Source organism: Ranitomeya variabilis, chromosome 3, assembly GCF_051348905.1.
Source record: "Ranitomeya variabilis isolate aRanVar5 chromosome 3, aRanVar5.hap1, whole genome shotgun sequence".
In the NCBI taxonomy this organism is placed as follows: domain Eukaryota; kingdom Metazoa; phylum Chordata; class Amphibia; order Anura; family Dendrobatidae; genus Ranitomeya; species Ranitomeya variabilis.
The window spans coordinates 42,548,453-42,692,631 of NC_135234.1; the positions used below are offsets into that span (position 1 = coordinate 42,548,453).

At 43.5% G+C, this 144,179-nt stretch overlaps 1 protein-coding gene across 1 annotated transcript; it reads left to right on the top strand.

Annotated features, from left to right (window-relative positions):
* The first annotated feature begins 3,247 nt into the window (after positions 1-3,247).
* CYYR1 (cysteine and tyrosine rich 1) lies at positions 3,248-109,772 on the top strand. Its single transcript, XM_077299402.1, has 4 exons — positions 3,248-3,564; positions 31,236-31,338; positions 104,608-104,765; positions 108,972-109,772. The coding sequence occupies exons 1-4, from the start codon at positions 3,495-3,497 to the stop codon at positions 109,103-109,105; spliced, it is 465 nt and encodes a 154-aa protein (XP_077155517.1). The 5' UTR covers positions 3,248-3,494; the 3' UTR covers positions 109,106-109,772.
* Positions 109,773-144,179: the final 34,407 nt, after the last annotated feature.

The window sequence follows — 144,179 nt, forward strand, 5'->3', positions numbered from 1 at the left end:
TATCCCCCATCCTCTAGAATTCTGTGCCCCAACACATCTGACTATCCACCACATTTGGATCCTTCAGCTGGAACCTGAAAACCCACTTCTTCAAGAAAGCTTATAACCTGCAATGACCACGCTGCCACCTCAACACCACCGGAGCTGCTGCAACCCCTCACCTACCACCTCCTTCACCATCATCCTGTAGAATGTAAGCCCACAAGGGCAGGGTCCTCTTCCCTCTTTACCAGCCTATCTTTATTAGTTTGTCTACTGTAAGTGATATTCGGATTTTGTACAGCACCATGGAATCAATGGTGCTATATACAGTATATAAATAAAAATAATAATAATTTTAAAGAACGTGTCTGACACATTCCCTTAAAGAAACAAGACTAAAAATATACCTAAAAAAGAGTACAGGATATTTTAACAAATGTCTAATAGTTTAGAGTAGAGTAGGGCCTGGTCAAAAGAATCTACCTTGTCGTGGTGGCTTATAAAATCTTTTGGTCAAAACAAAAGCTGATGTGTGTGATCTGGTGTTAGATGGGAATTGTTAATGTGTGATTGGTGAGGATGTGGTGCAGAAGTGGAGTATTTCCAAGATTGGGTGGTGGGACTGTGGAAGGTTGGAAGCAGAGCTAAGGTGGAGTATGGGCTGAGTCTCAGGGGGGCCGAAAAGTTCATTTTAAAAATTGTCTGTGTCTGACCATGTACGGAGCATACCACATCTCCTGGGCAGGGGAGGAAGCAAAAGACAATACTGACATTACAGCAGGGGATCACAGTGGATTCATTTTGCGAGGTAAAATATTTCACTGACTGTTTTTAAAAAATATTTTACCTCACAAAATGTATCCTCTGCGATCTCCTGCTGTATTGTCAGTATTGTCTTTTGCTTCCTCCCCTGCCCAGGAGCTGTGGTATGTTTGGTACACGGTCAAACACAGAAAATTTTTCAAATTAACTTTTGTTCGCGGGAAAACCACTTTAAAAAGCAAATATCAACGCCAACATGGCTCCTCCTAAAAAGTATGCCAATGACAATGAAAGGAATGCCTCAAAGGCACAACGTCGAAGACAACAAAGGGCAAATGAGACTATTGAAAAGCAACAGCATCGCTGGGACAAAAACAATGCATTCAAGTGTAGGCGTCAAGCACATGAGTCCCCTGATGCAAAAGTCATTAGATTATCACAGGATGCCATTAGGTAACAACAGCGCCGCATTCCTGCCCCCATTGTGACATTACCGCCCTCTCGATGCGATAGCATCGCGCCTCCATTTAGTTGTTAATATTCTTATACAGTGTCTCATTCTACTATTGATTTATGCAAAGTTTATCAAATCTACTTTGTTATTCAGTCATTATTTACCTATAACAGCAACGGATGCTGCTGAGCTCTGCATGCTGCAGTTAAACTGTTACATGGTATTGGCAATCTGAGCTCTGCATGTATAGAGTGACCTCAGGGAACTCAATACAGCACCTGAGTCTAAGGTATGTATATAAAGTAGTTGGGATTCTCAGCCAGAAAAGTTAGAGAGTGTCAGGCAATTTTTTTCTTGGGTCCATTGACTTGCATTGGCGAGTCTCGGCCGTTTTAGGTAACCATATGCAGCATGCTGTCATTTTTTCCTCATTCCAATTCCAAGTGAAGAAAAACTCACAGATAAGCATTGCCTGATTGAATAACATTCCTGCGAGTGCAATGCGATTTTTTCTCACATTGCACTTTCCGATTTTATGCGCAGATGTGAGCGAACCCTAATTGATGTGGTCAAAACAAGCCCTGATCGCTGAAGTTCACCCTATCAGTGATTTACAATACATAGCAATGTTACAGTAATGAAGTGTATTGTACAAGTGACTACAGGCTCAAGTCCCCTAGGGGGACTAATATAAATTGTAAAAAAAAAAAAAATTCTAAAAAAATGATTTCACATAACCCCACTTTTCCTGAAACTGAAACAAAATATAAAAACAAAGACATGTTTGGTATCTCTGCGTGTGTAACTATTCAAAACAAAAAAACATCATAACATTTATCCCATATGGTGAAAAATGAAGCGGAAAAAAAATTGGAGTAACAGAATTTGCTTTTTAGTCATTTTGCTTACCAAAAAAGGAATAAAAAAAAGAACAAAAAGGTGTAATAGACCCCAAAATGGTAACGATGAAAGCTACAGCTTGCACCACAAAAGAAAATAATATTGTGGGAAAAATAAAAAATGTATATCAAGGAGGAAAAATCCAATATGAAGGGATCATCCAATCATCCACATGAACCTGGCGAAGCTGGTCAAGTCTACCACATGTTTGCTATTATTTTATTATATTTATTTAGGCCTCGCTCAGATGTCTGATGTTCTTGGATGCCTATTTTTCACGGATAACACTCGCACCTGTGATAGTCTATGGGGCCCTGTTTTTTCGTGGAGTGGTCTACGGAAGATTGCGGAGACAAGTCTTATTTTGATCCGGAGGTCGTATCAAAATTAGCAATGCAGGTCAATGCGTGCGTGAAAAAATCAGACCGAACTCGGATGCCACGGACTGTCAGAAAGAAGAAAGAGGAGAAACTTTTTTTTTCTCTCCTACCAACCTCTGATCAAAGTCTGATCAAAATAATTGTATGGGAAAAAAAATGAACGCCTGAATGGGGCCTTAGGCCGGGGTCACACTTGCGAGTGTGATGCGAGAGACTCGCACAAGTCTCTCACACCAATACGCGGCACTGCCGCCGGCACTCGGGACCGGAGTGTGCAGCTGCATGTATTTCTATGAAGCCGCACGCACCGCTCCCGAGTGCCGGGTATTGATGTGAGGGACTTGTGTGAGTTTCTCGCATCACACTCGCAAGTGTGACCCCGGCCATAGAAGGAAGAAAATCTGGACAATTGCAAACACTTTATCAAAGGATGAATAAGAAAAAAATATATATATACTGTATATGGTCATAACTTCAGTATGTATTCCCAATTAAAAATGCAAATATTTCAACAACAACAACAAACTTTTGTTAACCATTTCAAAAACTTCATAAATTTGAAAAAAATATTTAAAAAATGTCTTGATCAACTGATTAAAGAAGATGAAAATTGACATCTATTCCATTGAATGTACCAGATAAGGAAATGTTGTTAACTTTTTACAAAGAGAGATGGATTGGAGACGCCTGGAGGATATCACTCACAGGGCTGTATCTTTCAAGGGAAAAAAAAAAAAACACTTGCCACCCACCATGCAGAAATGTGAAATCTGAGAATGGAGTCACCAGGAAAAGCTATTGGAATACAAGAGGAAGGAGCAGGGAATTCTCACACACACAAAGAAAATCTGTGGGGGGGACACAACGGCTTCACAGCTCTGTATGAGGAGGCTGCTGGTGACAAGGACACATTCACATCCAGATTCCGATAGAGCTTATTGTGCATTATATGACGTTGACTCCAGCCGGTAGATTTGCGCTCATCCCCGGAGAAACTCGCTGCCTCCAAAGTTTGGATGGACATAACTAAGGCATCCGGCCCCACGAGTGTGCGGACAGCGCTGCTGCTCTCAGCCATCAGCACAGGTAAGTCCTTCGCACTCTTCCTTCCTTTGTTACTTCACGAATTAACTTTCTTGGTGTTAACACACATGTAGCAGAGATAAATTTGTCATCTAACACGGCTTCGTAATAAATGCGGCAGCCACTACTTACAATGTAGTATATCTTTAATTATTTTTTGTTCGTTGTGATTTTTTATGCAAATGAAGAAAAGTAGCTCTTTGACCGCCAACTCGGCTCTACTATATCTTTGCAATTTCGCAATACATTTTGAGAATTTTGAGGAAACATCTGCTGACAATATGAAAAGCGCCCGGTCATAAGACACTGTAGTCTGAAGCGGATGAGGGCAGAGGTGCGATACACATGGAGATAGGATGAGTTGGTCGCTTGGCACAACTTTGCGATTTTAGATCGAATTAGTAGGATCAATGGCGCTAAATGACATATTCAGCTCTAATACATCTGTAGGTGCAGATAGTAGTGAGAGACACATTCAGTACTGGGTAATGTAGGGATCAGGGATGGAAGGGTGTGAATACTTTTTCAAAGGATGGATTAAAAAAAATTCACTTCAGTACCGATTTCCACATGCGGTGATGGCTAAAAAAATTCAAAAACATTTTCCAAAAGTATAAAAATGCAAATTCTAAACTTTTTTGTCAATCATTTCCAAAACTTTATATAACAAATAAATTAGATTAAAAATAATTTTAAAAAAAGCAGAGCTTAAAAAAAAGTTGATTTCTATTTAATTGTATATAACAGATAAGTTGAAAAAAAATCCAAAAGCTTTTTGTCAAATCATTTGAAAACCTTAAAGAGTTTGTGATGTTTATGTTGAAAGTATTAATGCTGCACAATTTGTATTAAGTTTAGATGGTATGGGGTTAGGCTATAGGATAGGTGATAAATGTATGATTGGTGGTCAAACAGCTAAGACCCCCACAGATCCAGAGAAAAGGGGTCCTAAAGTCTGTGGGAAAGGAGTGGTATTGCACTTGTGTGACCACTGCTCTTACAGACTGTGAATAAAACGGTGGTCACGCATGCGCACTACCATTCCATTCACACTAGACCCCCATTGTTGGGATCATTGAGGGTCCCAGCAGCCAGAATGCTTTTTCCAATGCTTTATGCGGGATAATCCCTTTAAGAAAATGTGGCCAAAATAAAATATTTGCACAGAAATCTATTATAACACTTTTTTTGTTTTGTTTCTTACTTGTTTCTCTTTGCTCAGTTTTTGTTTCTGTATTATCAGATTTTTTGGATTATTGGATGTCAGTATGATTGGTCCTTCTAAGTCGTCTAAATGGGCATGCAGTTCATAGGATGTTGAATAAAATGATACCTTGATATCTGCCATCTGATGTCTTATTCTAGAGAAATCCATTTTTTTCTTAATATGTAAATTATATGTTAAGCTCTCTGGGTCGGACAAAGATCTCCCTGAGAGCTTATTTTAACTGAAAAGAGCAATTACCAGTGTGAGACATGTACTAACTGACAATCTGCTCTCCTAATCTCCCCCTTTAAAGAAGCTCTGGAGGCAGATTCTCAGGGAGATCTATGTCTGGCCCGTAGATCTTAGCAGCTCATTTACATATTAAGAAACGTGTATTTCTCTGGAATAAGACATCAGATCCCAGATATCAAGGTGTCATTTTATTCAGTTTCCTCTGACCTGCATGCCCATATAGACCGCTTAGGAGGGTTAGTCCTACTGAAAGATTCCCTTTAAGAATGTCATTGTGATTACAAAAGGATGAGACATTTAAAGGCTCAGACACAGATGGAGAACATAGGCAGACAGAAACAGCAAGCTGGAAAACTCTCCAGCAGACTAATCGCAGAACCAGCTGCTAGAACCTTTGCTGGACAGCTGGAAACACAGGATAAAACATGAGACTGGGGTATATGCACTTGGCTGTTAACAGTACTACTAGTAAGTAGTAAAAATGGCCAATGCACACATACTTATTTGCATACATTTGGGCCTAAAAATCATTTTGGTAATTTAATATTATAAAAACTTTTGCTATGCTCTTTCCTGGCACATTCGACTTTGACATGGTCTTTGGTCATAAATCAGAAAAAAAGACAAATAGGAGTTGCCATCCCATCAGGCTGTCAGAAGGGTCTCACTGATGGATTCTGGGACAACTCATTCTGCAGCCAGCAACAGACAACACAAAGGCCTCAATTTATCAAAGCTTTTACTCCAGAATTCTTGCATAAAAAACATTGGAAAGTGGGAAAAATTTTGAACAACGCAAAGCTGGGCAAAAATTTGGTGACTTTTAGTGATTTTATCCCCTTTTTGCCTAACAAATTAGGTATAGCTGGAGCAAGACCTGATTGAACAGAAATATATTTAGTATCACTGTGACCATGAAAGTCAGGTCTATGGCATAATAAAATGAATGAACCGGTATAGTACCTGCTGTACCAAAAAAAAATCAAAACGCCCAAATTGGCATCTTTAGATGAATGCACGTCCCTAATAAATGGAATAAAAACTAATCAACATGTTACCTACCAATACCAAAACAAATAGCTCACCACACAAAATACAAGCCCTCACACAGCTCCACCATTGGAAAAAGAAAAAAGTTATGTTCCTCAGAAAATGGCAACACAAACCATTTTTCTACATTTTTTAACCATTATGGTTATTTACAGATTCATAAATCATGAATAAAGTCTGAATTACGCGAAGGCACGTAACGACCTTCTAGAGGTTCAGAACTTCAGAACAAGTCAGTGGTTTTCAGAAGTCTTAGACCCCGATTCATCAAGATTAGCAATTTTCTCTATTTCTCAATGAGGGGACATGGTGGAGTAAGATGATCCTGATTCATGAAGTGGAAGCCTCTTCATAAATCAGGAGCATTTGACGAGTGGCGTGCACCTCCGTGTGTCACTCCAGTTGGAAAATGGGTTAGGGACCACCCCAGCTCATCATGAATTAGACAATTTTAGCTTCACGCCCTCGCCACACCCCAGCTCTGCCCATTTTGGTGGAGCTTAGAGAAACTGGAGTGAAAATACTAAAAGTTGCAAAATATTTTTGCAACTCTGGGTTGTGCAAAAATTTTGTTGTTTTTCAAAGCAATTTACTCCAGAATTTTGGCAAAATTGCTTTGCTCAATTGGAGCTTTAGTGTATGTACACACAACGTCTCATAGACCCCGGTGTACCTGCATAGTTTTTTACTTGAAGTATTTTCTTTGTCTTTTTTTGTCATTCTTGCTGCAGCTTCCTTGTTGCATCCTTCTTTAATTCTTTATACAAAATGGTTGCGGTTTCCAAGAAACCGCCTGAAAAGTGGGACAGTCGCTTCTTTTGTAGCTTGATCCAGTTAAAAGAAGTTACAAAATACAGAATATATACGCCCAGCAAGTCGTTTCAAGACATCTGTGCACATGTTCATTTTAATTTATTTTACATTTTTTTCAGCGCTTTTTCAATCTTTTTCTAGTACACCTCAAAAAAGACAGATACCATAAGAAAAGTTTCAAAATCCTGAAAAGACAGGTAACAACAAGAAATGAAAAATGTTAAAAAAAAAGCTGCAATTTGTTACCATCTTTTCAGTTAGCCATTAAAAGGTATCAACCACTGAGGACTCTCAATTCTAAATATTTTTCTAAAAAAAAGTGGATTTAGCTAATTTTAGAAGTGACATTTTATGATGAGCGCTCCTATTATTTCATGAGGTTGTCAGGAAACAGGAGATAATGGACAGATATTTCCCAAACTATGAAATTAATTTCCTTTCGAAAACCATTTATACTGTGGGAAGAATTAGGTGTTTTCATAAAATATTTGCACTTTTCTAGGCTGAAAATAATTTTCACAGTGGGGTTCTATTATGCAGCTGCCTGTAATGCCCACCGATCATGAATGTGCGAATGAGTTGGAGGTAATAGTAATACTGAGGTGATACCTGTAAACTTGTGTGCTTATTCACCCTTGCCAGTGACAGCCACCACATCTGACTATGCCGTGAACATCAAAAATACAAAAAGTCATCTTCCCGTCAGTGATTAAAGGCCCCTTAACAAAGGCCGAATTGGTTTGTGAGTGTAATGCCTGCTGCAGCGCAGTAGCACACTACCTCCACCAGGGGGTGCGGGTGAAGGAAAACAGGTACACTCACAGTGAAATCACAGAGCAGCAGGCAGGAGCCACTAGGTGGCAAAAGAGTAGTCAGAAAAAGCCGGGTCAGCAACAGAGAGGGAACAAAGTACCAGAGGTCACGGCAATACACGTGGTCAGAAACAAGCCAAAGAAGTCAGAGCCGATCGAGAGCAGGAAAGCCAGAGACGCAAGACAGTCAAACAGGTCAGAGGACAAGCCAAGTCAAATACCAAGGGGTCACAACACAGAGAGCGAGTATTACAATGAACAAAGTCACAGGGGAACACAGGAACGGGACCTAGGTAAAAAAGGCAGAAAACAAATCAGGGTATAACGGGGTCAGCTGCTCAAGCCAGAGTCAGGAACTGGACCAGGACAGTGAGAATGCCCATTCTCAATCATTAGCACATTGGCTCGTTCGTTGGTTGATTGCAACGTTTATCGACCTAAACTATAATTACGGCACATCTCCGCATATAAACAAGCTGAGGGTAGGAGTTTCATAAATGATCATTAAATTCAACATATACTGCAAACAATCAAAGGTTCAACTCCCATGTGGGATGGCTAAAGAAAAAAAAATGAAAATGCCAGAATTGTGAATTTTATTTTGTCACCACACCTTCTACATCAAAACATTATCTATATCCCAATATAGTTTTTAAAAATGACAGGGAAAAAAACAAGCCCTCAGGCACACGCAACTCTATCAATGGCTCCATGAATGAAAAAAATTGAAAAAGTTTTAGAAAAAAGGCAAAACAAAAGATTTTTTTTTGCAAAGTTTTGAATTTTTTTTATCACTAAAATATAAAGAAAACTATACGAGTTTAGTATTATTGTAATTGTACTGATCTGTAGAATTATGTCACCAAGTAATCCTTACCGTACAATGAACAGAGCCAAAGGTTTTTATGAAATACCTCACTTGGAATTTCCAGTACATAATATAATAAAGTGTATGGTGTCACTAAAAACTACAATTCATCCTACAAATAAAATAATCCCTTATACCGCTATTTCAATTGACAAATAAAAATGTTAAGACTAGAGATGATGGAATTTTTTAAAATTTGAATTTGTAAGGTTCAGTGAATTTTTTCCCCAAATTTTGATCTGCATCGAAATAGATTTTTCTTCACTAGTCATAAATTTCCCAGAAAAAAGGATATAAGACTGTGAGATCTCGTAGGACTGTATCCAACCCATTTTAGGCTCCTTAACACAAGCACAGCCTTATTAATGTTATAGTGACCTCAGCATACAAACGGATGGTAACCGGTAATACAAAACAGCCCATTTAATAATACAGTGCACTGACAGACTTTTCATGTTTTTTAAATAAAAAAAAGTCCAAAAATCATCTCTCTTAGTCCATTTGTGATGAGACGGACTGTTCTGTGCAGAACACTGACTCAAACTGACGGTGTCACTGTCAGAGATAACATCATCCTATTGTGACTGAGACAAGTACTATAAGGCCATAGACACACTTAGGCTATGTGCACACGTTCAGGATTTTTTGCGGTTTTTTTGAAGCTCATCAAGAGAATGCCAAGAGTGTGCAAAGCAGTCATCAAAGCAAAAGGTGGCAACTTGGAAGAAACTAGAATATAAGACATAATTTCAGTTGTTTCACACTTTTTTGTTAAGTATATAATTCCACATGTGGTAATTCATAGTTTTGATGTCTTCAGTGTGAATGTACAATTTTCATAGTCATGAAAATACAGAAAAATCTGTGTGTCCAAATTTTTGGTCTGTACTGTATATATATATATATATATATATATATATATATATATATATATATATATATATATACATACATATACATATATTAATAATAGATAGAATAAAAGCTGACAATTCATGTGCCGCATACAGTAAAATCACAGGAACATCAGGATCTCTGAAGATGGATTTGTAACCTTGCTGATATTTTTCAACAATTTTGGTTCTCAAGTCCTCAGATAGTTCTCTTCTCCTCTTTCTGTTCTCTATGCTTAATGTGGCACACACAGACACACAATGCAAAGACTGAGTCACCTTCTCCCCTTGTTATTTGGTTTCAGGTGTGATTTTCATATTGCCCACACCTGTTACTTGCCACTGGTGAGTTTGAATGAGCATCACATACTTGAAACAAAATTGCTTACCCACAATTTGAAAAGGTATTTTGTCTGGCCCATTTTTGGGGTTTAGTATAATGTTATGCCGAATTTGCTTTTTTTTTCAGTTTTTTTTGTGTTGTTCCAATACACACAAAAGAAACAAACGTGTAATTACAATAATTTTCTTGGAGAAATACTTCATTTTCTGGACCAATTTCAAGGGTGCCAACACTTTTGGTCATGATTGTAAGTGCAAAAGAGAACTTGCAGCAATTGTCCATAAATTCGATGTGCTTTGTTCCATAATACTGTAGGTGCACAGAGTAAGCGGTGCTTCATCAGGCAACACTGTTTCGCATGAAAACAAGCTTTTTCAGGGTCTTGTCTATATTATCACTGATAGTCAGGTACCCGACCTGCGGCTGCACGATTCTCTGCACAGCCCCTTAATGGCCCATGTAAAAACATGCATGCACAGTCCTTAATAGGTTAGCATAATTCTCACCCACGTGGACTTACCCTTTAATAAAAGGTCCAACAGAAAGATATTCCCCTTGCAAAAATAAAATAAAAATACTAAAACTCTTCTTCCCACCACAGATGGGTACAGAGCCCCTATCCTGAATCCTGAGCCGTCCCTGTAGTCTTAGATGGAGAATTTCTGACATCTAGTTACTTGAACTATTAAGGGATTACTGTCAGGACTCCAGCACAGGAAACAACCAGAAGGTCATTACTCACAGTCACCTCTCTTATGCTATGGATCCTAAGGGCACGGGACATATCCTGTGAAATGTTAGCATCCGTTCCACATATTGATACACGTCTAAACTCCTATTTCCTCTTGTCCATCTCTCTTAAATTTTGTTGTCCACTTTTTCAAAAATGGGCAGTTGCCTAGGGGTCTCCCTTACCTGGGGGCTTCCACCACATATAAGAGTGTTGGGTGATTGTGCTGACATCAGTGGGATCTGTCAGCAATTATCTGATGTTTATGCAAAGCCTTGCTACCAAGGAGGGGGAAACACATTGGAGATGCTGCAGTATGGGGACAGAAACATTGTTTTAGCACATATTCTTTTACCCATTATGCGTCAGTCCATTTCACATAGCCAGAGAATGGCCTCCAAATGACTTGTATATTGCTGATGGTGCTTGATAAAGAGAATCTGTCGGCAGATTTTTGCTACCCTATCTGAGAAAAGCATATTGCAGGGACAGAGACCCTGATTCCAACGATGCATCACCTACTTTACTGGGCGCTGCAGTTTTGATTCAAATCTATTTTATCTGCTGCAGATCTAGCAGATCTCTGAATGCTGAGCCCTATATAACCCCACCCACACCACTGATTGGCTGCTATCTGTGTACACTGTGCAGAATGCTGCCAATCAGTGGTGGGGGCGGATTTGGACTACTTGGCAGCAGACCAAGTAGTCTTCCTGTGATAATCTCCTGCTGATAAAACAGTGATTTTATCAAGAAAAAAACTACACAAAGCAGACCAATAAGTGATACATCACTGGAATCAGGGTCTCTGCCCCTGCATCGTGCTGCTTTCAGATACATAGCAAGAGCCTGGTTGCAGTTTTTTTTAAATTGTCCGATATCAGCCTGTCTGAATGTACCTTACGGTAGGCAATCTGCCATGGCTCTGTTCACATCTACAAGGCTCCTTTACAGATAACATCATTATTTCCAAATTCTGCACTGTTTTCTTCCAGATACATGACAGACACTGTGATGAAAATCTGACCCCGCCATAATTAATGGTTCCCATTTGTGTGCATTGTGGGATGGAAGAAGACTTTAATTATAATAATTTTATTTATATGGCACCAACATATTCCGCAGCACTTTACAGACGTTACATGAACAAAGAATATCAGACATCCCACATAATCCATTAATTCCTGCAAGAGGAGAGAGGGACAATCTATGAGGAAGTAGGGGAAAAGAGAAGGTAAAAAGGGCTAATATCGTAAGGTCCGGCCAATAAATAATAATAATAATATAAATAATGGCACCCATGCAAAGCTGAATAAACCTATAACCAGCCAATATCTATGTTTCTGTCTCTATGCAGATGCTTTGTGCTATACTAAGAAAACAGTGAGGAAGGAAGTGAAATTAGTGAGGCGATGTGATATTGCTGCCAAAACGAGGTATTTTTATGGCTCAATTAAGGGCATGTGCACACAGAGGTTTTTTAAAGCGTTTTTGGAGCAGAAACTCTCCAAACTCTCCTCAAAAACTTGGAGTTTCTGTTCAGTTTTCGCATCCAAAACATGGCCAAAAGGCTTAGTTTTCACTTAAACTCTTGGGATTGTATTGGATTTTCTGGGGTAGCGCATTCCAGAGCACTGAGGCAGCACAAGAGAAGTATAGCAAGCGGTAGTGGGAGGTCCGAACTAAGCGTGCAGGGGAATAAATGGCGAAAATCCAAATAGCTAAAACAGATGTGAACATAGGCTATGGCGGATAGAAGGACCAAAGAATTAACTTTGAGCTAAATACAATAGCTGCACAAACCTCTGTTACACTGTAGCAGCCTGAATCCCTGGTCATTTGGGGCTTGGTTCTCATGTCCAAATTTCACGTCTATGGAGCGCAATTACCGGAGTGACCACAAGTTTCCTAACCCAAACTATTAGACTCATAGGCAAACATGAAGCTGTTAGTTCTGGACTGGAGACCTCCGATCCGTCCACGCATGGGTGGATATAGGCCCTGTGATCACAAACATCTGAATTCAGCCTAAGACCCCATTTAGATGTTCAGTTTACACTTATTTTCTATATTTGTGTTGTTCACGGATACAACACTTACCCATTATATTCTTGCAGTCCACTAAAAAAACCAGAACCGTATTTTAAACCAAGAAAACCTCATTAACCCCTTCACGCCACGGCCCTTATTCGTTTTTGCGTTTTCATTTTTCGCACCTCTCCTTCCCAGAGCCATAACTTTTTTTTATTTTTCCATCAATTTGGCCATGTGAGGGATTATTTTTTGCGAGACGAGTTGTACTTTTGAACGACATCATTGGTTTTAGCATGTCTTGTACTAGAAAACGGGGAAAAAATTCCAAGTGTGGTGAAATTGCAAAAAAAAGTGCAGTCCCACACTTGTTTTTTGTTTGGCTTTTTTGCTAGGTTCACTAAATGCTAAAACTGACCTGATATTATGATTCTCCAGGTCATTTCGAGTTCTTAGACACCTAGCATGTCTAGGTTATTTTTTATCTAAGTGGTGATAAAAAAATTCAAAACTTTGCTAAAAAAAAAAAGCGTCATTTTCCAATACCCATAGCGTCTTCAGTTTTCGTGATCTGGGGTCAGGTGAGGGCTTACTTTTTGAGTGCAGAGATGACATTTTTAATTATACCATTTTGGTGCAGATACGTTCTTTTGATCACCCAGTATTGCATTTTAATGCAATGTCACGGTGACCAAAAAAACGTAATTCTGGCGTTTCTAATTTTTTTCTCTCTACGCAGTTTAACAATCAAGTTAATGCTTTTTTTTATTGATAGATCAGGCGATTCTGAACGCGGATGGGGCGAAAGGGGGATGATTTAAAATTTTATATATTTTTTATTTTTTTCATATTCTTAAAAACATTTTTTTTTTACTTTTGCCATGCTTCAATAGCCTCCATGGGAGGCTAGAAGCTGGCACCACTCGATCAGCTCAGCTACATAGCAGCGATCATAAGAATCATCAGATCGCTGCTATGTAGCTGAATTGCAGGCTTGCTATGAGCGCCGACCACAGGGTGGTGCTCACAGCAGGCCGGCATCAGTAATCATAGAGGTCTCAAGGACCTCTATGGTTACTATCCTGACGCATCGCTGACCCTCAATCATGTGATGCGCTCATTTCTGGCCGCGCGGCCGGAAGCGGTAGTTAAATGCCGCTGTCAGTGTTTGACAGCATGTCGCGACTTTGATGTGGGCTCAGCTCCGGAGGCCACATCAAAGGGGGAGACACGACATGCGCCGTACTAGTACGGGGCATGTCGTGAAGGGGTTAAAGGGGTTTTCCCACAAGCAAAGTTAATTTTAAAGTTGACTTTAATCAATAGATATTGGAATAATAATAAGTTCTACAATTGGATGTGTTTAAAAAAAATGTTCCTGTGCTGAGATAATCTTATAAATCTGCTCGTACTGTGTACTGTGTAATGGCTGTGTCTGACCGTACAGGGACATGGTCTGATCATATCACAGCTCCTGGGCAGGGGGCGAAAGCAAAGGAGCTGTGGTATGATCAGACCATATTCCTGCCCGGTCAGATACAGCCATTACACAGTACACAGTACGAGCAGATTTATAAGATTATCTCAGCACAGGAACATTTTTTAAAACACATCCAATTGTGGAAAAGATTATTATTCCAATATCTATTGATTAAAATGAACTTTGTTCATGGGATACCCCTTTAAGCATGATCCACGTCTAAAATCCTCACTGTCTGAGCTACTCTGGTCTTACCATATGAATTGTGAATAGGAAAGAAGTAGAGGAGTTTGGGGCCTCCTCAATGTGTTTGGTCTCCAGAACGTCTGGTCCTCCGCAGTTCTTGTACAAGTAGCCACATAAGCAGCATCCTACAAGTGTCACCGGGCTTTGTGGTCAGTGATTTGCACTTGACAGAACATTTTGTATCGCATTTAGCAGACTAATTGGCTCTCTTAATATGTAAATGTGCGGAGAGTAATGTGAATGCAAATGGAGAGCTGCTTTGTAACTATAAATCAAGTGCAAATTAAGGTCAATTGGATGGAAGGGGGGAGCAGGACATCTCTGTTTGTCAGGCAATCTTTCATTAACGCCAACAGTGTGACATTTCCTTTCTGATTACATAGGGCATGAGATATTTTCATTTTAAGTTTTGCTTTGTTATGTTTTCCTTTTTCTTATGTTTTTTTTCTATTACAAAAAAAATTGACTCCAATTTTGAATATCAGCAAATTTCTAACGAAATCATCATCTCGGAATCTAAAGGGAACTTGAACAAAAATCAGAGTATTTTTATATTTTGTATTTATTTTACAGCCCCTTACAGACGTAACCTCACCATCCCCTTTGGGGATCACAATCTAGATTCCCTGTCAATATGTCTTTGGAGTATTCCACTGTAATTGGGGAGTGGTCCTGAATGTGCCCCCCAGGTTTTCAGCTTTGGAGATCAGGATGTGTTGTTTATGGTGGATCTGTGTGGGCAGAGCGTTAATCAATGGTTGACTTTTTACATTGGTCAATTGGACGGAACAATCATTAATACGGTCATATAGTTCCCATACAGCTTGTGTTCACATGGAGATGTGCTGCCGACAACTAGGATTTTAGGGCCACCATGAACAACTCACAATCAGCTGATTGATGGCATGTTTACATAGGGCGATGATCGGGAACACATGTTCTTATAAATACTCTTCAACCAATTGTCCGGCAGTGTGTGCACAATTTTGAGCGCACGCTAGGACCGTGGGGTACTCGGGGGGCCGGTTCTGTTCTTAAAGGTGTGGTCACTGCGGCAGTGACCTGATCCGTGGCCCTGGGCGTCCAGTAAAAAGGGATTAATGGAAGTATAAATAAAGTCTATTGTAGTAATGTTCATGACGCCACCTGTGGTACTCGGCCAGGGATAGCCGAAGCTGCTTAAAGGGGTCCACAGGGGATGATGGTATTGCAGCAGAGGTGGTATAGTTCCCCACAGGTAGAACTTAATCCTCAGGGCTCCCGGTGCAGTTGGTAAGGATGATAGATGGTGAAGTGCAGGAAAGAATTAGAGGACCCAAGTTTACTGATACAGTTCAGGTACACAGATTACAGGTGGTCTTTGGAATCCGGGCAGCCTGGAAGCAATTCGGAATCCCCCTAGCCAGGTGGGGTTGGAAGCCTTCCTTACTGCTCTGTGTTCTGAGTCCCTTGCGGCCTGAGGCTTCGTACAAGATCCTCTCTCTCTCTTTCTCTCTCTGTCCTTTTAGGTGGACCCTACCCGCATGGCAGGCACCTCAAGCCTTTTTACAGGTGTCCCTCTCGTGGTGACTCCGGGCTCTAATCTGCTGCTGTGCCTTCGGGTGTAATGGTGGTCAGTAGACTTGAAATTTCCTGCCCGCCGGTTTCTGCTGTCGGGCATACAGTTACCCCACAACCTCGGAATTCCGGCCTCCTGTTTCTCTTGCGCTTGATCCTGGAGTGAACTCAGTCGTAGCTCCACTCCAGTTTCTTTCTCTCCTCCTTTGTTCCTTCTCCCCTCGCTGTCTCCCACAGACTGCCTGACTCTCCTGTCAGGAGCTGTAGAGCCGCATGTCTGCTCAGCTCTAGCTCTCCTCCCATACTGACTAACTCCTCCTCCAGCCAGAATATATAGGGAAGCTACCCTGAAACCAGGTCTAGAGCTCCCCCTTCTGGCCTGGAGTCAGAACAGTGTTGTGTGTACGTGTTACCTGTTAAAGGGACCCTTGTCATTTCCAGGCATGGCAGCACCCTCCCCATGAGGAAGGCAATACCACTGTAACAACCGGCTTCCTGGGGTGTTACAAATTTATTATCTATATTTTATTATGCCTTGCTTATATAGCGCCATCATATTCACCAGCGCTTTACAGATATATTGTCATCACTCTCTCCATTGGAGCTCACAACCTAAATTCCTTATCAGTATGTCTTTGGAGTGTGGGAGGAAAACGAAGGCCAGGAGGAAACCCACGGGGACAACATACAAACTTTTTGCAGATGTTGTCCTTGGCCCTATTTGACTTCACCCACCAATGACTTCTGCTATGAAAAACTGTGTACATGAAAGTATACCAAAAAGTCTGTTATTCCATGCTTACCTGTAATTAAAAAGTAGCTATCCAGACACAAACCTGTGAAAACTATGAGAAAAGGACACACTGTATGCTTAAAACCCTTGAGAAAGCTGACGGAGAAACGTGTATTAGTATCTGACGTGTTTGGTTTCCTTTAGTTTTTGACATACAACAATCTGGTCAGTACTAAGCGATTAGTCCCATGTTCTGAATTAGGAATGCTCAGCTTCTCAACATCCTGGACTTACGATTGCTGGGACATGAATGCTCCTGCTTGATTGACTTTTCGTACCAGTAGCATTTTTACACCACTGGCCAGAGCTTGTGCTCTCCGATGTTACTATATCAGACAGTATCGAAGGCGTATTGGGACCGAAGCTGGCTGTGATCGAGAGATAAGACTGCACTCCAGCAATGTGATCAGCTTCAGTGCAGTGCTTACAAGCTATATTGTAAAGAGCATGTTCGGCCAGAGCTTTAACACCACGGTGATGGCCGATAATCTGAGCAATGCATAGTAAGCAACTTAACAAACAATACTATTATTGTTGATTGAGGATTTTAATATACAGTACATTGGAAAGTTTCTTGTTTTCACAAGCACTATTCAATTATTCACAAAATTGCAAGTTGTCCTGTAGTTGACTTTCTCTGTCAGACAATTATTATTATTGTTATTATTATTATTTATATAGCACCATTGATTCTATGGTGCTGTACATGAGAAGGGGTTACAACATACAAATTGCAGTAAACAAACTAACAATGACAGACTGATACGGAGGGGAGAGGACCCTGCCCTTGCAGGCGACAGCAGGTTGGGGGTTGCAGCAGCTCCGGTAGTGATGAGGAGGCAGCGGGGTCAGTGCAGGCTGTAGGCTTTCCAGAAGAGATGGGTTTTCAGGTTCCTTCTGAAAGATCCGAAAGTGGTTGGTAGTCGGACGTGTTGGGGCAGAGAATTCCAGAGGATGGGGGATATTCAAGAGAAGAATTGGAGGTGATTAGGTGAGGAGAGAATAAGTGTGGAGGAGAGAAGGAGATCTTGGGAGGACCAGAGATTACACGAGGGAAGATATCGGGACAATTAATGGAGTAGTGACCGAGTATGCACACCTCTTCTCCATTGAAGCCCTACTCTCAGGGTTGCGGATCCCTGTTCTTAAGATCTGTAGATCTAGTGACCAAATCTCCAGTGATCCACAAGCAAGACTTTCACTAAGAAGCCAGAAGTGGCGAAGGATAGGGAAAGGAGAAACATCTCGAATATCTATCTCATCGCTCTCCAGTGTTGCATCTCACCAAAATTTGCCTTTTATTTAAAAGCAAGTTGGCTTTGCAAGTGCATTGGTGTGTATCGGTGCACTTAGAGTCCTTTGCTCCTTTTTGCTTCTCCCCACCAGTGCCACCACTGGATCACGATTGACAGTGGAGACAAGTGCTGTGCTACATGACATCACCTCTGCTCTCCGCTGTCAATCAAGATGCTAGGGCATTGCTGACAGGAAGAAGCAAAGAGGAGCAAAGGACTGTAAGTGCACCGATACACACCAGTGCACTTGCACAGTAAATTTGCATGAGAATAAAATATTAAATTTGGTGTAGCTCCCCACCATCCACAGTGGTGCCCACAATCTACATTCCCTATCAGTTTGTCTTTGGAGAGTGGGAGGAAACCGGAGAAACTGGAGGAAACCCACTCAGACACGAGGAGAACAAACACACTCTTTACCGATCTTGTCCTTGGTGGGATTTAGACACAGGAACCCAGTGCTGCAAGGCAACAGTGCTAACCACTGAGCCTCCATCTGCCCTACTAACATAGAATAGCACTTGTGCTGAATACAATTGTGAATATTTGAAAGAAGTGAATATTTAGCAGTGGACTTATGGAGACAAGCAACTGAGGTGGCCATCGATCCACGTAGATACTTTGCTGCTTGTGTATGGACGTGTGAAACTTATTCTTGGAAGATAATACTAAATGCCCCAACTGTGAAAGATCCTGGGCCAACAGTAGCTCCAATCATTCTGCAGATATGATCTCTAGGATGTTTACTTTCCCTGGTATTTCCCATCTGTACTGCCTCCTCAACTTCTCCAAAAATAAGGGAGTTCTCCTGGCAACAGGGTTGGTATTTCCAGCTCCAGGTTTTATTCTGGAAGAGGTAACAAGTATTCAGATTTAACACCTTAAACGTGAGATTCACACATTGTGACAGAAGACAACACCTTGTCATTATTTTACTATAATCTAATTAGATTTATCACACAGAAAATCTTTTAACAAGTCTTGTGGATGTAAAGTTGGTTTATGGGCCACTACAACCATAATGGAAGTAAAAAAGCAGGTCAAATCAGGGGCCCAACTACTGGGGGTGCAATGAATGGGGTGACACCTGAGACTATCAGCAGGTGTGTATGGGCAGGGTTCTGATCATATTGAATGCCAATCGGCAAAAGAATACAACTTGCATATTGTCGGCAGCACAAAACCAGTGTACCTTACAGACGGCATAACAGATGTGATCGATTGACATATCTGCATTTTGCTCATTTGTTGGCTGATCACTGCTATTTTTACACAAGCCAACGATCGGAAATCAGTTGGGTTTATTATTGATCCATGTACATGTTCCTTTAGTTGGGGTCATACTATATATTTTGCACTGGGGTCCAGGAGCTTCACAATAGCACTGTAGATAAGGAGCTTAGCAATAAGCCAAAATATTTTCATAAGATGTTGGAAACTGAAGATAAAAATGGTAGCAACACTGTATTTTAGCAACCAGATCGTAGTGCAAAAATTTGGTAAGAATCTATTCATGTGAAATATGAAAGACAAATCCCAATACATGATTATTGCCACAGTAATCAATAAATTAAGGCACACATTGAAATTTTCCATTGTAATAGCCATCACAATCTCCAATACATCACTCCAATAGCTCCTTTGACTGTGCCACTTGGCCGAGCCAGACCCCTTTGGCATTGGCGGATCTTTATACATATTAGTAAGTTGAAAATGTTGAAATCAGTGGGTTCGGCAAACATTTATGCATTATATATAACAAGTTTTTCTTGGGTAAGGCTGGTAGCCACTGGTCCATGAGGCTAGAGTCAAATTTATATAATAGATGTGAAAAAAATCCACAAAAATACAACGTTTGACTGGTCTCTGCTATAAAGTAGTTATAAAGTTTTTTTTTAACTATGTCCTTTTTTAAAATAATTGTTTAATAAAAATCAATACTGTTTAGACACTATTTTGCGATTGGAGGATCCTTCTTTATCTTATCGGTTCTTAGTATCTGGAAAGTTACTCAAGATGTTCTGTAAATAAAAATTGTTGTGCCATTGCAGATTTCCAGATTAGGTGCCGTTTCCAACCTTTATTACTCTAGGAAAACTCTTTTCACATTCTATTTTGGGATACAGTTTTATCTAGCACTTTGAATTCTTATCGATATATGCTGTATGTCCATATACCAAGATGCTTTGGATAGTCAAGGTCATTTTACCATCTCGTCTGTAAAAATGGCAAGTCTTGCCAAAAGAATCCCAAGGCCCAGCAACTGGGTCATTGGTTCCTCAGCTTGGTCGAGCATTCATGTATTCTCAGTGGAAAGATGGAAAAAAACTGCAGCCAGACAACTCTGTCTACCATAAGAAGGGATTCATCCACATTAAATTTCAACATGCCCGATCAGTCCTTTCGGGAGAGAGACAATAGTTAGCTGGTCTTGTCGAAAACAGCAGGTTCAGCTAACTTTTTCTCAAGTTTACAGCAACCTAAAGTCATGGTTCTTATGTCTGTTGTTTTTCTAGTTGACTAAGTGTGAGCCACGCAGGATGGCAACTGTCACATACCTGTCTGCATATAGTGCTGCCACCTCTACCTGGGCCGCTAGGCAGTGCCGCACTAATACCACGTTAACTTCTCTCCGTGTTTGCGTGGGTTTCCTCCGAGTTCTCCGGTTTCCTCCCACACTCCAAAGACATACTGATAGGGAATGTAGATTGTGAGCCCCATCGGGGACAGTGCCAATAATGCCTGTAAAGCGCTGTGGAATTAATGGCGCTATATAAAACGCCCCCATTTATGTCGCCATTTTTGTATCACCTCTCTCACACTTGTTGTCTTAGTTTTAATAATTGTTAATAAAGGTTTTTTTGATACGGTATTTGCTTGACCTGGTATCATCTTTTCTTTGTGTTACTATGCTAATTTGATGATGGGTCTTTAAGTCCCTTAAGGTACCTTCACACTAAACGATATCGCTAGCGATCCGTGACGTTGCAGCGTCCTGGCTAGCGATATCGTTGAGTGTGACAGGCAGCAGCGATCAGGATCCTGCTGTGATATCGCTGGTCGTTGGTTAAAGTTCAGAACTTTATTTGGTCGTCAGATCGCCGTGTATCGTTGTGTTTGACAGCAAAAGCAACGATGCCAGAGATGTTTTACAATGGTAACCAGGGTAAATATCGGGTTACTAAGCGCAGGGCCGCGCTTAGTAACCCGATGTTTACCCTGGTTACCAGTGTAAAATGTAAAAAAACAAACAGTACATACTCACCTTCGCGTCCCCCGCCGTCCGCTTCCTGCACTGACTGAGCGCCGGCCGTAAAGTGAAAGCACAGCACAGCAGTGACGTCACCGCTCTGCTGTTAGGGCCGGCGCTCAGTCAGTGCAGGGAAGCGGACGCCGGGGGACGCGAAGGTGAGTATGTACTGTTTGTTTTTTTACATTTTACACTGGTAACCAGGGTAAACATCGGGTTACTAAGCGCGGCCCTGCGCTTAGCAACCCGATGTTTACCCTGGTTACCCGGGGACCTCGGCATCGTTGGTTGCTGGAGAGCGGTCTGTGTGACAGCTTTCTAGCGACCACACAGCGACACTGCAGCGATCGGCATCGTTGTCTGTATCGCTGCAGCGTCGCTTAGTGTGAAGGTACCTTTAGACTATTGGTACAGATTGCTGATTTATTAAGTATTACCATGTTAATTGGCCGTATAAGTTGCTAGCTATATAAAACGAGTAAAATAAATAAATAAACTGCTGAACCCAGGAAGCATGTCCCAGTTTAGCTTTTAGATTGTTTAGTCTAGTTGTCCCTTTTCTGTCATCCTGTGTTTTGCTGCAATGAGCTGGTATGTAATTAGCTCTTTGCTGGGAGCAATAGTTGGGCTTCCTTCTATATAAACCCCAGCAAACAGTCTCTGACTGCCTGATTATAGTTTATTCAGCTAGACCTGGTCACTCTGACTCTTTGCTTCTGTGTGTTATTTTGTATTTTCCATTGTCTGACCTTGGCTTATATTTTGACCAGCCACTTGCCTTTTGATTTTGTACCTGGCATGACTTTTTCATTTTCACCCAATGTAACAACCCCTGTCACGTCTGGTTTTCTCCTCCGGCCAGCAGCCCTTCCATGGAAACAATCCAGTGGACCTCCAGATCCCTGTACAGGGGTTAAAGGGTGAAGGCCGGAGTTCATCTGGAATCTTGAATCTGGAATCTGGAATGGCTTGTACCAAGTCTGTCCGAGGTAGCCCTTTTGAGCTTGTGGCCTCAGACAGGATGTAACAGCAACTGTGTGATATATTATCCTTAGAAGAAAATCACATTAATTAAAAAGTAAGATCCATTAAGAAAATGATCTGCGCCATCTTCATCTTATAATACGGATATATTCAATTAACCTTTTTTTGCCTCACGTAACTAAATTGTGAAATAATTAACAAGTTTTGCTCATTTGTTCACAATGGAAAGAAATCTGAAATTCACCGTTGCTTTTCCGCGGGCCACCGGAGAACACAGCTGATGCGTTCTGTCATCCACCGCTTCAAGGGCGGTTTTCAGGATTGTCCCTTTACTCAGCGGTTCTGCGACATTAACCCACTTTATGGACGACTTGATTATCAAGCTGATTTAATGAATGCATTTTTACCTTGTAATTGGTTTACATCTAGTGTTCTTCACAATAAGAGCCCAGTGGCTGCCATTCCCTACCCAATACTGCACACAATTAGATACAGAAAATTAGGCTTCGTTATTAGACATTTTAATTGAAGTTAGTAACTACTAATAAAAGTTGATCCTTGTCCCTTGGCCCAGGGCTGGACTGTGAATTAAATATTCTCATCTCTCAGTGATACTGCAGGTTTCTAAAGGGAACGGCCTTTAAAAATTAGAAATTAGGAAAATGTTTCTAAAGCTGTTTATCCAAATGTAATTACTCCAAACACAAACATTTGGTTCCATGAGATATCCGAGAATTAAGATTAATTACAGCTGCCTTGTAACAAGGTGTTTTGTAAGGCAGTGGGCACCGGAACATAATACTATATAAATGAAATATCTAACTTGTTTCTTGGCTGAAAAATGTGAATTAATGACTAAGAAGTAATATTATTTATTATGTGAGCACTGGTCCTAAGAACGCTCAAGGGTTGGAGCGTCTATAAGTGGAAGAGAACACTTATTTCACAGGTAATGTAGAAACTGTATTATGCACACAGTTGGTTGTAGAATAGAAGTAGCTGAGCAGATTGATATATAGTTTTGTACGCAAAGATTCCGCATAATTTATAATTAAAGATTAGTAAATACATTTGTAATCAATCAAATTCATTACAAATTTCCTAAAAATTCTAGCAAATGTTACATTTTTGGGATTCAATTTTCATCAATCCTTTTTGCTTTCTTCTTTTGAGATCCAGGAAGGGGTTTAAAAAAATAAGATACATTATACTCCCCTGTCCTAGACCTTCACCTGTTTTGCAGCTCACCGATACTCAATATTTTTTAGTTTTTTTCCAGTGCTCCCTTATTATCCTACAGTATTGTATTTTTGCTATTATACTGCTATGGAATCAGTTTGCCTTTCAAAAGTTTGTCCTGTCTCTCTCCTTGTAGCTCTGATGTAAGTAACCACTCCCTTCTTCCTCCTCAGTTACTATTCGTCAGCCATGTTGCTAGGCTCATCTCTGTACATCTTTGGTTCAGAATTGTCTTTTTATCTACTTCAGTTGCTGTAGGTAAAATAATACAAGAATTCAGCCTGAGAATAAACTTATTCTGGAATCTTCATACATGCCTCTGCAGTCGAGTCAAGCTATCTGATGAAGTTTCCTGGTGTGAGTACTGGTACATATAGACAACCATAGAAACACTGTCTCAAGAGACCCACACTTGCAGCCTAGTTATGGAATTATAATAGACTCATGGAATAATAATGCAGAGCAGTCAGAAGACATGCCCTTAAGAAATCCACACCCCCTTGGTTAATACCATGAAAAGCAACATTAAATAAAAAAGGCCCATATCTATTGAATTGTATGGTGGATTAAAAAAAGAATTAAAACTGGATAATCAGCAGAGCAGTGATAATAAAATGAGAGCAAAAAAGTATCACTTTTCTATCGGTGACAGGTTCACTTTAAAGCAACCAACTAATATATGCACTACTTTATGATTATACCGATAGGGATACCGCATGGTTTTCCATACATAGGGATCTATAGAGACGTGTAACTCCCAGCCATGAAAAAAATATTTAGTTGACAAGTTGATTAAATTTGCCACTGTGAAGACTTCAAACCATGGTGATTTTTTTTGCATCAGTCTCACTGCTGTATTTATATAAGGGTGCTGATTGCTTCTATGTATAAATACATTATATTTGGAAATGCACTGGCTCAGTAGACAAGTGTTCCTGAAAATTATTTAAAAATATTGGCAAAGATGAAATGTGGTCCCAGTATAATGTTACAGCCCTGGAACAATGATTCGGTGATTACCTCTTTCTCATTTGCAAATCACTCAGGGGCACAGTATTCTAGAATTGCAGAATGTTATCACTGTAATCATATAGGTATTGTTGGAACCATCTGCTAGTTGGTAAATCTTGTGAATTTTACGGCCTTCTGCAGTTATCAGCTGGTACAGTTTGCCGCCTTTAATCCAGCATTAATGGGTCCTGATAGATTATAAAATATTTTAGATCAGACATTTCTAGAAAAGTTTACTAATAAGAGTAGAAATTCTTCAGATTCATCGTCCAAAGTACAACGCACACCAAATTTTGCTTTGCATCTCAGATCTATGCTGCAGTTTTTGGGCCTCATTGCAAAATTTAGAACAGGGCCACCTCTACCATCAGAGGCGTATCTGGGGAACAAGAGGGGTAGAGGCGTGAAATTTGCTCAGGGCACCATCAGCGTACCACGGTGGGATTTGCTGTTGGATCTGTATGAACACCTGTCTGCCATTGTTTGCTCATTACGATCCCATTGTTCATCGTTTCAACAATTATCTGCTTGTGAAAAATAGAATCCTAAATCCTCTGCTCCTGTTAGCTTGAGATCGCTGATTACTTTGCAATCCTGCACTCGAAACAATAGATTATCAGAATTTATGGAATTTTTATGGCACTGTGAATGATAACATCCATTGAATTCAGAGAACCAAAGGATCCTTTACATGAATGATAATCAGCCGATGAGCTTTTGTAAGAATGTTTATTTCTGATCGTTGGCCACTGATCAGATGATTAACGAGCAAAATGCCTGTTTCAAAGCTAATCAAGTCATTTGTACAGACAAAAAGGAATAACGACAGGCCACATGTTTCCCGGTGTAAACAGGGAATGTACCAGAGACAGTACGCTAAGTGTACGGGGACCAAGTGATAATCCGTCATGTCCATATAACTTGTCACTTGCCATAAATACGTAATTTTTTAACCTTGTGTAAATGCCGCTGTTCTCCCGCATCCATTTAAAAAAAAAAATTTGCTTCTGCTCCTCGACATCACTGAGATTATGGCCCCCTTATCCCTGAATATAAATCTACTCTTTTGTAGGCAACTGAGCGTGGTCCTCAAGACAATGACCACTGAGAAGAGTAGAGGGCAGCACCTACTTGGCTAAATAAAAACTAGAGTTACATAAAGAGAAAAGGGAATGAATAGGTGCAGCAACAAAAGAAAAACAACACCGGGTTCAGGTGAACAGCAACATTTACACCTGGCAAGCATATAACATATTTATGGCAAGTTACAGGCCTCTCCTCCCTTAAAAAAAAAGTGCAAATCGACTTATATCATCGATCAGGGCAGAAATTTGACCTTAACACTTTTGCCTTTGCAGCATTTGTTATACACAGATGTCATAGATGTAACTAATTCTCTGTCTTCTTAGTACTTTAGACTGCTATCAACTATCTTTAATTAATGACCTAATCATGTCTCTGGTTATTTGGTTAGAGGAGCGCAGAGCTGGATAAGCAGCTTTGTACACCTGGGAACCCTCGTAGGTGAGACGTTGCTATCACGTTTGTTCCTTTGGGAGATAGTCAGGGATGAAGTCACCATAACAGCTGAGACATGCTACTTATTATGTGCCAGGTGTCTGCACAATGCTGGAAATAATGCTTTCTGAAATCATGCAAGAGAAAGCAAAAGTGATACTTTTTCGTAGGTACGTAGAAGACTCAAAAAGTTCTGAGAGACTTCCGCATAGCTGTCTTCTTCTAGTGGGAAATTCATAGACTTTGGACATAGTCAAACAGGTCCTTCTAGACTCTAGAATCTAGACCGGAGCTGAATCTCTAAGGCAGGCAAATTGCATTAGAAAGCTGCCATCTCAACAGCTCTCCCTCCTGACTCTATCATAGACAGGCATTCTACGTGTGTGTTCTCAATAGGGAGCAGAGAGTAAGCCACTGTCAGATAACCCTGGTGGAGAGCAGAACTCAAACCGTCTGATCCTTCTTTCCCTTGATATCTTCTCTGGGAGGCCTCCATAACTTCTTTCTTTCTTTCCACTAACATCCGACATTGAGATGACCCAATACACCAATAATCACACCAGCTCTTTAATTAGTCCAGGTCTGGCCAAAACTATTCCAATGTGTATGACCAGTTGAAAGGCGAAGTGTCATTAGACATTGACCATTTATTTAAAGAGTATCTGTCACTTGCTCAAAACAATTATTTAAATACTTTGCAAAAAATATCTGATCTTCCCTGATTCTGACACTGTTCCCCGTTTTGTGCTGCCTCACCCCATTCATAGATATTCGCATTTGTTTCTTCTGGAGCGTACTATGTGAAATCTCTGCTCGTAGTTCAACTGGGTGTTTCTTCAGAGTCCTCTCTAGGATGGTGCGCTTTCACTCCTCCCTCACAGATGCTGCCAATCACAGGTCTTCAGCCTTGGAGGCTAAATCAGATGCTGAGCTGTGATTGGCAGCGTCTGGAAGGGAGGGGTGAAGACACACAACCCCAGAAAAAATTGTGAAGAAATGTTCAGGTGGACTACAAAGTAGAGATTTCACATAGTATGCTCCAGAAGAAACAATCGTGAATATCTCGACAATGGAGACATGCATAGCAAAACAGAAAACAGCGGCAGCATCAGGAGAGCTCAAGGAGTTTTACCATGTATTTACGGTAACTCCATTTTTTTGAGCAATTGACAAGTCCTCTTTAAATCAGGTTTTTATTTTGCTTATTTATTTTTGTTAACTTTTTTTATTTTTCATATTACTGTCCATATAAAAATCTTACAATTTTCAAACTGACAATTAAGTCTAATATTACTCTAACCCTTTCTGTACAGATGGCAATTCAACAGCAAAATGTTCGTAGGCAGCAATAAACTGGCTTTGGCCTATTGATTACCACAGCAGAGTTTTTAGGGATGATCTGGCAAACGTCAGGGGAGGAGATGAGCTGGGACATCACCTATTGTGACTGGTGTATCTTGTTTTATACACTGCATATTAGAGGGTTATCCGTCAGTGTCATCCTGTCTGTGATGATAATAAGACTGCTGAAAAGTCAACTAAACGGAACAGGAGTTAATAATAAATAAAGCAATCACCATGGGTACGAATAACTCCTTTTCAAAGTGAGTCGCCTGTTTACACCCGGAGGTCTGCATATCTCAGCACATAGAATCTGCATTTTGTTTCCCAGAGGAGCATAAACATTTCTCTCTTCTTAATCTTATTTCTTTCCTAAATGATCGGACAATTTGCTTCTCTAGCCGTTCTGAGAAAATAAATTGTAGAAATCAGTCCTGAATGGAATTGCTGGAGGAGATAACATTATCCTTGCACTATCCATTAAATTAGCCCTGCTCTGTTGCAGTGGTCCTGTTGTTGTTTTGTAGATATATAGTATATACAGTATATCATTTTTATATATTTGCATCAGTGTTTATACTTAGGATGGTACGTGTTTGGAGGTTATGCATAAGCAAAAGAACAAATATTTTCCTCTCATGGCATGATATATTGATAATTCCTATTGTTTAAAGGGATTGTCCAGCTTCTGGTGATAAGCTGATTAAAAAGTCAACAACTAGAAACCCCAGCAATAATCAGTGATCTGTAGAGGAACCCTGCAACAAGTCTTCAGTTCTCCTGCAGCGCCCCAACAGGAAGAAAAAAGTATTACCATTGAAATCTACGTGAAAAACATTGACATGCCTCATCCTCCAGCATACTGTCCTAAAGGGCTACGTCCTCCTTCCAAGCAGGGTCATAATCAATAATGGCCATGACCCCTTCCTTGAACAAGGAGCCTCAATATTTTTTTACTATACAAGACGGTGATAAGCACCATCAAAATCTACCACGCTTGGTCCAAGGGCCATATGTTTTGTGCTTCTTGTGCCCGCCTATCAGAAAATGCTCTTTTTCCACCCACTCGGACATGGACCCTGTTTTCTGTTAGTTTTTAATAAAAATACTACTCAGGAATTAGAATCTTTTTAGATATGAGCAAGTGTTTAAAGAAGAATTAGTAGAATAGAATTAGTCACCTGATCATCACCCAAACCTAATAATTGGATGCCTAAATATTGTGCCTGGTTTAAAGGTTGGACATGGGCAGTCTGAATGAACAGGGTTGGTAATGTTGGTAACAAGGCTAAGGGCTCTTTCAGGTGTCCGCGATCATCGGTCCGATCTCAGATCTCAATGCACGGACGGTCTGTGCATCTCCTGACCCGAGCGTGACCACTTCATGCATTTCTATCGGGCTGCCACACTCAATTCTGTAGATGTGAGACCATTCCATCCATTGACATCCGAGATCGGACAGATGATCATGGTCATGTGAAAGAGCCCAAAAATGACCACAAGGAAATATAAATTACGGGGTTGTGCAGTGAAAACAAGTCATCACCTATCCACAGAATAGGTGATAGCTCACTGGTTAATGTGTGTCTGAATGCTGGGACTGCACCGATCAGCAGAACAGGGATCTTTTATCGCTGTTGGCCTATGTTCACACTTTTGCGGTGTTTTTCTTAGCAGTAAAAATGATGTGTTCAAAATGTCAGTTTTTGCAGCATTTTTCATGGTGTTTCTTTCCTCCGTTTTTTGGTGCAGGTTACTTGTGCAATTTTTCTACAGTACCCACTAACTAAAGTTAGTAGTATTCACCAAAAACGCCGCAAAGACTGCAAAATCGTTTAGTTTTTCTTTTTCATTTTTTTCAACGGCTGAAAAAATGCTGCAAAAACGCTGACAGAGTTGATGTGCTACAGTTTTCAAATTAAGTCAGGAAAAAAAAACAAGTATGTGCATGAGATTTCTGAAATGTCATAGCTTTTGCAGCTTTTCGTTTGCATTAAAAGCCACAATGTGTGAACATAGCCATAGAACGGAGCTAGAGCACACATGCCCGATCTCCATTCATTACCTATGGGGTTATCCAAGCACTGAACTCAGCTTTTTCCGACAGTTCCACCTAGAATGAATGGAGGGACGGTCCGGCGTTCCACCTGCCACTCCGGCGCTCTACCTGCCACTCCAGCGTTCCACCTGCCACTCCAGCTTTCCACCTGCCACTCCGGCATTCCACCTGCCACTCCGGCGTTCCACCTGCCACTCCAGCTTTCCTCCTGCCACTCCGGCATTCCACCTGCCACTCCGGCGCTCCACCTGCCACTCCAGTGTTCCACCTGCCACTCCGGCTTTCCACCTGCCACTCCGGCGTTCCACATGCCACTCCGGCTTTCCACCTGCCACTCCGGCGTTCCACCTGCCACTCCGGCTTTCCACCTGCCACTCCGGCGTTCCACCTGCCACTCCGGCGTTCCACCTGCCACTCCAGCGTTCCTCCTGCCACTCCGGCATTCCACCTGCCACTCCGGCGCTCCACCTGCCACTCCAGCGTTCCACCTGCCACTCCGGCTTTCCACCTGCCACTCCGGCGTTCCACCTGCCACTCCGGCGTTCCACCTGCCACTCCGGCGTTCCACCTGCCACTCCGGCTTTCCACCTGCCACTCCGGCGTTCCACCTGCCACTCCGGCTTTCCACCTGCCACTCCGGCTTTCCACCTGCCACTCCGGCGCTCCACCTGCCACTCCGGCATTCCACCTGCCACTCCGGCGCTCCACCTGCCACTCCGGCGTTCCACCTGCCACTCCGGCGCTCCACCTGCCACTCCTGCATTCCACCGGCCACTCCGGCATTCCACCTGCCACTCCGGCTTTCCACCTGCCACTCCACCTGCCACTCCGGCTTTCCACCTGCCACTCCAGCGTTCCACCTGCCACTCCGGCGCTCTACCTGCCACTCCAGCGTTCCACCTGCCACTCCGGCTTTCCACCTGCCACTCCGGCGTTCCACCTGCCACTCCAGCTTTCCACCTGCCACTCCGGCATTCCACCTGCCACTCCGGCGCTCCACCTGCCACTCCGGTGTTCCACCTGCCACTCCGGCGTTCCACCTGCCACTCCGGCGCTCCACCTGCCACTCCGGCGTTCCACCTGCCACTCCGGCGCTCAACCTGCCACTCCGGCGTTCCACCTGCCACTCCGGCGCTCCACCTGCCACTTCTGCATTCCACCGGCCACTCCGGCGTTCCACCTGCCACTCCGGCTTTCCACCTGCCACTCCGGCGCTCCACCTGCCATTCCGGCTTTCCACCTGCCACTCCAGCGTTCCACCTGCCACTCCGGCGCTCTACCTGCCACTCCAGCGTTCCACCTGCCACTCCGGCGCTCTACCTGCCACTCCAGTGTTCCACCTGCCACTCCGGCTTTCCACCTGCCACTCCGGCTTTCCACCTGCCACTCCGGCGCTCCACCTGCCACTCCTGCATTCCACCGGCCACTCCGGCGTTCCACCTGCCACTCCGGCTTTCCACCTGCCACTCCAGCGCTCCACCTGCCATTCCGGCTTTCCACCTGCCACTCCAGCGTTCCACCTGCCACTCCGGCGCTCTACCTGCCACTCCAGCGTTCCACCTGCCACTCCGGCTTTCCACCTGCCACTCCGGCATTCCACCTGCCACTCCGGCGTTCCACCTGCCACTCCAGCTTTCCACCTGCCACTCCGGCATTCCACCTGCCACTCCGGCGCTCCACCTGCCACTCCAGTGTTCCACCTGCCACTCCGGCTTTCCACCTGCCACTCCGGCTTTCCACCTGCCACTCCGGCGCTCCACCTGCCACTCTTTGATTTTTGAACAGAGAAAAATTTCAAAACATCGAAACAATCCTACACTTTACAAAACTCTGAAACCTGCTGAAAATGTGCAATCCAGACCTTGTATCCCTCACCCGGCCTGTGTCTGTCTCCTCATCTAGAATCCTGCCTGGCACACTGTGGGACAGACTGCAAATCCTACTGCTGCGATGGGACTCCTCCGTACTGCTGCTCCTACTATGCCTACATTGGAAATGTACTTTCGTAAGTTTTGTCTATATTTTCCTTATTTTATCGTGTGTTTCCATCATTTAATATGTGCATTGATAGTATTACATTTAAGGTGACATTTCTTTAGACAGTTCGATTTCTTTCTTTTTTTGCTGTGGATGAGAGGACTAAATACTGTACATTTATAATACATGGCAATGTCTCTAAGAGAATACACACATATATAAAAAATATATATAAATAACCCCTTAGTGACCGGGACAAATTTTGGAAATCTGACTAGTGTCACTTTATGGAGCACTTCAACATATCCCATTAATTTTGAAACTTTTATTGTGGCACATTATAATTTATGAAAATGGCAAACTTAGGTCGATATGTTTTGTTTATTTATAAAAAATATCATAAATTTGACAAAAATGTAAAAAAATGTTCAATTTTCAAACTTTGAATGATTATCCCTTTAATCCAGATAGTCATACCACAGCAACACATTAATAAATAACATTTCCTCGTATCTGCTTTACATCAGCCCCATTTGTAAAATTATGTTTTATTTTGTTAGCCTTTTAGGAGGTTTACAAATGTAGTAGCAATTTTTCATTTTTTCAAGGAAATTTATTTTTTTAGGGAACTATCCAGGTTTTAAGTGACTCTGAAGCTCCTATATATTGGAAAAACCCCAAAAGTGATACCATTTTAAAAACAGCACCCCTTGACATATGGAAAACTGCTGTCAGGTAGCTTATTAATTCTTCAGGTGATTTTCAGGAATTAATGCAAAGTGGCATGACAAGAATGAAAAAGTGTATTTTTACCTCTATAGCCAGCAGACTGTAAGGCTGCAGTCACACGTTCAGTATTTGGTCAGTATTTCTCATCAGTATTTGTAAGCCAAAACCAGGAGTGGGTGATAAATCCAGAAGTGGTGACGGGTTTCTATTATACTTTTCCTCTGATTCCTCTGATTGTTCCTCACCTGGTTTTGGCTTACAAATACTGATGTAAAATACTGACCAAATGCTAATAGTGTGACTGCAGCCTAAGGCTGCTATTTGGCCGTGAATTACCATGGAAAACATCAGGACCATACAATCATGATCTCAGGGTGCCGATGGGGTTAAATAGGGAGCCCCCACACCCTGTTAACTATTTATATGATGTAGTCACTTTTGACAGCAGGATTTAATCCTGAGTGACAACCTCCTTCCCTCCGCCAGGACATTAAAAATTGAGTCGTGGATGGGTCTTCCAGCAAGACAATGACCCAAAACATACAACCAAGGCAACAAACAAGTGGCTCAAAAAGAAGCACATTAAGGTCATGGAGTGGCCTAGCCAGTCTCCAGACCTTAACCCCATAGAAAACTTATGGAGGGAGTTGAAGTTCAGAGTTGCCAAGGGACAGCCTCAAAATGTTAATGATTTAGAGATGATCTGCAAAGAGGAGTGGACCAAAATTCCTCCTGACATGTGCGCAAACCTCATCATCAACTACAAAAAAAGTCTGACTGCTGAGCTTGCCAACAACGGTTTTGCCACCAAGTATTAAGTCTTGTTTGACAGAGGGATCAAATACTTATTTCTCACTGCAAAATGCAAATAACTTTATATAACTTGTGCAATGTGATTTTATGGATTTTATTTTTGATATTCTATCTCTCAATGTTAAAATTAACCTACTCTTAAAATTATAGACTGTTCATGTCTTTGTCAGTAGGCAAACTTACAAAATCAGCAAGGGATCAAATACTTATTTCCCTCACTGTAAATCTTAAAATTGTGAAGAACATTTGTATTCTGTACCCCCCGACTAAATACTTTGTAGGACCACCTTTTGCTGCAATTACTGATGCAAGTCTTTTGGGGTCTGTCTCTACCAGCTTTGTACATCTAGAGATGACAGTTTTGCCCATTATTCTTTGCACACTCGCTCTCGCTCAGTGAGATTGAATGGAGACATCTCCACTCTCAAGTCTTTCGCAGCTTCTAACAAGTTTTCCTCCAGGACTGCCCTGTATTTATCTCCTTCCATCTGACCATCAACTCTGATCAGCTTCCCTTCTGAAAAAAATCTTCCCTACAGCAGGATGCTGTCACCACCATGTTTGATGGCGGGGATGGTATTTTCAGAGTGATGCGCAGCGTTCGTTTTCTGACACACATTGCATTTTACATTTAACCCAGAATGTTCTTCTTTGGTCTCATCTGACCAGAGCACCTTCTTCCATGTGCTAGCTGTGTCCCCTACACAACTTTTTGCAAACTGCAAATAGAACTTCTTATTTCTCGATTTAAAAAATGAAAATGAATCAATAAAAAAGTTAGCGGGGGTGCTTCTTTACCAATGAAAAGAGGAGACGTCAAACATGTTTCAATCCAATACATTCATGGCTGAGCTGAAGAGTTCTAGGGGCCAGACCCCCAACAATCAGTAAGTTATACCCTATCATCGGGATCTGGGACAACTTGATCTTTTAGGAAATAACAATGCAAGACTAAACAACCTCTGCTTAGCGTATACTCCAGAATACCTATGTTAAACAGTTGCCCCTTATGGATCCATACAGTGATTTCTAACATGCACTGTAAAATTTAAAAAAAGTAAATGTTTTAGGTGCATCTTATACAGTCTACTACACAATTCCATACTTTTATTTGTAGTATACCACCAGATAGCAGGCATATAATTTAATATATATGTATATATATATATATATATATATATATATATATATACTGCTCAAAAAAATAAAGGAAGTGGAAGTGCCTCATGACAAGGAAAAGATGCTCAGTATTGTGCCTCCACGTGCCTGTATGACCTCCCTTCTGTACAATGCCTGAGCATGCTCCTGATGAGGCGGCGGATGGTCTCCTGAAGTATCTCCTCCCAGACCTGGACTAAAGCATCCACTAACTCCTGGATAGTTCGTGGTGCAATGTGACGTTCGTGGATGGAGCGAGACATGATGTCCCAGATGTGCTCAATCGGATTCAGGTCTGGGGAACGGGCGGGCCAGTCCATAGCTTCAATGCCTTCATCTTGCAGGAACTGCTGACACACTCCACCCACATGAGGTCTGGCATTGTCCTGCATTAGGAGGAACCCAGGGCCAACCGCACCAGCATATTGTCTCACAAGGGGTCTGAGGATCTCACCTCGGTACCTAATGGCAGTCAGGCTACCTCTGGCGAGCACATGGAGGGCTGTGCGGCCCTCCAAAGAAATGCCACCCCACACCATTACTGACCCACTGCCAAACTAGTCATATTGAAAGATGTTGCAGGCAGCAGATCGCTCTCTACAGCATCTCCAGACTCTGTCATGTCCGTCACATGTGCTCAGTGTGAACCTGCTTTCATCTGTGAAGAGCACAGGGCACCAGTGGCGAATTTGCTAATCCTGGTGTTCTGTGGCAAATGCCAAGCATCCTGCACGGTGTTGGGCTGTGAGCACAATCCCCATCTGTGGACGTCGGGCACTCAGACCAACCTCATGGAGTCGGTTTCTAACCGTTTGTGCAGACACATGCACATTTGTGGCCTGCTGGAGGTCATTTTGCAGGGCTCTGGCAGTGCTCCTCCTGTTCCTCCTTGCACAAAGGCAGAGGTATCGGTCATGCTGCTGGGTTGTTGCCCTCCTACAGCCCCCTCCATGTCTCCTGGTGTACTGGCCTGTCTCCTGGTAGCGCCTCCAGCCTCTGGACACTAGGCTGACAGACACAGCAAACTTTCTTTCCACTGCTCGTATTGATGTGCCATCCTGGATGAGCTGCACTACCTGAGTCACTTGTGAGGGTTTTAGAGTCCGCCTACCACGAGTGTGAAAGCACAACCCACATTCAAAAGTGACCAAAACATCAGCCAGAAAGCATTGGTACTGAGATGTAGTCTATAGTCCCCATCTGCAGAACCACTCCTTTATTGAGGGTGTCTTGATAATTGCCAATAATTTCCATCTGTTGTCTATTCCATTTGCACAACAGCATGTGAAATTGATTGTCAATCAGTGTTCCTTCCTAAGTGGACAGTTTGACTTCACAGAAGTTTGATTTACTTGGAGTTATATTCTGTTGTTTAAGTGTTTCCTTTATTTTTTGAGCAATATATATATATATATATATATATATTTGGCTGGGATCTTCTCTTCCAACAGATGTCATGTAACCACGAGGATGCGCTTCGAATACTTGCTGTCATGTGCCAACTAGAGTGTCAGCCATGTCTTACAGTGTTCTGCTCCTTAGATGAAGCTAACACTCTAGTTGTCACTTAACTGTACAAAATATAAAGAAAATGTATATTATTTTGGGGGAAGTGTAGGAAGCGATGAGAGCTTTTGCTATAGGGGCCCGTGATTTCTATGAACGCGTTGCCCCATTTCTCCCGAGAACACTCATACACACCAGGGAATGCCCACTTGGGCATTGCCCACTGGGATTGTATAAACCCTGCCTCCTTTGCCAGCTGGGATGGTAGAAATTTTCTGAGACTGTATCTGACAATCTGGAGATCACTGAGATGCGTAAAGAAACCTCAAAGCTCTGCTACGTCCGTATCACCGTTGAAGAATCCAGGTGCTGTTCTCCTGCCGAATGCAATGGACAAATGCGTCTTTGCTTTACTAATGCCAGTAACACTTTCCAGAGTTAAATGCAAGATTTGCACAGTGTGGATATGCGACATAACGCCGCTGCTGTGCTTGATGTTCAGTGAACTTTACTTCAAATAAAATATCCTATTAGAAGAGATGGTGTGTGCCGCCAAGTCTGAGCCATGCTCGGCCTATCTCAAGTCAGCAGACATCCTGCACTGGAGCGCTTCTGAGGAAATCCCTAAAGACATCATTATTGTATGGGCATCACAGGGCATGAAATCAGTCTGCCATCAACTGCGAATGGCTTGAATCCTTCCGTCTCCACTGCCTGTTGTTTCAGGTCTCATTCATTAGAATGGCAGTGTTCTTCTTCCTATAGCTGATTTCTTAGTTATAAGACCAACAAAGGAGGGTAGGAGATAGTGTATGCATTTTACTATAGGGTCCTTACAACTTTCCAAAGCAGTCAAGTCACAGACTGCAAAAAGCAAAAACATTCGGAGCACAGAACTTTTTTCATTTTTGTAACACATCTACAGCATTTGCCTATACCCAAAGAGCTCGTAAACACTAGACTATCATGGTACTGCACAACCTCTAAGTTGAAGATTATGGGACTTTTCTTGGCTTCCTAGAAGCACGCTAATCATCAAAACCTGCTGCTGCTGGCAGCTCCTTTTCCAATGCTGACCAATGACATCCCATACATGGTTGATGGGAGACAAATACGAAGATGCTGTAGGCCATGGTAGCACGCTTAGACCATGGAGGCTGCTCACAGTTGCACAATCAACATGTGACCTGGCATTGTCATAATTAAAAATGGCTCCTGGGACACTTAGAATAAGTGTCTGTTCCATTGGTTTCGCAACCAAATCAATGTAATACCGAGGTGATAGGTGTACCTCGAATGAAGACTAGAGGTGTACAGCTACCGTACATTTTCCCACCCCACACCATAATTTCATAAAGATAACATACTGTAATAAAGCCAGATCGGCAGAGATGTAGGGATCAAAAGTCCTACCTTCTATCCTAAAAAAATGATCCTACAAAAAGTGGTTTAGGCCCATGTTTTTAATGCATACCCACTAAAATATGTTTTTAAAGAAGGTTTTCTTTTCTAGCCCACACTTATTGACCCCAGAGTCAATCTATTTTGTGGAATAGCTTTATATTATAGTTTGGCAAGTTTTTTGTCGGGTCCAGAGATTTCTGATTTGTGGTTGGAGGATGCGCACAAGGCCTTCTGCACTAACATTATATCCACTGTGAGCAACAATACATTATCTTTGAAAGTACTATTCAGTGATTTATACATCGTCTACAAATCATGGAGGGAAGTTAAGACCATTAAAAACCATGTAAAAAATAGGATTGAGCACGAGCATATCATTAACTAAAAACGGAAAATAAAGATTAAACAACAACCACAAGACAGATTTCATCAACCAAGGAATCATTCTAATCAGTATAATGACCCCGACCTGACACTGTCTGTAGGTTACTGAGCACAATCCTGCTGACAGGTTCCCTTTCAGGACGAGTGACTCATCAGAAGCGCATTGGATTTAAATCTCTTGTGTGCCATTTTAATGGATACAACATTAAAGAATTATTGACTTTTACCTACCTTCCTCTTCCCTTGGTTCCTTTCTGCAGTACTGCACCAGCCTTTGGTCTGAACCCCTTTCCTGCATTGGAATTAGCGTGATCAAGCTCCTTCATCTTTCCAGTTCTCAGGCGCTACAGCTCAGCTTCCATTCACTTCAATACAAACTGAGCTGCAGTATCGGAGGACGGCCATGGCACAGTGTGCCGAGATGTGTTGTTCTCGCTCTATACACTGTCTACTTCCGTGGCTGTGGCACCAGATATAAGCTGATTGATGGGGGTGGCAGGTGCAGGACCACCAGCAATTTGATATTGATGACCTTAACGGAGGATACGTTATCAATATCGCAGTCCTGGACAACCCCTTTAAAGACCAAAAGCCATTCATGGTGACAGATAAAACATGATAATGTAAATCTAAAAGGTGGCAGATGTTTTCTTACGGCATTTGATGTTGCCATTTTCCTCCCCTCCTTCTCCATTAGGAATAAATACCGGACTGTTTTCTGATCCTCCATTAGGAAAAGCATTTTAATATCTCAGTCCGCACTCAGGGTTATTAAAGTTTAAAATGCAGAACATTAGAGCAGTGCAGGCGAATAAAAGCCTCTCTCCCCGTGACCTCACCCTCTCTATCGGCACCTCTCTCATATGATTTCATGCAATATATTTTTAACACACTCTCCCAGGAAAGGTGAAAGTCTTCTACTTAACCAAATAATTGTAATCATGAGTAAAGTGACAGCATGGAATACTTTATTCCGGTTCTTTGTTTTACTGTTTTGTGGTCGTCTGCGCCTATATGACGTCTCCGTGTGCCCCCCTCCATAACGAAGGAGCTCCAGAAGTAAAAAGTGCAAATAGAGTCTTATCCAAATTACCTATTTGATATTGAAGCAGGATAAGCTAACGAGGGTTGGGCATTGGAAAGTTAATCAACTTTCTTCGAATCCACGGATCACCAGACCGTACTGCAAAATTATGAGGAAGATGTTTGTGGAGATTTTTTTCCCGGCTACTGAGGATGGAAGAGATCCAGTACCATGAAATGTTGACAATGCGTTTTTTATTTGATGAGTTTCGAAGTATGTCACGTTTCTTCAGGAACAGCCACATATAAAATGGTATGTGATTTCTCCTGAAGAAGAAGTGTGCTATACTTCAAAATGCGTCGAATAAAAACCGCGTTGTCAATATTTCATAGTACTGGATCTCTTCGAGTATTCAAGTCTTCAACTATTGACATACTGACAATGCGCTTTTCATTCGACGTGTTTCCAACTATACAAAATGGTATGTGGTTCTTCCTGAAGAAGAAGTGTGATATACTTCGAGATGGTTCGAATAAAACCCACATTGTCAACATTTCATGGTGCTGGATCTCTTCCATCCTCAGTAGCAAGGAAAAAACTCCAGAAACATCTCCCTCTTTCCGTTAAGCACTGTATTAAAAAGATATTTACTTCTGGTGGTTTACACCACTGCAATAAGATCCAAGGAAACCCGCCATGACTTTTTTGTGATGACTAAGGAATAATTAAACGTGTTGTGAACTCTATTTTTGGGCTCCCTCTAGTGGTCACAAGCGGTACTGTGTAGTGTTGTCTTTCTGCAGGTTGGCAGCATCAGCTGGTTCGTTATCCTTGGTTGGTTTCCTATTTTGCTCACCTGGATACTCAGTTCCTTGCCTGCTCTCAATGTATTCAGTGCTCCTCAGATTCCTTGTGACTACCTTGCTCCTAGTCTCTCCAAGTCAGGCTAAGTTTTTGTTTGTTTATTTTTTGATCATCAGCATTTATCATGTTTCTTGTCCAGCTTGCTAAAATGTGATTTCCTCGCTTGCTGGTTGCTCTAGGGGACTGAGTTTCTCCCCCCACACCGTTAGTTGGTGCGGGGGTTCTTGAAATCTCAGTGTGGATATTTTGTAAGGGTTTTTTACTGACCGCACAGACCCCTTTACTATTTTCTGCTATCTAGTATTAGTGGGCCTCATTTGCTGAATCTGCTTTCACCCCTGTGTATGTGCCTTCCTCTTACCTCACCGTTATTATCTGTTGGGGGCTTCTATATCTTTGGGGATTATTTCTCTGGAGGCAAGAGAGGTTTTTCTTTCTCTCTAGGGGAAGTTAGTTCCTCAGGCTGGCTCGAGACGTCTAGGATTTTTAGGCACGTTCACCGGCTGCCTCTAGTGTGTTTGGATAGGTTCAGATTTGCGGTCAGTCCAGTTTGCCACCTCCCTAGAGCTTGTCCTATGTTTGTTACTTAGCTGGAGTCATTTGTGATCCTCAACCACTAAGGATCATAACAGTAGAGCAGGCCTAAAAGTGTTTCATGCATCGCAGAAGTGGGATTAAAAGAAGACCTGAGTACATTTTTTTTTTCTCCTCCCGCTTTTCCTGTGCTGCAGTCTGTTTAGCTTCTTTCATCCCCTTGAACTCTGGGTGGTTTTGAGCTCAGCTGCAGACATGAATGTTCAGACTCTGATTTCTAGTGTGCATCATCTTACTGCACGGGTGCAAAGTATTCAGGATTTTGTTATTCATAGCCCTATGTCAGAACCAAAGATACCCATTCCTGAGTTGTTTTCTGGAGATAGATCTAGGTTTCTAAATTTTCAGAATAATTGTAAGTTATTTCTATCTCTGAGACCTCGTTCCTCTGGTGATTCCGCTCAGCAAGTTAAAATTGTTATCTCCTTGTTGCGTGGCGACCCTCAAGATTGGGCTTTCTCTCTGGCACCAGGAGATCCTGCATTGCTTAATGTAGATGCATTTTTTCTGGCTCTTGGACTGCTTTATGAGGAGCCTACTCTTGAGAATCAGGCAGAAAAAGAGTTGCTGGCTATCTCTCAAGGTCAGGATGAAGCAGAAGTGTATTGTCAAAAATTTCGGAAATGGTCAGTGCTTACTCAATGGAATGAGTGTGCCCTGGCTGCAAATTTCAGAGAAGGTCTTTCTGAGGCCGTTAAGAATGTTATGGTGGGGTTTCCCACCCCTGCAAGTCTGAGTGATTCTATGGCTTTAGCCATTCAGGTTGATCGGCGTTTGCGGGAGCGCAAATCTGCTTCCTTTGGCGGTATTTTCGGAACAGAGACCTGAGTCTATGCAATGTGATCGAACTCTGACCAGAATTGAGCGACAAAGTCATACACGTCAAAATGGGTTGTGCTTTTACTGTGGTGATTCTACTCATGTTATCTCAGCATGCTCTAAACGCTTAAAAAAAATCGCTAAACCTGTCACCATTGGTACTATACAGCCTAAATTTATTTTGTCTGTTACTTTGATTTGTTCTTTGTCGTCCTACCCAGTTATGGCTTTTGTGGATTCAGGTGCTGCCCTGAATCTGATGGATTTGTCGTTTGCCAGGCGCTGTGGTTTTGTCCTGGAGCCTTTGGAATTTCCTGTTCCTCTGAGGGGAATTGATGCTACGCCATTGGCTGAGAATAAGCCTCAGTATTGGACGCAAATGACCATGTGCATGACTCCCGTACATCAGGAGGTGATTCGCTTCCTTGTTCTGCATAATTTGCATGATGTTGTTGTTTTGGGTCTGCCATGGCTGCAGGCTCATAATCCAGTTTTAGATTGGAAAGCTATGTCTGTGTCAAGTTGGGGTTGTCAAGGAATTCATGGTGATACTCCGTTGGTGTCTATTGCTTCTTCCACTCCTTCTGAGGTCCCTGAGTTTTTGTCTGACTACCAGGATGTATTTGATGAGCCCAAGTCCAGTGCCCTGCCCCCTCATAGGGATTGTGACTGTGCTATAAATTAAATTCCTGGTAGTAAATTCCCTAAGGGACGACTTTTTAATTTGTCTGTGCCAGAGCATGCCGCGATGCGGAGTTATATAAAGGAGTCTTTGGAGAAGGGACATATTTGCCCATCCTCTTCCCCTCTTGGTGCAGGATTCTTTTTTGTGGCCAAGAAGGACGGTTCTTTGAGACCTTGTATAGATTATCGTCTTCTGAATAAAATCACAGTCAAATTTCAGTATCCTTTACCACTATTGTCTGATTTGTTTGCTCGGATTAAGGGTGCCAGTTGGTTCACCAAGATAGATCTCCGTGGTGGTACATTCACCGACTACTTCTAGTGTGTTTGGATAGGTTCAGATTTGCGGTCAGTCCAGTTTGCCACCTCCCTAGAGCTTGTCCTATGTTTGTTACTTAGCTGGAGTCATTTGTGATCCTCAACCACTAAGGATCATAACATAAACGTACTAGTATGTGGTATATGACAGATCCATGCCACTCGTGGCATGTATGGCTGGGTGCCAGAGCCGTGCCACCATCAATAAGGTATAGGGCAGCACGTGGCTCAGTGGTTAGCACTGCAGCCTTGAGTCCTGGGTTCAAATTCCACCAAGGACAACATCTGCAAGGAGTTTGTACGTTCTCCCCGTGTTTGCATGGGTTTCCTCTGGGTTCTCCGTTTCCTCCCACATTCCAAATACATATCTGTGGAAATCTCCTTGATGACCACACCCTGATGGATAAAAAGGTTAGATTTGCAAAAAGGAGAGAGGGGGCTGTATCTGAGGAATGGAGATGCGTAGGAACAAAAAAAAACATCACTAGAACTTTAGGCGAACAGTGGCATTTACACCTGCTAAAAATAAATAACATATATCCAGTGAAGGAAATAAGTATTTGATCCCTTGCTGATTTTGTACTTTTCCCCACTGACAAAGACATGAACAGTCTATAATTTTAAGGGTAGGTTAATTTTAACATTGAGAGATAGAATATCAAAAATAAAATCCAGAAAATAACTTTGCATACATTATATAAATGTATTTGCATTTTGCAGTGAGAAATAAGTATTTGATCCCTCTGGCAAACAAGACTTAAAGGGAACCTGTCACCACGTTTTTGGAAGATGGGATAAAAATAGCGTTAAATAGGGGCAGAGGTGGGCATTACATTAGAGTGTTTGTTATGCGTTTATTACCCACCTAAGTTGCCGAAATAACTTTGCAAAGTCTCCGTTTTCGCCTGTCAATCAGGCTGGTCAGGTCGCATGGGCGTTGTCTTCCCCCAGATTTGGCGTAGTTTTCCGTTGGTGGCGTAGTGGTGTGCGCATGCCCAAAGTCCGGAATCCTCTTCCAGGGGATTTAAAATAGCGCGGTGTTCGTTATTGCATTGGTGATCGGTGGGCGCGGCCATCTTCCTTTGGCCGCGCGTGCGCAGAAGCGGCGCTCTGCTGGCCGCGGCTTCAGGAAAATGGCCGCCGCGATATCCATCTGCGCACGCGCGGCATCCCGCGGCCATTTTTCCTGAAGCCGCGGCCAGCAGAGCGCCGCTTCTGCGCACGCGCGGCCAAAGGAAGATGGCCGCGCCCACCGATCACCAATGCAATAACGAACACCGCGCTATTTTAAATCCCCTGGAAGAGGATTCCGGACTTTGGGCATGCGCACACCACTACGCCACCAACGGAAAACTACGCCAAATCTGGGTGAAGACACCACGCCCATGTGACCTGACCAGCCTGATTGACAGGCGAAAACGGAGACTTTGCAAAGTTATTTCGGCAACTTAGGTGGGTAATAAACGCATAACACACACACTAATGTAACGCCCACCTCTGCCCCTATTTAACGCTATTTTTATCCCATCTTCCAAAAACGTGGTGACAGGTTCCCTTTAATACTTGGTGGCAAAACCCTTGTTGGCAAGCTCAGAAGTCAGACGTTGTTTGTAGTTGATGATGAGGTTTGCGCACATGTCTTGAGGAATTTTGCTCCACTCCTTTTTGCAGATCATCTCTAAGTCATTAAGATTTTGAGGTTGTCGCTTGGCAACTCGGAGCTTCAACTCCCTGCATAAGTTTCCATGGGATTAAGGTCTGGAGATTGGCTAGGCCACTCCATGACTTTAATGTGCTTCTTTTTGAGCCACTTCTTTCTTGCCTTGGCTGTATGATTTGGGTCATTGTCTTGCTGGGAGACCCATCCATGACCAAATTTTTAATGTCTTGTCGGAGGGAAGGAGGTTGTCACTCAGGATTTTATGGTACATGGTTCCATCCATTCTCCCATTGATGCGGTGAAGTAGTCATGTGCCCTTAGCAGAGAAACACCTCCAAAACATAATGTTTCCACCTCCATGCTTGACAGTGTGGATGGTGTCTTTGGGTCATAGACAGCATTTCTCTTCCTCCAAACACAGTGAGTTGAGTTAATGCCAAAGGCCTCAATTTTTGTCTCATCTGACCACAGCACCTTTTGCCAATCAGCAGGGGGACCTTGCGGGCACTGCAGGATTATAAACCTTTATGTTGTAATGTGTTAGCAATGGTTTTCTTGGTGACTGTGGTCCCAGCTGCCTTGAGATCATTAACAAGTTTCCTCCATGTAGTTTTAGGCTGATCTCTCACCTTCCTCTTGATCAAGGATACCCCACAAGATGAGATTTTGCATGGTGCCCCAGATCGATGTCAATTGTCAATTGACAGTCATTTTGTATTTCTTCCATTTTCTTACTATTGCACCAACAGTTGTCTCCTTCTCACCCAGCGTCTTACTTATAGTTTTGTAGCCCATTCCAGCTTTGTGCAGGTCTATGATCTTGTCCCTGACATCCTTATAAAGCTCTTTGGTCTTGCCCATGTTGTAGAGGTTAGAGTCTGACTGATTGAGTCTGTGGACAGGAGTCTTTTATAAAGGTGACTATGTAAGACAGCTGTCTTTAATGCAGGTAATGATTTGATTAGGAGCGTCTAACTGGTCTGTAGGAGACAGAACTCTTAATGGTTGGTAGGGGATCAAATACGTATTTATCATTGCAAAATGCAAATAAATTTATATAATTTATACAATGTGATTTTCTGTATTTTATTTTTGATATTCTATCTCTCAATGTTAAAAGTAACCTACCCTTAAAATTATAGACTGTTCATGTCTTTGTCAGTGGTCAAACTTACAAAATCAGCAAGGGATCAAATAATTATTTACTTCACTGTATGGCAAGTGACAGGTTCTCTGTAAAGATAATTCCAAGACTGGGATATTGATGACCAATCCTTAGAAGGCACCCCTACCAATAAGCTACCACCATGTAGTACACCGTTCACAACAGGCCTGTACACTGTGCAGTGGCCATTTACAAGCACTGTAGCTTAGCTCCTAATGAACTGAATATGATTTGAGTACCACGGGTCACCGGTGTGTTGGCATGACAACATGAGGTCTCCTGGAGACCTCTATGGTTGTTAATGCTGGATTACTGCTGAGCAACACCCAGTGGTCGGCGCTCATAGCAAGTCAGTAAATCTGCTATATAGAGGCGATCTGAACATTGCCTCTATGTAGCAGTGCCGATCGGGCTATGGTAGCTTCTAGTCTCCCATGGAGACTATTGAAGCATGCCAAAAGTAATAAAAAAATGTTTTTAAAAATATTTAAAAAAAATAAAAAATATATAAAGTTCAAAGCACCCCCTTTCACCCCATTCAAAATTAAACAATAAAAATAAAATCAAACATACACGTATTTGATATCGCCGCATTCATAATCGCCCAATCTATCAATAAAAAAAAGGATTAATCTGATCGCTAAACGGCGTAGAGAAAAAAAAAGTAAAAGCCCCCAAATTACGTTTTTTTGGTCACCGCGACATTGCATTAAAATGCAGTAACAAGCGATCAAAAGATTGTATCTGCACCAAAATTAGCTCGGCGCACAAAACATAATCCCTCACCCAACCTGAGATCACGAAAAATGGAGACGCTACGAGTATCGGAAAATGGCGCAAAGTAAAAAAAGCCAAACAAAAAACAAGTGTGGGATTGCACTTTTTTGCGATTTTACCTCACTTGGATTTTGTTTCCCATTTTCTAGTACACGGTAAAACCAATGATGTTGTTCAAAATACAACTCATCCATCCCTCAAAAAACAAGCCCTCACATGGCCATATTGACAGAAAAATAAAAAAGTTATTGCTCTGGGAAGAAGGGGAGCGAAAAATAAAAACACAAAACCGAAAAAAGCTCCGGGGGATAAGGGGTTAATCTACTTTTTTTAACCGGCAGAGTGTGGTCCTCAAGAAGACTTACACCGAGAAAAGATGAGGACCATTCCCCCCATGGATAACAAGACTAAATTTACATATCTCAGGAACGGAGAGGAACAGGAACAAATGTTAAATAACACCAGATTCAGGAGAACAGCGGCACACACCAGGTGAAAAAATGATCTACTTATGGCAAGCGACAGGTCTCACTTAAGCTATTAAGACCTCTTAGGATTTAATACACGAAATACTTGGGGGCCTTTGTTAGACCCTCGCTGTGGCAACCCAGCAACACACAGTGATGACAGGACATTGGCTAAAAAAAGCCCCTTCCCACTTTATAACCACTTAGATGCTGTAGCCGCTGTTTGCCACTGAATCTAAGGAGTTTTGGCTGCTTAGCACAGCTATTCTGGCACCCACAAGTAATGATTCATTTGTCCCCAAGACACAGTTCATCAGGCCATATTATTAAGATGCATTTTGGGGTTTTGCAAGAAGGGTCCCAATCTGTACCTTAGCAACTAGCTGAAACCTGTAATGAAACTCAGCAGTAAGTGTATTATTTCCCTGCAGCACTTCCACAGGTGATATGAAGTATTACATGCTGCCCATGGGCTATGGATGTTCTGGGTCCTCCAGACTCACTTTGTAGCTGCTCTAAACTCCAGAGAAAAATGATCTTGCATGTTGCATTGACATTTGCATGAAGCCATCTATCTCCACGACCCACATTCCTACAGAAAACCTTTTCATTAAAGCGATGACAGACAACTTAAGGGTTCGGCTGTTGCATATCCTGTTGTGAGGTGGATGATCAATCTGTATCCTGTCAGGGGATATGACTGAGGATGCATGCTCTGGCCATCAATTTAGTCTTCTGGAATTCTTTCCATTCACATATTATTTGGATGTTCGAATAAATGTGAAGCTGTCCAAACATTAGGAAAAAATAAGATGTTTTGCTGGTAATTTTCGACTTTTGATGCGGCTCTTTATTTCTTTGCACAGTTGGGTCGGGGGATCCACAGCTGCCGTGTGGAACTTACCATGATGGAAATGAGATGAGATTCTAAACTTTTCATTTAGTTGCAATCAAATAACAATTAGAATTGTAGAAACAGATAAAACTGTTGTTGTAGCAGCTGCTGTTTTCCTGGAAAATTGACTCTACCATCAACGTTCGACCACCTCATCATCAACTTCTGCTGTAATGCATTATAACATCTTCTCTAATGGACACCCATAGAGACAGCCAGGTGTCCGTGTAGTGGAAAACCAGGGTGGCGTGTAGTTTGGCTCAGTTTTTAAATGAATTTTGCTGGGAAAACTACAAAATCTTGTGCCAATTATTGTTTGATCACTAGAGGCCAAAATGCAAGGACCCCCATTGATGATGAAAATAAGGGTCCCATGCTCATTCTCACTGCAGCACCATTCAGTCTCCATTGGGCTGATGGAGGTAGCTGAATACAGTCCCATACACTTTGAATGGATGTACACGGACACGTAATCCCTATTCTTGTGATCAATGGGGTCCCCAGTGGTAGTGTGGTGCCCCTGAGGATCCAGTCACCACAGAGGTACTGCACCTCAGCCAGAGGTGTCGTGCTCTACTCTCGGGTAAGGAAGGGGCACTACCCGAGACACACACTAGCATCCAACACTAGACCTCTCCAGGCCAGGGAGGGACTAGGTAGAAGGTATGGGTTGATAGAGTGGCAGTTGTGAGGAGTTGTCATGAAAACAAGAGGGAGGAGTTACTTAGTCAGTTAGAGAGGGGGTGAGAGGAGGTGTCTGAGAGAAGCTCCTGAGAGAAGGAAGGGAGGGGTCCTAGGGGCAAGGGAAGTGAGGAATCCACCATGGGCGCCTGAATCCATGCTGACCGTAGTCGGGTGGAAGGACCAGGTCGCAGTTGGGGAACCGGCCCCCATACTAGTGGAGGAACTACTAGACTCAGCAAGCAAGCCGGAGGCTGTGGTATCTGTATGTGCCACAGCAACCTCCACACACACTCGCTGAAAAGGCACCCACATAGGATCAAGGGGACCAGGAGGACGTCGCCCGACAGGATCCAAAGTGTGAAAACTGCACCCTTAGAGTTATTTACTGCGCCATCCCCCCTGCATCACAACATTCACCATCATTAACTTTAACTCTTTAACTGCAATGAGGCCTAGCTCTACCCATGGAGAGCTGAATCATCTCTGCTGCATCACCATCTGCCCCAGTGGACCTGAACCGCAGCGTCGGCCATTTCCCTATTGCCGAGCACCACGGGTTGCGTCACGAACTAATCCCTTATAAACTATATTCCCCTTTAATTGACTTTTATTGGACGCCCGGGCCATGGACCGGGTCACTGCCGTGATAACAACCCCCTGAAGAACCGTCGGGCCCGGCCCGAGTACCCCACGGTCCTGGCGGGCGCTCCAGTAGGACCCCTGGGAATTAGACACTCATCATCTATTGTAAGTCAGTGTAGCTTAAGCCAACATTGTGGTCACATCTCAGCTACCTAGCTTTATATGTCTATACTTTAAAAAAAAGATAGAGCTGAGAGGCTTCAGAGGCAATTGACTCGAGGTCTTTACTATTCAGGAGCCATCAACACCCTCTCCAGAATGAGTGAGTCACATTATCTAGTGTCACTTGAACATACGGGCCCTGAGCATCGACATTTGGCCATTTTATAAAAAAAAAAATGTTTAGCTAGTGAATGCTGGACTTAATGGGGCAAAGTATGACACTAACATTAAGTCACCATGTTAATATGTTATTTAGATGATACAAAATCCCAGTAACAGGAAACATAATATCAAATAGTGGTACTAGGTCTAAGTGTCCAAACCACCAATAGCACTAGCCAAGGATAACTCCCACTAAATTTGTAAACATGCAAGAGAACGGAGTGCAATCCACTAATAAAATTAAATCAATATATTTTTTCGTAGTAATTTCACAAAGATTTTAAACAAACAAAAATAGACAAAAATATTACAACAGAATACTGGTAAGAGACATCGGTGCAACACAATTGCAGCACCATTAGTGTGACAGCAGGGTTCAAATATACTATTAAATATACATAAAGTGCCAGTGCAAAGATAAAGTAAAGAAAGGGGCCCCAGAGATCATATCAGCAAAGACATTGTGAGTCCCCAAGTGAGGTGTAAAGGTACAGTCTGGCACTCGCTGAAATGTCACCAGGTCATAACCCTATATAAGTCTTACCCATCGCTGCCAAAAGTACAGCACACTACACCCTGATGCGCGTTTCGCGTGGGCTTCTTCCAGGAACTGCTGCAATGAAATGCGCATCGAGGCATAGTGTGCGGCACTTTTGGCAGCGATGGGCAAGACTTATATAGGGTTATGACCTCGTGACATTTCAGCGAGGGACAGAATGTACCTTTACACCTCACTTGGGGACTCACTATGTCTTTGCTGATATGATCTGTGGGGCCCCTTTCTTTATTTTATCATTGCACTAGCACTTTATTTGTATTTAATAGTATATTTGAACCCTCCTGTCACACTAATGGTGCTGCACTTGTGTTGCACCGATGTCTCTTATCAGTATTCTGTCCTAATATTTTTGTCTATTTTTGTTTGTTTAAAATCTTTGTGAATTTACTACGAATAAATATATTGATTTAATTTTATTAGTGGATTTGCACTCCATTTTCTTGCATGTTTACTAATATGTTTTTAAGATGGCACACTATTTTGTGCCCTGTACGGTGGTATTATTTGGACACTTTAGAGCAGTGTTCCCCAACTCCGGTCCTCGAGAGCCACCAATAGGTCATGTTTTCAGGATTTCCTTAGTATTCCACTGGTGATTGAATTCATTCCTGTCCAGGTGATGCAATTATCACCTTTGCAATACTAAGGAAATCCTGAAAACATGACCTGTTGGTGGCTCTTGAGGACCGGAGTTGGGGAACGCTGCTTTAGAGAATGGTTTGCCTCTTTAAACTCAGTCTTGACTTCATTCTTGTTTGGCCCATGGGCCACCACTAATAAAATATACGATATGTAGGAAAGATTAATATAATCAACAGTCTAAGTGTTGTCAAATCAGATTGTAGCTTTGAAATTTCATTGAGATTTTCACTACATCCTGCAATACTGTTTTATTGCAGTATATAGTGTAACATCCCTTTAAGTCGCCTTAATGGACATGCCTGAATGCTATGAAAGCATGGTCCAATATCTATGGGGTAAAACAGTACAGATATCACACAACACATTCCGCAATTCTACTTGTGATGCTGGACCACAATTAAGAAATATACTTTCCCTTTAATTGACAGCAGACACACTCCTTTTAATTAATAACACTTAACCAAAAAATGGCTGCAGCAATGCAACTAATAGACCACCATTGGGGTCCAGTTGCCTTGGATGTTGGCGCGCTTTCAGGAACCGTTGGTGCACTTAATAATACAATGAATACATAACCCCTTCATTGCTGATCCTATTATAAACTTCTGGTACGTAGAAGCACAAATCTCAGCAATACTCCCTTAACAAGTAGTTGTAGTACAACTTCCATAACAGTGGAACCACAAATCCCAACAGTAACTGCTACATGAAGTAGCAGGTCTGGGGTCACATGGGGATCCATCTTGAGGCTGCAGGGTCCAGGCTTTGGGACACAGGGAATGGATGGCAGGATCCTTCTCTGAGGTAAGCCAGGAGGTGGTGGGCGTCTCCTTTGTTATGATCCTTAGTGGTTGAGGATCACAAATTACTCCAGCAAGGTGACTAAACATAGGACAAGCTCTAGGGAGGTGGAAAACTGGACTGACCGCAAAACTGAACCTATCCAACCACACTAGAGGCAGCCGGTGAACGTGTCTAAAATCCTAGACGTCTCGAGCCAGCCTGAGGAACTAACTACCCCTAGAGAGAAAGAAAGACCTCTCTTGCCTCCAGAGAAATAATCCCCAAAAGATATAGAAGCCCCCAACAGATAATAACGGTGAGGTAAGAGGAAGGCACATACACAGGGGTGAAAGCAGATTCAGCAAAAGAGGCCCACTAATTCTAGATAGCAGAAAATAGAAAAGGGGTCTATGCGGTCAGTAAAAAACCCTTACAAAATATCCACACTGAGATTTCAAGAACCCCCACACCAACTAACGGTGTGAGGGGAGAAACTCAGTCCCCTAGAGCAACCAGCAAGTAAGAAATCACATTTTAACAAGCTGGACAAAAAACATGATGAACGCTGATAATCAGAAACTGAACAAACAAAAACTTAGCTTGTCTTGGAGAGACTGGGAGCAAGGTAGTCACCAGGAATCTGAAGAGCACTGAATACATTGATAGCAGGCAAGGAACTGAGTATCCAGGTGAGCTAAATAGGAAACCAACCAAGGATAACGAACCAGGTGATGAAGCCAACCTGCAGAAAGACAACACTACACAGTACCGCTTGTGACCACTAGAGGGAGCCCAAAAATAGAGTTCACAACAGTACCCCCCCCCTTGAGGAGGGGTCACCGAACCCTCATCAAGACCCCCAGGGCGATCAGGACGAGCTGCGTGGAAGGCACGAACCAAATCGGCCGCATGAACATCAGAGGCGACAACCCAGGAATTATCCTCCTGACCATAGCCCTTCCACTTAACCAGATACTGAAGTCTCCGTCTAGAGATACGGGAATCCAAAATCTTCTCCACCACGTACTCCAATTCGCCCTCAACCAGCACCGGAGCAGGAGGCTCAACAGAAGGAACCACAGGTACCACATACCTCCGCAACAAAGACCTATGGAACACATTATGGATGGCAAACGATGCCGGGAGATCCAAACGAAAAGACACCGGGTTAAGGATTTCCAAGATCTTATAAGGACCGATGAAGCGAGGCTTAAACTTAGGAGATGAAACCTTCATAGGAACATACCGAGAAGACAGCCACACCAAATCCCCAACACGAAGTCGGGGACCCACACCGCGGCGGCGGTTGGCAAAGTGCTGAGCCCTCTCCTGTGACAATTTCAGATTGTCCACCACATGGCTCCAAATCTGCTGCAACCTATCCACCACAGAATCTACCCCAGGACAGTCAGAAGACTCAACCTGACCCGAGGAAAAACGAGGATGGAAACCAGAATTGCAGAAAAAAGGCGAAACCAAGGTAGCAGAACTAGCCCGATTATTAAGGACAAACTCGGCCAATGGCAAAAAAGTCACCCAATCATCCTGATCAGCAGAAACAAAACATCTCAAATAAGTCTCCAACGTCTGATTAGTTCGCTCGGTTTGGCCATTAGTCTGAGGATGGAAGGCCGACGAAAAAGACAAATCAATGCCCATCTTAGCACAAAAAGTTCGCCAAAACCTGGACACAAACTGGGATCCTCTATCAGACACAATATTTTCAGGAATGCCGTGCAAGCGAACCACATTCTGAAAAAATAGAGGAACCAAATCGGAGGAGGAAGGCAGCTTAGGCAAGGGCACCAAATGGACCATCTTAAAAAAACAATCACACACCACCCAGATGACAGACATTTTCTGAGATACTGGCAGATCTGAAATAAAATCCATGGAAATGTGCGTCCAAGGCCTTTTCGGGACAGGCAAAGGCAAAAGCAAACCGCTGGCACGAGAACAGCAAGGCTTAGCCCGAGCACAAATCCCACAAGACTGCACAAAGGAACGCACATCCCGCGACAAGGAAGGCCACCAGAAGGACCTAGCCACCAAATCTCTGGTACCAAAAATCCCAGGATGACTCGCCAACACCGAAGAATGAACCTCGGAAATAACTCTGCTGGTCCATCTATCCGGGACAAACAGTCTCTCTGGTGGACAACGGTCAGGTCTATCCGCCTGAAATTTCTGCAGCACTCGTCGCAAATCTGGAGAAATGGCAGACAAAATCACTCCCTCTCTGAGAATACCAGCCGGCTCAGAAACTCCCGGAGAGTCAGGCACAAAACTCCTAGAAAGTGCATCAGCTTTCACGTTCTTCGAACCAGGCAGGTATGAGACCACGAAGTTGAAACGGGAGAAAAACAACGACCAACGAGCCTGTCTAGGATTCAGGCGCTTGGCAGACTCGAGGTAAATCAGATTTTTGTGATCAGTCAGGACCACCACACGATGTTTAGCTCCTTCGAGCCAATGTCGCCACTCCTCAAATGCCCACTTCATAGCCAACAACTCCCGATTACCAACATCATAATTTTGCTCGGCAGGCGAAAACTTTCTTGAAAAGAAAGCACACGGCTTCATCACAGAGCCCTCAGAGCTTCTCTGCGACAAAACAGCCCCTGCTCCAATCTCGGAAGCATCAACCTCGACCTGGAAGGGGAGAGAGACATCTGGCTGACATAAGACTGGAGCTGAAGAAAACCGGTGCTTAAGCTCCCGAAAGGCCTCCACGGCCGCAGGAGACCAATTAGTCACATCAGAGCCCTTCTTGGTCAAATCCGTCAAAGGTTTAACCACACCAGAAAAATTAGCGATGAAACGATGGTAAAAATTAGCAAAACCCAAGAACTTCTGAAGACTCTTAACAGACGAGGGCTGAGTCCAGTCATGAATAGCCTGGACCTTGACTGGGTCCATCTCCACAGTAGAAGGAGAAAAAATAAAACCCAAAAAGGAGACCTTCTGTACTCCGAAGAGGCATTTTGAGCCCTTCACAAATAAAGCATTAGCACGCAGGACCTGAAACACCATCCTGACCTGCTTCACATGGGACTCCCAATCATCAGAAAAAACCAAAATGTCATCCAGATAAACAATCATAAATTTATCCAGATATTCTCGGAAAATGTCATGCATGAAGGACTGAAACACAGAAGGAGCATTAGAGAGTCCAAAAGGCATCACCAAGTACTCAAAATGGCCTTCGGGCGTATTAAATGCTGAGATAACATGAGCAGAATCACCACAGTAAAAGCACAACCCATTTTGACGTCTATGACTTTGTCGCTCAATTCTGGTCAGGGTTCGATCACATTGCAAAGACTCAGGTCCCTGTTCAGAAAATACCGCCAAAGGATGAGCAGATTTGCGCTCCCGCAAACGCCGATCAACCTGAATGGCTAAAGCCATAGAATCACTCAGACTTGTAGGGGTGGGGAACCCCACCATAACATCCTTAATGGCTTCAGAAAGACCTTCTCTGAAATTTGCAGCCAGGGCACACTCATTCCATTGAGTAAGCACTGACCATTTCCAAAATTTCTGACAATACACCTCTGCTTCATCCTGCCCTTGAGAGAGGGCCAGCAACGCTTTTTCTGCCTGATTCTCAAGATTAGGCTCCTCATAAAGCAATCCAAGAGCCAGAAAAAACGCATCCACATTAAGCAATGCAGGATCTCCTGGCGCCAGAGAGAAAGCCCAATCCTGCGGGTCGCCACGAAACAAGGAGATAACAATTTTTACTTGCTGAGCGGAATCACCAGAGGAACGAGGTCTCAGAGATAGAAATAACTTACAATTATTCTTAAAATTCTGAAACCTAGATCTATCTCCAGAAAACAACTCAGGAATGGGTATCTTTGGTTCTGACATAGGGCTATGAATAACAAAATCCTGACTACTTTGCACCCGTGCAGCAAGATGATCCACACTAGAAGTCAGAGTCTGAACATCCATGTCTGCAGCTGAGCTCAAAACCACTCAGAGTTCAAGGGGATGAAAGAAGCTAGACAGACTGCAGCACACAAAAAAAAAAAAAAAAAATGTACTCAGGTCTTCTTTTAATCCCACTTCTGCGATGCAAAAAACACTTTTTGGGCCTGCTATACTGTTATGATCCTTAGTGGTTGAGGATCACAAATTACTCCAGCAAGGTGACTAAACATAGGACAAGCTCTAGGGAGGTGGAAAACTGGACTGACCGCAAAACTGAACCTATCCAACCACACTAGAGGCAGCCGGTGAACGTGTCTAAAATCCTAGACGTCTCGAGCCAGCCTGAGGAACTAACTACCCCTAGAGAGAAAGAAAGACCTCTCTTGCCTCCAGAGAAATAATCCCCAAAAGATATAGAAGCCCCCAACAGATAATAACGGTGAGGTAAGAGGAAGGCACATACACAGGGGTGAAAGCAGATTCAGCAAAAGAGGCCCACTAATTCTAGATAGCAGAAAATAGAAAAGGGGTCTATGCGGTCAGTAAAAAACCCTTACAAAATATCCACACTGAGATTTCAAGAACCCCCACACCAACTAACGGTGTGAGGGGAGAAACTCAGTCCCCTAGAGCAACCAGCAAGTAAGAAATCACATTTTAACAAGCTGGACAAAAAACATGATGAACGCTGATAATCAGAAACTGAACAAACAAAAACTTAGCTTGTCTTGGAGAGACTGGGAGCAAGGTAGTCACCAGGAATCTGAAGAGCACTGAATACATTGATAGCAGGCAAGGAACTGAGTATCCAGGTGAGCTAAATAGGAAACCAACCAAGGATAACGAACCAGGTGATGAAGCCAACCTGCAGAAAGACAACACTACACAGTACCGCTTGTGACCACTAGAGGGAGCCCAAAAATAGAGTTCACAAACTTCACAACACTCCTTGCAATTTGGCTGGTCTGTAGTTGTGGTGCAGCTCCAGGACTTACTGTTCTCCTGTCACATTGGGTTGCAGAGCTATCAGCACTCACTCTGTGCTCCTGTCCTGGGCCCTCACTGTCTTTTCTCAGTAATGGATGACAACCCACAGGTTCCCCAGTGCAGTTAGCTCCTCTGTTCCGCTCCAGCTTGCTCGGCCAATCAATCCTTTCCTCTACTGCTGCTGCTTCTTCTCCAAGTTGCAAAGTAGAGCAAAGGTTTCTGAGACTTGCAGTTTAAGGCAATGCAGCAAAAGATGAATTAATATCTATTAGTGTGAAACCCTCTTTGCTCAGTCTCTGTACACCATGCTCCCCCTACACGGGTTACAATAGCATAAGCAATCAAATTATCGTAGGTTTAATTGCTCTGAGGGGACTAAAAAATGAAGGAAAAACTAAAGAATACAAATTTTTGAAATATGAAGAAAAAAATCTGTATGAAGATGGACTTCTTAAAGGGAGGTTTAGTTCCTAATCTTTAGGTAAAAACTGGATTTTTATATTTGCCAAAATTTATTCTTTAACCAGTAATTTGCTTCTTGACAAAAACTAGTGAAACAAAGACACATTTCTCAAGTGTTCAATTTTACCTCTCCCGAAAACCACTAGCGGAAAAAATGTTTTTGTTAAGAATTGATTGACAAATGTTCTTTCATGGATGATAGATTTAATTGTACATGTTTTTGGGGAAGAAGTTAATGATTTCAAATATGGCATTTTTGGAGACTTCCATCACCTTGTTTTTCAGAATTGATTTTTCTTCCGTGCAGTAGTTATTAAGGCTTGTTGAGTTTCCATGAAGAGGTGCGTTTTTCTCCATGTCAGTTCAGTATGATATTTTTCACTATCAGTAGAAGCTGCACTAAAATAATTATTTTGGATGCTTTCCTGTCCATATGAGTGGCATCTCAATTTTTTTTTGCCGGTTTCCATTATACAAATGGAATGTCTACATTGAAATTGTTATGAGCCATGAATAAACAAAAGCTAAACCTAAAAATAACAAACTACTCAATAGCAAGAGCATATATTGAAGAAAAGTGATGAAAGCTCAAAATAGGAAATTAAAATGGTCCTATTTTACCACAATGGTAATATTGACAGCGGCATCATAGGGTTCATGCACACATTTTTTTCAAGTGTGTCCACTTGAAAAACCTCCTAAAAAAGTGTCCAGAAAATGCTTCAAAAGAATGGACATAATCATTCCCGTGTAAAAACAACTTGCTGGTCAAATATTCAGTCGTTTGAGCATCTTTTAACCACTTCAAGTTTCCAAAGACACCAAACGGTTACAAAATGTGGGCTGACCATTCTTCAGGAATTTTCTGCTCTCAAGATGCTCTATGCTTTACAATACAAGGCAACGGGGAGGCTCAAAAAACCATAGACAGCCAAAATCATTGAAAAGCACTCAGGAAATGACAAAAAAAATCTACAAGTTGACGCCTCGAGTAGGCCTGAAGTGTCTTCCTCTTGGAAAACCTGGTTGGTTTGCCCAAATGAAAAAGAGGTTGTGTGCTCATATCCTGGGTGTTTAAGCATAAAGGCAGTGTATTGAACTGCTGAGCCAACTCATAGACCTGCACACAAATTTGATGCACATGGAAAGCGGTAAAGGCTATGGACACCTTTCCACTTGACATTTTTATTATTTACCCTGGAAGGGTGTTACTAAGTGACTACCTGATCTTCTCTAGAGTCACTGGTGCTCAGGAAGGATATAATGGAACTAGAGTGAGTACAAAGGAAGCAACAACAATATTAATAAAGGGGATGGGGGAACTACAATACCCAGAGAGATTAGCAAAATTAGGATTAGTCTATAAAAAAGATGACTGAGGGGCGATCTAATAACCATGTATAAGTATAAAAGGGGATACCACGTCCTGATAGCTAATCAGATAGGGCCAAGTTCAAGTTGAACAAGGAAGTGTCTGTGAGCAGTGCTTCTATTTAGGTGAACTACTAAGAAAAGAAGATTAAGGGACAAAGGAGTAGTGCCACCTGGAACTGACTGAAAACGAGACAGAGTAGCCTTGCACCTCAAAGGGGTCTTTGGATAGGATGACATGCCACAAGAAACCCTAAGCTTGCGAAATACCGAAGGTAATGGACCTAAACAAGACCAATTTCATGGGACTAGTGGGGTTCCGAGCGGTAGATCCAGGGTGCAAGTAGTGGAAGAAATAAGATGCAGGTAGAGAGTCTTGCTGATCAGGATTGTGGCAACAAGCTAGGCTGTGATGAAGTAGAGTGAAAGAGTGTGCTTCAACGGCCCTGGAGTAGACTACAGTGGAAGGAAACTATGTGTGTGAAAATGATTTACACTGTGAAGGAAATGTCCATAAGTCTTTGTACCCACTACCTCTTGTACATAACCTTTCCAAGTTACTTTCCCGTGCTGCACTACATGTGGCCTTTATTCTGGCAGAGATATTAACAACCAGTTGCGTACTGGTCTAAGCAAGAAGGCTGAGTGGAGAAGGCCCTGTAGGTCCTACCGGTGATATAGGCAAAACAGGACATGCCTCTTGTGCTCTCTATATACGTGTATCATGCTTGTTAACTCTCTATATGTCCTAAAGTTCCCTATAAAAAATGGAGACCTCACACACTCCTGAAAGAGTTGGAAAATCCGACCTCATTAAGATCAGCTCTTCTATTAAAACTGTTGTGCTTAATGCTAAGGTGATCACTGGTAGACATGTGGACTGTCTTACCCTATTCCTGCCCCTGAAGAAAAGAGACACACTGTGTGAATACCTTCGTGCGGTTTTACAGGTAAAAGTAATATGTGTCTGATGTAATCTAATGTATTATGCTGATTTACAGTATATAAGGTGTTAATGCATAAGGTGAGGGCAGCATAGGATAAGCTTAGTATAGCATAAGACAGAGTAAGGATAATTGGTTTAGTATATGAGATTGGAAATAGTATAGAGCAAGCCCAGTGGGTGGGCACTAGTGCTGATAAAAGGGGGACACTTCCTGGTTAGAGGGAGTTCAGTGTCAGCTAGTCAAGTGCTTAATGGAGGCCAAGTTCAGGTGCGTTGGGTTGCTACAGGCAGATGTGTCGCTTGTTGCAGGCAGTAGGAGGCATTACTGAAATCCCGAGCGGTCGCTCCTGTCACATCCGCAGCCTAAGGTCTGTGTCCTCTGAAGTGCAAAGGAAGATGGCTAGGGACCTGCATAGACGGATGGTGAAGGCCGGTTCCAGGTGCACTGCCGAGGTGAACGAGAAATCCCTGAGACTGATAGAATCAGTGGGCTTGAGGGTAGTCCAGGACTAGCTAGCGACAGGACTGAAGAGGAGTTGTGCTATGAAGGAGGAAACTGGGAATTGCTGTGTCCTATCCCACTTGTGTCCACTAGGGTTGAGCGACTTTCATTTTTTTAAGATCGAGTCGGGTTTTGCGAAACCCGACTTTGTCCAAAGTCGAGTCGAGTGAAGTCGGCCGATTATCGCGAAAAGTCGGGGATCGACCGAAACATGAAACCCAATGCAAGTCAATGGGGAAGCATAGTCGGCAGTGAGTGGAGGCCAGGAAAACACCTACAGTGCCCATTTTATTGCCAAAAACATCCATTCTTGTTTCTGAAGCTTGTCAATCTTAATTAACTTTATAATAATAGTTGGGCATTGGAAATTGGGGGTAATTTGGCAAAAGTTGTGGGGGGTAGGGCTGGTTCAAGGTTTTAGTGGGCCCAGGAAACGTGGACTACGTCACGGCGGTGGAGCAGTGAGAGGTAAGTATTTCAACTTTGCTAGTGCTGTGATCCTGAGCAAGCAGGGAGGCCCACTCATTCGCATTGGCACTGGCACAGGGCCCCTCAAAGTACGGCAGTGTGTTTGCACGGCGGGGGCGCCTCCCACCGGCAGCGCCAGTTTTGCGTACTCTGAGGGGCCCTGTGCCTGTGACATCGCCAACGAGTATGCCCCCCTACCTGTTGAAGAAACCTGCACTTTCATCTGCACCTTCCTCTTTGTCCCTGTGTAAGGTGGTATAGTATGCGGGAAGGGGAACCTGACTTTCAGCAGGGTCAGATTGTGGCTGTGTAGCGTGCAAGGGGAATGTAGTGGTCTGGGTCAAAGTACCACAAGACTCATCTAGCACCGGCTGGGCAATGGGCAGGATGAGGAGGAAACACTGATATAGGCCCAAATAATAAAGTGTGTAAAATGCAGTTCAAAATTGGTAACAGGACTAACCAGGTGGCATTGCTTAGTTCAGTGGAGTAGAAAACCCAGGAGCGGCAGACTCCGTTAGTAGGGCCCAACCACACTAGTAGGCCCTATGCAGTTTAATATTACAAATGAAGGCCGAAAGCCTGAAGATTAAAGGTCAGTAAAATAACACAGGACAACACCAAGGTGTGGCACACACCGTTACTAGGCCCAACCAAAGTAGTAGGCCAACTGCAGTTTATTTATTTAAAATGTAAGCCGAAAGCCTGAACATTGAAGGTCGGGACAACAAAACAGGAAAAAAACCAGTAGCGTCAGACACCTTTTTAAGGGCCCAACCACACATTTTAAAAACAACTACTTAACGAGAGCCTTAAGATTAAAGCTCAGCTTTATACAGTGGAGGACAACACCATGGAGCGGCACACACCGTTAGTAGGCCCCAACCACCAATTTTTAAAAACAACTACTTAATGAGAACCTGAAGGTTGAAGCTCAGACAAGGAAACCTGGAGGAGAACACCCAGGAGGAGGAGAACACCCAGGGGGAGGAGAACAGCCAGGAGGAGGAGAACACCCAGGAGCGTCAGACACCGTTAGTAGGCCCCAACCACCAATTTATAAAAACAACTACTTAATGAGAGCCTGAGGGTTGAAGCTCAGCTTTATACAGTGGAAGACAACACCAGGGAGCGGCACACACCGTTAGTAGGCCCCAACCACCAATTTTTAAAAACAACTACTTAATGAGAACCTGAAGGTTGAAGCTCAGACAAGGAAACCTGGAGGAGAACACCCAGGAGGAGGAGAACACCCAGGGGGAGGAGAACAGCCAGGAGGAGGAGAACACCCAGGAGCGTCAGACACCGTTAGTAGGCCCCAACCACCAATTTATAAAAACAACTACTTAATGAGAGCCTGAAGGTTGAAGCTCAGCTTTATACAGTGGAGGACAACACCAGGGAGCGGCAGACACCGTTAGTAGGCCCCAACCACCAATTTTTAAAAACAACTACTTAATGAGAGCCTGAAAGTTGAAACTCAGACAAGGAAACCTGGAGGAGAACACCCAGGAGGAGGAGAACACCCAGGAGCAGGAGAACAGCCAGGAGGAGGAGAACACCCAGGAGCGTCAGACACCGTTAGTAGGCCCCAACCACCAATTTTTAAAAAAAACTTTTTAATGAGAGCCTGAAGGTTGAAGCTCAGCTTTATACAGTGGAGGACAACACCAGGGAGTGTCAGACACCGTTAGTAGGCCCCAACCACCAATTTTTAAAAACAACTACTTAAAGAGAGCCTGAAGGTTGAAGCTCAGCTTTATACAGTGGAGGACAACACCAGGGAGCGGCAGACACCGTTAGTAGGCCCCAACCACCAATTTTTAAAAACAACTACTTAATGAGAGCCTGAAGGTTGAAGCTCAGACAAGGAAACCTGGAGGAGAACAGCCAGGAGGAGGAGAACAGCCAGGAGCAGGAGAACACCCAGGAGGAGGAGAACAGCCAGAGGAGGAGAACACCTAGGAACGGCAGACACCGTTAGTAGGCTCCAACCACCAATTTTTAAAAACAACTACTTAATGAGAGCCTGAAGGTTGAAGCTCAGCTTTATACAGTGGAGGACAACACCAGGGAGCGGCAGACACCGTAAGTAGGCCCCAACCACCAATTTTTAAAAACAACTACTTAATGAGAGCCTGAAGGTTGAAGCTCAGCTTTATACAGTGGAGGACAACACCAGGGAGCGGCAGACACCGTTAGTAGGCCCCAACCACCAATTTTTAAAAACAACTACTTAATGAGAGCCTGAAGGTTGAAGCTCAGCTTTATACAGTGGAGGACAACACCAGGGAGCGGCACACAACGTTAGTAGGCCCCAACCACCAATTTTTACAAACAACTACTTAATGAGAGCCTGAAAGTTGAAGCTCAGCTTTATACAGTGGAGGACAACACCAGGGAGCGGCACACAACGTTAGTAGGCCCCAACCACCAATTTTTAAAAACAACTACTTAATGAGAGCCTGAAGGTTGAAGCTCAGACAAGGAAACCTGGAGGAGAACACCCAGGAGGAGGAGAACACCCAGGAGGAGGAGAACAGCCAGGAGGAGGAGAACACCCAGGAGCGTCAGACACCGTTAGTAGGCCCCAACCACCAATTAAAAAAAAAAACTTTTTAATGAGAGCCTGAAGGTTGAAGCTCAGCTTTATACAGTGGAGGACAACACCAGGGAGTGGCAGACACCGTTAGTAGGCCCAACCAAACTAGTAGCCCTACTGCAGTTTTCAAATTCCTATAGGCTGAAAACCTGACAATTGAAGCTCAGCTTTTTTCAGAGGAGGACAGCTTTATTGAGTGGCGCAGACAGACACAGGTAGTAGGCCTTAAACAAAAAAGTTGGCTCAATGCAGTTTAAAAAAGGTTACAGGGGTACACAGGCAGCATTTGTGTGGTCAGCGGAGGACAATTTGAATTAGGGACTGCAGACAGACTTAGTAGGCCTAAAATAAAAAAAAGGAGGCTTTTTCACTTTAAAATAGGTTCCAGGGGTACACGGGCAGCATTGGTGTGGTCAGTGGCGGACAATTGGAATTAGGGACTGCAGACAGACTTAGTAGGCTGTACCCTGTGGACCATGCATCCACCACATTAACCCATTGCGCCGTAATGGACACGTAACCTTCCGTGGCCATGCCTACAGGTCCATGCGTCTGTTGTCAGGTGCACCTTTGTACTCACAGATTGCCTGAGTGCATGGACAATGCGGTCTTTTACATGCTGGTGGAGGGCTGGGATGGCTTTTCTCGCAAAAGAAGTGTCGACTGGGTAGCTCGTAGCATGGTACAGCGTAGTCCATCATGGCTTTATTAATATTAAATAAAATAAATAAATAGGCTCTATGAACTTTAAAATAGGTTCCAGGGGTACACGGGCAGCATTGGTGTGGTCAGTGGAGGACTATTGGAAGGAGGGACCGCAGACAGACTTAGTACGCCTACAATTAAAAAAAGTGGCAATATGCACTTTAAAATAGGTTCCAGGGGTACACGGGCAGCATTGGTGTGGTCAGCGGAGGACGATTTCAAGGAGGGACAGCAGACAGACTTACTAGGCCTAAAATAAAAAAGCAGGCGCTATGCAGTTTTAAATAGGTTACATGGGTACACAGGCAGCATTGGTGTGGTCAGCGGAGGACGATTGCAAGGAGGGACCGCAGACAGGCTTACTAGGCCTAAAATAAATAAAAATAGGCTCTAGGCAGTTTTAAATAGGTTACATGGGTACACAGGCAGCATTGGTGTGGTCAGCAGAGGAGGATTGCAAGGAGGGACCGCAAACAGGCTTACTAGGCCTAAAATAAATAAAAATAGGCTCTAGGCAGTTTTAAATAGGTTACATGGGTACACATGCAGCATTGGTGTGGTCAGCGGAGGAGGATTGCAAGGAGGGACCGCAGACAGGCTTACTAGGCCTAAAATAAATAAAAATAGGCTCTAGGCAGTTTTAAATAGGTTGCATGGGTACACAGGCAGCATTGGTGTGGTCAGCGGAGGAGGATTGCAAGGAGGGACCGCAAACAGGCTTACTAGGCCTAAAATAAATAAAAATAGGCTCTAGGCAGTTTTAAATAGGTTACATGGGTACACAGGCAGCATTGGTGTGGTCAGCGGAGGAGGATTGCAAGGAGGGACCGCAAACAGGCATACTAGGCCTAAAATAAATAAAAATAGGCTCTAGGCAGTTTTAAATAGGTTACATGGGTACACAGGCAGCATTGGTGTGGTCAGCGGAGGAGGATTGCAAGGAGGGACCGCAGACAGGCTTACTAGGCCTAAAATAAATAAAAATAGGCTCTAGGCAGTTTAAAATAGGTTACATGGGTACACAGGCAGCATTGGTGTGGACAGCGGAGGAGGCTTGCAAGGAGGGACCGCAGACAGGCTTACTAGGCCTAAAATAAATAAAAATAGGCTCTAGGCAGTTTTAAATAGGTTACATGGGTACACAGGCAGCATTGGTGTGGTCAGCGGAGGAGGATTGCAAGGAGGGACCGCAGACAGGCTTACTAGGCCTAAAATAAATAAAAATAGGCTCTAGGCAGTTTTAAATAGGTTACATGGGTACACAGGCAGCATTGGTGTGGTCAGCGGAGGAGGATTGCAAGGAGGGACCGCAGACAGGCTTACTAGGCCTAAAATAAATAAAAATAGGCTCTAGGCAGTTTTAAATAGGTTACATGGGTACACAGGCAGCATTGGTGTGGTCAGCGGAGGACGATTGCAAGGAGGGACCGCAGACAGGCTTACTAGGCCTAAAATAAATAAAAATAGGCTCTAGGCAGTTTTAAATAGGTTACATGGGTACACAGGCAGCATTGGTGTGATTAGCAGAGGAGGATTGCAAGGAGGGACCGCAAACAGGCTTACTAGGCCTAAAATAAATAAAAATAGGCTCTAGGCAGTTTTAAATAGGTTACATGGCTACACAGGCAGCATTGGTGTGGTCAGCGGAGGAGGATTGCAAGGAGGGACCGCAAACAGGCTTACTAGGCCTAAAATAAATAAAAATAGGCTCTAGGCAGTTTTAAATAGGTTACATGGGTACACAGGCAGCATTGGTGTGGTCAGCGGAGGACGATTTCAAGGAGGGACAGCAGACAGACTTACTGGGCCTAAAATAAAAAAGCAGGCGCTATGCAGTTTTAAAAAGGTTACATGGGTACACAGGCAGCATTGGTGTGGTCAGCGGAGGAGGATTGCAAGGAGGGACCGCAGACAGGCTTACTAGGCCTAAAATAAATAAAAATAGGCTCTAGGCAGTTTTAAATAGGTTACATGGGTACACAGGCAGCATTGGTGTGGTCAGCGGAGGACGATTGCAAGGAGGGACCGCAGACAGGCTTACTAGGCCTAAAATAAATAAAAATAGGCTCTAGGCAGTTTTAAATAGGTTACATGGGTACACAGGCAGCATTGGTTTGGTCAGCAGAGGAGGATTGCAAGGAGGGACCGCAAACAGGCTTACTAGGCCTAAAATAAATAAAAATAGGCTCTAGGCAGTTTTAAATAGGTTACATGGGTACACAGGCAGCATTGGTGTGGTCAGCGGAGGAGGATTGCAAGGAGGGACTGCAAACAGGCTTACTAGGCCTAAAATAAATAAAAATAGGCTCTAGGCAGTTTTAAATAGGTTACATGGGTACACAGGCAGCATTGGTGTGGTCAGCGGAGGAGGATTGCAAGGAGGGACCGCAGACAGGCTTACTAGGCCTAAAATAAATAAAAATAGGCTCTAGGCAGTTTTAAATAGGTTACATGGGTACACAGGCAGCATTGGTGTGGTCAGCGGAGGAGGATTGCAAGGAGGGACCGCAAACAGGCTTACTAGGCCTAAAATAAATAAAAATAGGCTCTAGGCAGTTTTAAATAGGTTACATGGGTACACAGGCAGCATTGGTGTGGTCAGCGGAGGAGGATTGCAAGGAGGGACCGCAGACAGGCTTACTAGGCCTAAAATAAATAAAAATAGGCTCTAGGCAGTTTAAAATAGGTTACATGGGTACACAGGCAGCATTGGTGTGGACAGCGGAGGAGGCTTGCAAGGAGGAACCGCAGACAGGCTTACTAGGCCTAAAATAAATAAAAATAGGCTCTAGGCAGTTTTAAATAGGTTGCATGGGTACATAGGCAGCATTGGTGTGGTCAGCGGAGGAGGATTGCAAGGAGGGACCGCAGACAGGCTTACTAGGCCTAAAATAAATAAAAATAGGCTTTGTGCAGTTTTAAATAGGTTACATGGGTACACAGGCAGCATTGGTGTGGTCAGAGGAGGACGATTGCAAGGAGGGACCGCAGACAGGCTTACTAGGCCTAAAATAAATAAAAATAGGCTCTAGGCAGTTTTAAATAGGTTGCATGGGTACATAGGCAGCATTGGTGTGGTCAGCGGAGGAGGATTGCAAGGAGGGACCGCAGACAGGCTTACTAGGCCTAAAATAAATAAAAATAGGCTTTGTGCAGTTTTAAATAGGTTACATGGGTACACAGGCAGCATTGGTGTGGTCAGCAGAGGAGGATTGCAAGGAGGGACCACAGACAGGCTTACTAGGCCTAAAATAAATAAAAATAGGCTCTAGGCAGTTTTAAATAGGTTACATGGATACACAGGCAGCATTGGTGTGGTCAGCGGAGGAGGATTGCAAGGAGGGACCGCAGACAGGCTTACTAGGCCTAAAATAAATATAAATAGGCTCTAGGCAGTTTTAAATAGGTTACATGGGTACACAGGCAGCATTGGTGTGGTCAGCGGAGGAGGATTGCAAGGAGGGACCGCAGACAGGCTTACTAGGCATAAAATAAATAAAAATAGGCTCTAGGCAGTTTTAAATAGGTTACATGGGTACACAGGCAGCATTGGTGTGGTCAGCGGAGGAGGATTGCAAGGAGGGACCGCAGACAGGCTTACTAGGCCTAAAATAAATAAAAATAGGCTCTAGGCAGTTTTAAATAGGTTACACGGGTACACAGGCAGCATTGGTGTGGTCAGCGGAGGAGGATTGCAAGGAGGGACCGCAGACAGGCTTACTAGGCCTAAAATAAATCAAAATAGGCTCTAGGCAGTTTTAAATAGGTTATATGGGTACACAGGCAGCATTGGTGTGGTCAGCGAAGGAGGATTGCAAGGAGGGACCACAGACAGGCTTACTAGGCCTAAAATAAATAAAAATAGGCTCTAGGCAGTTTTAAATAGGTTACATGGGTACACAGGCAGCATTGGTGTGGTCAGCGGAGGAGGATTGCAAGGAGGGACCGCAGACAGGCTTACTAGGCCTAAAATAAATAAAAATAGGCTCTAGGCAGTTTTAAATAGGTTACATGGGTACACAGGCAGCATTGGTGTGGTCAGCGGAGGACGATTGCAAGGAGTGTCTGACACAGTTAGTTCTCCCAAAAAATAAATAGATGTTAATGTCTCGCAAAACAACAAAACAAAAAAAAGTGTGGCATACTTAGGTACAGGGGTGGGCTCCTCTGCTGAGTTTCAGACATAGTAATTTGGCACTAAGTATTTACTGGTGTCAATATAGGACACTGACCCTGACTATTTTAACTAGCATCATACATGTCAACAAATTGGTATTGTCAGTGCCAGGCATTGAAGGATGTCAGCGCATAGACTAAACATTGTTGGAGCTGTGAGAGATAATTTTGCACGTGGTAGAGCACAGTTTGAGCTGGGGGGGGTGAACTCTCTTGTGGCCGGCGGTACCGTCCAAGGGCCCCTCATGTTACAACGGTGTGTCTGACGTTGGGTGCACGCCACCACCTCCAGAGACACTTTATTGTACTATGAGGGACCCAGTGGCAGTGCCGTCGACCAAAAGCGGGCACACCCACCTCTTCAGACAAACGGCACTCTAACGGGTACTTGCGCCAAGTGGCGAGACCACGGCCCCGTGGGGGGAGTTTTCCCATTTAGGGAGGTGTAAACATGTCGTATGCTGGACAAATAGCTGCTGCAAATTAAGAGATTGGAACACTCAGTAAGACCAGTCCACAAGCAAGACCTTTTTATAGGAAAGCTAGGTGTCAGCCGGGAAAGGTGGGGCAAAATAATTTGAAATCCAGGAGTGGTTCATTTTAATGAAGGTTAGATCATCAACATTTTGGGTAGCCAGACGAGTCATTTTTTCGGTTAATATTGAACCAGCAGCACTGAATACTCTTTCAGATAGCACACTAGCTGCTGGGCAAGCAAGCTCCTGCAATGCATATTCTGCCAATTCAGGCCAGGTGTCTAATTTGGATGCCCAGTAATCAAATGGGAATGACGGTTGAGGGAGAACATCGATAAGGGATGAAAAATAGTTAGTAACCATACTGGACAAATGTTGTCTCCTGTCACTTTGAATAGATGCTGCAGTACCTGTCCTGTCTGCGGTCATTGCGAAATCACTCCACAACCTGGTCAGAAAACCCCTCTGTCCAACGCCACTTCTGATTTGTGCACCTCTAACACCTCTGCCCTGTAGCCCCCTGCAGCTCGTGTGAGAACCATCACCGGCGCTGTGTGCTGGGAATGCCTGAATCAAACGGTCTACAAGAGTTGCTTGTTTGGTTGCTAATATTTGTTCGAGGTTCTCATGTGGCATAATATTTTGCAGTTTGCCTTTATAGCGAGGGTCAAGGATGCAGGCCAACCAGTAATCGTCATCGGTCATCATTTTAATAATGCGTGGGTCCCTTTTGAGGATACGTAAGGCATAATTTGCCATGTGGGCCAAAGTTCCAGTTGTCAAATCTGCGGTTGTGCTGGGTTGAGGGGCAGTTACAGGCAAATCTACGTCACTTGTCTCCCTCAAAAAACCAGAACCCGGCCTTGCAACGCCACTATTTTCTGTTGGCCCAGGAGAAGCTTCCTCATTAAAAAAAATACTCATCCCCATCATCCTCCTCGTCCTCCTCCTCCTCTTCGCCCGCTACCGTGTCCTCTACACGGCCCTGACCAGACAATGGCTGACTGTCATCAAGGCTTTCCTCTTCCTCGGCTGCAGACGCCTGCTCCTTTATGTGCGTCAAACTTTGCATCAGCAGACGCATTAGGGGGATGCTCATGTGCAGCGCCCCAGAGTTCTGGTCGTTGCAGTGCTGTGGCTTCGCCGCTAAGGGGAGCCATGGTACGTTCGATGGCACCGAAGGAGTTCCTCCAATCAGGTATCACAGACACCAATATGTTTCACAGCTGGGCCTCCGGGGGGAGCTAAGGGTGCTATTCATTAGGCCACTCCCCACCATAGTGGGTAAACTGGGGGTCAGGCAGGAAGTTAGGAGAGAACGCTGACGGGATTGAACGGAGCAACACCCTGTGGCAGGGGGTGTTGTGAAGGGAGAGACTGTAGGGTCTCTGCCAGGGGTGGGATCCTGGCAGAGGCTTGGCATTGAAAGAACGTAACGGGTCCGCGCAGGCTCCTGGAAGCGGCGGGACTCAAGAAAGGACTAGAAGCGAGATAGATTGTGCTGAGTGAGAAACGAGATCAAGCAGAAGGAGAATACCAGCAGGGGTTGTGCTGAAAGAGGCAGCACCCTGCTGAGGCGCAATACCGGTGGCCGGAACGCCGAGGGAGTGGATTAGAATACAGCTTCAAGCCATACTCCAAACAGCGGCAGGACAGTCGGTCTCAGGCGGGCTGTCTACCACATATCACCTATGAAGTCTTGGGGGGCAATTGCGGGAGAGGGGCGACTCTAGGGTCCCGGAAGAACTCCAGGCCTACCTGACAAACGGGTGCCATTCCAACCTGAATACAGGGAAGGGGTGGATTACAGAGGAACATCAAATCGAGTTGTGAGGGAACTTAAGAAACAGACACAACCGTTGTGGGGTTACTTTCCGTGAGCACAGCAGGGAAGGACTACAACACATAGCGCTAGAAGGAAGGCACAGATTTCCACCTGAGAGGAGAACTCTGGAGGTGCCATTGGACCGGCCGGACTTGCGTAGCCTGGTGAACCATGTTCCGGACTGAGGACTCAGAGATCTCCAGTAAAGAGGTAAAGAGACTGCAACCTGGTGTCCTCGTTATTTACCGCGACTTACACCCCACAACCGTACCGCTCCATCGCTACCATTACTACCACTTATTGCACCGGACGTCCCCCACTGACGGACAGGGCCACGGACCGGGTCTAGCCACCGTGACAACCCCAGGACTGAGACCTAGAGGCTCGGCTCCGGGTACCCCTCGGCCCTGCGGCGGTGTGGGGGCGCTCCAAACTTGGCGTCACGAACAGGATCTACTTAAGCCTGAAGAATCAGGTCATGTGTGCCTAGAGACTGTGATTTGTTGTGCTTGGACTGTACTTTATTGTAAGACTGTGCTGCGCCATTAGCCGCCAAAAGTTCCCGCCAAAAGGCGCCGCCATTGCTACACCCAAGGGGAAGGAGGGCGTGTTATGGGCGGAGACTCCCAGTGTGGCGCGAGAAATGGCTACCGCCCCCTGCACTTCTGGCTGCAGAGGAATGACCTGCCCCAAAGCAGAAGAGAAACACCCCTTGATATGCAACGGCGGGAAGCGGGTGACGGAGAAGCCCGACCTCGGAGAAATGGCGGAGCTAGGTGCATGCACTGCCACCGACTATCAGGCAGCGATGATGAACGGCGAGTGCCTGAGCGAGGAAGAAGCAGTTCCGGCCTGCCTTTCTTCACCGGAGATGGACCGGAAGCCTGCGGATCCGACAGCGGAGTTACGTCCACCAATCCCGACCTCGGAGTTAGAGGAGGAGGAACCACAGCCAGCGGAGCGGAGTCGGAGCATCCCATTGGAGGAGCCCCGGTCCGGGCTGCGGCCGACTCCAGCGTCCTCGTTAACGGACCAGAGCGACACCGATGGAACCACATTAGGCGCAGGTATGGCCGACGTCCCTGCTCCCCTTCACGAGCCCGCTTCTATGACCCACCTCCATCTCAGTAGGGAGCGACTTATCTCGGCAGGGCTAATGGTGCTATCCCCCGATGACCTGGGAAGGATGGTGCCACCGCTGTCGACTGGAGTGGGGGAGCCTGTGGATGTGAGCTTAGATGGAGTAGTTCTTCGGTGGGACACCCCCTGGTTTAGAGCAGATGGATCCCGGGAGAACGGGTCCACTCTTGCGGTGCTTACATGGGAACAATATAGACAGTGCTTGATTCTGCAGTGGAAAGGACGGAAAGGAGCTGAGTCGATGGGCCCATCGAAAGTACAACAACCCCCCCCGGCATGGGATGACAGAGACGCGGTAAGGCGGGGCACTGTGTTGGCCTACCATGTAAAAAGGGGGTGGGGCCTCATACACGAGCCGGGGCTGGATACTGAAGTTTTCGTTGCGCATTGTAACGTGAGGGCTCCCTGTTGTGGCCGAAGCGGAGAACCGTTACAAAAGGGGGATCCAGTGACCTACAGCCGCCACCAGAACCCGCTCGGGTGGTATGCACGGAATGTTCGGCGGTGTATGTCTGGAGCCGCGACCCTTACCGCCTCGGACCTGGTCCCAGGAGCACCCGATCTTGTCACCATCGCAACGGTGCGCCTGGTTGCGGCCACCGAGTTGGCCAGTCGAGTTCATCTGCACGTTCGAACCGCGGACACTGGCACCACAGCGGCTGGGGGGCAGGAGCCCGAGCCACCAGAAGAAGAATAAACCTCGATACCATGAAAATGTAAATAGTTACTGTTTGTTCTTTTAAAGTTGCTGCTAAACCTGTCCAGGGTTAATGGATCCCTTTGTTGACCCGGGATCCCCTTTGTTTGTTTTTCTTTTTCTTGAAGTTTTTGCACCAAGTTACACAAACTGCAGAAATCATGGACTGTGCATGATTCGGACTTTCTTTTGTAAATAGTTTGCACCTTCTTAAAGGTGCTCCCTACTGGTTTTAGCCAAAGACACTTTGCGAAGATATTTGCCCTATTGGTTTGAGCCAAAGACACTTTGTGAAGATACCTTTCCTACCGGTTCTAGTTAAAGACACTTTGCGAAGATACCATACCGGAACCTTTGCATGGGCTGGTAGGCTGAGAAGACGAGCTACCTCGGAAAGACTTGGTCCCCTCTTAAAGGGGATGTGAGAAACTGAACTTGAGAGATACTGTTGCAGAACAGTAATGCCATAATGATGCCTTGAAAAGAAATGTAACTGTTTTACATGCTAAGTTATATGTGTTGAACTTGTTGAAATGTGAAATCTAAATAATGTTTTGCAGAAAGAAAAGATGCAGAGAGCCCGTAGGGGTAGATGTAGAGGTCTGCATAGTTGAAAGTAAGGAAGTAATGATGAAGGTGAGGATAGAAGGTCAACCCTGCGTCCCCATAGAAAGTTACTTTGTTACTAAGGACAGAAGGCGAACCCGTAGGGGTTAGAGAGTGAGTCCTTAAAGGAGCCGAGTAGAGCGGGCTCAGAGTTCTTTAAACGAAAGGAATGTTATGTCTATACTATGTATAGTAGCGAAAGGCAGTAGGCCCTGGCTGAACGGGGCGGTCCTGTAAAAGAAAGGAGAGGCAGTAGGTCTGGTGCCATAGGGACAGGCGGTCCTGCAGGTTCAAAGTAGGAGAATGTGAAGTTACCTTACCCTGTAATGTGATTATAGGAAGGCCTTTGGTAAACTAAGAGTGTATGTTTCTTAAGGCAATGTTAATTTATTGTTCCAGAATTTGCACTAAGTAGAATACCCGGTTGGGTAACAGGAGTTATGTATAGCCTGTAATTTATAATGTTGACCATGTTTGTAACGTTAAAAGTGTCCTCACCTCCCATAAAGGGAAGCCTGTTCAAGTATACTTATCGTTTTGCACTCAACAAAATTGTATGTCTTTTTGCTAATCTGTATTGTTGTTTTTCTTCCCAGTCCCGGAGTACTGTGTTTAACCAGGGGGGAGTGCAGCGCCCCAGAGTTCTGGTCGTTGCAGTGCTGTGGCTTCGCCGCTAAGGGGAGCCATGGTACGTTCGATGGCACCGAAGGAGTTCCTCCAATCAGGTATCACAGACACCAATATGTTTCACAGCTGGGCCTCCGGGGGGAGCTAAGGGTGCTATTCATTAGGCCACTCCCCACCATAGTGGGTAAACTGGGGGTCAGGCAGGAAGTTAGGAGAGAACGCTGACGGGATTGAACGGAGCAACACCCTGTGGCAGGGGGTGTTGTGAAGGGAGAGACTGTAGGGTCTCTGCCAGGGGTGGGATCCTGGCAGAGGCTTGGCATTGAAAGAACGTAACGGGTCCGCGCAGGCTCCTGGAAGCGGCGGGACTCAAGAAAGGACTAGAAGCGAGATAGATTGTGCTGAGTGAGAAACGAGATCAAGCAGAAGGAGAATACCAGCAGGGGTTGTGCTGAAAGAGGCAGCACCCTGCTGAGGCGCAATACCGGTGGCCGGAACGCCGAGGGAGTGGATTAGAATACAGCTTCAAGCCATACTCCAAACAGCGGCAGGACAGTCGGTCTCAGGCGGGCTGTCTACCACATATCACCTATGAAGTCTTGGGGGGCAATTGCGGGAGAGGGGCGACTCTAGGGTCCCGGAAGAACTCCAGGCCTACCTGACAAACGGGTGCCATTCCAACCTGAATACAGGGAAGGGGTGGATTACAGAGGAACATCAAATCGAGTTGTGAGGGAACTTAAGAAACAGACACAACCGTTGTGGGGTTACTTTCCGTGAGCACAGCAGGGAAGGACTACAACACATAGCGCTAGAAGGAAGGCACAGATTTCCACCTGAGAGGAGAACTCTGGAGGTGCCATTGGACCGGCCGGACTTGCGTAGCCTGGTGAACCGTGTTCCGGACTGAGGACTCAGAGATCTCCAGTAAAGAGGTAAAGAGACTGCAACCTGGTGTCCTCGTTATTTACCGCGACTTACACCCCACAACCGTACCGCTCCATCGCTACCATTACTACCACTTATTGCACCGGACGTCCCCCACTGACGGACAGGGCCACGGACCGGGTCTAGCCACCGTGACAACCCCAGGACTGAGACCTAGAGGCTCGGCTCCGGGTACCCCTCGGCCCTGCGGCGGTGTGGGGGCGCTCCACATGCTTATTATGGCGTTGTCTGCACTAACCAGCCGTGTGCATTCCTCAAAACACTGAAGGACTTGACACAGGTCTTGTAGCTTCGACCACTGCACACCTGACAACTCCATGACTGCCATCCAACTGCCTGCCCTTGTATGTGTATCCTCCCACAAATACATAACAGCACGCCTCTGTTCGCACAGTCTCTGAAGCATGTGCAGTGTGGAGTTCCACCTTGTTGCAACGTCGATGATTAGGCGATGCTGGGGAAGGTTCAAAGACCGCTGATAGTTCTGCATATGGCTGGAGTGTACGGGCGAACGGCGGATATGCGAGCAAAGTCTGCGCACTTTGAGGAGCAGGTCGGGTAACCCCGGATAACTTTTCAGGAAGCACTGCACCACCAGGTTTAAGGTGTGAGCCAGGCAAGGAATGTGTTTCAGTTGGGAAAGGGCTATGGCAGCCATGAAATTCCTTCCGTTATCACTCACTACCTTGCCTGCCTCAAGATGTACAGTGCCCAGCCATGACTGAGTTTCTTTCTGCAAGAACGCGGACAGAACTTCCGCGGTGTGTCTGTTGTCGCCCAAACACTTCATTGCCAATACAGCCTGCTGACGCTTACCACTAGCTGTCCCATAATGGGACACCTGGTGTGCAACAGGGGCAGCTGCGGATGGACTGATTGTGCGACTGCGGTCTGTGGACGAGCTATCGCTTCTGCAGGAGGACGAAGAGGAGGATGAGGAGGGGGGGCGAACGCCAACAGCCAACTGTTTCCTAGACCGTGGGCTAGGCAGAAGTGTCCCAATATTGCTGTCCCCTGTGGACCCTGCATCCACCACATTAACCCAGTGTGCCGTGATGGACACGAAATGTCCCTGGCCATGCCTACTGGTCCATGCATCTGTTGTCAGGTGCACCTTTGTAGTCACAGACTGCCTGAGTGCATGGACGATGCGGTCTTTAACATGCTGTCGGAGGGCTGGGATGGCTTTTCTAGAAAAGAAGTGTCGACTGGGTAGCTCGTAGCGTGGTACAGCGTAGTCCATCAGCGCTTTGAAAGCTTCGCTTTCAACTAACCGGGAGGGCATCATCTCTAATGAGATTAGTCTAGCAATGTGGGCGTTCAAACCCTGTGTACGCGGATGCGAGGATGAGTACTTCCTTTTCCTAACAAGAGTCTCATGTAGGGTGAGCTGGACTGGAGAGCTGGAGATTGTAGAACTAGCGGTGGTGCCGGCGGACATGGCAGACTGAGAGAGGGTTGGAGATGGTATTCTTGCCGGTGCCCTACATGCAGTGTTTCCTACTACGAACCTGGTGATTCCCTGACTGCTGTGGCCTGGCGACGAAAGCTGCACAGATACTGCAGGTGGTGCGGGAAATGGTGGGCTTACAGTGAGGGAAGGGATGTAGCGTTGCTGACTAGCTTCATTGGCCGAGGGTGCTGCAACCTTTAGGGACGTTTGGTAGTTAGTCCAGGCTTGCAAATGCATGGTGGTTAAATGTCTATGCATGCAACTTGTATTTAGACTTTTAAGATTCTGACCTCTGCTTAAGTTAATTGAACATTTTTGACAGATGACTTTGCGCTGATCATTTGGATGTTGTTTAAAAAAATGCCAGACTGCACTCTTTCTACTATCGGATACCTTTTCAGGCATTGCAGACTGAGCTTCTTTAACCGGATGGCCACGCTGTCCTCCAACTGGTTTTGGTTTTGCCACGCGTTTTTGGCCAGATACGGGCCCGGTAGATGGAACCTGTTGTGATGTTGATGCCTGCTGCGGCTCCTCCTCCTCCGCTTCAGAACTACTGCCGCCTGCACCCTGTTCCCCCAATGGCTGCCAAACGGGGTCAACAACTGGGTCATCTATGACCTCCTCTTCTATCTCGTGTGCAACTTCGTCTGTGTCACCGTGTAAGCCGGTGGTATAGTGTTCGTGGCGGGGCACCATAGTCTCAGCTGGGTTTGATTCTGGCTCAGTACACTGCGAGGGCAATGTTCTGGTCTGAGTCAAAGGAACAGCATAGTAATCTGGCTGTGGCTGTGCATCAGTGCACTCCATGTCCGATTCAACTTCTAATGGGCATGGCCTGTTAACTGTTTCACTGTCTTACCCAGGAACGGTATGTGTAAAGAGCTCCATGGAGTAACCCGTTGTGTCGCCTGACGCATCCTTCTCTCTTGTTCTGGGTGAAGAAGACAAGGAAGCGACTTGTCCCTGACCGTGAACATCCACTAACGACGCGCTGCTTTTACATTTAGCACTTTCAGAAGAGGAGGCAAAAGAGCTAGAGGCTGAGTCAGCAAGGAAAGCCAAAACTTGTTCTTGCTGCTCCGGCTTTAAAAGCGGTTTTCCTAGTCCCAGAAAAGGGAGCGTTCGAGGCCTTGTGTAGCCAGACGACGAACCTGGCTCAACAACGCCAGACTTAGGTGCTGTATTGCTTTTACCACGACCACCTGATGCTCCACCACCACTACCATCATTACCAGCTGACAATGACCGCCCACGGCCACGTCCTCTTCCACCAGACTTCCTCATTGTTTGCAAAACATAACCAAAGTAACAGTATCTGTTACTGTAAAACAACTTATAAGGTGAACTCAAACTTCTGTAGGATTTATATATACCTTTATAGGTGGCTGACAAAGAAAGGAAAATCAAGCCCAATGTTACACACTAGGTTTTCTGTGCCCCAATAATTGGAGACAGATGGCACACACAGGACCGGCACTCAAGCAGAAATGGCAATCTTTATCTCCCACAATTTTTTTTTTTCAGGGAGAATTTAAAAAAAAAAAAAAAAATTTCCCAGTATGACACACTAGGTTTTATGTGCCCCAATAATTTGAGACAGATGGCACACACAGGACCGGGACTCAAGTAGAAATGCCAATCTTAATCTCCCACTATGTTTTTGTTTTTCAGGGAGAATTTAAACAAAAATAAAAAAAAAATCCCAGTATGACACACTAGGTTTTATGTGCCCCAATAATTTGAGACAGATGGCACACACAGGATCGGCACTCAAGCAGAAATGCCAATCTTAATCTCCCACTATGTTTTTGTTTTTCAGGGAGAATTTAAACAAAAAAAAAATTTCCCAGTATGACACACTAGGTTTTATGTGCCCCAATAATTTGAGACAGATGGCACACACAGGACCGGCACTCAAGCAGAAATGCCAATCCTAATCTCCCACTGTTTTTTTTTTTCAGGGAGAATTTAAACAAAAATAAAAAAAATTCCCAGTATCACACACTAGGTTTTATGTGCCCCAATAATTTGAGACAGATGGCACACACAGGACCGGCACTCAAGCAGAAATGCCAATCTTAATCTACCACTGTTTTTGTTTTTCAGGGAGAATTAAAAAAAAAAAAAAAAATTTCCCAGTATGACACACTAGGTTTTATGTGCCCCAATAATTTGAGACAGATGGCACACACAGGACCGGCACTCAAGCAGAAATGCCAATCTTAATCTCCCACTATGTTTTTTTTTTTCAGGGAGAATTTAAACAAAAATAAAAAAAAATTCCCAGTATGACACACTAGGTTTTATGTGCCCCAATAATTTGAGACAGATGGCACACACAGGACCGGCACTGAAGCAGAAATGCCAATCTTAATCTCCCACTATGGTTTTTTTTTCAGGGAGAATTTAAACAAAAAAAAAATTTCCCAGTATGACACACTAGGTTTTATGTGCCCCAATAATTTGAGACAGATGGCACACACAAGACTGGCACTCAAGCAGAAATGCCAATCTCAATCTCCCACTATGTTTTTGTTTTTCAGGGAGAATTTAAACAAAAATAAAAAAAATTCCCATTATGACACACTAGGTTTTATGTGCCCCAATAATTTGAGACAGATGGCACACACAGGATCGGCACTCAAGCAGAAATGCCAATCTTAATCTCCCACTATGTTTTTGTTTTTCAGGGAGAATTTAAACAAAAAAAAAATTTCCCAGTATGACACACTAGGTTTTATGTGCCCCAATAATTTGAGACAGATGGCACACACAGGACCGGCACTCAAGCAGAAATGCCAATCTTAATCTCCCACTATGTTTTTTTTTCAGGAAGAATTTAACCAAAAAAAAAAAAATTCCCAGTATGACACACTAGGTTTTATGTGCCCCAATAATTTGAGACAGATGGCACACACAGGACCGGCACTCAAGCAGAAATGCCAATCTTAATCTCCCACTATGTTTTTGTTTTTCAGGGAGAATTTAAACAAAAAAAAAATTTCCCAGTATGACACACTAGGTTTTATGTGCCCCAATAATTTGAGACAGATGGCACACACAGGACCGGCACTCAAGCAGAAATGCCAATCTTAATCTCCCACTATGTTTTTTTTTCAGGAAGAATTTAACAAAAAAAAAAAAAATTCCCAGTATGACACACTAGGTTTTATGTTCCCCAATAATTTGAGACAGATGGCACACACAGGATCGGCACTCAAGCAGAAATGCCAATCTTAATCTCCCACTGTTTTTGTTTTTCAGGGAGAATTTAAACAAAAAAAAAATTTCCCAGAATGACACACTAGGTTTTATGTGCCCCAATAATTTGAGACAGATAGCACACACAGGACCGGCACTCAAGCAGAAATGCCAATCTTAATCTCCCACTATGTTTTTTTTTCAGGAAGAATTTAACCAAAAAAAAAAAATTCCCAGTAGGACACACTAGGTTTTATGTGCCCCAATAATTTGAGACAGATGGCACACACAGGACCGGCACTCAAGCAGAAATGCCAATCTTAATCTCCCACTATGTTTTTTTTTTCAGGGAGAATTTAAACAAAAAAAAAAATTCCCAGTATGACACACTAGGTTTTATGTGCCCCAATAATTTGAGACAGATGGCACACACAGGACTGGCACTCAAGCAGAAATGCCAATCTTAATCTCCCACTATGTTTTTTTTTTCAGGGAGAATTTAAACAAAAATAAAAAAAAATTCCCAGTATGACACACTAGGTTTTATGTGCCCCAATAATTTGAGACAGATGGCACACACAGGACCAGCACTGAAGCAGAAATGCCAATCTTAATCTCCCACTATGGCTTTTCTTTCAGGGAGAATTTAAACAAAAAAAAAATTTCCCAGTATGACACACTAGGTTTTATGTGCCCCAATAATTTGAGACAGATGGCACACACAAGACTGGCACTCAAGCAGAAATGCCAATCTTAATCTCCCACTATGTTTTTGTTTTTCAGGGAGAATTTAAACAAAAACAAAAAAAATTCCCAGTATGACACACTAGGTTTTATGTACCCCAATAATTTGAGACAGATGGCACACACAGGACCGGCACTCAAGCAGAAATGCCAATCTTAATCTCCCACTATGTTTTTTTTTTTTCAGGGAGAATTTAAACAAAAATAAAAAAAAATTCCCAGTATGACACACTAGGTTTTATGTGCCCCAATAATTTGAGACAGATGGCACACACAGGACCGGCACTCAAGCAGAAATGCCAATCTTAATCTCCCACTATGTTTTTTTTTCAGGAAGAATTTAACAAAAAAAAAAAAATTCCCAGTATGACACACTAGGTTTTATGTGCCCCAATAATTTGAGACAGATGGCACACACAGGATCGGCACTCAAGCAGAAATGCCAATCTTAATCTCCCACTATGTTTTTGTTTTTCAGGGAGAATTTAAACAAAAAAAAATTTCCCAGTATGACACACTAGGTTTTATGTGCCCCAATAATTTGAGACAGATGGCACACACAGGACCGGCACTCAAGCAGAAATGCCAATCTTAATCTCCCACTATGTTTTTTTTCAGGAAGAATTTAACCAAAAAAAAATAAAATTCCCAGTATGACACACTAGGTTTTATGTGCCCCAATAATTTGAGACAGATGGCACACACAGGACCGGCACTCAAGCAGAAATGCCAATCTTAATCTCCCACTGTTTTTTTTTCAGGGAGAATTTAAACAAAAAAAAAAATTCCCAGTATGACACACTAGGTTTTATGTGCCCCAATAATTTGAGACAGATGGCACACACAGGACCGGCACTCAAGCAGAAATGCCAATCTTAATCTACCACTATGTTTTTGTTTTTCAGGGAGAATTAAAAAAAAAAATAAAATTTCCCGGTATGACACACTAGGTTTTATGTGCCCCAATAATTTGAGACAGATGGCACACACAGGACCGGAACTCAAGCAGAAATGCCAATCTTAATCTCCCACTATGTTTTTTTTTTCAGGGAGAATTTAAACAAAAATAAAAAAAAAATTCCCAGTATGACACACTAGGTTTTATGTGCCCCAATAATTTGAGACAGATGGCACACACAGGATCGGCACTCAAGCAGAAATGCCAATCTTAATCTCCCACTATGTTTTTGTTTTTCAGGGAGAATTTAAACAAAAAAAAATTTCCCAGTATGACACACTAGGTTTTATGTGCCCCAATAATTTGAGACAGATGGCACACACAGGACCGGCACTCAAGCAGAAATGCCAATCTTAATCTCCCACTATGTTTTTTTTCAGGAAGAATTTAACCAAAAAAAAATAAAATTCCCAGTATGACACACTAGGTTTTATGTGCCCCAATAATTTGAGACAGATGGCACACACAGGACCGGCACTCAAGCAGAAATGCCAATCTTAATCTCCCACTGTTTTTTTTTCAGGGAGAATTTAAACAAAAAAAAAAATTCCCAGTATGACACACTAGGTTTTATGTGCCCCAATAATTTGAGACAGATGGCACACACAGGACCGGCACACAAGCAGAAATGCCAATCTTAATCTCCCACTATGTTTTTTTTTTCAGGGAGAATTTAAACAAAAATTAAAAAAAAATTCCCAGTATGACACACTAGGTTTTATGTGCCCCAATAATTTGAGACAGATGGCACACACAGGACCGGCACTGAAGCAGAAATGCCAATCTTAATCTCCCACTATGGTTTTTCTTTCAGGGAGAATTTAAACAAAAAAAAAATTCCCAGTATGACACACTAGGTTTTATGTGCCCCAATAATTTGAGACAGATGGCACACACAGGATCGGCACTCAAGCAGAAATGCCAATCTTAATCTCCCACTATGTTTTTGTTTTTCAGGGAGAATTTAAACAAAAAAAAAATTTCCCAGTATGACACACTAGGTTTTATGTGCCCCAATAATTTGAGACAGATGGCACACACAGGACCGGCACTCAAGCAGAAATGCCAATCTTAATCTCCCACTATGTGTTTTTTTCAGGAAGAATTTAACCAAAAAAAAAAAAATTCCCAGTATGACACACTAGGTTTTATGTGCCCCAATAATTTGAGACAGATGGCACACACAGGACCGGCACTCAAACAGAAATGCCATTCTTAATCTCCCACTATGTTTTTTTTTTCAGGGAGAATTTAAAGAAACAAAAAAATTCCCAGTATGACACACTAGGTTTTATGTGCCCCAATAATTTGAGACAGATGGCACACACAGGACCGGCACTCAAGCAGAAATGCCAATCTTAATCTCCCACTATGTTTTTGTTTTTCAGGGAGAATTTAAACAAAATAAAAAAATTCCCAGTATGACACACTAGGTTTTATGTGCCCCAATAATTTGAGACAGATGGCACACACAGGACCGGCACTCAAGCAGAAATGCCATTCTTAATCTCCCACTATGTTTTTTTTTTCAGGGAGAATTTAAACAAAAATGAAAAAAAATTCCCAGTATGACACACTAGGTTTTATGTGCCCCAATAATTTGAGACAGATGGCACACACAGGACCGGCACTCAAGCAGAAATGCCAATCTTAATCTCCCACTATGTTTTTTTTTCAGGGAGAATTTAAACAAAACAAAAAAATTTCCCAGTATGACACACTAGGTTTTATGTGCCCCAATAATTTGAGACAGATGGCACACACAGGACCGGCACTCAAGCAGAAATGCCAATCTTAATCTCCCACTATGTTTTTGTTTTTCAGGGAGAATTTAAACAAAATAAAAAAATTTCCCAGTATGACACACTAGGTTTTATGTGCCCCAATAATTTGAGACAGATGGCACACACAGGACCGGCACTCAAACCGAAATGCCAATCTTAATCTCCCACTATGTTTTTTTTTTCAGGGAGAATTTAAACAAAAATAAAAAAAATTTCCCAGTATGACACACTAGGTTTTATGTGCCCCAATAATTTGAGACAGATGGCACACACAGGACCGGCACTCAAGCAGAAATGCCAATCTTAATCTCCCACTATGTTTTTGTTTTTCAGGGACAATTGAAAAAAAAAAAATTTTTTCCCAGTATGACACACTAGGTTTTATGTGCCCCAATAATTTGAGACAGATGGCACACACAGGACCGGCACTGAAGCAGAAATGCCAATCTTAATCTCCCACTATGTTTTTTTTTTTCAGGGAGAATTTAAACAAAAATTAAAAAAAATTCCCAGTATGACACACTAGGTTTTATGTGCCCCAATAATTTGAGACAGATGGCACACACAGGACCGGCATGCAAGCAGAAATGCCAATCTTAATCTCCCACAATTTTTTTTTTTTTTCAGGGAGATTTAAAAAAATAAAAAATAAAAAAAGGGACTGTCTTACAATTACTATCTCCCTGCAGTAATCTCAGCAAGGTATGGCAGGCAGCAATAACAAGGAGTGGACAGCTGCACAAAAAAAACAAAAGTGTGGACAAACAAACGATAGCTGTGCAGAAAGAAAGGAGCAACAGGATTTGTGCCTTGAAAAAAGCAGTTGGTTTGCACAGCGGCGTACAAAGAGCAATGCAGCTATCAGGGAGCCTTCTAGGGCAGCCCAATGAGCTACAGCGCTGAGGAAAAAAAAATGTAGCTTCCACTGTCCCTGCAAACAAAAGGTGGTGTTGGACAGTGGAAATCGCTACAGCACAAGCGGTTTGGGGGTGAATGTACCCTGCCTAACACTATCCCTGCTTCTGACGAAGCGGCAGCAACCTCTCCCTACGCTCAGATCAGCAGCAGTAAGATGGCGGTCGGCGGGAACGCCCCTTTATAGCCCCTGTGACGCCGCAGAAAGCAAGCCAATCACTGCAATGCCCTTCTCTAAGATGGTGGGGACTGAGATCTATGTCATCACGCTGCCCACACTCTGCGTCCACCTTCATTGGCTGAGAAATGGCGCTTTTAGCGTCATTGAAACGCGACTTTGGCGCGAAAATCGCGTACCGCATGGCCGACCCCACACAGGGATCGGGTCGGGTTTCATGAAACCCGACTTTGCCAAAAGTCGGCGACTTATGAAAATGACCGATCCGTTTCGCTCAACCCTAGTGCCCACCTGATGAACTTGGACTGCTTAGTAAAATTTTGACTGTTACAAAGAACTTGGTGTCCCATGCATTGTGTGCGGTGGCTCCTAAGGATGGAAGTCTGGAGACAGCGGAGGCCTGCAGGCTACAAGTGAGAGTGATGCACCTCACACCCTACAGCACACTGGGACTGGAAGACCCCTTGTCTGTAAAGTGCCAGAGTGAAAACGGACAGCAGCTCGGTCGCTACTACCCCTCTCGGACACTTTACACACTCATCAAACAAAGCTCTAGCATCCACATGCAGGCTCATTCAGTGTTTAGAAAAATGGGATGTGGAAGGAGTGCGGCCAATTAAGGACCGCGGAGATATTTCTGTACCTTCATGTATATGCAAATTGTCTCTTCAGAGAGGAAATGGACTTGATCTTTAATGCTACCTATTTGAAGTAGCAATCTTAAAAGTCAATACTGACCCTTTAACGAGTCTTGCCACGTGACTTAGGATAAAAGCCAAACCAGAATCTCAATTTGAAGACATGTTTCAGGGTGTGCATCTCCTCAGTGCAAAGCATGGTATCTGATTTGGCTGTATCAAAGGCCTCTGACTGGGGCATAAGGAGTTAACTTAAGTCTCCTTATTCTAACGTGTCAAGCATGTCACTCTACACAAGGAGAAATGTTATCCTGGGTGTTTGATTATTGTTTTTGATTACTTAGCATTGTACCTGCTTCTCCAAATCTGTTCATTTCATTAGCGTTCTGAGACATCTCTGTCATCCTGCACCTGCACCTGTATTTGTAAAATCATCGACAAGTACCTGTTGAAAAGAATCTTCTTCGATTTAATATATGTAATCGTGATCCTCTCACCTGACTTTAAAATGACTTTCCTTTTCTCAGACGCAGCGGACCGCGACATCCCATTAAGAAATGCTAAGCCTGAATTCTGCTTGAAAAGTTAAGGCATTTGGGTCTGAATGTGCAAAGCAGTGAAGTGTATATTGAATTGAACATGATAGATTAATTTGGCAAGGAATGGGAAGGCAGACCACTCTAAGTTCATTATATGTAACGTTTATGATCGGCTATTTGTAGCTTTCAGATTTTTCACTTGCGGAGAGAATAAAATTTTCAGAGAAAAAGGGAAAATATTATACACGGTATTTAGGTTCAGTACAAATCTTACAGAAATGGTAGTATAAATATATATGTCATAATAAATAAATTAATACATATAAATAAATAAATAGGAAAAAAATGATGGTGCAGAATACCAATAGGTAACTATAGTGCCCCCTGGGTTATACTCCACTGGCGCAGGCTGCGGAGGTTTGCCAGTTTACTGTTCCGGTATATCCTTGTCGTTCCATACAGTCACTATTTTGCACAAAGACGTGTCTGATGGTGCTGAGGTCACATCTAGACCCTGGATCCTGCACAGGATAGCAAAGGGAATTGCTCCAGCATAAAAGAGTCCTAATGGAGACCTCTTGGATCTGTTCTTCTTCTATTACATGGTGGCAACTTCTTTCTTCCACTGGAGGAGCCTTTCTTATATGACCTGTGATACCTGAGAAGTAGCAAGAGTCTCTTCTGGAGTGGCTTCTTTCTGATGACACCCAATCCCTACCGCAGTAGATGGCACTGGTCTTACAGTAGGTATTAGGTATTAGGTCACTACTAATGTCCACCAGTGCCAGCGGGTGGTCATTAGTGTTGAGCGATACCTTCCGATATTCGAAAGTATCTGTATCGGATTGGATCGGCCGATACCGGCAAAATATCGGATCTCGCCGATACCCAATACCAATACAAGTCAATGGGACACAAATATCGGAAGGTATCCTGGATGGTTCCCAGTGTCTGAAGGAGAGGAGAATCTCCTTCAGGCCCTGGGATCCATATTCATGTAAAAAATAAAGAATAAAAATAAAAAATATGGATATACTCACCCCTCCGGCGGACCCTGGACCTTAGCGATGTAACCGGCAGCTTCCGTTCCTAAGAATGCAGAGTGAAGGACCTTCGATGACGTCGCGGCTTGTGATTGGTCGCGTGACCGCTCATGTGACCGCTCACGCGACCAATCACAAGCCGCGACGTCATCGCAGGTCCTACACTCACTGCATTCTTAGGAACGGAGGCTGCCGGTTACATCGATAAGGTCCAGGGTCTGCCGGAGGGGTGAGTATATCCATATTTTTTATTTTTATTCTTTATTTTTTACATGAATATGGATCCCAGGGCCTGAAGGAGAGTCTCCTCTCCTCCAGACCCTGGAAACCATACACTGGGAACTTCCGATTCCGATTTCCGATATCACAAAAATATCGGAACTCGGTATCGGAATTCCGATACAGCAAATATCGGCCGATACCCAATACTTGCGGTATCGAAATGCTCAACACTAGTGGTCATGTGACTGCAAATATGGCATGCGCATTCTTCCAGCCACATTCCAACTAGACGTATCTGGCCTCGCTCAATACATGTCATGTCGGACGCTGTTCAGACCAGGTCGTTCGACAGACAGCGGTAATTCCGCTTTTGACCACTATTTGCTCATTGGCGTCGGCTAGATTTTATCTAGCTGTTCCGGGGTTAATTTACCTGATCCTCGGATTGGAAGCTGGGCCATGCCCATTGCCTTTAAATAGTTCTCCTGATCATTGGGCGTCGCCGATTATATCTTCTGTCTTGTGCGTTGTTATCTCGGTCTGGAGTGGAGAGCTGGTTGTTGGAGATTCGTTGCTGGTGGTGTATTTTCCTTAGTCTTATTTACTCCTTCCTATATTTGTATTTATTTTGGCCTGCACATTTATAGTGTATTCCTGAGTGACTGCGGCATGGTGTATATTTTCCTTTACCCTTGTCTGTGCTAACTGTGGGTATTGGTGTATTACCTCTTCACTGGGTGGTGGGCGGTTGGTTTCAGCCTAGGGTTGAAACAGGAGAAAGGGCGAGGGTCGAGGCCTGGACATGCACACCATCAGTGTAAACTCCAGGTAGAGGGTCAGTCAGGATTTCCCTAGTCTGAGGGAAATTGCAGGGGCTCGGGTTATTAGCTCTCGCTCACCTAGTCTCCCCGTGACAATACACTTGCGTTGAGTGAGGCCATGCACACCTAGTCGGCATGTGACCGCATGTATGCAAATCGCATGCTTGCAGATGAGTCGCCCGCCAGGGCCGTGGGGTACCCGGTATCAGGTCCGGTGTTCACAGGGGGATGTCATGGTAGTGACCTGGTCTGTGGCCCTGGGCGCCCATGTAAAAGGGGATAATGGAAAAATGTTTATGTTCGTGATGCCACCTGTGGTATTCGGTCAGTGGGGACCAACGCTGCTTTAAGGGGTCCTCTGGGGTGATGTTAAGGCAGCTGGATGGTATAACTTCCCACAGGTGAAGTGTATTCCCAGGGCTCCTGGAGTGTAGATGGAAGATAGTGAATAGTGCCGTAAAGAACGAGGACACAGGTTTGCAGTCTCTTTACCTGGTTTACTGAAGACTTCAGGCAGCCACAGTCCAGGGCACCAGATCACAGGATAGGCAGGGTCCAGCCGGCTTGGAAGCGAATCCAGAGTCCCCTTTACCAGGTGGAGTTAAAAGCCTTCCTCTAGCGCGGTGATGTAGTCCCTTACTACCTATGGCTTCACATAAGGTCCTCACAGTTCTTCTCTCTGTCCCACATACAGGATAGGACATAACCCGTATGACTGGTGACTTGAGCATTTTTACAGGGACTCTAGCATGCCCCAGGCTCTATAGGTGTCATCGTACCTCCTGGGTATTAAGGCGGACAGGTAACTTGCAGTTCAGCTGTCCTGCCGGTTTCTGCTGTAAGTCGTAGAGGTCCTTACAACCTCGGTGGACCGGCTACCGGTTGTCTGCGCCTCAGAGGGAGGCAGCCTGCTCTTAGCTGGTCTCCCCTGATATCACTCTCCTGTGCTTCGCCCTTCTGCACGCTCATTGAATAATGTTCTTTCCTTCTGTATGTCTCTTTCTCCAGGAGCTGTAGCGACTACAGGCTACACGGCCCCTTATGCGTTCTTCCTGCCTCAGACTGCTCCAGTCTGCTGTCTGATACTAACTAACTTTCCCTCCAAAACTACCATATATATGGGGAGTCACCTAGTAAATAGGATCAAAAGCTCCCCCTGGTGGCCTGGAGTGTGAACATGTTGCATGCTTGTGTTTACCTGGTGAAAGTTATCCTTCCTTGCCTTCAAGCGTAACATCACTCTCCCCATGAGGAAAGCAATGTCACTGTGATGACCAGGACCCTGGGGCACCACACAGTCACATGCCTGAACGCTCTTGTGCCAGCACTGGTTAATTCTGACAGCGCGCACTGTGAGGATTCACAAGTCTGCAGAGTGATTGCATACTTGTACCCCAAACCCGGACAACTCCTTTAAAGGGAACCTGTCACCTGAATTTGGCGGGACCGGTTTTGGGTCATATGGGCGGGGTTTTCGGGTGTTTGATTCACCCTTTCCTTACCTGCTGGCTGCATGCTGGCCGCAATAATGGATTGAAGTTCATTCTCTGTCCTCCGGAGTACACGCCTGCGCAAGGCAATATTGCCTTGCGCTGGCATGTACTCCGGAGGACAGAGAATGAACTTCAATCCAATATTGCGGCCAGCATGCAGTCAGCGGGTAAGGAAAGGGTGAATCAAACACCCGAAAACCCCGCCCATATGACCCAAAACCGGTCCCGCCAAATTCAGGTGACAGGTTCCCTTTAATGTTGTACGTTTCAACTACATTCTCCATCAGGGTAGCATGGGGTCCTACTACTATAAATAGGCACCACAAATGTTTTAACCTGTAATTAATGTATCACATAAAGATGGTTGATGTCATTCACTAAAGGTACCTTCACACGAAGCGACGCTGCAGCGATAGCGACAACGATGCCGATCGCTGCAGCGTCGCTGTTTGATCGCTGGGGAGCTGTCACACAGACAGCTCTCCAGCGACCAACGATGCCGAGGTCCCCGGGTAACCAGGGTAAACATCGGGTTGCTAAGCGCAGGGCCGCGCTTAGTAACCCGATGTTTACCCTGGTTACCAGCGTAAAAGTAAAAAAAACAAACAGTACATACTCACCTGCGCGTCCCCCAGCGTCTGCTTCCTGACACTGACTGAGCTCCGGCCCTAACAGCACAGCGGTGACGTCACCGCTGTGCTTTCACTTTCACTTTAGGGCCGGCGCTCAGTAAGGGCCCCTTCACACTGGTCGATTCTGCTACGATTACGACGCATTTGCGTCATATTCGACATCGCAGTACGAGCTCGTAGCCAGCGGTCACACTCTACGATGTTAACGCTTTTTCTGACGTAGTTGCGATGTGAACGTCACGCGTCGCAATCGTACGCTACCCTTCACACCGCCATAGTCCTACGACTCCGAGCGTGACGTATTACCAGCATGGGCGTGCTAAAACGTCACGCCCAATCAGGAGACAGGTATGCGGAAGCCCAACCCACGTAGTCGCATTACGAGCTCGTATGACCGCCGTCACATACTACGATTTCGACTGCCACAGCGAGACATTTACGACGAAAGAAAGTTCTGCTCTTTCTTTCACATCGTACGATGCTGGGCTGCGTCGCAAATCGTAACGCCATGTCACACTTTGCAACCTCGGAACGAGGACGGATAAACGTCACAAATCGAACGCTCGTTCAGACTTTGATTGCACAGTGTGAAGGGGCCCTTAGTGTCAGGAAGCAGACGCTGGGGGACGCGCAGGTGAGCATGTACTGTTTGTTTTTTTTACTTTTACGCTGGTAACCAGGGTAAACATCGGGTTACTAAGCGCGGCCCTGCGCTTGGTAACCCGATGTTTACCCTGGTTACCAGTGTAAAACATCGCTGGTATCGTTGCTTTTGCTTTCAAACACAACAATACACGGCGATCGGACGACCAAATAAAGTTCTGGACTTTATTCAGCGACCAGCGACATCACAGCAGGATCCTGATCGCTGCTGCGTGTCAAACTAAACGATATCGCTAGCGAGGACGCTGCAACGTCACGGATCGCTAGCGATATCGTTACAAAGTCGTTTCGTGTGAAGGTACCTTAACTCAAAATAAGTTATAAATTCAAGAAAACACTGTATTGTTTACTGTTTTTTATCCGTTACAGTTTACTCTTTATCTTGTATTCATTGACTTCTTTTTTTAAGTCAAATTCTTCAATTTTGTACATGTTCGAGAATTTTGTTCAAACGCAAAAATGTTGTTTATTTTTGTCTTTTACCCTTTTTGCGCGTTTGTAGGGCAAAAAAGATGTATGTACCGCTAAAATGATAAAAAAATGTGCTCAAAATGATTAAGACCTACGGTATATAAAATCGCTTTTTAAAAAGTCACAATTATGGATCAGCTGAGAATATCTGGAAACCCCACCCATAATGGTGAATATAAAATAATAAAAGCAGAACACAGAAAAAAAAATTAAAAACGGTGCAAAATAAAAGAATAAAAACGGCCTAAAAAACAAAAACTGGACAAAAATAAGGTGCAAGTGCAATTATGAATTGTTTGGGCCCTTTACCTCTTAAAGTGAATTTGCCAGTATGATCAACCCTCCTAATCTGTCTATATGGGCATGCAGGTCATAGGAAGTGGAATAAAATGATACCTTGATATCTGCAATCCATTGTCTTATTCCAGAGAAATCCACATTTTTAATAATATGTAAATGAGCTGACAAGATAACACTGAGAATTTGCCTCTAGAGCTTATTTTAAATGAAAGGGAGAGTTACAAGTGTGAGACATGTAATGACTGACAGTCTGCTCTCATGATCTCCATGTCTCACATTGGTAATGCCCCCTTTCATTTAAAATAGTCTCTGGGGACAGATTCTCAGGGAGATCTCTGTCCGGCCCATAGATCTTAACAGCTCATTTACATATTAAGAAAAATATGGATTTTTCGGGCATAACACATCAGATTGCAGATATCAAGGTATCATTTTATTCAGCTTCATATGACGTACATGCCCATATAGAGAGCTTAACAGGGTTGATCCTACTGACAGATTCCCTTTAATTTGGCACATACAGAAATTTAGTCCACCAAATTTGACATCAATATTTCATTATATTTATGCACTTTACATATGACTGCCTTACAGGTTTTTATGCCATTCTAAGTCTTGTGCTCAGGTGATAATATATTTCTATGGAATACAACTGAGATTCGTTGCGCCCCCTCCCCCTGCTACCTGCCCCCCTGAGATCACACATACGCTTTGTGTGTCTATCCTGTGATATGAAAACTGAAATGAAATTGCCCTTGAGGCTATCCTGTAATTGCCGTGTGTTCTCTGTGGGCAGGAGATGCTGTGATTTTCTTGCAGATGTAATGAGATTGGACTCTAAAGCACAAAATATTGTATTGTAGTAACCCTTTACGTGCTGCACACAAGGCGTTCACCTTTGTCAAACGACAGGTTGGGAACTCCGATGAAGACTTTGGCTAAAGACAAAATGAGGACGTTCAAGAGAAAAATGAGACTGATAATAGTGCACAGCAAAATATTAGTGACTTTTATAAAGACAATTGATAACAGTGATATCACAATGATCATGATGCTGATGATGAGGAGGAGGAGTACACTGATTATACAGTATTTATGACATTTTATATTAATGACATCATGATGATCATGAGGCTAATGATGAAAAGAACTGTACACCGATAATGACATTTGATAATGATTACCTTAATAATGACACTTGATACTGATTACCTTAGTAATGAAATTTAATAATGATTATCTTGATAATGAGATTTGATCATGATTACCTTAATAATGACATTTGATAACAATGATATTACAATGATCATGATGAAGATGAACAAGAGCAGTACACTGATAATGATATTTGATTATGATAAAGAAATAAATCATGACATCATAACAATTAAATATGAGTAGCATGATTCTGATCATAAAAGAGAGAACACTGATAATGACATTTGATAACAAGGACATCACAATGATCATATGATCATGATGTTTGATACAAAACAAGGAAAAGCGGGGGAGTACACATATTTGATACTGATAAAATTTAATACTAATAATTTGATAACAATAACATCAGATTGACCATGATTCTTATGATGAGGAGGAGTACACTGAAAATGATATTTGATCAAAATAATAACATTGACAACAATACTGGATAATATTAACTTCATGATGATCATGATATTGGTGCTGATAGTGAAGGTGAGAACGGTAGAGATAATGATATGTGATGATGATGATGACCTTGGAAATGATGATAACCTTCATGCTGTCGATAAAAAGGGAGAGTGAAGAGATAATGACATTGATAACGACACTTGATAACAATCATTTCACAATGATCATGATTGTGATGATAAAAGAGAGGAGCACACTGATAATGATATTGTATATAATAATGATAATAACATTGAAAGATTGATAATATAATATATGATAACAATATTACAATGATCATGATGATGATGATGACGACCAGGAGTACACTGATAATGATACAGTTGTGCTGAAAAGTTTACATACCCCAGCAGAATTTTTGCTTTCTTGGCCTTTTTTCAGAGAATATGAATGATGACACCAAAACTTTTTCTCCACTCATGGTTAGTGGTTGGGTGAAGCCATTTATTGTCAAACTACTGTGTTTTCTCTTTTTAAATCATAATGACAACCCAAAACATCCAGATGACCCTGATCAAAAGTTCACATACCCAATTTCTTAATACCGTGTATTGCCCCCTCTAACTTCAATGACAGCTTAAAGTCTTTTGTGGTAGTTGTGGATGAGGTTCTTTATTTTCTCAGATGGTAAAGCTGCCCACTCTTCTTGGCAAAAAGCCTCCACTTCCTGTAAATTCCTGCGCTGTCTAGCCTGAACTGCGCGCTTCAGATCTCCCCAGTGAGGCTCAATGATATTGAGATCAGGAGACAGAGATGGCCACTCCAGAACCTTCACTTTGTTCTGCTGTAGCCAATGACAGGTCTACCTGGCCTTGTGTTTTGGATCGTTGTCATGTTGGAACGTCCAAGTACGTCCCATGGGCAGCTTTCGGGCTGATGATTGCAAATTTGCCTTCACAATTTGCTGATAACATGCTTCTTTCATCTTTCCTTTAACTTTGGCTAAGTTTTCTGTGCCTTTGCAGCTCACACATCCCCAAAACATCAGTAATCCACCTCCATGCTTTACAGTAGGAATAATGTTCCTTTCATCACAGGCCTTGTTGACTTCTCTCAAATGGTTGTGGCCAAAAAGTTCAATTTTGGTCTCATCACTTCAAATTACATTGTTCCAGAAGTTTTGAGGCTTGTTTCTGTGCTGTTTTGCATATTGTAGGCAAGATACTTTGCGGCATTTGAGCAGTAATGGCTTTCTTCTGGCGACTTGACCATGCAGCCCATTTTTCTTCATTGTGCATCTTGAAACAGCCACACCGCTAGTTTTCAGAGATTCCTGTATTTCAGCAGATGTTATTTGCAGATTTTTCTTTGTATTCCGAACAATTTTCCTGGCAGTTGTGGATGACATTTTTATTGGTCTACCTGACAGTGGTTTTGTTTTTACACAGCCCCGGATTTTCCATTTGTTAATCACAGTTTGAATGCTGCTGACTCGCATTATCAATTCCTTGGATATATTTTTGTATCCCTTTCCTGTTTTATACAATTCAACTACCTTTTCCCGTAGATCCGTTGACAATTCTTTTGCTTTCCCCATGACTCACAATCCAGAAATGTCAGTGGCTGGACGAAAGATGCAAGAGTCTGTCTGGATCACAGAAACTCACTCAGCTTTTATGCACACACACTGATTACAAGCAAACAGATCACAGGTAACTGTTCTTTCAAGCAACTATATCTGTATCTTTTGATCTCGAATACTCACCTAGCTGTGGTTACTACTAGTGATGAGCGAATGTCCTTGGATAAGGTGTCATCCGAGCATGTTCATGTGGTAACCAAGTGTCTTTGGCATGCTTGAAAAATATTTTTGAGTCCCTGCATGTGTTGCGGCTGTATAACAGCAGCGAGACATGGAGCTGTGGGGACTCAAACATATTTTTCGAGCACGCCGAAGACACTAAGTTACCACACAAGCATGCTCGGATGACTCCTTATCCAAGGACGTTCGCTCATCACAATTATTACCAATTCAGTGTCAGGACGCTACTATAGCCATTTCAGTGCCAAGCCTCCTTTTTACCATGGGCATCAGCACCAAAACAGTTCAGCTTGGGCTGAAATATCAAAAGGTGGACATCTTTACTACATGAGAAACATTACTGTGGCCACCATTATAGCCAACATGTACCTATTAGTATTGTAGATTTGCTTTATATTTCCTGTTTACAAGCCATACTCCCTCCACATCTCCTCTACAACTTGTTTCCCACCCACTGAATGTACATATGGATGCTGAGGCTTTGCCTTATGATGGAGCAGACTGGTGTTATGTAGCAGAAACCTTCAAGAAAAGCATTTTCTAGCAGCTTTCAGGTGGTGTTGCCATGTGCCAGGGAAATTAGCCAACACTTCCGAAATTTCGGTCTTCCTTTGTTCTAAAAGTCTACTGGATGTTATTATAAAAGGTGAAACGAATGAAAGGACTTGTCTACTGCTCCCCCTGACGATGAGCAGATTGCAATGAGTCTCGTCTACTGGGTCACCTAGTTAAAGCAGGGCAACATGGAGGCTAAGTGGTTAGCACTGTTGGTTTGGTGCTTCGGGGTACTAGGAGCAATTCAGACCAAGGACAACATCTGTATGGAACTTTTATGTTCTCCTTGAGAGTTTACTATGAGTACTCCAGTTTCCTTCAACTCTCCAAAGGAAAAAAGAGCTGTAAAATATGTTTGCGCTATATAAGAAACAGCTTTTGGCCCATTTCACCATTTGCGGGGGGGTTTTAAGTCACTTTTCTTTTATGTCTACTGGTATCCGTTATAGTTTTTAATGACAAATTCTTCAAAATTGCACATGTGCCTTCACGAACTTTATTTTGTCTTTTACCATTTTGTTGTACCTTCTAAGAGCAGAAAGCTGTTAAAATGTTTCAGGCAATTTTAAAATTTTCACACATATATCTGGCGTACGAAAGAAAAATCTCTCCAGGGAAACTGGATAACATTTTTGAAAAAAAATTGCGAATTTTCAAAATGTATCCAATAATAATTTGTCCGAAAACATATGGTTTACTAAAAAACACACCCACAATCGCTAACAGGAAAAAAAAGGTAAATAGAATTGAAACTAGGCGCAACTAAAAAGAGTTTGACGTAAAACATAAAATATAATTAGAACAGGAATAAATAGACCGAAAACAGGCGTTAATGCAATAATGAATGGGGCCCCAGTCAAAAAGTCTCCACATTGTTTTTTAGAGAATCGTTGGAATGGAGGACACATTTTTTACTTCTTTACGCCAAAAAATGGACAACCCCTTTAACAATACAAACAATGCAAAATATAATCATATAGGATAATAAATAAGGAATAGTGCTCTGTGGATTTGCTTGCCTTCATTCTACCATGCATAAAACCAGAAACAGAGATGTCTCCAATGGAATTACCTTATCGCTATTGTGTTGATAAATTTTCTTTACCGGCTGTGCACAATCAAAGCTCCTGAGATATGCAGGAGCAGAAAAAATATTCTTCCAGCAGATGTATTGATATTTGCATTCATTTTAAATTGCACTGCCAGTGACGACACCATTTATCAATAGCACGAGCCATATGCTATTTTTATAAGCCCCGGCACGCTGGAACGGTTGAAGTCCCGCCAGGCTGTACGTACACCCTCCCTGCTGCTTCCTAGGCAACTATTCTAACACTCCGGCTGAATTGTGAAGAAAGGTTGAAATAAGGATAAAGAAACTGTGCAGGAAGATCCGCACTGAAAAGCGAAGAGGTGACAATCTCGTTTGTGAGATGACACGCAGTGCGAGTCTTATTTATAGGTTTATTCTGGTCCATCATATTATCTTGTGGTAGGAACCATCCAGGATAAGCAGTAATGAGAATTCCCATCATTATCAATAGTTTTTTTTATCAGTTATTGTGAATGAAGATTGAGATTCAAGAAAGAAGAGAATGGGAAATCTCCAATGTTAGGCCACTACGCGAGCGTACAACGTCCAAAATTGCTTCAGCAGAACATAAAATGAGTGAATATTTTCACAGAATACCCAGAAGACAGGATGCTCAAAGACAGACATAAAACAGAATCCTTGTTCATTCTTTCCAGGTTTCATAACAATATGGGCAGCATGGTGGCTCAGTGGTTAGCACTGTATGGTGGCTCAGTGGTTAGCACTGTTGCTTTGCAGTGCTGGAGTCCTGGGTTCAAACCCTACCAAGGATAACATCTGCAAGGAGTTTGTATGTTCTCCCCATGTTGCGTGGGTTTCCTCCCGGTTCTCTGGTTTCCTCCCACACTCCAAAGACATACTGATAGGGAATGTAAATTGGGAGCCCCATTGGGGACAGCAAAGCGCTGAAGAATGTGATGGCGCTATATAAGCAATGCATAATAATGACCTGGATAAAAAGAAACAGGTTTGTCTCACCTGATGAGGAAATTCTTGGTCCGGATGAACAGTTTTAATGTGGTGCATACAGATGGCATTGGTGTATCAGCATGATCCAGTTGGAACAGTCGAGGCAGATAAAGCAGGATGGCAAGTCAAGTAGAAGAGCAAAACTGGAACCATGAGATCTGATAAAGAAGAGCGGAAGTGACAATAACTATATAGCAGCGGGCCAGCGGCGTTGGACAGCTACGGTACATAGCAGGGTCAACTCAGCTATGAGAAACCAGAGCAGAAGAAAAGGAGGGAAATCTGTTTCAGTGCTACATCAGACGTACCTCAGAACAGTAGCACAGCTGGGTTAGTCACAGAGTCCAAGGCAATGCTGGCAGAATGGTTAGGCAGTGGTATTCAGTGATAGAGCACAGCTAGGGTTTTCACAGAATCCATGCACAAATAGCCAGCAATTTAGCAGATATTATCAAACTATGTAGCAGAGCTGGGTTTGTCATAGAGTGCAAGCAGAATGTTCCATCAGTGTAGCAGGGTTACCCAGCTATATCACATCAGGAATCAGGACTAGACTTTAACTCTTCAAAGCCCCTATTGCAATATGGTACACACAACCTTGTTATTAAAGGTTATAAGATATTCCCAAGGCTGAGATGGGAACATCTGTCACTATGCACCTCACACTTGGACGAAACCATGGAAAAAGTTAAGTAGGCTACACTACACTGTTTTCATATCTCCTACGGAAGTAACATCATAGCACAATCTGGTCAGCTGTTTTCATAACCAGTTCTAGCCAATGTCTCTACACCGGTATTCCCAACTGTGTCATAAATGTCTTAGATGGGAATATCCCTTTTAAGGAACATTCTTAAGTTTTGTAAGTCAGGGTTCTAACCTCTGGGACAAACACCTATCCTGAGTATCAGGATTCTATAAAGCTTCATGGCGGTCAATCATGTGCACTGCCATTCCTTTTATCGTTATGGGAGTGCCGAAGACCAGTCCAGCACAGTACTGGCTATCTCCGACACTCCCATTGAGAAGGAATGGAGCAACAGTGCACAGGATCGACCACCGCCCAATTCACATGGACTCTTCGGAGCCATAATTCTAGGAATCAGTGAGCAGTTGGACCCCCATCGATCTATTGCATGGATGAGGGATAGCTTTCAAACTTGAGAAAGTCCCTTTACGTCTAACCATCATACATTTACCTTTTTATTGCTGAGTCTTTACTAAAATGTTCCACGGTTTTCTTCTCTATCATTTTATTGCATGGTGGGGTCAACTCAAACATTTTTTAAAATGTATTTTAACTTCTGACACGACATAATGACAAGGTAGTGTTACCATTATACCGCGCAGATAATCAGCTTTATTCTTCATCAGTCTGGTAAATAAATTTGCTAATTTGCCACAATTAATCTGATGAATGAAAGAAGCTCATTTGTGTTTTTATATCAGGTTTCTTGGCAGAATGACATAGTTTGTGTATGTCTGATGTTCGGATTTATTTATTTGGCTGGAAATACGGCACAGAGGACAAGGGTCAGGTAATAATACAGCGAGGCCAGGCACGTTCCCCGCAGAACAGCACCAAGAGACTCCGAAATTATCCCATTTTGTTTTTCGTGAAAATTATGCAAATCACAACAAAAACACAGTAATTTTCTGCCAGCAAAATATAAACAGGGGCATCAATCTGTTAGATTTACAAAATATATAATGCACAATGTGAACTGATTGGGAAAAATTTAGGAAATTCACGTTTGAGAACTGAGCACCATTTTAGTTAGTAGTATTTACCCTGGTATGTATGTGCTTTCATGTGTTCTTACTTTTATAAGCACTCACATTTGCAAAAGAAATTAGTAGACTTGACAATTGGGGTGCAATTAAAATACCTTTATTAGTGTAAGACTCCATGGCCGCACCCATGAGTGGAGGTGAAAATGTAGAATCACCGCAACTTGCGTCGTCATCTTGCTGTTTTTGTACAGACAAGTGACATGATCTTATTTTTGTAATTTCAAAGTCACAGCAGAGAAGTGTTGGAAAAGTCGTCCATATTTCTTTTTTTATTTTAACTCCTTAATTAAAGGGGTTTTCCTCTACTGTTACCGGTCATCCATATCAGATCGGTGGCAGTCCGACACCTAGAACCTCGGCCGATCAGCTCTGGCAGTGGCCAGATATAAGCAGTATATGGTACGGAACGTCACCACTCCATCATGCTCTCGATAAAAGGAATGTTCTCCAGCACATTGAACATATTAAGAAAACAATGCTTACGTGTTTCAGGTAAAAAAGATTAAAGGTTTTTCTACCCGAAATGCGTAAGCACTATGGGTTTCCATTGTTAATATGTGCACATTCTGCCAATTTTTTGTTATCCCATATGATTAAAGGCTAACTTTTTACTTTCCTTTGGTGCTGGAGAACATCCCTTTTGGACCACTGAGAGATATTTAACCTGGAAGCCCGACCAGTGTCCGAAACGCGTAAGCACTATGAGTTTCCATTTTTAATATGTGCGCTGGAACCTGGAAGCCAGACCAGTGCATACTCCGTGCACCACACCCAGACCACAGACTGTCTACCCTGGAAGCCTCCTGAGTCTCCAACACAGGAGTGGTGAGCTGAATTGACACTTTTTCTAAGTTTTTATATATCTACTCCGTTATACTGTTTAGTGGCCGCTCCTGGGTGCTGCAGATCATCTCCTATTTCTCCAGAGAACTTTCAAAAAGCAGTTTTCGGGAGCAGTCACTAAGCAGTGGTGATGTTTTGCATTAGACCTGCCAGAAACTGACCGGAGAGGGTGTCGGGAGTCGGACTGACACCGATGTGATAGTGGTAACCTGCCTTAGTAATGAAAACTCATATATTGACTTAGAATTTCCTAATTGGGTGGAGGAAAATGGGTTTTGACATTTCTATATTCTGTAAATGTGAAGAGCACAGAAGCTGAATTTACCGCTGTTGTGGCCCTCCTCCAGACTGCGCTCACATCTCGCTGAGAAGTGTCAAAGTTTGACAAACACATCAGTCAATCAAGTAGAACACATTTACGTTATCTTCACAGACCAGCGTGCAACAATTCAACCATAATGATCTTTTCTAAAAGGACTGTGCAAAGCTATTTTTAAGATTGTTCTGAAACATTAAAGAAAACCTCAAAAAAAATGAGTTAAATATCTTGTAAGAATCCCAAATTGTGAAACTCTTTTCCATTTTGTGCTGCGTCACTCTATTGCACAGATATTCACTGTTTTCTTCTCTTGGAGTGCACTATGTGAAACTTTTGCTTTGCAGTCCAACTGAGTGTTTCTTGAGAGTCTTCTCTGGGGGGGTGTGATTTCACCACTGCTCCTGAATGTGGCCAATCACAGCTCAGCAGTGTCAGGGAGTGCTAGATCAACTGCTGAGCTGGGATTGGCAACATCTGGGAGGTCGGGATGAAAACATGCCTCCAGAGAAGACTCTGATGAAACACCTAGTTTGACTGCAAAGCAAAGATTTCACATAGTGCGCTCCAAAATAAATAAAATGTGAATATCTCTGCAATACAGTGACACAGCACAAAACAGAAAAGAGCAACAGAATCTGAAGAGATCAAGGACTTTTACAAAGTATTTAGCTGAATTTTTTGAGCAAGTGAAAGGTCCTCTTTCAAACTATGAGGCTTTTTTTTTTTAAGAAAGAAAAATAGATCCCCATGTCACATGACTGCACCTGTCGGCATTCTCTTACCCTGCTCTGCCTTGTCTTCCACTCTGAGCTGGGTTCAGAACTTTGCATACACAGACAGATGGAAGCGTACCAGTTGGTATTGTGGTCAGTTTGGTAATGGAATAGGTAGACTGCTTAGCATAACATGTAGAACGAGACGACCAGAACCCAGACCAGGTTCTGCAAAACAAAGTGGTAAGTGCCCGTTTGGACAAGCTGACTGCGGCCATTTAATGGTCTATTCAGACCAGAATTCTGCATGCACAGAACAAACGTTAATATGATCGTTCTGTGGCTAAAACAAAACATCATTATCGGCTGCACATTCTGTCTACACAGGTCAATATGCTGCCAAACACGATGATTTTCACATATAAAAAAATTCAATCACACAGCAAAGAAGCGAGGTACTGATGGGATTTTAATACAAACCAAATTGGCAAATGAGTTGTATTTAAGCTTGCTTACAAATCATCACTCCCGGCAGCATATCATCCTGTGTAAGCAAGGTTGTCCAGGGCTATGTGATTTTTTTAAAACTATGGGCCTAGTTGGTAACTACCTGCCTGCTGTGGACAGCTCTGATCTCTCACAGGCCGCTCCTGCCGGCGATTCACTGATATCAGGTTGACGGAGCAGCAGCTTCTCATTGTTCTGCTCTGTTTGGGGTATGACTGATGACGTCATGTTGATTAACAGTAGGTTCCCTGCTGCATAACTATTTGGAGCCGGCTGTTAATCAGTATGCCGTTGGAAGTCATGCCTCATCAAAGGAGCAGCCCAGGAATAGAAGAGCTGCTCTGCTGATTGGAGCAACTGAATTACCGGCAGAAGCGGACGGTGATGGCTCGGAGACAGCATCGGGTTCGACAGGTAGGAAGCTATCTTTGTTACCAACTACCTGTTAGGGTTGGTGGATTGCACTAAACAAATTTATTGAGGAAGTGCAATCGCAACCCGGGGTTCACCCTGCAGAGATGTAAAACTGCAGCTAAAGTGAACAATGGCAGAGAATGCAGTGAGTGATTGCTAGCTCTCACTGAGTTAGACGTCACTCAGCGAACAGCACATGCAGTAGTGTCACTCGCACATAGTAACAAAGCTGATGCTCTGCAATAGAGCTGTGTCACTCGCACACAGTAACGAAGCTGATGCTCTGCAATAGAGCTGTGTCACTCGCACACAGTAACGAAGCTGATGCTCTGTAATAGAGCTGTGTCACTCGCACACAGTAACGAAGCTGATGCTCTGCAATAGAGTTGTGTCACTCGCACACAGTAATGGAGCAGATGCTCTGCAATACAGCTGTGTCACTCGCACACAGTAATGGAGCAGATGCTCTGCAATAGAGCTGTATCACTTGCACACAGTAACGGTGCATATGCTCTGCAATAGAGCTGTGTCACTCGCACACAGTAACGAAAGATTTGACACTAGACACGATTCCTGTTAACGTCACAGGGGATCGAAGCTGACTAACGGTGCATGTAGCATACAGTGGTCATACAGTCAGCAACTGTACTCAAAACAACTCTTCTCCGGAGCTGCCACATCACCAGGACAGCTGACGACCGACCACCAATGAGACATCGCCACATCATGAGCATGCTCAGTAGGGTGATTTCTGGACTTAGCGTTCAGAGTGTTCGCTCGTGGCTGACTACCACTGGTTACCATAGACTTGGCTGAAGAGCCAGCAGTAACCAGATGAACAGCATGATCCTGAGCAAGATGCTGGGACCGACGCCTATGCTCAGCAGCGGCCAAAGATGAATGGGAGAGTGCTGATGCAGGCAAGGCTTAGGATCCACCCTGTGCAGCGGGAGAATCCTGGGGCCTAACACTACCTACCTGTTTGTTAGTTTTTTGGACCATAGTAAAAAAGAATATAATAGTCCTGGACAACCCCTTTAATGATCATTCTGCGAGAGTGAAATCAGCCTGTGTAAACAAAACAAAACTGATATGAATTGGCTAGCAGCCCATCGTGGGTTGTTTTACGGCCATGGTCAACCTGTCTAAACGCAGCATTAACAGTGCATAATGTGTCACTTGTAATTTGTATTAAGTTTCTATTCAGATCATCTTCCATTCTCAATAGAAGAGATAACTGTTTCTTGTGCTAAGCGTCATACGCTGGTGGTCCTCCACACCCATAATTAGTAGTTTTACAGAAAGGAAGTCCTGTTCCCTATCATTTGCCTGAGAACACAAGGATTCGCAGCAGGGAGCTCCTAATGACTGCCATGTGTCTCTGTACCTTGCCGCAGAGATTTCTGCCTCATTCTGCTTTCGCACATTAAATACTCATCTTTTTGTTGATGCTGCAGATATAGTCTTGAAAAGTGAGAATTAAAATGGATCTGTCTCCAGATTTCGCAATATAAACTTAATCAATTAACTGATCGATCCTTAGGACCTGATGATGCTGGTGTCCTTACGGTGAAAATGACCTTCAGAATGGCTGTATAACCCGGATATTGAACTGGGAATTTTTTGAATACAGCTAAAGAATTGCAGCTTGTACTGAGCAGTGTGAGATCGCAATTTCATCAGGGTAGAGGGACACTGAGAACCTGCCAATCCGGCAATGTTGGCAGAGACTCAGCAGGCGGGTGGAGGGATACTGTAGAGCTGTCAGATAAGTGAAATGGGTGAAGATTCAGGAGCAGGCAGGAGGGAGAAGCTGCCAATCTGGCTACATATGCAGAGAGTCAGCAATGAAGAGGAGGGATAATGAGGTGCTGTCATTCAATCTACAAAACATTCAACAATAATTTTACAGCCCTTCTGACAAAGATTAATCAAAGAAAATATACCAGCCTCATCAGGCCTATGAGATCTATCTAACAATGCATGCAAGTTGTATTGTGAAATCTACTGACAGATCCATTTTAAGCTATATTTTATACTCAATCTATAATGTTAAAATTTAATAGAAAGAAGAAAACACATGTCAGCGTTAGATATGGGCAACTCAAGCTCTATGATGATGAGCTGATAAGCAATACCAAGAGTTGATGCCAATCTTCATTAGTGTTGCACAGCACCGCAGGTTACAGTCTAAAAAGTAATCCAAAAGACAAACAGATTGAAGTCAGTATTCATTAATCATCAGCTTCATTGTATCCATAACATAGTTGGAGGCAAACAGGGGATGTCGCAGACGGCATCTGTGGCATCAGTTATTTTGTGCAGCAACTATTTTTGGAGTTTCCAGTTTGTTCTGCACTGTGTTTTGGATATGATTTGCATACATGCGGTCATGTGCCGACTAGACGTGGAGGCCTAGCTCAATGCAAGTGTATTGAGCGAGGCCGGACAAGTCTAGTCAGAATGTGTCCAGAAGTATGAAAATCTCTTACTTGCAGTCATATAACCACCAGCTCCCTGCGCCCGCACCTGAAAATCATGACAGTTCGCACTGTGCACCCTATGAGGATTCACAGGTCTGCAGTCACATAGAGTGACTGTTGACTTGAGCCCTAAGCCTGGACAGCTACTTTAAGGATTGCTAAAATTCCTATTCTAACACTATATGCACATCACTGTGCTGTGGTTCCGAAAGAGCAGAATATAGCCGAAACAGGGAAAACCTATGATCCCTTACTGTACCTCCACATTCCTCCATTATGTTCCAATACAAGAGCAAAATGCCTGAGAAATGTCATGAGCAGTGTGGGGGATGTGATTAGAAAGTATTAAATATCGGTCGATTTGGCTAACCCAAGTCAAATGTGTGTGGGGGTTTCCTGACTCTTCTCCAAAAGATGCCGGGGAAGTGAAAGATCATGGATGTCTGGTGCCGGGAGAATGAACAATCCAGGATGTCCAGTGTCGGGGATGTGAAAGATCCAGGATGTCTAATGTCAGGGAAGCGACAGATCCAGGATGTCTCATGTCAGGGAAGTGACAGATCCAGGATATCTGATTTTGGGGAAGTAATAGATCCGGAATGTCTGATGTCAGGCAAATAAAAGATCCAGGATGTCCGATGTCGGGGAAGTGACAGATCCAGGATGTCTGATGTTAGGGAATGAAAAGATCCGGGATGTCTGATGTCTGGCAAGTAAAAGATCCTGGATGTCCAATGTCGGGGAAGTGAAAGATCGAGGTTGTCTGATGTCAGGGAAGTGACAGATCCGGGATGTCTGATGTCGGAGGAAGTGAAAGATCTGGGATTTCTGGTGCCAGGGAACTAAAAGATCCGGGATCTCTGATGTCGAGGAAGTGAAAGATCCAGGTTGTCTGAGGTCAGGGAAGTGACAGATCCGGGATGTCCGATGTCGGGGAAGTGAAAGATCCAGGTTGTCTGATGTCAGGGAAGTGACAGATCCGGGATGTATGATGTCGGGGGAAGTGAAAGATCCAGGATGTCCAATGTCAGGGAAGTGAAAGATCTGGGATGTCTGATGTCAGGTAAATGAAAGATCTGGGATTTCTGGTGCCGGGGAAGTGAAAGATCCGGGATGTCTCTTGTGGGGAACTAAAAGATCCGGGATCTGTGATGTCGGGCAAGTAAAAGATCCAGGTTGTCTGATGTCAGGGGAAGTGAAAGTTCTGGGATGTCTGAAGCCGGGGGTTTAAAGATACGGAATGTCTGAAGTCAGAGCAGTGACAGTTCCGGGATGTTCCATTTTAGACTCCGTTTGTCCTCTCTGAGATAAGGAGGAGTCTTAAAAGTTGCCAAATTTGTGATATCCTAGCACTATACCATAACAATACTAGATGAAATAACTAGAGATGAGCGAACTTGTAACTGGGATAAAAGTTACATGAAAGGGCTATTCCCATTTTGTACATTTATTCCATATCCACTTTCGCTGTAAATGTACAATATGGGAATAATGCTTTTCTGACTTATCGCAACAGAAATTAGCTCAAGCCTCAAATTTACTTTTAAGAGAGCAGTGACAAGAAGCGTCTGTTTTACCGCAGAAAGAATTACAATAATGCTTGTACCAGCAGAACGCCTCCGTATCCTAGTGAGTAATTATCACTGGATTAAGATGTCTGTAGCCCACAGGCAACATTCAGAAGCTGTTTCCTTTCCTCTGTTCCTTGTGATATTCAGCCGTTGTTCTCATCAACATATAAATAGCCCAATTCTGGGACTGTACAACGCGTTTCACAGCGAAGAAAATAACAGACGTGACAATGGGAATCTAACTTCACCAGGATTCCCTCCCTCGTAGAACGTGTTGCCCTGTGTATGGGGAGTATGGTTCGAGGACGGGTTTACTCTTATATTAGCCCAAATAGCTCAAAAAACATTTTGTTCCATTTGCTATGGCTTTGCTCACATCATATCGGAGCCATCATGGATTTTATACATTGGGAGTACTGCCCGGTGTATACTGCTGATGGAAAGTGTTGTCTCGAAAACTTATTTTTCCATGACGTCTCTGCATAGAGAAATGGCTATACTCATGTATACCTACCTGACGGGCCAAGGGGACGCTCTTGTTGACTTCATCAATGAATTTTATAATATATGTTTTATTACCAAAATTGGGAAAAAGAAAATTCTGTGCATCTTCTCCAAGGTGCTCTCAGCAGAATACGGTTTGTGGGGGTGAGCGGGCCCAACGGTCCCTCTGGCATTCAAGAGATTGGTATGTTAGAGGGTTTTGCACTGGGCTGTGGAAATTAAATGGGTCACCCAGCACTTATATATTGATAATGGAATAGGTCATCAATATCAGATCTGGGTGGGAAGTCTGTCACCCCTCAATATCCCACAGATCATCTGTTTGCAGCTCTCGCTGCGTCCAGTTGTTCACAGTGTGCAAAGTCAGAAGAGCATGGCTCCATGGTGGCCGTTCTCAAGACCTACAACTCAGCTCTTTTTAAAGTAAATGTGATCTGAGCTGCAGTACCTGAGAACTTCCATAGCACATTGTGTGAAGCTGTTCTGGCCACGGACGGAGACACAAAAACAGATCAGTGGGGGAGTTAGTTGTTGGACCCACACCGATCTGACTGATGGCCTACTTAGAGGTGCTGGACAATCCCTTAATTTCTGGTTCACCGTAGGTAATGTTATTATAGTGTGTACTTATTATTATGTAACATGATGCTATTTTTATCATTTCAGGGGCACAGCGATAGCTGGAATAGTGTTTGGAATTGTCTTTATCATGGGGGTAATTGCAGGAATTGCCATCTGTATCTGCATGTGCATGAAGAGCAGCCGAGGAACCCGTGTGGGAGTGATTAGAGCAACACATATCAACGCCATCAGTTCTTATTCAGGTAGAAGGAGATACCCAGAAAATATTGCCTCTAGATGTCTTGATAATATATACTTTGTGCCATCATATACAGTTGTGAAAAAATATTTGCCCCCTTCCTTATGTCCAATTCTTGTGCATGTTTGTCATGCTTAAATGTTTCAGATCACCAAAAAAATTGAAATATTAGACAAAGAAAACACAAGTTATCACAAAATGCAGTTTTCAAGTGAAGGTCTTTACTATTAAGGTAAAAAGAAATCCAAATCAACAGGGCTCTGTGTGAAAAAGTGATTGCCACCATAAATTAGCTGTGGTTTATCACATTATTTGGGAAGCGGAGTTCAAATTCCCTAGCTACACCCAGGCCTGATTACTGCCACACCTGTTCTCAGTCAAGAAATCGCTTAAATAGGACCTGCCAGATATAGTGAAGTAGACCAAAAAATCCTCAAAAGCTAAACATCATACCACAACTCAAAGAAATTCTGGAACAAATGAGAAACAAAGTAATTGCGATTTATCAGTCTGCAAAAGGTTATAAAGCGCAGTGACGACTCATCAAAGAGGTGACAAAAGACCCCACAACACCATCCAAAGAACTGCAGGCCTCACTTGGCGTAGTTAAGGTCAGTGTTCATGACTCCACCATAAGAAATAGACTGGGCAAAAAACACTCCTGAGCAATAAGAATATAAAGGCTCATCTCAATTTTGCCAAAAAACATCTTGATGATCCCAAAACATCTGGGAGAATACTCTGTGAACTGACAAGACAAAAGTTGAACTTTTTCGAAGGTGTATATCTCATTACTTCTAACGTAGAAGTAACACGGCATTGTAGAAAAGGGCCATCATACCAACAATAAAATATGGTGGTGGTAGTGTGATGGTCTAGGGCTGTTTTCCTTCTTCAGGACCTGGAAGACTTCCTGTGGTAAATTAAACCATGAATTCTCCTGTGTACCAAAATATCCTGCAGGAGAATGTCCGGCCATCTGTTCTTGACCTCAAGCTGAAGTGCACTTGGGTTACACAGCACGACGATGATCCAAAACACACCAGCAAGTCCACCTCTGAATGGCTTAAGAAAAACAACATTTAGACTTTGGAGTGGCCTAGTCAAAGTTCGTCCTGACCTTTATCTGATCGAGATGCAGTGGCATGACCTTAAAAAGGCGGTTCATGCTCGGAAACCTTCCAATGTGTCTGAATTACAACATCTCTGCAAAGACTAGTAGGCCAAAATGCCACCAGAGTGTTGTGAAAGACTTCATGGCAGTTATCGCAATCGCTTGATTGTAGTTGTTGCTGCGAAGGGTAGGTTAGGGGGCAATCACTTTCTCACAGGGCCCTGTAGGTTTGGATTTCTTTTTCCCTAAATAATAAAGATCCTCATTTAAAAACTGCTGTTTGTGTTTACTTGTGTTATCGTTGGCTAATATATCAATTTGTTTGATCTGAAACATTTAAGTGTGACAAACATGCAAAAGAATAGGAAATCAGGAAAGGGGAAAACACTTTTTCACACAACTGTAAATCCCATCAAGTGCTGTAGGGATATTCCCCTCTTCATAAATGGGTATTGTTGGACAAAGCTTGTAAATATCAGCAATTTTGCAATTTACTGCTTATTAAAATGTTCAGCCATTATTGAGGTATTAAAGGAACCTGACCCAAGTGTTGTCCTGTGTCACCTAGAACTATCACCTTATTTAGCGCCTGTGCTGCATTCCATAAATGGTTATATAACCTCCTGACTCCCCCTGTGCACCCCCCAAAAACCTATTAAAGTTCTCCCATGCTGTATGTTGATCCTGTCTGTCCGATCCAAGGGGCATCCATTCTGGGCTCTCTATCTCTCCTCCCGGCTGCTGGTAGCCGTCCTCCTGTTTTCATGTACATGTTTGACGCCTATACCATCATGCAAATTGGCTGGGCGAAATACCACGCCTGCACAGAGAAATCGTCAGCTCGCGCCTGTTCACAATGCTCTGCCCTACTGTGGGCAGAGCCGAAAGCATCAGTGCGCATGCACTGAATCTGTCAGTAGGTTTTTGCTTTGTAATCTAACGACAGCATGATGTAGGAACAGAGACTCTGATTCCAGTGATGCATCACTTAGTTTACTGGGTGCAGCAGTTGTGATACAATCACGGTTTTCTATGCTGCAGATCTAGCAGAGCTCTGAATGCTGAGCTCTGTATAACCCCGCCCACACCACTGATTGGCTGCTTTCCATGTACATTCTATAGTGACAAAGAGCTGCTAAACATGGTTCTCTTAAAGAAATTGCCACTACAGGCACAGTAGATAGCTGTGGACCAAATGTTTTTAAAAGAGACAGATGCAGATTATATTTATTTTTTTTTACTAAATCCAACATTATTCAAGCATTTCCCATTTTAAGGGCATGTAATTACTTCTATTATCAGTTGTATTTAATTATACATTTTGCATTTGCTGTAACTTTTTGTGATGTTTAATTTCATTTTACAATCTAAATTTCTATTGAATTTTAATTTGCAAAATGAGAACATTTGCGGATGAAAACAATCATTATCACCTCCTAAGCGATTTCTATTTTTAAGAGAACCAAGAGTGAAGATACATCATTTACACTCTTAGCGCAGCCGCGCCATCACTTATTTCCTGCACTGGTTTAATATGATGACTATTACATGGAAGGTGATTTTGAGTTATTATATTTTATCTCAGATTCATTATAAATGAATCTTGTGTGTCTTTTATCACTCCTGAATAAAAATGAACGAATGTCCCAAACTTCTATTACATATTATCTCCTATTCGCCCAGGAAATTTTAGTGCAATTTTAAAGGCTTGTACTATGGCCTGAGGTCTCTCCAACTCCCAAATCTTGATATTGAAGGGGAGGGACGGGGTAGAAAAATTGTATTATTATTTGTTTTTGATTTCTGTGCAGAAAAAGAGAGGGGAAACAAGTTTTGACAGGGCATGATAGAATTTGGAGATATAAATTGCATCTCATCTGTTGCTCCCAAAAATGTAAAAGTGATGACATATGTAATAATAATAATAATAATAATAATAAAAATAAAGATTATTATTATTTGTAAAACTTCATATGTAGTGATGTGCAATGCCAGAAAAAATGCCAAGGATAAGGATAAGAATTACTGTTATTTCATTAAAAAACATTCCCAGTGAGAATCCAGCTTAAAGGGAATCTGTCACCCCCTCCCCGGGACGAATATGACCTATTAATATGGGCATACAGGTAATAGAAATATTACATATTAATGGTCTTGTTGTTGAGAAATGTTATATTCTTTCCTCATGCTAATGATTTCTTCTAGGCTCCAGGGTATGCGTTGCCTGGAAGAAATCCCTGCCTCCTGTCTTCATTGTAATCCTACCGCCCTCCCATGCACGTCAGTTGTCGCGCCTGCGCCCTGCACCCCCTCCACATGCCATACTTTTTTCCTCCCTTCTGTGGGCACTGCACTCAGGGATCTTCTACCGTGACTTGCCTACTTAGAAGATCCCTGAATACAGTGACCATAAAAAGGAGAAAAAGATACGTATTGTGGAGGAAGTGCAGGACACAGGCGCGGGATTCCAGTGCTAACACTGAGGTGCATGGGAGGGGGGTCATATTACAATGAAGACAGGAGGCAGGGATTTCTTCCAGGCACCGCACGCCCCGGAGCCTGGAAGAAATCATTAGCATAAGGAAACAATATAAGATTTGTCAACAACAAGACCATTAATATGAGGCATACAAGTAGGACTAGTGTAACATTTTTATTACCTGTATGCCCATATTAATAGATCATATACTTCCCAGCAGGGACAGATTCCCTTTAAAAGGCTTGTCCATGCTTGAGGCTCAAATCTGCAGACATGTGAGTCCTCACAGCGAGTACAGTGCGCGCTGTCAGGATTCTCAGGTGTCAGCGTCGCGTGGTTTAAAAAAAAATATGATAATCCAATTCAGACCAGCCCCGCTCATCCCTAGTCAGTGTAACGTGAAAAAATGCAGAAAAGTTCACAGGGTATCAATACTTTTTCAACGTCTCTTTGTGCAGAACAGCTCATCCTGCCAAGTGATTCCAGTGCATTTTCTGCAAATAATACAATGATAAGAAACTGACTCAGTCTTTTACTTGCGACTGGCGAGTTAAAATGAATTGAGTTAACAGTGTTTTTTTATATTTGTTTTTTCATTCTGTATTTTTTCCCTACAGTTTCGCCACCACCTTACAGCTATGAATATGAGATGGAGTATCCTATCGACTTACCTCCGCCATATACTCCGACTCCTCCAGTGCCTCGACAATATCCTGCTCCTCCTCCATATCCCGGACCACCAAGAAAATAACATTCCAAGTCTGCGACAACGCCATAGAAATGTTTTAAAACTGAAGGAGTTACCCAGGATTGGAAAAATATTGCTTCTTTTTTTTATAAGCAGCGCCACACTTATCCAATGGTTGGGTCTGGCATTACAGTTTTCAAGTGAAAGCGTTGCAATACCAGACACAGTCCATGGACGAGGGTGGCGCTGTTTCCTGGAGAAATTTTTCCAGTCTTGGAGAACCCATTTAAAGTGATGTATAGGAGTAGAGAAGGCAGGCTTCAACCCTGTGCAATATCTGCGACGTTTCCTACATTTTCCAGCCTTATATCCTGAAGTGCTTGAACTCAATATCCACTCCATATTATAAGTACATTATTTATTTTTTCTGTGAATTGTATTTGTGAGAATTTCTAAGACTTTGATAAAGAAAAACTAGAAAAGGAGAAAAAAGTGCCAATGTTTTCTTACAGAACAGTGTTACTTTCATGTGGCCCGTGCATTATGATGGTCCATGACGGGCAAAAATAAATTTTTAATAAAAAGATAAAAAAAATAATAAAACCTTTCTGTTAATAAAAGTGTAAATCCAGAAAATTTGCTTAACCATCGTCTCACTGATCTGGGGCGTGACACATTAAAGGGGTACTCCCATCATGTGCTGGAATTTTCAGGATACGACATAAAACCATGATAGGTGGGAGAAGCATCGTCTTGGAACCCCCCAACAATTCTATAAATGAAGAGACAAGTGTCCCCTTTGGCTTTTGCCTTTCTTGTGCCATTTTATTTGCTATTCCTATTGGAAATTTATAACAATAAAAAATTGACAACTGGATGTTACTATTCTCTTTGTCAAAAGATGAATAGATAAACTATCAGTGCTGATTGGAGAATTGGACAAGTTCAGACAGTGCAGTGACCCCAATGGGTAACACCCAATTGTCAATTATTCATACATTTCTAGTAGGAATAACAGAGGAACAGAAAGTGGTAAATGTTTCAGGATTAAGTTTTCAGAATGCAAGTATTTACAAAAAACAGACATGTCAGGAAAAGTGACAGATCCTGTTTAAAGGGATCCAATGACTATGCTTTTACATATGGAACTAGTGGTTTGACTGTATAGGTGCTCATCCCCCAATGAAAATGACACCTTTTTTATACAGATCCGATGTGCCAGTCATGAGAAATCGAATGTAGAAGCTATATGAAAATCAGGCTGGAAATGCAGTGGGGGCGTGTCAGTGCACTTTAAAGAAGCTGTCTAATGCATGGACACACCCCCAGTGCTCTTCCAGCCTGATTTATGTATGGCTTCTACATTCAATTTCTCATGACTGGCACATCGGATCTCTACAAAAAAGGTATCATTTTTATTGGGAGACAAGCGTCTTTACGACCATATCTCTACTTCCATATGTAAACAATTGCTGACATGTTTCCTTTAAGTTTAATGGAAGCTGTATAAGTAATTCTACAATGAGCTGCCGCTAGCGGTAGCTGCAAAGAGACACAAGCTGACAGCGAATACTTGTACATGCTGCCTTGGGTCCATTATGTCAGCCAGCATTTCAGAGAAAACATACTTCCGAAAGGCAGCAGGGAACTCTACAACAGGGCTGACTAGTCTGATGCAGGTCACCAGCGGCTTGTCCTCACCCCACTTCCCTATATTGACACCCTATGTGTGTGTATATTGAGAGAGGGTTGAATAAATATATGTTCTCTCTGAAACGCCACTATACATCCATGAGCCACTGATACATCCATGATTCGGGCAGCATAAATCGGCTGTCGGGTTATTTTTAAAGGGGTTTCAGATATCAGAACATTTTAAGCTAAGGAGGAAAATACCATGAATTAATTAAAAAATCATTACTCATCTGATAAATGTTTCTTTGGTGTTTTTCATGGTTTTTCATTACTTTGCTGTACCGATGACATCAAAGTAACACATAGTTCAACAGATATGAATAGGAATGAGGGCTGTGATCAATAGCTTACACTCTATAAGGAAACAAGGGGGCACAATAGGTAAAGAGTGTGGTCCTGTATGGTCCAGCCATCATTAGAATTATTAGGGCATTTCAAATAAAGCTGCACGATCCGGTCATCAGCCAGGATCTGTATAAGTACAGGTACAGAGTGCTACTGGATGCATGGAGGATGTGGAGATGGATGAATAGTAGGGACCGAATTCTGCAGAAAGTTTAGAAGGAGTGAAAAGGGGAGAGTTAGGTTTGTGAGTTGAGGTGACAGGCTGGTCTAAAGAGATGTGTTTTTAAAGCACGCTTAAAATGTGGGGGTTAGGTATCAGTTGGATCGTTCAAGATAGTGCATTCCAGAAAACTGGCGCAGCAGGAGAAAAATCTTGGAGACGGAAGTGGGAGTTTCTGATTATGGAGGATGTTAGTCTTACACTGCGTGCAGAATTATTAGTCAAGTTGTATTTTAGAGGATTATTTTTATTATTGATCAACAACTACAGTATGTTCTTAATCAACCCAAAAGACTCATAAATATCAAAGCTTAATATTTTTGGAAGTTGGAGTGGGGTTTTTTTAGATTTGGCTATCTTAGGAGAATATCTGTTTGGGCAGGTAACTATTACTGTGCAGAATTATTAGGCAACTTAATAAAAACCAAATATAATCCCATCTCACTTGTTTATTTTCGCCAGGTAAACCAATATAACTGCACAAAATTTAGAAATAAACATTTCTGACATGCAAAAACAAAACCTCAAAAAATTAGTGACCAATATAGCCACCTTTCTTTATGATGACACTCAGCAGCCTTCCATCCATAGAGTCTGTCAGTTGCTTGATCTGTTTGCGACCAACATTGCGTGCAGCAGCCACCACAGCCTCAAAGACACTGTTCCGAGAGGTGGACTGTTTTCCCTCCCTGTAGATCTCACATTTTATGAGGGACCACAGGTTCTCTATGGGGTTCAGATCAGATGAACAAGGGGGCCATGTCATTATTTTTTTCTTCTCTGAGACCTTTACTGGCCAGCCGTGCTGTGGAGTAGTTGGAGGCATGTGATGGAGCATTGTCCTGCATGAAAATCATGTTTTTCTTGAACGATACCGACTTCTTCCTGTACCACTGCTTGAAGAAGTTGTCTTCCAGAAACTGGCAGTAGGTCTGGGAGTTGAGCTTCACTCCATCCTCAACCCAAAAAGGTCCCACAAGTTCATCTTTGATGATACCAGCCCACACAAGTACCCCACGTCCACCTTTCTGGCGTCTGAGTCAGAATGGAGCTCTCTGCCCTTTACTGATCCAGCCTCTGGCCCATCCATCTGGCCCATCAAGAGTCACTCTCATTTCATCAGTCCATAAAACCTTTGAAAAGTCAGTCTTAAGATACTTCTTGGCCCAGTCTTGATGTTTTATCTTATGTTTCTTGTTCAAAGGTGGTTGTTCTTCAGCCTTCTTTACCTTGGCCAGGTCCCTGAGTATCGCACACCTTGTGCTTTTTGCTACTCCATTAATGTTGCAGCTCTGAAATATGGCAAAACTGGTGGCAAATGGCATCTTGGCAGCTTCACGCTTGATTTTCCTCAATTCATGGGCAGTTATTTTGCGCCTTTTTTGCCCAACGCGCTTCTTGCAAACACTGTTGGCTATTTGCCATGAAACACTTGATTGTTCGGTGAGCACGCTTCAAAAGGTTGGCAATTTCAAGACTGCTGCATCCCTCTGCAAGACATCTCACAATTTTGAACTTTTCAGAGCCCGTCAAATCTCTCTTCTGACTCATTTTGCCAAAGGAAAGGAAGTTGCCTAATAATTAAGCACTCCTTTGTATAGGGTGTTGATGTCATTAGACAACACCCCTGCTCATTACAGAGATGCACATCACCTGATATACTTAATTGGTAGTTGGCTCTCAAGCCTGAACAGCTTGGAGTAGGACAACATGTATAAAAAGTATCATGTGATCAAAATACAACTTGCCTTATAAGTCTTCACACAGTATAGATGAGTTCCAGAATGGGGAGCATGAGTAGGGTGATAGACAGAGATGAGGGAGGAGATGTATGGTGGTGCAGATCTGGGGAGAACTTTGTGGGTGAGAGCAATATGTTTATATTGTACTCTGTAATGGATGGGTAACCAGTGCCATGACTGGCACAGAATGTAGGCATTGGTGTAGCAGCTGGACAAAAATATAACTCTGGCTGCAGCATTCAGGATGGATTAGAGAAGAGAATGTTTGGTAAGGGGGAGACCGATCAGTAGAGAGTTTCAATAGTCCAAAAGAGAATAAATAAGAGCGACAATAAGAGTTATTTGCTGTTTCGAAGTTGAGAAAAGGTCAGATTCTGAAGATATTATTAAAATGCCGGTAACATGAGCAAGTGAGTGATTGGACATAGGGAATACTATAAAGTTCTGTCTCAAATATGACCCCAAAACAGGGGGTGTGCTACTTGGGAGTTATAGATGAATCACCCAAGGAAATTACTTTATTGGGTGTAGGTAGTTAAGTAAAGGACGGGGGACACACGAGAAGTTCAGTTTTGGAGAAAGTCAATTTCTAGTAGAGGAAGGACATGATGTTAGAGAAAGCAGACAGACAGTTCTAGGTATTTTGTATTAAGGTAGGGGTGATATCAGGAGAGGAGAAGAAGTGTATAATTATGTGTCACCAGCATAGAGATGGTATTGGAATCCAAATCTGCTAATGGTTTATCTAATAGGAGCAGTATTAGCAAACCACAAGAAAACTGATAGAAAGTAAGTAAGGCAGAAAGTAATTATAAAATTAAATTTGTATTAATATTCAAGTATAAAAACTGTGAGGGGACACACAAACAAAAAGAGGAAGGTCGTAAATCACTTAAGGTTTATAACATTGACATGTGTCAAAAGTAAGACAGGAGGCATGGTGCATAGGTAATAACAAGAATGCATGTACACAATGAAACCAAGATGAAGTATGTAGATACAGTATATCAGGCTGAAGGTAGTACAAATACACACTAGTCAGCAAGTGAGTTATAGATTGTCAAATGGATACAGGTAAGTGTATAGCAATTTACATTAGAGCAAGTACATGACAGTGACTTGCAAAAGTATTCATCCCCTTGGCATTTTTCGTGTTTTGCTACCTCATAACCTGGAATTTTATTGGTTTTTTTTTATGGTTTGCGCGACGCTAGTCACTTCTCATGGCCAAGCCGTGTGTCAGAATGGTCAAGGAGTCCAAGGTCAGAAGCCAGAAGAGTACATCATAAACAGAAGGAAGAGACAAAAGAGTAGTCAGGTAACGTTCCGAGGTCAGAATACAAGGAGGATAACGGATCAGAGCAGATGGGGTTAAACAGTCAGATGGTCAGAACGAAGTCCAAGGTCAGGCAGCAAATGATCAAGCATACAGAACTCACGGCACAGGGAGCACAAATATCACAAGCTGAATGTACATCTGGAAGAAGTCTGAGAGAAGCAGCTCAGTTAAGTAGCATGGCAATCACCTGAAATAATGAACACTTGGAGACAGCTGATGCCTCCCAGTCACAGGTTGGATAGTCGAGTGATCAATCAACACACTAACAGCTCAGCACGGCCTTGTACCAGATTGGATGGCCAAGCTGTCAGTAACTGCATCCCATACAAACTGAGGGTTGGAAGTTCGAACCATGACAATTCGCATCAGTTCATGTAAAGAACGTGCCTACAGCTGTGAGCATTTTTTTTCTTTTTATTGTGAAGCAAACAATAAATTGGACAAAATAACTGAAAACTTTAGTGTGCATAACTATTCACCTCCCTAAAGTCAGAACTTTGTAGAGCCTCATTTTGATGCAATTGCAGCTGTAAGTAGCTTTGGATAAGTCTCTATGAGCTTTCCATATCTTGCCACTGCGATTTTTGCCCATTCCTCAAGGCAAAACCGCTCCAGCTCCTTCAAGTTAGATGCTTTCATCTGGTGAACTGCAATCTTCAAGTCTTACCACAGATTAAGATCTGGGCTTTGACTGGGCAATTCGAAAACACTTACACATTTCCCTTAAACCCCTCAAGTGTTGCTTTAGTAGTATGCTTTGGGATATTGTCTTGTTGGAAGGTAAACCTCCATCCCAGTTTCAAATCACTGGCAGACTGAAACAGGTTTTGCTCAAGAATATCCCTGTATTTCGCACCATCCATCTTACCCTCGACTCGGACCTTTTTCCCTGTCTGTGCTGCCGAAAAACATCCACACAGCATGACGCCACCACCATGTTTCACTGTGAGGATTGTGTTATTGGAGTGATGAGTTGTGTTGGTTTGGCACCAGACATAGCAATTACCTTGGTGTCCAAAAAGTTCAATTTTGGTCTCATCTGACCACAGCACCTTCCTCCGTATATTTGGAGAGTCTCCCACATGTCTTGTGGCAAAGTCAAATCAAGCCTTACAATTTTTGTTTGTAAGTAAATGTTTTTTTTGCCCACTCTTCCATAAAGGCCAACTGTCTAGAGTGTACAGCTTACTGTAGTCGTATGGACAGATACTCCAGTCCCTGCTTGTGAACTCTGCAGCTCCTGCAGGGTTACTTCTCTAATTAATTTGAAAAATGATAAAGGTTGCACCATGATTTACCAAGAATGACTACTCTAGAACATTGAAATTTCAGTACTGCCATAGAATATGGGAAAACAAGGAAAAAAAGCGCTATATAATATATATTTGAAACATTCATCTGCAAAATTACTATGAAAAATACAGTAAAAAAGAACATACTTAGCGCACAGATTGGCCAATATATGTGCGTCCAACTGCCATGTCAAGGCGTCCTTTAAAAGTTGGGTTCATGTCCTGATATGTCACCTCTTCTGGGCAAAAAAGCCTACAATTTATGGGGCAGGAATGGACCAGCTAACTAATTAAAATCACCTGTGGCTGATGGGAGTGGGAATGCACATGTCCAAAAAAGCTTTGATACAAAATAGAGAAGAAGACCAGCACATCCAAGCTAGTGTGAACAGGTGCCAACCAAAAAAAGCATATAACTTGAAAAACAATAAAGGTTGCATCGTGATTTACCAAGAATGATTAATCTAGAACATTGAAACTGCTTTACTGCCATAGAAAATGGGAAAAAAGGAAAAAAAAACACTTTTTTTGCCCAGGAGAGGTGACAAATCAGGAACGGGACCCAACTTTTGAACTACAACTCTGCCCCTGACTTGTTTGGAGATCTCCTTGATCTTCATGGTGTTGTTTGGTTAGAGATGCCTCTTGCTTAAAAGGAGCCTGTCACATAATTTCAAGCATCTAAACTGTCCCCAGTGGGTTATTATTGATGCAACCCACTGGGGTTGCATCACTAACAATTATTAATTATAGTTGTTAGTGATGCAACCTCAGTGATGCAATCAGCCGCCGCCTGCGCAAATTATAGTGCAGGCGGCGGCTCATGAATACTCTCCTCGGCCTCTGCCTGATCTCTGTTATCAACTGAATACAACTCTCAACATTGTCCCCTGCTAGCCCTGATTGCAGCTTGAGCAGGGTGAATGATGAGAGCTGTCTTCAGCACATCGGGGAACAGTGCAAACAGTACCGCTGATTCCCAGGCACTTGTACGTGTGATCCTGATGCGGCACACAGGCAGCACATGGTTGCCCTATGTATGCCACGAGTGTTACACACACGGACACTGATATCTCCGGTACTGTTTTTTTCAGTACCGGAAATATCAGGATGTGTGAAAGAGCACTAACACATAACAGAATAACAGCAGGACCGCCGTGTTTCGGCGATGCCTTTCTGGCCCCATCATAGTGTACATGTATTCTTGTTATTACCTATACAGCAAGTCTCCTGTCTTACTTTTGACACATGTCAAATTTATTATCCTTATGTGTTTCGCTCCCCTCTTGGTTTGTGTGTCCTCTCACAGTTTTTGTACTTGAATAATAATGAAAATTAAATTTCATAATTACTGCCCTATTGTCTTTCTATCAATTTTCTTGTGGTTTGTTTATATGTAATTCAGCAATTAGTCTCTCGGCTAGCACAATTCAGACATATGCGCATATCTAAAGCATTATCCCTCTCTAAACCTACATTCTCTTGTTTTGTGCATATTGATTCTGTTGGCTCCTTGCAACCCTTTTCTTTCTGATCGGAGCCGTATATAGAGAGAGGAGGGAACCTAGAACTGAACCCTGAGGAACCCTGATAGTAAGAGGAAGATTAGAAGAATAAGAGGTGGTAAAAGATACCTTGAAAAAGCGCTCAGAGAAGTAGGAGGAGAACCAAGAGAGAACAGTGTCCTTCATGCCAACAGAGCAGATGGTAGTGAGGATGAGCTGGTGATCCACAGTGTAGAATGCTGCAGAGAGATTGAGGACATTCAGCAGGGAGTAGTGGCCATTAGATTTACAGTAGCTGTTAGTAGATCTTTAGATGCTTTAGTGAAGGTAGTTTCAGTAGAGCGTAAAGATCAGAAACCAGATTTTAGAGAGTTATCTGAAAAGTTAGATGAGAGAGGATCAATCGTTCAATCAGTTTACAGATGAAGGGAATATTTGAGACAGATCTGTAGTCAACAGTGCAGTTCTGGTCGAGGGATTTTTTTTTTTAGTAAAGGGGTTATGACGGTGTTTTTGAATGAAGAGGGAAAGATACCAGATAAGAGAGAGGTTAAATATTTTTAGTTAAGTGAGCAGAGACAGCTGGAAAAAGGGACCGAAGGAGATGTGAGCGAATAGGGTCACTGGAGCAGGTTGTAGGGTGAAAAGAGGCAAGGAGCCTTCTTTTTTTTTTTTTATAAGGCAAGGGGATCCAAGCTCTGAGGGGATTGGGCGAAAATATCCTGATTGATATGGTTGACCTTTTCTTGGAAATAAGTGGCCAGATCATAAGCGCTGAGGTTGGTGACAGGAGGCTGTACTTTAGGGCTAAGGAGGGAGTGGAGAGCTTTAAAAATTTATTTTAGATTGTCAGTTAGCGATGTGATGAGGGAGGTGAAGTACGGTAGATTGCTTGGCCAGGTGGAGAGCGGCGTTAGAGCATGAAACTTATAGTTGATGAAGTCTTCTTCTGAAAGTGATTTTCTCCATTGGCTAATGTTAATATGTTTATATAATTATGCTGAGCAATAGCTGAAATTACTTATATTCTTCATCATTTGTTATGGTTTTCCACTGTACCATTAAAAAATGTCAGTGATTTTTTGGATGTGTTGTTCACAAAAATAATTATGTTGGCAGCCTTGCTTTGAGCATGTACAAAGATAAGCAAGGGAAGCTATATATCAGGATAATAACTCCGACTCTTAGGGGCATTTGCCCTTGGCATTAATGTCATTTTTTAGAAGGCCTGGATCAGCAGGGGAGCATCTGCTTATAAAATGCTGATAAAATGAAGAACATTCGTATGAGTCATGTTTCAATGAATAATTATATTTTATAACAAGAAACGGATTCTGCTTCCTTAACAGTAGTATTTTTGTTTTTTGGCACAGGGCAGAATTTGGAGACAGGTGAGCCATATGTTTAAGCACCTCAGGCATCAGATACTGTAATATATTTAACCTACTTTCTGTCTTGCTAGGAATATTATTGTATAATATATGGGAACTCTGTTGTGCTGATGCCTTTGTCACAACAAACAAGGCACCAGAAAATAGTCACAGGGACATTCATTTCACAGTATTCACTTCGCGGTATGTCAGTGCACACCGCAGATATGTCACAGAAGAATCAACAAAGCATGAAGAACAAGCGAAAACAAACTAAGCATGAAGCAAAAGGCTGACGAAGCCACAAATTGTGTTATCCAGAATAATAAAAGACAAAATGACAGGTAAGGTACCATAGGCAGGCAGAAGGTCAAGCGGGACTACGACTGCTATATCTGTGTATATTCTAGTAGGTAGAAGGTTGTTCAGTGGTCTTTAATTTATGGCTATAATGTACAACAATTTGGGGATAAAGTGTTACTTGTCCCAGTTCCAGCATCTTCCTCCCTCATTGGCTGGCTTCCTCCAGTGCAACCTGGTGTACCTCTAAGGTCAGAGTTATTGGCCTTATGGGCCACCACTGGCAGCACTACTAAATATCTCCATTGCTTCATTTTTCTGTGATGCCTTTTGACAAACAAAGTTCTACTATGTTGCTAGGCTCTGTTACATCGCTAATTGTGAGTCTCCTGACAAATCCAACTTTGCTGAGGTCCTGGGCTCTGCTACTCCACTACAAGTGTGTCTTTTGACATACAGTGGGTACTGAAAGTATTCAGACCTCTTTAAATGTTTCACTCTTTGTTTCCTTGCATCCATTTGGTAAATTCAAAAAAGTTCATTTTTTTCTCATTAATGTACACTCACTGGCCACTTTATTAGGTACACCATGCTAGTAACGGGTTGGACCTCTTTTGCCTTCAGAACTGCCTCAATTCTTCGTGGCATAGATTCAACAAGGTGCTGGAAGCATTCCTCAGAGATTTTGGTCCATATTGACATGATGGCATAACACAGTTGCCGCAGATTTGTCGGCTGCACATCCCTGATGCGAATCTCCCGTTCCACCACATCCCAAAGATTTCATGTTGTTTACGCCAAATTCTGACCCTACCATCCGAATGTCGCAGCAGAAATCGAGACTCATCAGACCAAGCAACGTTTTTCCAATCTTCTACTGTCCAATTTCGATGAGCTTGTGCAAATTGTAGCCTGAGTTTCCTGTTCTTAGCTGAAAGGAGTGGTACCCGGTGTGGTCTTCTGCTGCTGTAGCCCATCTGCCTCAAAGTTCGACGCACTGTGCGTTCAGAGATGCTCTTAGGCCTACCTTGGTTGTAACGGGTGGCGATTTGAGTCACTGTTGCCTTTCTATCAGCTCGAACCAGTCTGCCCATTCTCCTCTGACCTCTGGCATCAACAAGGCATTTCCGCCCACAGAACTGCCGCTCACTGGATTTTTTTTCTTTTTCGGACCATTCTCTGTAAACCCTAGAGATGGTTGTGGAGCGCCCCCACACCGCCGCAGGGCCGAGGGGTACCCGGAGCCGGGCCTCTGGGTCTCAGTCCTGGGGTTGTCACGGTGGCTAGACCCGGTCCGTGGCCCTGTCTGTCAGTGGGGGACGTCCGGTGCAATAAGTGGTGTTGTAACGGTGCAGTTGTGAGGTGCAGGTCGCGGTAAATAACAAGGACACCAGGTTGCAGTCTCTTTACCTCTTTACTGAAGGTTTTTGGAGACCTCAGTCCAGAGCGCTGTTAACTGGGTTGTCAGAGACCGGTCGGTCCAAAGGCACATCAGGAGTTCTCTTTACAGGTGGGAATCAGTGTCTACCTGCTAGCGCTGGGTGTTGTAGTTCTTCCCTGCTGAGCTCCCGGGATAGTCCTCACAACTGTTTCTGTCTGTCTCTATTGTTCGTTCTCTTCGTCCTCCAGGTGATATGGTAGGACGCACCCGTATGACGGGGTAGGCCTGGAGTTCTTCCGGGACCCTAGAGTCGCCCCTCTCCCACAGCTGCCTCCGTTGTCTGCTTAGGTGTTAAGTGAGACAGCCAACCTGTAATTAGCTGTCCGGCCGTGGTTTGCAGTGTACTTAAAGTCTCTTACTTGCTCGGCGTTCCGGCCACCGACTGTTTGCGCCTCAGAAGGATGTTGCCTCGGTCTAACAGCACGACTCCTTCTGGTCCCAATACTTCTTTACTGTATTCCCGTTGTGCACTGGTTAGTTCTGCTCTGAGGAGTCTGCCAGGATCCCATCCCTGACAGGTCCTCTCACTAGCTCTTCCCAGCTACTTCTCCCTGTCTTCCTGTCCAACCCCCAGTTTTACCAGAGTTGTGAGGAGTGGCCTACTAGATAGGACCACCCCCCCTGGTGGCCGGAGTATGAAGTGTGGTGTGAGTGTACCTGGTCAGAGGAACTCCTTAGTGCAATCAGACGTACCATAGCTCCCCATAGTGGCGGAGCCACAGTACTGCAACAACCAGGACTCTGGGGTGCTGCAGTTGTGCGTGAAAATCCCAGTAGATCAGCAGTTTCTGAAATACTCAGACCAGCCCTTCTGGCACCAACAACCATGCCACGTTCAAAGGCACTCAAATCACCTTTCTTCCCCATACTGATGCTTGGTTTGAACTGCAGGAGATTGTCTTCACCATGTCTACATGCCTAAATGCACTGAGTTGCCGCCATGTGATTGGCTGATTAGAAATTAAGTGTTAACAAGAAGTTGGACAGGTGTACCTAATAAAGTGGCCAGTGAGTGTACACTCTGCACCCCATCTTGATGGAAAAAAACAGAAATGTAGAAATTTTTGCATATTTATTGAAAAAGAAAATCTGAAATATCACATGGTCGTTAGTATTCAGACCCTTTGCTCAGTACTGAGTAGAAGCACCTTTTGAGCTAGTACAGACAGCCATGAGTCTTCTTGGGAATGATGCAACAAGTTTTTCACACCTGGATTTGGGGATCCTCTGCCATTCTTCCTTGCAGATCCTCTCCAGTTCCGTCAGGTTGGATGGTGAACGTTGGTGGACAGCCATTTTCAGGTCTCTCCGGAGATGCTCAATTGGGTTTAGGTCAGGGCTCTGGCTGGGCCAGTCAAGAATGATCACAGAGTTGTTCTGAAGCCACTCCTTTGTTATTTTAGCTGTGTGCTTAGGGTCATTGTCTTGTTGGAAGGTGAACATTTGGCCAAGTCTGAGGTTCAGAGCACTTTGGAAGAGGTTTTCATCCAGGATATCTCTGTACTTGGCCGCATTCATGTGTCCTTCAATGCCAACCAGTCGTCCTGTCCCAGCAGCTGAAAAACACACCCATAGCATGATGCTGCCACCACCGTGTTTCTATGTTGGGATTGTATTGGGCAGGTGATGAGCGGTACCTAGATTTCTCCACACATACCGCTTAGAATTATCACGAAAAAGGTCTATCTTTGCCTCATTAGACCAGAGAATCTTATTTCTCATAGTCTGGGAGTCCTTCATGTGTTTTTTAGCAAACTCTATGCGGGCTATCATATGTCTTTCACTGAGGAGAGGCTTCTGTCGGGCCATTCTGCCATAAAGACCCGACTGGTGGAGGGCTGCAGTGATAGTTGACTTTGTGGAACATTCTCCCATCTCCCTACTGCATCTCTGGAGCTCAGCCACAGTGATCTTGGGGTTCTTCTTTACCTCTCTCACCAAGGCTCTTCTCCCATGATTGCTCAGTTTGGCTGGACGGCCAGGTCTGGTGGTCCCAAACTTCTTCAATTTAAGGATTATGGAGGTCACTATGCTCTTAGGAACCTTGAGTACTGCAGAAATTCTTTTGTAACCTTGGCCAGATCGGTGCCTTGCCACAATTCTGTCTCTGAGCTCCTTGGCCAGTTCCTTTGACCTCATGATTCTCATTTGGTCTGACATGCACTGTGAGCTGTGAGGTCTTATATAGACAAGTGTGTGCCTTTCCAAATCAAGTCCTATCAGTTTAATTAAACACCGCTGGACTCCAATGAAGGAGTAGAACCATCTCAAGGAGGATCACAAGGAAATGGACAGCATGTGACTTAAATATGAGTGTCTGAGCAAAGGGTCTGAATACTTATGGCCATGTGATATTTCAGTTTTTCTTTTTTGGGGTGCAGAGTGTACATTAATGAGAAAAAAATGAACTTTTTTGAATGTACCAAATGGCTGCAATGAAATAAAGAGTGAAAAATTTAAAGAGGTCTGAATACTTTCTGTACCCACTGTACAGCTCTGCCAAATTGCTGGGCTTTGCTACATCACCACAAAAGCGCCTCCTGACATTTGTTCTCTCTGCTGTATTGCTGAGCGTTTCTACATCACCACAAGTGGGTCTTCTATCATAGCATGCACTGCTGTGTGGCTGGGCTCTACTACATCGCTAAGTTTCTGTAGGCAGATGGACCAGCTGCCGTGTTCCCCCTGAAGACATCAATGCTACTGTAATAATAATAATCTTTTTTTTTAGATAGCGCTAACATATTCCGCAGCGCTTTACAGTTTGCACACATTATCATCACTGTCCCCGATGGGGCTCACAAGCTAAATTCCCTATCAGTATGTCTTTGGAATGTGGGAGGAAACCGGAGAACCCGGAGGAAACCCACGCAAACACGGGGAGAACATACAAACTCCTTGCAGATGTTGTCTTTGATAGGATTTGAACAGAGTACTCCAGTGCTATCCACTGATCCACTGTGCTGCCCACTGTGGTGTAGAAAGTAAAATCTTTGTTCCCGATAAGTTTCCTTGTTATAACAATTATAATTCCCCTGTGGGTGGCAGTAATAACTAACGGCCACAAGATGTCTAGAATGTAAGTGAAAGGTGAAATTTGCCCGTTACACAGCAGGGATAGAGACAGTGTGAGGGTTAACAGCCAGCCCAGACTGGGGAGGAGGAACTGAGGGTTATTGCCAAGTTCAGGAAGTGACAAGGTAGTGTGAGCGGTGACAAGCAGCAGGCTCATGTAAAGGGCTGCTAGGGACAACGTGAGCCTAGAACTTTGGGGCAGTGGATTGCCAGGGAACCCCTATGCACGAGTTCCCTTTTTCTGGCCTGGGAATATCGAGATAGACATCAGGCCCTGGGGGCATGTTCTGCTTGCGAAGCTGCAGGAGATATTGGACTAAAACTTTCAGAGACAGAGTGAGATGGAATCTGAAAATACTGCTAGTGGTTGAGAAGATTCCCTAAGACTAGAGAAGTTAGCAAGAGAGATGCTCTACCTATACCAAGAACCAGGGCTGAAGATGTGTCCGGTACCGGGGGAAAGATGATGGGCCTTATCCTCTACATCTACCTGTAGATACTGTAAATACTGCCAGTCAACAAGTAAAAGTTTAGTTGTTTTTATGAATCTCGTGTCCCCTGGAATGATTGCAGCCCTGGTTCCAGAGGAGGGATTCCTGAAGCCACAACAGCCTGCGGGCCAGAAGTAAGTGGGAAGTGCCACACACACACAGCAGCACACAGGGACAGGGACACACTTTGTCTCTAAGATGCAATAATGAGTGGGAGCAGAAGGTCGCCCACGACTACCTCTCATGGGCATCTTACGTTTGGTGCAGCCGGTAGGATGCAAGTGCCTTGCATGAAGAAAGTGAGGAAAATACAATGCATGGTAGGAATAGAAGAGCACTGGAATACATGTGGCCCATGATGTCGGACAGAAACTTGGACTCCAAGACAGCGACAGAGGTGGCGAAGAGGAGGAGAACTGCCTATCGTGGAAGTGGACTTCGCTCGAGAGCACAAAAATGTGTCCAGGTCCCACGAATGTTGGCCAGAAGGAGAATGGGCCCAGCAGCCAAAGATCAGCCCAGAATGAGAGGTACCTTCTGAAGGAGGGAGCGGCGCAGTGCGAGGCGCGGTGCATCAAGTGGAAGATGACAGTGGAATGAGGTGCGGCAGAAGGCGGAGCCGCCCAGAGTGAGGTATAATGAGGCGGTCACGTTAGAAGTTCGGCTTAGAAATAGGCAGAGCCAGACATGCAAGCGTGGCACCATGCAGGAAGCGACCGGTGCCATTTTCTTCCCAACACATGAGAGGTGAGAAGTTGAGCGGAAAGCCCTGAATGACGATGGCACATGGCGGTCGAGACTCAAGTATGCCCCATGACTGCCCTATGGATATTAGCGAGGAATGAAGAAATGTAAGCGGAGGAGGAGATGCCCTCTGCTCAGGGAGAGAAAACCCCCGACGTCGCTGCGGTGATGATGGCCTGAAAAGCAGTGGAACGAGGTAATGGAGGGACCATGCAGATGGCACTGGTGTTCTGTGAGTACCATATCTACTGCTGGGGTGGACAGAATGTGCTGTAAGAGGCACAGACAGGGATCGACAGGGCTGACGAACCAAACTATGGTGAGTCAGGGCGGACTCCGCTCAGTTAAAAGTGGGGCCATGATGGGCCTCAGGAATAGGAAGATACAACTGCATTCAAGAGTTGTAATCCACCGGGAGAACAGCAGCGTGAAGTAATAGGGAAGTGGCAACCCGCTTGAGAAAAGAAGGCAGAGAGGGCACCATCAACCAAAATGAGTATAAGGGATCTACCTGAAATATGTCAATATGAATTTTAGACTGAAGAGAAGAAGAGGCATACCATATTCCAGGGACCTCCAAAAATTGTGCAAAATTGCAAATTTTATTAAAGTCCAAAAACACACCAATTTAAAACCATTTAAAAACAGGTAACAAATACCCCAAATCCAGGTTAAGCCCCTGGACATGAACACACCTAATACATATAATATTATCAACCTCTAGAAAATCATCAAGTCAAATTTCTCTGGACATGAAACAGTAATGCTATAAAAACTGTAGACTGAGTCATATACAGTATGTTGCATATATGAGAAGAGCTTCTACATAATGGACTATGTAGTCAGAGGAAAGCTGAAGGAAAATGATCACACAAATATTTGTGTTTGTTGTCCACGTATGCACTGACAAAATAGAACATGTGTTGAACACAGCTATGGTGCTGTTGGTAACATATACAAGTGCATGAACACTCACAGATGCAATTCCCAAAGGCCTCAATGAGGATATAATACTCAAATTAAACAGTAAAATCCTGATTAATTGTCATAACCATACAGCAACCAAGTCCTTGCATAATATTTATGAGAATGAAGTCAAAGCACTTACTAATATACTATAAGCCAACCTGGTAAACCCCAACCTGTGGTGCGTTCCTCTTGCCACGCAATTGAAGTTGATTGCGGGGGTGGTCCGGACCCAGCTGAACAGTCCCGATGGGGAAAGAGGCCATGGTCAGTTGTGGAAGTTGATGGCCCTCGTGAAATAGTGGCTGAAGGACAACTTCATGGAGGAAGTGATTGCTTCCCCATACGGCGGGATGTTGGTGCTGAGTGAGAGATACCAATTCCTGTTGCAAGCCATGCCAAGGTTAGGGGAGGTACAGGCCTGCGGCCTGATGCTGAAGTGCAGCCATGTGAACTGGGTGGTGAAGTTCATCAGGTCCCCTAGAGAAGAGCCTGGGGACTGGTGAGGAAAATGGAGTCTGATGCTGAAGTACACATTGTGCTCGTTGCACATTTGTCTGGAGCAGCTTGGAACGCCAGGAGAATGACTGTTTCGATGAGTCTAGGACCCATCTGTCCAGGACTCTGCTGGCCGCAGACAGCCGAAGGTTTGGTTTGCCCCTTGCTTATTTGCCTCCCTGCTGGTTGAGAGACTTTGTGCTGTTGGGGGGTTCTACATCCTTCACCAGGTCCCAATGCCCCTATGGAATTTTTTTCTACATGGACTGTGTCCTGGTTGTAAGAACCAACATTTGAGGGAGGGGGGAACGGATGACTTGATGTTCCAGCCAGGTCAGGAAACTTGAGGACTGAGACCTTGAACAGGAAGGGCTGCTATTGTGTTGGCCTGTGGGCCTCTGTCAAATATTGACATGGACTCTTGGTTCCAGGGTTTCAGCCTAGTTGGACCAGGGTTATGCTGACCTGAATAAACAGGAAAGAAAACATGGCAGAGAAGCAAATAATTAATTTTGTTTTTGTTTGGTTTTATGCAGTGTCTTGCAGGTTTTTCCAGGTTGTCGAGGACGACCATCATTAAAGAAGGGAAAAATATAGTGAGATGAACCAGCTGTCATGTTCCCTCTGAAGACATCAATGCTAGTGTGCTGTTGAATGTGAATAATGTTTTGTTCCTGATATGTTTCCTTGTTATAACAATTATAATTCCCCTGTGGGTGGCAGTAATAACTAACAGTCACAAGATATCACTGTCTAAAATATAGGTGAAAGGTGAAGTAACACAGCAGGCATAGAGTCAGTGTGAAGGTTAACAGCCATTCCATATTGGGGAGGAGGAACTGGGGGTTATTGTCAAGTTCAGGAAGTGACAAGGTAGTGTGAGTGGTAAGAAGCAGCAGGCTCAGGTCAGGGCTGCTAGGGACAAGAACCTCAGGGCAGTGGATACCCCTCTGCACAAGTCCCCTTTTGCAGGCCCTGGAATCTCAAGATAGATGTCACAGCCTGGGTTCTGCCTGCGAAGCTGAAGGAGAAATTGAATTCAAACTCTCGGGGGCGGAATGAGATGAAATCCGAATATACTGCTAGTGGTGGAAAAGATTCCTTAGGGCTGGAGAAGTTAGCAAGAGGGATGTTATACCTATACTAAGAACCAGGGCTGAATATGTGTCTGGTATCAGTGGGAAAGGATGACGACTCATTGGGCCTTATCATCTACATCTGCATCTAAATACTTCCCGTCACCAAGTAAAAGTTTGGTCGTTTTTAAGAATCTTGTGTCCCTTGGATTGATTTCTGCTGCCCTCGTTCCAGAGGATGGATTCCTGGAGTCAGAGTTAGCCTGCAAGATAGACGTAAATGGGAAGCACCACATACACAGCAGCACAGGACAAGGACACACTTTGTCTGTAGGATGCCAGAGCAAATGGGAGCAGAAGTTCACCCATAACTACCTCGCTTGGGCATAAAAAATGTTCATCTTCTCCATGGTTTTCTACAGCCTCCATTCCTCCACCTACTGTACCATCTAGCCTATATAGCCTCTGTTTCTGCACTTGTTGACTTCACTGCATCTATGTCATTTATCCGTGCTACATTCCATTTGCTCATTTGGCCCAATGGTTTCCAAGTCCTACTTATGGCACAAATTTTCAGAAAATTGGAGAAGAATTTGAGGAATTGTAAAGATGTTCTCAGCTGTAGGGAATTGCCTAGTTTTAAAGAACCCTCTAAACAAAGGCTGATTACAGAGTGTCTTGTTGCTTGAACCCTCAAATATCAGATGTAATCTGTGAAGGAAACCAGCAAATTTTCAAATTCCTCAGAATGCTACCACAGGAGTAGTTAATGAAACACTCTTTGGAGGAAACTGGTTTCCTTGAGATAAAAATAGTACTATGAATCAGGATATGAATCCAGCAAAACTAAAAAACAAACTGTTTAAAAAGTCATATTTAATCTAAGATCATTAAAAACATATTGAAAAATTGGAAGGCAGGGTGAATAGAATCATCAATTTTTGAACCACAATGGAACAATCATTTTCATCCCAAATAATGATATATCCGAAAGAAGGAAACTATTTTTGTGATGTTCTGTAATGACCTTGAATTTCAAATTATTTGATTTATGAAAATCAAAAACTTAAACTGAAGAAAACTCATTGCCACATCATTTAAGGAGGATGTCGTCTATATAGCGACCATACCATATGAACTGTTCCAAAAATGGATTAGTGGTTCCATAAAGACAATTTTTTCCGCCATCATGACAAGTTAAGGTAGGCCAATAAAAAGGAGAATTTTGCCCCTATAAGACAACTTTCTATACATAAATAAAAAATGCCTATCGACAGGTGTTAACTATAACACAGATTTCATATACCTATATTGAACATAATAATTTCATTAACATAATTGTTTTGCCACTCCCTTTCTTTTTGTATATATATTTGACTGCCATTGTAACAATAGGTTATCTATGTGATTTTATTCACCCGTCCTTCCATTTCATTTTTTCACTATGTTTATAAAGATATTGGAATAAATATGACTTCTTAAGCAATTTTGTGAGATTGCTGGATTCCTATCCCGATTTAGAGTGCTACTCCATCCAGTAACCAGCTGGGCATTACTATCCATGCATCCCTCTATAATTTTCTGGATCCAGGAGTCATACCTAACCTTGTGAGAGCAGATAAGTAGACACTATTTCCTTTTCTAGTACTAAGTAGTACTACATTTCAGTAGTACTAAGTTTCTGCAAGCTGAAATGGCAGAAATAGGGCAAAAAATTCCAAATTTTTGCGCAAGCACCAGCTTGTCCAAAAATATACTTTTTTAAATAGGCACATGTCTCCTAAACGTTTTGATATGCATTTCAATAATGCATCAGTTCCTCACCATATTTGAGATTTTTCTTTGCTGTCAGAAAATAAACCATCTAGAACATTGGAGTGCCTGAAAAATGTTTACTCTTGTGTAAAAGCTCTAAAACTTTTACACTCACATGCACAAAACTACAACTAAATTTTTTTAAAAATAAACATATTAAAAAAAGGGCCCAATGATGACTTGAAGAAGTAATTATTTCTGCTCCAACAACCTAGTAAAAGGAAGGTCACAATATTTGAAGAAAAACACTTAGAAATCTGAATTCTATCAACGGAGTGGTATCCCAACCATGAAGAATTTCATATAGTAAGTTAATCGTCAGACCTGCTTTGACACATTACTTAATGAGGGGGAAGATTTCCCCTACTGGTCCTGACCCAGCCGTGTTTAGTGAGGCAATAAGACTGAGATAAAGTCATTTAAAGCTTATGGCAGATGACTGTGGGCAAGATTGTCCTTAATTCTTTCTGACAGTCCCTTTCTACAGTAAGTCTCTATAGGACGCTTACAGTGTGAGATGTGGAATCATTTCCCAAATTCGGCTATATCCGCTGAGAAAGAAATGTTCAGAGTCTTACATCTAGGCAAAAGCTACAGAATCATAGAATGGCTAAATGTTCAGGAGTCTTCTTGTGAAAAACCTTCCTATTCATAAACCTTATTGGGGCACATGGACAGCCTAGAGGCACCCCACTTGGGACCCCTCTTTAAGAGTCAAAACAGTGGGCTAATGTCTTAAGCACCACTCCAGCGGTTTTTTTCTATTTCAGCAATGGAGTGGTGCCACTAATGTAAGTTCCCTGCCCCTAGTAATCTACTTAAAGGGAACCTGTCACCCCCCCCCCCAGTCGTTTCAAACTAAAAGTGCCACCTTGTGCAGCAGTAATGCTGCATTCTGACAAGGTGGCTCTTTTAGTTCTGGGTGCTGTAACTAGAGAAATAATCTGTTTTTTAATTTGTCAGAAATACCTTGTCTTCAGTCAAGGAGGCCGGCGTTTCCCCCCTGCTTCAGACGCCACACAGCTGTCACTCACATCTTCTTGGCGCCGGGCGCCGCCTCCTCCTCACCGCTGTTTTCAAAAGTAGCCGGCGCCTGCGCTCTTTTCCCCTGCCTGGTGCAGGCGCAGTGAGTGCTGCCCGTCTTTCCTCGTATGCAGCCCAGCTGACTGCGCTCTGCTTGTGAATCCCAGCCCCGCAGTGACTTATGATTTATTCACATTGCGGGGCTGGGATTCACAGGCAGGGCAGCCGCGCAGGCGCAGTCACCGAGACTGCATATGAGGAAAGACAGCCAGCGCTCACTGCGCCTGCACCAGGCAGGGGAAAAGAGTGCAGGCGCCGGCTATTTTGAAAACAGCGGTGAGGAGGAGGCGGCGCCCGGCGCCATGAAGATGTGAGTGACAGCTGTGTGGCGTCTGAAGCAGGGGGGAAATGCTAGCCTCCTTGACTGAAGACAAGGTATTTCTGACAAATTAAAAAGCGGATTATTTCTCTAGTTACAGCACCCAGAACTAAAAGAGCCACCTTGTCAGAATGCAGCATTACTGCTGCACAAGGTGGCTCTTTTAGTTTGAAACGACTGGGGGGGTGACAGGTTCCCTTTAAAAGCCGCCGTCTTCCCTGTGATGTGCCGATCCCAATCATATAAATAGAATACCAGCGCACTACCAATATAAACCAATATATACGGGGTGCAAACAAAAGCGGTAAAACACCATGAAAAGAAAAGGAAAACAGAGCCGCTTCATGTGATTACACACCACACAATGAAGATAAATAGCAAGGTAAACTTTTATTGACACATCAGATAAAAACAATTAAAACAGGAATAAACCAACATCCCCACGTATGCCCGCACAAGTGCAACAATACAAATAAATAAAGGCGCCAACAATCAAAATGCTAAAATAGCAATAAATAACACAGTGACCTCCATGTCCCGTGAGGCATAATACATATATAGCTAGACCCTGATGGCATGAGGGGTATAATGGGCACCTCTACCAAATAGATACAAGTCTACTGACTGTAGGATAGGGAAAAGAGCCTATATGGGTCAATATGGCATATGAGAACCAAGAGGTGCCTGAACAACTGGGTCCCGATAATGCGGTAGTGAAAGCAAAGGCCAATATAGGAATAGTAGTTTGTGTATCCGCATAAATGCCCAAAAAAACGAGATATATCTACCGCCAATGGAGAAAGTAAATCCAGGTCCCGGGAGCTGCCAAACAGAGCACAGAGAGGCGCTGTGAAAAAACCCCAGATAAGGGTGAGAGGCGCTGGAGGCAGGGCGAGAGCGTGGGGAGGAAGCCCTGGGGACCTGGATTTACTTTCTCCATTATTATTATTATTCCTGTTTTAATTGTTTTTATCTGATGTGTCAATAAAAGTTTACCTTGCTATTTATCTTCATTGTGTGGTGTGTAATCACATGAAGCGGCTCTGTTTTCCTTTTCTTTTCGTGCCGATCCCAATCGACCACAACTAGAGAAGCCTAGCAGAAGACTTCTCACTCCATATTAGGTTAAGTGTGTGAGGCGCTTGAAAGACCGTTTCTATGGCTCTCTATGAACCGATACTCATGAAGTGATTTCATCAGATAGCTTGAACTCAACTGCAGGAGGTGCATGTAAAGAATCCAGAAGAAGATTTATTTTTCAGCTGAATTCTTGTAGTTTTGCACAATTACAGTAGATAAAAAATAACTTTTTTCTGAACGAGAGATGCAAACACTTGAGTTTCTTAATATGGCTGACATACAGAATGAGGAAGAAAGAAGAGGATACTGACAACAAAGCTACATCAGAGTCAATAGAGACAGGGAGGGCAACTTCTAAATGGGCCAAACCCTATTGCAAGGAAGCATAACAACAACACAATGACAATAACAATACAATATTACATGATTCCCAAGTTGGGGGACATGACTCCAGCCAAAGCCCCGAGAACAGCTGAAGACGGCAGCTGGTAAGTATTTTAGTGCGGACAGGAAACATGCATTGGGGATTCCACTTCGGTGGTGAAATTAAAAAAAAAACACCAGAGCTCTTGGGAACCATTGAAAAATCTCTAATGAGACTCCCAAATATCACAGGACACAGGACTTTATTAGTATTGGTCTTTTCTTATGGGTAAAATGGACCTCTTGGGCAGCCCTAGCCTCCAAGGTCCAGGTCCTGTTATGGGAAATGTCTAGTTGGACACTACAGCATTTTTTGGTCCTTACAGCTGTTTTCCTGGGCTACTGAGAGTGAGAACCTCAGCTGATCCTTTTACCCTCCCTGCAGATTTCTGATAAATGTTCAAGCACCAGAGTCAGTAAAAAACTATTTTCAGTAACAGACTTAAAACACAAGAAAAAGGAGAGGGAGCAGGGGGATGATGTTGCAGTGTATACCTCAGCCTTTGGGTGAGACTCTGGTAATTAGAGAGGAGGGTAAGAAGAACCAATAGACTGTAGATTGGAGTACACAGCCCAGCCCCCTAGCTTCACAAAAGTCCGCCCACTTTGCACAATAAGGATTTTCCAACTACAGTTTTTTCTGAGATCAAGTACGACTAGTCTTTCAACTGGAAACCTCTTCAGAAAAAGCCTTTTTTTTTTCCTGAAGCTGACCTCATTTTTTTTACTATGTTAAATGTGATGTATTTACCTGAGAGGCACGGCCCCCTAATCACCTGCTGGCCTGCTGGTGCTGCTTATATTACTCTTTTTGTGTGTATATATATATATATATATATATATATATATATATATATATATATATATATACTGCATATACATATATTCATTTATCTCCCTATAACAATATTATTAATATTTTTTTAGTATTTATGATTTGGAATCTTGTATCAAAAACTCTAGGGTTATTTGGATCTTTCATTCATAAATTTGTGTTTTTGAGTTATAGCATTGACAAAATGGTAAAAAAAAAATTTCTATGTCTTAAAATGTCCATATAACACCTCCAAAATACATTATCATTTGTAAAAATTGACTGGATTGAAAGGAGCAGCTTCTCATTTTCCTATTCACTGCAAATAAAGACTCAACCAACGGCTTTTGGCAGCCTGCAACATCTCATAGATGGTTAAAAAAATTATCAATCTAAGGCCGGGGACACACACAACGTATAAAAAAAACGGTCCGTTTTTCACGGACGAGAATCGCACAAATGTTTCCAAAACAGTGATCCGTGTGCAGTGCGAGGATGCGATTTCCTCGCATCAAATGATCCTTTTGACATCCGTGTGACATCCGTATGGCATCCGTACTGTGATATTTTCTAGAAGGCTTGCAAAACCGACATCTAATGGATTTATGTGCTCAAATGTTCGTTAAAACATATATACAGTATGTATACTGTATATATATATATATATATATATATATATATATATGTCATTGAGACACACATATATATATATATATATATATATATATATATATATACTGTATTTATATTTAATTCAGCGCGAGATATGTGAAAAGCCGGTAATTCAATTGCCGGCTTTTCAATTCTCCTTCCGAAACCCGACATGATATGAGACATGGTTTACATACAGTAAACCATCTCATATCCCTTTCTTTTTTTTTGCATATTCCACACTACTAATGTTAGTAGTGTGTATGTGCAAAATTTGGTCGCTGTAGCTTGTAAAATAAAGGGTTAATTGGCGGAAAAAATTGGCGTGGGCTCCCGCGAAATTTTCTCCACCAGAGTGGTAAAGCCAGTGACTGAGGGCAGATATTAATAGCCTACAGAGGGTCCATGGTTATTGGCCCCCCTGGCTACAAACATCTGCCCCCAGCCACCCCAGAAAAGGCACATCTGGAAGATGCGCCTATTCTGGCACTTGGCCACTCTCTTCCCACTCCCGTGTAGCGGTGGGATATGGGGTAATGAAGGGTTAATGTCACCTTGCTATTGTAAGGTGACATTAAGCCAGATTAATAATGGAGAGGCGTCAATTATGACACCTATCCATTATTAATCCAATAGTACGAAATGGTTCATAAAACACACACACATTTTTAAAAAGTATTTTAATTAAATAAAGACACAGGGTGTTGTAATATTTTATTAGACTCTTAATCCACCTGAAGACCCTTGTCACCTGAAACAAAGTTTCAAAAAACAAACAACAATATTCCATACCTTCCGTCGTTCTGTCCCACGTTGTAAATCCATCTGAAAGGGTTAACTAATTTTACAAGCAGAAGCCTGTTAATGCAGCCGCTTCTGCCTGTAAAAACCCGGGGAATGAATGGAAAGCAAGGTGACCTGTAGTTACCTTGAGTTGCGGTGATGCGCCCTCTGCTGGATGTCCTCATGAACTGGAGCCTTGGAAAAGTTCCCACGCTCGAGTTCATATGAGTACATCCAGCAGGGGGCGCATCACCACGACTCAAGGTAACTACAGGTCATTCCCCTGCAATCCATTAATTCCCGGGGTTTTTACAGGCACGAGCACTGCATTAGCAGAGCTCCTGGCTGTAAAATGATTTAACCCCTTCAGATGGATTTACTTCGTGGGACTTGACCTGAGCAACGGAAGGTATGAGATATTGTTGTTTTTTTATTTTTCCTTTGTTACAGAACGAGGGTCTTCAGGTAAATTAAGAGTCAAAATATTACAACACCCTGTGTCTTTATTTCATTAAAATACTTTTTAATAATTTGTGTGTGTTTTATTAACCATTTCGTACTATTGGATTAATAATGGATAGGTGTCATAATTGACGCCTCTCCATTATTAATCTGGCTTAATGTCACCTTACAATAGCAAGGTGACATTAACCCTTTATTACCCCATATCTGTTAGGACCTGGTGGTTAGGAGCACCCGAAGTGACCTGATGGTTAAAACAGAAAACCTGGGACAAGCTCTGAGGAAGTGGTAACTCTACTGACCGCAATCCCTAATCCTATCACACACACTAGAAATAGCCGTGGAGCTTACCTAACTCTCCCTAGACGCCTCTTCACAGCCTAAGAGCTAACTACCCCTAAAGATAGAAATAGAAGCCTATCTTGCCTCAGAGAAATTCCCCAAAGTAAAGGTAGCCCCCCACAAATATTAACTGTGAGTTAAGAGGGAAGTGACAAACACAGGAATGAAACAGATTTTAGCAAAGGAGGCCGAATCTTCTCTAGAAAGACAGAGGATAGGAAAGGGAACTATGCGGTCAGTATAAAAAACTACAAAAACCACGCAGAGTGTGCAAAAAGACCTCCACACCGACTCACGGTGTGGAGGTGCAGCTCTGCACCCCCAGAGCTTCCAGCTAGCAAGGAAATATCATAATAGCAGGCTGGACTGAAACATAGCATGTACTGAAAAATATATTCAAAACCCAATGAACAGCAAATGACTAGCAAGGACTTAGCTTCCGCTGGAGTAGTCAGGTCATCTGAGAATTCCAAGAGAGATCTGAACCTGTACTGAGACATTGACAGCTGGCATGAACTAACGACCTGGGCAGAGTTAAATAGGGAAGCCAGCAGCAGTAATAAACGAGGGCAGCTGAGAAAGCCAACCTCAAAGATCAGCAGTTCCACTCAAAGCCACCAGAGGGTGTCCAAGAACAGAACTCACCAAAGTACCATTCACGCCCACAGGAGGGAGCCCGAGAACGGAATTCACAACAGTACCCCCCCTTGAAGAGGTGTCACCGAACCCTCACCAGAGCCCCCAGGCCGATCAGGACGAGCCAAATGAAAGGCACGAACCAAATCGGCAGCATGGACATCGGAGGCAACAACCCAGGAATTATCCTCCTGACCATAGCCCTTCTATTTAACCAGGTACTGAAGCTTCTGTCTCGAAATACGAGAATCCAAAATCTTCTCCACCACATACTCCAACTCCCCCTCAACCAACACCGGAGCAGGAGGATCAACGGAAGGAACCATAGGCGCCACATATCTCCGCAACAACGACCTATGGAACACATTATGGATGGCAAAAGAAGCTGGAAGGGCCAAACGAAACGACACAGGATTGATAATTTCAGAAATCTTATAAGGACCAATGAAACGAGGCTTGAACTTAGGAGAAGAAACCTTCATAGGAACATAACGAGAAGACAACCAAACCAAATCCCCAACACGAAGTCGGGGACCAACACAGCGACGGCTGTTAGCAAAACGTTGCGCCTTCTCCTGAGACAACGTCAAATTGTCCACCACGTGAGTCCAAATTTGTTGCAACCTGTCCACCACAGAATCCACACCAGGACAGTCAGAAGGCTCAACCTGCCCTGAAGAAAAACGAGGATGAAAACCAGAATTACAAAAAAAAGGCGAAACCAAAGTAGCAGAACTAGCCCAATTATTAAGGGGGAACTCGGCCAATGGCAAGAAGGTCACCCAATCATCCTGATCAGCAGAAACAAAGCATCTCAGATAGGTTTCCAAGGTCTGATTGGTTTGCTCGGTTTGGCCATTTGTCTGAGGATGGAACGCTGAAGAAAAAGACAAATCAATGCCCATCTTAGCACAAAAGGACCGCCAAAACCTAGAAACAAATTGGGAACCTCTGTCCGACACAATGTTCTCTGGAATGCCATGCAAACGAACCACATGCTGAAAAAATAATGGAACCAAATCAGAGGAGGAAGGCAATTTAGGCAAGGGTACCAAATGGACCATCTTAGAAAACCGATCACAAGCCACCCAGATGACAGACATCCTTTGAGAGACAGGAAGATCAAAAATAAAATCCATGGAAATATGTGTCCAGGGCCTCTTCGGGACAGGCAAAGGCAAAAGCAACCCACTGGCACGAGAACAGCAAGGTTTGGCCCGAGCACAAGTCCCACAGGACTGCACAAAAGAATGCACATCCCGTGACAAGGAAGGCCACCAAAAGGACCTGGCAACCAAATCTCTGGTACCAAAAATCCCAGGATGACCAGCCAACACTGAACAATGAACCTCAGAAATAACCCTACTAGTCCATCTATCAGGGACAAACAGTTTCTCCACTGGGCAGCGGTCAGGTCTATCAGCCTGAAACTCCTGCAGCACCTGCCGCAAATCAGGGGAGATGGCAGACAGAATCACCCCCTCTTTAAGAATACCAGCTGGCTCAGGGACTCCCGGAGAATCAGGCAAAAAACTCCTAGAAAGGGCATCAGCCTTCACATTCTTAGATCCCGGAAGGTATGAGACCACAAAATCGAAACGGGAGAAAAACAGTGACCATCGAGCCTGTCTAGGGTTCAACCGCTTGGCGGACTCGAGGTAAGTCAGATTCTTGTGATCAGTCAGGACCACCACGCGATGTTTGGCTCCCTCAAGCCAATGTCGCCACTCCTCAAATGCCCACTTCATAGCCAACAACTCCCGATTGCCGACATCATAATTACGCTCGGCAGGCGAAAACTTTCTAGAAAAGAAAGCACACGGCTTCATCAAGGAGCCATCAGAACTTCTCTGAGACAAAACAGCCCCTGCCCCAATCTCAGAAGCATCAACCTCGACCTGAAAAGGGAGCAAAACATCTGGCTGACGCAACACAGGGGCCAAAGTAAAACAACGTTTAAGCTCCTGAAAGGCCTCAACGGCCGCAGGGGAACAATTCACCACATCAGCGCCTTTCTTCGTCAAATCAGTCAAAGGCTTAACCACACTAGAAAAATTAGCGATGAAGCGACGGTAAAAATTAGCAAAGCCCAGGAACTTCTGAAGACTCTTCACAGATGTAGGTTGAGTCCAATCATAAATGGCCTGAACTTTAACAGGATCCATCTCGATAGTAGAAGGGGAAAAATGAAGCCCAAAAAGGAAACCTTCTGAACTCCAAAGAGGCATTTAGAGCCCTTCACAAACAACGCATTAGCACGAAGGACCTGGAACACCATCCTGACCTGCCTTACATGAGACTCCCAATCATCTGAAAAGACCAAAATATCATCCAAATATACGATCATGAACCTATCCAGATACTTCCGGAAGATGTCGTGCATAAAGGACTGAAACACAGAAGGAGCATTAGAAAGCCCGAATGGCATCACCAGGTACTCAAAATGGCCCTCGGGCGTATTAAATGCTGTTTTCCATTCATCGCCCTGTTTAATACGCACAAGATTATACGCCCCTCTAAGGTCAATCTTGGTAAACCAACTAGCCCCCTTAATCCGAGCAAACAAATCAGACAACAGAGGCAAAGGGTACTGAAATTTGACCGTGATTTTATTGAGAAGGCGGTAATCTATACAGGGTCTCAGATAGCCATCCTTCTTGGCCACAAAAAAGAACCCTACTCCCAACGGCGACGAAGACGGGCGAATATGCCCTTTGTCCAAGGACTCCTTTACATAACTCCGCATAGCGGCATGTTCTGGCACAGATAAATTGAACAGTCGGCCCTTAGGGAACTTACTACCAGGAATCAAACTAATAGCGCAATCACAGTCCCTATGAGGAGGTAGGGCACTGGATTTGGGCTCATCAAATACATCCTGGTTATCCGACAAAAACTCAGGGACTTCAGAAGGAGTGGAAGAAGAAATTTACATCAAAGGAACATCACCATGTATCCCTTGACAACCCCAACTAGACACAGACATTGATTTCCAATCCAGTACTGGATTATGAACCTGTAACCATGGCAAACCCAACACGACAACATCATGCAAATTATGCAACACCAAAAAGCGAATATTTTCCTGATGTGCGGGAGCCATGTACATGGTCAGCTGAGTCCAGTACTGAGGTTTATTCTTGGCCAATGGGGTAGCATCAATCCCCCTTAAGGGAATAGGACTCTGCAAAGGCTCCAAGGAAAAACCACAGCGCCTGGCAAACTCCAAGTCCATCAAGTTCAGGGCAGCGCCCGAATCCACAAATGCCATAACAGAGTAGGACGACAGTGAGCAAATCAGAGTAACAGATAAGAGAAATTTAGGCTGCAAAGTACTAATGGTGACAGACCTAGCGAACCTCTTAGTGCGCTTAGGACAATCAGAGATAGCATGAGAGGAGTCACCACAGTAAAAACACAGCCCATTCTGACGTCTGTGTTCTTGCCGTTCAGCTCTGGTCAAAGTCCTATCACATTGCATAGGCTCAGGCCTCCGCTCAGAGGACACCGCCAAATGGTGCACAACTTTGCGCTCGCGCAAACGCCGATCAATCTGAATGGCCAAAGACATTGACTCATTCAGACCAGCAGGCGTGGGGAACCCCACCATAACATCCTTAAGGGCTTCAGAAAGACCCTTTCTGAAAATTGCTGCCAGGGCACACTCATTCCATTGAGTAAGCACAGACCACTTTCTAAACTTCTGGCAATATACTTCTGCCTCATCCTGACCCTGACATAGAGTCAGCAAGATCTTTTCTGCCTGATCCACAGAATTAGGTTCGTCATAAAGCAATCCAAGCGCTAGAAAAATGCATCCACATTAAGCAATGCAGGATTTCTTGGCTCAAGGGAGAATGCCCAGTCTTGCGGGTCACCACGCAACAGAGAAATAACAATCTTTACTTGCTGAATGGGATCACCAGAGGAGCGGGGTTTCAGAGCAAGAAACAGTCTGCAATTATTTTTGAAATTCAAAAATTTAGATCTATCCCCAGAAAACAAATCAGGAATTGGAATTCTAGGCTCTAACATCGGATTCTGAACTACATAATCTTGAATACTCTGTACCCTAGCAGTGAGTTGATCCACACAAGAGGACAAACCTTGAATATCCATATCTACACCTGAGTCCTGAACCACCCAGAGGTTAAGGGGAAAAGAAAGACAAAACAAGCTGCAAAGAAAAAAAAATTGACTCAGAACTTCTCTTATCCCTCTTTTGAGATGCATTAACACTTTGTAGGCCAGCTGTACTGTTAGGACCTGGTGGTTAGGAGCACCCGAAGTGACCTGATGGTTAAAACAGAAAACCTGGGACAAGCTCTGAGGAAGTGGTAACTCTACTGACCACAATCCCTAATCCTATCACACACACTAGAAATAGCCGTGGAGCGTACCTAACTCTCCCTAGACGCCTCTTCACAGCCTAAGAGCTAACTACCCCTAAAGATAGAAATAGAAGCCTACCTTGCCTCAGAGAAATTCCCCAAAGTAAAGGTAGCCCCCCACAAATATTAACTGTGAGTTAAGAGGGAAGTGACAAACACAGGAATGAAACAATCCAAATATCGAGGAGAAAAGCACAGCCGCACTGTTGGTGAAATAAACACCACAAACGATCAACCCGACATCCAATAGGTTGCGTCAGCTATATGTCTCCTCCACACTATGAATGGGTGCTGCCTCCAGGAAAAACAGACGAAATCAGGCCAAAAAGTAAGAAAATAGGAGCGCACTTACCCAAGTGGATTGGAAATCACTTTATTTGGACATGTAATAAAAACGGCAGGGAGAGATGAAGAAAGCCACGGACAACGGCCGTTTCGTGCTGCACGGCACTTCAACGGGTCCTTAAGGACCCGTTGAAGTGCCGTGCAGCACGAAAAGGCCGTTGTCCGTGGCTTTCTTCATCTCTCCCTGCCGTTTTTATTACATGTCCAAATAAAGTGATTTCCATTCCACAGGAATGAAACAGATTTTAGCAAAGGAGGCCGAATCTTCTCTAGAAAGACAGAGGATAGGAAAGGGAACTATGCGGTCAGTATAAAAAACTACAAAAACCACGCAGAGTGTGCAAAAAGACCTCCACACCAACTCATGGTGTGGAGGTGCAGCTCTGTGTTGTGAATTTACTTTTTGCTCCCTCTAGTGGTTACTAGTTTTTTGACTCTGGTTTTTCTGTCATTCCTTTTATCCGCACCTGGGTCGTTAGTTAAGGGTGTTGCTATTTAAGCTCCCTGGACCTTCAGTTCAATGCCTGGCAACGTAGTTATCAGAGCTAGTCTGCTGTGCTCTTGTCTACTGATCCTGGTTCCAGTTATATCAGCTAAGTCCGCTTTTTGCTTTTTGCTATTTTGTTTTGGTTTTGTATTTTTGTCCAGCTTGTTCCAAATATATATCCTGACCTTTGCTGGAAGCTCTAGGGGGCTGGTGTTCTCCCCCCGGACCGTTAGACGGTTCGGGGGTTCTTGAATTTCCAGTGTGGATTTTGATAGGGTTTTTGTTGACCATATAAGTTACCTTTCTTTATTCTGCTATCAGTTAGCGGGCCTCTCTGTGCTAAACCTGGTTCATTTCTGTGTTTGTCATTTCCTCTTACCTCACCGTTATTATTTGTGGGGGGCTTCTATCCAGCTTTGGGGTCCCCTTCTCTGGAGGCAAGAAAGGTCTTTTGTTTTCCTCTACTAGGGGTAGCTAGATTCTCCGGCTGGAGCGTGTCATCTAGAATCAACGTAGGAATGATCCCCGGCTACTTCTAGTGTTGGCGTTAGGAGTAGATATATGGTCAACCCAGCTACCACTGCCCTATGAGCTGGATTTTTGTATTCTGCAGACTTCCACGTTCCTCTGAGACCCTCGCCATTGGGGTCATAACAGTTTGCCAGGCCAGTATTAAATGTTTAATGCATTGCAGAAGAGGGATTATAAGAAAGAAGATTCTGAGTTTTTTTTTTTTTTTTTTTTTTCTTCTTCCCCTTTACCTCAGAGTGGCTATGCTTGCTGCAGACATGAATGTCCAGACCTTGATTACAAGTGTGGACCAGCTGGCTACTCGTGTGCAGGGCATACAAGACTATGTTATCAGTAATCCTAGGTCAGAACCTAAAATACCGATTCCTGAACTGTTTTCCGGAGACAGGTTTAAGTTTAGGAATTTTGTGAATAATTGTAAATTGTTTTTGTCCCTGAGACCCTGTTCATCTGGAGACTCTGCTCAGCAAGTAAAAATTGTTATTTCGTTCTTACGGGGCGACCCTCAGGATTGGGCTTTTTCGCTGGCGCCAGGAGATCCGGCATTGGCTGATATTAATGCGTTTTTTCTGGCGCTCGGTTTACTTTATGAGGAACCCAATCTTGAGATTCAGGCAGAAAAGGCCTTGCTGGCTATGTCTCAGGGGCAGGACGAGGCTGAAGTGTACTGCCAAAAATTTCGGAAATGGTCCGTGCTGACACATTGGAACGAGTGTGCACTGGCCGCTAATTTTAGAAATGGCCTTTCTGAAGCCATTAAGAATGTTATGGTGGGTTTTCCCATTCCCACAGGTCTGAATGATACTATGGCACTGGCTATTCAAATTGACCGGCGGTTGCGGGAGCGCAAAACCGCAAATTCCCTCATGGTGTTGTCTGAACAGACACCTAATTCGGTGCAATGTGATAGAAAAATCGCAAATTCCCTCATGGTGTTGTCTGAACAGACACCTGATTTAATGCAATGTGATAGAATCCTGACTAGAAATGAGCGGAAAATTCATAGACGCCGGAATGGCTTGTGCTACTACTGTGGTGATTCTACACATATTATCTCAGCATGCTCTAAACGTATAGCTAAGGTTGTTAGTCCTGTCACCGTTGGTAATTTGCAACCTAAATTTATTCTGTCTGTAACTTTGATTTGCTCACTGTCGTCTTTTCCTGTCATGGCGTTTGTAGATTCAGGTGCTGCCCTGAGTCTTATGGATCTGTCATTTGCTAAGCACTGTGGTTTTACTCTTGAACCATTAGAAAATCCTATTCCTCTTAGGGGTATTGATGCTACGCCATTGGCAGCAAATAAACCGCAGTATTGGACACAGGTTACCATGTGCATGACTCCTGAACACCGCGAGGTGATACGTTTCCTGGTTTTACATAAAATGCATGATTTGGTTGTTTTAGGGCTGCCATGGTTACAGACCCATAATCCAGTCCTGGACTGGAAGGCTATGTCAGTCTCAAGTTGGGGCTGTCGTGGTATTCATGGGGATTCCCTGCCTGTGTCTATTGCTTCTTCTACGCCTTCGGAAGTTCCGGAGTATTTGTCTGATTATCAGGATGTCTTCAGTGAGTCTGAGTCCAGTGCACTGCCTCCTCATACTGTGACTGTGCTATAGATTTGATCCCAGGCAGTAAATTTCCTAAGGGAAGACTGTTTAATCTGTCGGTACCTGAACATACCGCTATGCGTTCATATATCAAGGAGTCTCTAGAGAAAGGACATATTCGTCCGTCTTCTTCCCCTCTTGGTGCGGGATTCTTTTTTGTGGCAAAAAAGGACGGATCTTTGAGACCTTGTATTGATTATCGGCTTTTAAATAAGATCACTGTCAAATTTCAGTATCCTTTACCGCTGTTGTCTGACTTGTTTGCCCGGATTAAAGGTGCCAAGTGGTTCACCAAGATAGATCTTCGTGGTGCGTACAACCTTGTGCGCATTAAGCAAGGTGATGAATGGAAAACCGCATTCAATACGCCCGAAGGTCATTTTGAGTACTTGGTGATGCCTTTTGGGCTCTCCAATGCGCCTTCAGTTTTTCAGTCCTTTATGCATGACATTTTCCGGAAGTATCTGGATAAATTTTTGATTGTTTATCTGGATGATATTTTGGTTTTTTCTGATAATTGGGATTCGCATGTGGAGCAGGTCAGGTTGGTCTTTAAAATTTTGCGTGAAAATTCTTGGTTTGTCAAGGGCTCAAAGTGTCTCTTTGGTGTACAGAAGGTTCCCTTTTTGGGGTTCATTTTTTCCCCTTCTGCTGTGGAGATGGACCCAGTCAAGGTCCGAGCTATTCTTGATTGGACTCAGCCCTCGTCAGTTAAGAGTCTACAGAAGTTCTTGGGTTTTGCTAACTTCTACCGTCGTTTTATCGCTAATTTTTCTAGCATTGTGAAACCTTTGACGGATATGACCAAGAAGGGCTCCGATGTAGCTAACTGGGCTCCTGCTGCCGTGGAGGCTTTCCAGGAGTTGAAACGCCGGTTTACTTCGGCGCCTGTTTTGTGCCAGCCTGATGTCTCACTTCCCTTTCAGGTTGAGGTGGATGCTTCAGAGATTGGAGCAGGGGCCGTTTTGTCGCAGAGAGGCCCTGGTTGCTCTGTTATGAAACCTTGTGCCTTTTTCTCTAGGAAGTTTTCGCCTGCCGAGCGAAATTATGATGTGGGCAATCGGGAGTTGTTGGCCATGAAATGGGCATTTGAGGAGTGGCGTCATTGGCTCGAGGGTGCTAAGCATCGTGTGGTGGTCTTGACTGATCACAAAAATCTGATGTATCTCGAGTCTGCTAAACGCCTTAATCCGAGACAGGCCCGCTGGTCATTGTTTTTCTCCCGCTTTGATTTTGTTGTCTCGTATTTACCAGGTTCAAAGA

What these genes read in the sequence shown, in the direction of transcription:
- CYYR1 (XM_077299402.1), top strand. Translation starts at nt 3,495, where the DNA reads ATGGACATAACTAAGGCATCCGGCCCCACGAGTGTGCGGACAGCGCTG. An exon ending in GCTCTCAGCCATCAGCACAG is followed by an intron (nt 3,565 to 31,235) that starts GTAAGTCCTTCG and finishes CTCCTCATCTAG; the next exon opens with AATCCTGCCTGGCACACTGT. An exon ending in TACATTGGAAATGTACTTTC is followed by an intron (nt 31,339 to 104,607) that starts GTAAGTTTTGTC and finishes TTATCATTTCAG; the next exon opens with GGGCACAGCGATAGCTGGAA.